We start from the raw sequence: 122569 nt of genomic DNA, 5'->3' as shown, positions 1-122569 counted from the left end.
ATAGTTAAAAGCTGTGCACTGAAAGTCCACTAGGTAAAACCTGCGAGAAATAACTGGAGGCGTCACCAAGATGGCAGCCTGCATGGGAAAACTTGTGTCTAGATGAACTTTGGGTCCAAAAGTTAAATCTATTTTAAGCCCCACCACCACCACCACACACACCTCCTCCCGATAGTACTCGTTTTTTACTTCAGAAAAGATATTTGGGGTCATAACACTGTAATTTGTACGCCGTGCCATTTTATTATTTTGCAGATTTTATCATATGCTATGTTGTGTTATTAGATACAGATATAAAAATACAAAAAGTTAAGGTGCAGCAACATTACAGCGATACACAATGAGTCAGTGTGATTCAGTAGTATTTAAAACCTTTATAATGATACGTGGGAATATACATTTTGCTTAAGTAAACGCTCAGAATACTTGTTTCTCCACTTTTTATCTACAGTTTATACTTCTGGTTATACATGTTAAAAGCTGACATGCACCCATTGTGGGCCCGGTAACTTTTAATGTAGTTACTTTTAGTAGTTTCTCCTTAAAAAGGAGGATTTCTTTGACAGGATACTGACCAACACTCAGAGCAATGGGAAAGCAATAACTCAGTGAAGATTTAAGAAGGAGAATTGTAAATTTATAGGATTTGGGAAGCTCTCTTGGATTACAAGATCATCAGTTCAAACTGCTGTACGTGTGTATAAGTTATTTGGATGCATTGTCACACTGCCAAGGTCTGGAAGAAGACCCAAACTGTCCCCCTCAGATGAGAGGAAATTGGTTAGGATGTTGAGCAACAACCTGTAGCCACCATGGCTCAAGCCTGCCATGAAGTCAAAACTCCTGGGACCCCAGCTTCACAGACAGAGAGTGTTGACCTAGAAAGAAGCCCCTGCTCCAAATTCAACAACGTGAAGCTTGACTTTAATTTACAGCTGCCCACATAGAAAAGCAAATGCCCTGTGGGGAAAAGTTTTGCATACATGCAAGAGGGGTATATGATGTAGCATTTCTTTATTAAAGATCTAACAATAACTGGGAATTAAAGTAAGTGGAAAATATTTCAGTCTTGAAGATTTTTGCTCGATGTGCGCTAGCAATGGCCTGGTGTAATTACTTTAATTAAATGTACTGCATATGCTCTCTGAGCCCGTCCCCACGGCTATGCTAACCATTTACATTTTCTGTGGGGGGGTTTTAATGACAAAGACAATCAGGAGGAAAACCTGCTGAATTTTACAAGAAAGGATAGAGGGGGCTGTATCTGCTATAAGGACTAAGATCTTTTGGAGTTCAGATGGAGCTCCTGAAAACCTCTTCTGGTGGCAATCCGCCATCTTTTAAGTTGCGGTCTGCTGGGGCACCAGCATCTCTGAGGACAGAAGCAGGCCGATTCAGATGTCCAGCTCCGTTCTGGGACGACCTCTCGACCCAGTGGAGGTGGTGAGTGACAGGATAATGGCAGCTAAACTGTCAGTCCTGTTGAAGAACACCTCCCACCCCGTGCAGCACACTCTGACAGCACTAATCATCAGCCCTTCAGTGACAGGCCACTGCATCCTTGAAGATGAGACAGAGCCCTTTCCTTTAAGCTGCTGTCAGACTCTACAAACAGGAGACCACATGCACACGCTGGGGACTGAAATCAAAGTGCAACACTGCTGCTATGCATCTAAAGATGGGAAAATATATCATATATACATAAATTTAAATTACATTTCTTCTACCGTATATAGAATTTTTTTTTCTGTTGCTGTAAAACATTAGTTATAAGTTTTATCCGTTTATTCTGAATTGTCTACCTTCCTGCTGTAATAATTAGATTTTCATCATCAATGGGACAAAGGCACTCTATGAGATGTGACATTTTCATTGCCCACTAAATAAAAATAAATAAATACTGCAACAGTCTACAAATATAGCCATTTTATTAATGACTTGGAAAAAAGCTTAACAACACAAGGGATACATGCATGCAGGGAAGTTATTATCCTATTATCCTCCTTTTTCCACAACACACATTTCTTACAGTTTGGTACTGAATACAGATGTGAAGCGATAAAATCAATTTGTGTATATGCTTGTTTACACCCACACTCACACCCACACACACCTCAAAAAGACATTTTCCCCTCAGTGTGACTTGAATACTAACAGTATTTTATCCTCAACTTGGCACCTGCAGGTTTAATCTTTTTTTTTTTTCCCAGGGGGGCTATATCTGTTTAAATAACCAAATATAAATTATAGTTAATAATAATAATAATAATAATTAAGAAGGAAACTACATAAATGAGGAACACAGATTACAGTTCAGATTTGTATGCATTAGTTGCATGACTACATTTTGATTCAATCCCGGGACAAAACACAGAAATTTCAAATTTCTGTCTTTTATAAAGTACTAACAACATTAGTAACTCTTTTGAACTTTTAAACCCACTTTTCAACATAAAACTGACGCCGTTTTCACCCTTCTAGAACACTGATCTTTGATTTGAGATTAGGAATGTGTGCTGCCAGCAACTACAGAGTACACGAGGAACATGTGTAAACAAAAACAAACCAAAAAACAAAAATCGAAAAAGAAAAACATAACAAAACCGAAGTCGCTACGTGGCTCTAGTTTTAAAGTATGCTTGATGTTCCTACAGTCTCCCAAGACGGCAGCCTCGCCGATAACACTAACGGAGCTTTCCTACACACTGTGATTAAAAAATAAAATTCAGAAACTCTCAAAGTTCAATTAACTGGTAGGATAAGGTTCTTATTCTACAATCGAAATAAAAAAACAAAACCCTACTGCCCCATAAAGAGGGAGAAAACAATGATATAAAGAGAGAGAAAGCACTGAAACTAAAGCGGCAGACTGCTGGATATTCAGACCAGTTTGTAGAAGACGCTCCTGGGTTCAGTATTTCCCTCTCTTAGACTTGCGAGCAGACTGCTTGCTGCTCTTGGCCCCCTTTTTCACTGCGGGCTCTGCAGGGGACGACTCTGCGGGTCGTTTGGATCCACTCTTGGCTGCCTGCTTTTTAGCTGCAGGCGCCTCAGGAGGCGACTCTTCGGCCTTGGAGCGCTTGGACCCGCTCCTTGTCGTCTCCTTTGTGGCTGTAGGCTCCTTGGGGGGCGACTCCTTGGACACAGGTCGCTTGGCCCCCCTTTTGTTTAGCTTTTTAACAGCTGGTGTCTTGGGCTTTTTTGCAGGGGCGCCTCTCTTGACAGGTGTGGCTTTAGATGGCGATTCGGATTCCTTCTTAGGAGCTGGTTGTTTTTTTCCCGAGCTCTTGGCCGAAGATGCTGCTTTCTTGGCTGGAGACTTCTTTGCGAGCGAACGTCCTCTGCCTTTAGCTTTTGACTGACTAGCGCTCGAAGATTTCTTGGTTGGAGGAGGACGACGAGCCTTTGGTGGAGGCCTCTTCGGAGGTTTCCTAAGAGTCGTTTTAACAAAAAGCAGTTGTTAAAAATAAATAAATAAAAACAATTCTCCACTTGAATTGTTAATCATCGTGGGATGGATGGCTGTCATTACAAAAGACTGGACTGATATATGGAGTAGGACCCATCTTTAAACGTTTAACTACAAGCATGTAATTAGGAGTCGAGCTGCAACAGGTATATGCACCTCTTACGGGCCGGGGCTTCATCCTCAGACTCTTCCTCTTCTTCTGATTCTTCCTCGTCTTCGTCTGAAGATTCAACTGTTCGCCTTCGCTTGGTCGGAGGTGCAGCATCTTTCTTTGGAATTTCTTTGAACTTGTCTGGGTACAGGATGGTGGGACTAAGGAGGGGACAAGAAAAAAGGATCAGACATCAAGAAAAGAAAGAACAAAGAATTCCAGAAGCTGCACAGACAAAGCTCCTTTATCAGACAGAAAGAAAAATAAATTAAGTATTAAAGGGTCGGGGATTTCCAGATGCAAGTGAAATACCTCGGGTAGAAAGGGAACGACAGCTGGTAGGTCCCGTTGAAGCCGTGACCAGTAATCTGCTCCATCCATCCGAGTACTTTACACTTTGTCAGGGTCCTCCGAAGATTGGCCACTAAAAAGAAGAGAGAAAAAAAAAAGTTCTGCTGGTGACGCCATTGTTGATGCAAAAAAAGTTTTAACTGAAACTTGTGCTATGTGTGTTTGAGCTGCTGGCTAATTTTTTAATAAAGAAAAAAGAAAGAAAGAAAGAAAGAAATTATAGTCCTAATCAGCTGCAGATATCAGATAGTCGTGCAGATCCTCCATCATCCTGAACAGCAGCTGGTGACGGTAGTCCTTGATATGCTGTGCAGATGGTGATGAACTCAGCTCAGTTCTCCACCGCCTGCAGGTTCTGAATGGGTCTCAGATAATATGGAAGAACTACCGTCTGCAGCTGCAGTTCACGGTGAAAGAGTTTAAGTCCACAAAACAGAGAGGCCGCAGAATGACACTGAGAACCTCAACAACAGCGACCCGTCAGTCTGCTGTTAATGAAACATGGCTAGCAGCAAATTAACTTTCAAAATAAGAGTGAGGGGATAGTTTACTAGCAAAACACCAAAATCATTGCAGAAGGCTGAAGGGCTCAGTCATAAGAACCAGGTTTAAAGGGTTCACCTGCTGCATTTCTTGTGATTTGTTTAAAGAGAAAGCGAGTGTTGTGTCTAGTTGTAGTTTCAGATGGTGCAGCGTGTGTAGATAAGGCACCCTTACTATGTCCATGTAGTGCAATCGGTCTCAGGAATCCTGTTGAGCCACGTAGGATTACCTAACTTACCTAACTGGTACTCCTTTCTGTCCTTGTTGGCGTCTAAAAGGTATCGCCGTAGAGTTGTGGTGCTGCAGGTTTTCGGTTCATTCATGGCTGTGATAGCAGCTGTGATGGCGTCCTCCAAAGTGCCACCCTTGAGCAGGACCTTGTTGCCGGTACGCTTCAGCTGGTGGGTAGAAGCACTTTAGGAAACAAAGTCTGCAGCTCTCTCACGTACAAAGAAACAACCTGTCGTTTACCTCTATGCAACAGTATAAAAGAACAATGAAGCCCGAGCTGGCACACTGACTGGCTCTGTGGTCCTGTCTGTGACGTGGAAACAAAGCGGGTCCTGAAATGTTTAGGTGTTAGTAACTGGTGGCAACTGCTACATGACTATCTCAGATAGGTCCGACTTTAAAAAAAAAAAAAAGACATTATCTAGAACTGCTCTGCTATTTCATTTTCTGTTAACAGAAGACATTTTTTTTGTCCAAGGAGGCCTTTTCTTAACCAAAAATTAAATGTTTGTTGCCCATTAAAAACAAACAAACAAATGCATTCCTCTTTTTTGAGCAAAACAAAGTGTTAAGGAGGAGACTTACCTGGAAAGTCCCCCTCGCTCCTTTCCCAGTTATTTGCTCCAGTTGCCCTTTCTCAACAGCCCTCACCAGGGCGGACTTCAAGACTTCTGGCCTGAGGAGTAAATCATCTTCAGCTTACAGCTTTTAAACACAATACAGTTAAAGCAGTACCGGTATGTCAGTACACGTGCTGTACAATCATTCCACCCTGGAAAAACAGTTTAAATATTTAAAAGCCCAAAATTACCATGACATTCCTGCCCATGATGAGTGTGTGGCAACTTCTGACCACAATGGCACAACCATCTTTTATATACAAATTAAACGAGTCAATGATAAAGAGCACCTTGCATCTTGAAACAACATTAGACAGAGAAGAGGTGATACGCTGCACCTGTTTTCGATGTTAAAGCTGGGAAAGTGCTGCTCCAGGTACTTCTTGATCAGGTTGTAGGAGGCCTCTTTGGGCTCACAGAGCCGAGTGATGATGAGAGGAAGAGCGTCTCCCAGAGACTCCTGCTTCTGAGCAGCTTTCTAAAACAACATCCATTTACAGACATGACAATTAAAACCAAACATATCCCAGTCTCGGGGAAAAATGGGGAAAAGGAAAATGCTGACACTACACGTTAGGCCCATATCAAACACTACCTTAATTAAAAAAAAAAAAAAAGTTTAAATCTCCTGCAAGTGCGTCTCCTTGGGGACATCTAGACCACTTCCTTTGCAGTCACCAATTTCAAAATTGTACCCTGGAAGTCTCTGATGATTTGTATGTGCAAAATGACAATTTTCACTCTGCATTTCAGCAGAAGACCTTCTCCACATCTCAAGGTGACAAATCAGCTAACGCTCACACTTCATAGCCATCCAGTCGCAAGTTACAGACCAAGAATTTGTCCTTCTCAGAGTGTCAATCTGCTCTGGCTTTGTTCGGAGAATCCCTTCAACATTAATTGTGGCATATACAAGTGTGCTGATGATTAGAAACACTGGATCCCCCCCCTCATTCTCTTACAGAGAGAATGAGAAAAATATGCATCAAAAATGAGGAAGTTGTCAGATCAGGGCTTCTAACAAGCATTTGTGATGCAGAAGAGTACCAGGAGATGATCGTTGAGGTGTAGTCACCTTTGTTTTACCTACCAGCTGTAGTGCACATGAACTGGGCTTAGAGCAAATCTCACAACTGAAATGATTTATAGCATTCATATACATGCTACATCCAGATGCTTGGCTCGACTTTAGGACTTCAAACACGGGGAAACTGCTAACACTCAACCCTGAGAAATTCCCAACACCTATAAAGTATTAAGACTGAGCATCTTGCAAGTTGTTGTGACGTACCTTAGACAGGGGAGTCTGCTTCCCAATGGCGAAGGTCCCTGAAAGACCTTTCCCCTTCAACTACGTGAGAGAGACAGTTAAAGCACAAGCAAGTAGACTTAAAACCACAAATCCTTGAGAAAAACAGAGCACTTCTGACAGTTTCTTGGCTCCTTCACCTGCTTGATGGTTCCCTTCTCCAAATGTTTCTTCATGGACTTCTTGATGAGGAACTTCTTCCTGTCAAGCTCCATCCCTGGGTATTTTTTCACGATATATTTCATGACAGATTGGTATGAAACTCCAGACCTGTCATTGCAAGACTACAAAGGAAACGGACAACGAATAAATAAATAATCGAGAGAGCGGCTGTGTGCCGAGAGATTCATTTTACAGTGTTTGCACACACCGTGATGGCTTCAATGAGGATGTTATCCACTTTGTTCTGAGTGCCAGCAAAGTTGGTAACAGGGACCTTTTTGCTCGCAGTGACGCTAGCCCACGCCGGAATCGTCCGTTTCACCTTCTTGACTTTAGACTTCTCGTACTTGTAGCCATCCTTCAACCTGTTGCCAGAAGCAGCAAGACACAATTTCAGTCATGACGGTTGATTCTTTAAAAGCGATATTTCACTGTGATCGTTACCACCCTTATCTTTATCACATCCTCACCTTAGTAGGAGAACATAGCAGTGTGTTGCGCACTGTCCAGCCGCGCAGTCCTTGCATTTGTCACTTTGTCCGTTTGTCACCGACGGGAAAGACAAAATGAAATTTGAGAACATCTGTCTTAATGACCACCATGGTAATTTGACCCTCACTGAATTGCAGTGCTAATGATCAATGTGCAAAAAAAAAAAGAAAAAAGGTGAAGGTCTGTTTTGGCAAGGTCTGGGAGAAGAAGAGGAGGAGGCCAAAATTCTATGTTACAAAAGCTAAAGTTTATAGGGGGAGAAAAACAAAAACAAAGGAGTCCGTAAAGGCTTGCGACCAGCCCAAAAACCGTGATCATCAGAGCTAAACTAAAGTGCTAGATTTTATTAGAAATGTGAGTATATATCACTGATCACTTGGACTGGGGCGTTAGAAAATCCTCACACTGTTACGATGCCACTGTCCTCTCCTCCTGGACTCCTCCAAGACTGCGCACATCTGTCTGATGGCTATGATGCAGGGAATGAATGTGGATGTGACAACTCACATCTTTTAGAAATGCAACACTGCACGAGAGGAGCAGTCTGCAGTTATCCAGCAGAGGTAAGGATAATATAAACAGATAAAAGTGCTATCAAAGTGAAATATCGCACTGTTCACGCTTGCAGACTATCTTATGGTGAAACTCACTCTTTCTTCTCTTTCCCTTCTCCTTCCTTTTCCGCTGCAGCACCGTCGGCCTTTTCCCCGTTCTCTGCGGGCGCCGTCTTGCCCGCAGCGCTGCCCTCGTCGCCATCGGCTGCTGCGGCTGATGACGCGGCCTGCTCCTTTTCGGTAGCGGGCGACTCCTCCGAGGAGGCTTCAGGTTCTGAGAAAGCATTAAAAATAAAACCTTAAAAACACTATACCGCCTTTATTTTTCTTCATAGTGTAAAGCTGATATTATTAAACTTACATAAAAGTATGACTCGAGGTCTTTAAAGTTTTTAATGAAAAAATAAAACTGGAAGGGAAAATACTGCATTACATAAAATGCAACATTAGTGTATTTTTTTTAATTAAAAAAAATAAACAGGAACATAAAACAACATAAAAGCATAATGAGGCTTTAGTGCAAATGTGTGATAAATCTGCAGGATTATGAGTCAAGTGACACAATTAAGATGATATTTTGAATTACTTATGAGACAAAACTAATACTAAAACATTTTAAATAAAACACTAATCATTAAACAACCAAATCTATATGAAACTGTAACTATATAATATAAATGTGAATGTATAACTGCTATAAAGTATACAAGAAACCTAAATTACTCTATTTTCCTAATAAATACTGGAAAAAAGAACTGGAGATGAGTTTTGCTCGTTCTGTGTTGAGAGAATGAATGATTGGTTGAAGTTGAACACTGCGACAGATGCCGCTGATGGCTGGCAGGGGGCGGGGCCAGGGTTTGACAGGGTGCAGGTGGAGGACTACCTCACCCTTACCTTTCTCTGCTGCAGCGGAGGGGGTCTTCTCCTGGGTCGGAGTCGCTGCTGCTCGGCGAATCGGCATCACAGGAGATTTACCTGAAGAACCAGAAAAGATCATGAGCACAACCATTGTTTGGCTTTGTGAGTGAAATTTTTGATATGCAAAATTTAATCACTTCGCAAAAAAACCCCAACTACATAAACCGTACTGTACCTGTGGATCAATGAAGCTGATATTTACCTGACAAATAGCTGTTTTTGTTTTTTAAGTTCTTTGAAGTTCGCCTTTTATAAATTAGTGCATCCGTAGATTTTATTTATTTTACAAGTAAATTATTAGGATTCAAGATGTGTTATTAACGGTATGTTTGAGTAGTTATATCACCAATTTCAGGTAATTTCTTCATGTCCGTCAGGTAAACAAAACATGCTAAACTTAAATCTTCAGAATGAGTTCTGAGGAATAAAAGATACAATAAAGATTTATAAATTTCACACTGCACATGTACAATTATTACAGCTCATAAATATCTGTTAATACTAGTTAGAAATTGGATAGGACTGTTGGTTTAACTGGCTTCACTGGTTTGAGGCCCATTTTGTGTATGCACAGGGTTAAAACTGCCGCTGGTGCCAAACCCCCTTCATTCATTGAGGCCTTTTATCCCCCAACTGAAGAAAAGGTGCTGTTTGCTTTACGCAAAACGCTGAGCGCCTACAAAACGGCGCAAAGCTTGCCCCGCTGATGGGTCAGTCTCTGCCAACGGATTTCCATCACGTCCACGGGAGCCAGAGGACGAGGTGCCAGGATTTTTCAGCAGTTTTCGCCATTTTGTCCGTCGGTTTATACACACAATAATGGCGTCTCACAAGGCAGATGAAATTCATTCCAGCTGCACAAAGTGAAAACCCCCGGCTGCTTCCCGAACCGTATCCGTGCAACTGCATGTTTAGCAAACAATTTCTCAGCACGCGAGCCAAACTTACCTTTAACACGTCGGGGAAAACGGAAACACTTTGGGCTAAATTTCTGCACGATCCTTTATTTCGATTCCTCTGTTTACGAGCCCCGCCCCGTTAGGACTGCAACGTGCTGCGTCACGACGCACAGCGAAGGATTCCCACCGTCGAGGCTGACCCACCTCCACCTCTATCCCCCTTCTCCACCCACACAAAAAGCAAGAAGAAAAAAAAACCAAAACACCAAAACAAAAGGAAAAATCTCAAAAGAACAAGATGAAACTGCTTGATACAACCGTAGAAATAATAATAATAATAATAAATACAAAAAACCTAAAAAAAAAAAAAAACTATGATCAAAACCCCCAAAACGAAACAAAAATATCACGTTAAAAAGGCTTTGTAATAGATTTCTATCTAATCCCCTTAAAAGAAATAAACAACACAAAAACAGAAACTGTCTAAAACAAATACAAAAAATAAAAAATTTAACAAAAATAAGAAACAAAAAACAAACAATTATAATCATTATAGTTTGAAAAGACAAAAGGCATAACATCATTATGTCACTCTGGATTTGAGTTTTTATAATTTCTTAATTATTATTAAGTCAGAATGCTGTTTTTCCTGCTTTTTTGTGAAGATATCCTTGAATTCAAGAGCAGTTTTGGCCACACAGGTAAATCCTGAAAAGTGAAATCAGAGAAAGTGTTGCTCACATGTGTGACAGGATATGCCTGGATGGACAAAGCTATAATTTGTGGGATCTGTAGTTTTTGAAGGGAACAATGAAAATGGTTATCTTGATTAAAGCTCCGAGTTTACTCTCCATTAAAGTGGCAGACATCCAACTTTAATCAGAACAGTATTTAGATTTTGACGAGCCAGACAGATTAAAGAAACCCTTCAGGGGAAAGTGAACAGCTAAAAACAAACACGTTCTATTACAGCTAATGGTTTCATGATGCTGCATTACAATGTGCTGCTGCTGTAAAATCCGCAGATCGTTTTCTTAATTGCTTGTTTTCTCTATATCAGTCAGTTTTACAACGCCCTGGGGTTTCTTTAAATTGTTTTGTCAAATAAGCTGAACATTTTCTAATTTAAGCTGCACCATTTTGCAAGAAAAAAAAAAAAAGACAAACCTCAAGTGATAAACCATTCCCCAGAATAGCAGCCAATAAACTGTCATTGACGGATACAAAGAAAAATGGCTGTAATTCCTCCACAGTTAACGCAATACTTTTGTTAAACCCCTCACTTCAATCCTGTCTTAATTGTTTAAAATCCAGTACCGGTGCTCAAAAACCTATGAAACCTGTAACAGTGACAAGAGAATCGACCTCATCGGTGAACGTGTGTCAAAGTCATTCATGCTAGGAGTGTCGCCTGCTGCTGTAAATCTAACCCAAGCCCTAAAAGCACATGTGATGACGGGTGCGTGACGTAACAGACGTTAAATATGAACGTACGAATGTTTACATCGAATACGAGCATGAGAAGAAGCGCTGCAATGATTTCAACTTCCCGGTGGCTCCAGGGGATTCCAGCTGCTTCTTCCTGGATTTAAAACTGTTTTTCTTCAAACACTGGCTCAGTTTATTAGACATACACACACACATACACACACGCGTCAAAAAAATAATCTGGCAACCCACCTTTCCCCCCAAAAAGAAGAGACGAAAACACGAGAATAAGCACTTTTTTAAATACCTTTTTTTGTCTTTAATGTATTTACAAGCTTTAATCTGCTCTGTAGGTCTGAAGTGTTACAAGCATGTCATGTTCAGCGACTCTGGCCATTTGCTTTTTGAAGTTGCTCATTCCATCTGAATGAATCTGGTTTGTTCGTCTACGTTTGTGTGACAGTTCGGACTTGCATCGCTTCTTGAATGCATACCTCTACCTCTCATGAGGTGTATGTACATATCAATGCAGAGCAAGCCAAGGCTCAGGGAGACACTTCTTGGTTATTACAAGATAACCTTTGACCTTGGACAATGTTAATAGTTCCTGTGCATTCAACTCCTCTTTTTTTTTTAATCTTTGCTTCCCCTTCATCCCAAAATAATTTTGCTTTACTCTGTTTTAAACCAAACAGTGTGGAATCCGGGGAGGCTGTTTATTTCACAATTATTATTTTGTTATTATAATTAATTATATTGTTATTTCTGCCGTCTTGTTCTCATTGTGAGCATCTGCAAATGTTAAATAACTTTCATATTTGCAGTCCTTAAAAAAATAATAAATTAAAGAGTCCAGAACCTATGTATCTTTTAAGTCTCTTCTTAAAAAGTAACAAAAGAAAAGTAAGTTAAAATTTAAAAAAAAAAATATTTTCTATGTATAATACAGGTATTTAGTGCTTCCACCGTTGGGATCCAAACTCAAAATGGCGGCATGTTTCAGAACCGTACCGCAGAAAAAAATTCCAGCCGTAAACATGTCGTCCTGCCCACGCAGCCATTTTGAAAGTTTGTTCTGCTGCGAGGATACAGTTCTACTAAGTCGCGTCCCCGGGTGTCTCCCTCGTCAATTATCTTCAGACTCCTCCTCTGCCTCGCGCAGCCAGGTGAAGAAGGCCGTGACGGACTTCAGGGCCACGCCTTTGCCCTGCTCCTCGGCCGGGTCTTTGCTCGACTCCCACTTGTAGAAAGCGTCCTCCGAGATGACGTCCTCATCATACAGGCAGTCAAAGAACATCCTTAGGAGGTCTAGAAGACAGACAAATATTCAACTGTCACCTTGTTTGACAAGTTCTTTTCGAAATTAGCTTAAAGTTGAACCCTGTTCCTTTTCATTCTAAAGGAACTAGAAAATAAATTTAAAACCAGCCAGAAGAGAAACAAGACTGATTGAAAAGTTACATTAACACAGTGAAGCCTTCAGGCAGGCAACTTAAACTTAAAGATTAGGCGTATTTTGCTAAATTTAATTCGTTTTTTAGTCGTCAAGACTTGAAACCAGCAAATGAGCACAGAAATTAATCAGGAAACAGTTTACTGAGGTCACAAATACAGTCAGCTGAAGACCATTTCCCCCCCATACACATTCTATATAATCCTGCCTTTTTGCAGCTAGAGAAGATGCCCCCTGCTGGTCATTACAATGAATGCTTGTTAAGGCAATACCAACTTCACCACAGTTCCATTTTTCATGCTGTTTCAGACTTAATCAGAGTCTTATCTTCTGTCACTGCTCTGTTTAGGGTGTATGGAATGGTACAAGACAGGTAGGCTTGCAGTTAAAAATATAAAACAAGGTAGATGGAAATAATTTTTTTATGACCGTAGTAGAAAGCTACTGAAGTCTAGTGTTTTGTTCTTGGTCTTGTTTGGTTATCTGTGAGTGTTTGTGCACCTGTGCATGTAGTTTATGAATGCAGCTCTATATGCTTTATCTGACAAAGTGACACTCTAACCTCTTGTCTAAATACAGTCACTACTAGTTTTCGTAGAATCAACATAAGCAGTAAAGAAAATGTGACCATCTTTTATATACAGTCTATTGCAAACCCTACCTAACCCATGTTGACATAACTGCAAGATATATTTCCTTGAAACACATTATATTCTTATACCTTGAGAACTAAACTGCAGTGAAGTTCTCATCAAGTTTATTTATGCAAATCCTCCACAGAGAAACACTGAGACTTTTAGTTCAATCATTCTTTACCTTGGAAACAGCCACTAACTATTAAGAATTTACTTGTAAGAACTCTGTGGTGAGATCAAGTTCTTTAAATGAATAAAAAAAATGTCTTAATCATTACATGTACAGCCACTTGTAGCCAGTATTTGAGCTCTAATCAGCAATAACAAAAGAGAGGCGCTAGTAAGGAAAGCTAAGAGCAGCAGGTTTTACTAGTTTTATAAACTATGATGCAGAACTTACTTGGAGGCTGATCGAGGGCAACGATCAGCGCCTGAAGTGCATAAAGTGCTTGCAGCTGTCGCTCAGTGTCTGAGTTAAGGTACTTGAGTAATACAGGCAATCTCCTCTGGATCATGGCCGTGTCCACTCGACAATTGGTGTTATCATCTGTACAGCAAAGCAGGAGGCAGAGTGAGTGCATGCTGAGCCGGCCCGCTCGCAATTTGGCAGAGTGTAAATATTGCAATCAGCGGTGGGATTTAAGCAGAACAGAGAAGTGTCTTCTCCAGGTGGTGGAGTGGCTTACCTTTCACTGCTGCCTTACACACAGCTGTCATCAGAGCCCTCAGGAAGGGAGACGAGCTCATCTGTGTTTCATCTAGATTTGCCTGGGAAACGGAGCAGAACTAGCTGTCATTGTCACATGACTCCACTTAGCAGGTAAAAAATACACTGCAACCTCACATAACTTTGCAGCAGCACATGTTTTAACTATGTTTTCCCCTTCAAACCATGTTTGGATTGCGTCCTCTGCTCAAACACTCAACTTCAACCACACCAGGATTATATTATACTCTGTATCAACACGTCACTTAACACCTACTTGTCCGCGAATGATCTGATACTCTGTTCTACTGTTCACCATATTTGCACAGTGTTTGAGTTATTTTCTGACATTTTTAGTAGTGAGTGCAGCTGTACAATGGTAAGTGGCAAATGGGTTGCATTTATGTAGTGCTTTTATCCAGAGAGCTTTGTAATTTCATACACACTGTTTGCTCAAAGCCAGGAGGCATGCTGCTGGTCTGACCATCATGAGTAACTGGGGTCAAGGAATCGAAACACAAACTCTGGTATTGGTGGACTTCTGAGCCCCAGCTGTCCACTTCTGTAGAGTCAGGTACTATAAGAGCAGGCTACATTAAAACAGTTGGCATGGCTTCTGGTTCTATCGTCATTCGAGCTGGCTACCTCAAGCTTGGTCTCCTCAGACATCTTTAACACGTCGTCCTATTCATGTATTAACATAACAGGATAAAGATGAAAACAGGAAAAGTAAGAAAAAAAATACAACTGAACAACAATGATGAAGCACCACGAGGTGCAGCGCTCAACATAAGAGAACAGAACAGAAAGACAGTGGAAGGCAGAAAAGTCACAAAAACGTTCAGTCCTTATATTTATGTCTCTTTTTAATTGCACCAAAGGCTGTAAAAAGGCACATTTTCAGAATCCTATATCTAAAAAATTAAAGCGATGGAAGAATAAAAAATGCAAACACCACGTCTGTTCTCATTCCATACTTTTAATTTAAAAAAAAAAAAAAAAAAAAGCAACACAGCAAACGACGGCCTGCCGCTCCTCCCTGCTTTTAGCCACTCGGTCACACAGTTTGTGTGATGTTTGAGCTCCTGAGTAACGTCGCTTGTCATACCTCCACCCAGTCAAAAATCTGCTCATCACTGGCCATATCCTCCAGGAGGAGTCTCTCCAGATGCTGGCTCATCTCCTCAGGAGACAAGACCCTTTCGGGCAGAGCTGCCTCAGGATTGGAGCTGTCTGACTGAAGAAACTGGAGTTTCTGTTGATGTGAAAATGACAGGAGAGGACAAGAAATGAAAAGGTGATGAAAAGGGGGGAAAAAAAAGGTTTTCCTGTTGTCTGTTTACATAGTTTTCTATAGAATTCCTAGGTAACACCTGATGACATCATGCAGATCTCAAAAAACAGCAACACATGAGCGATGAGGAAGCAGTGTGTAATCACACAATGAAAAAAGCTAAATTTTTGGACCCTAATGTTAACTTCTATCTGACCTAGTGACCAATGAAAGAAATCAAAATGTTGTCAAGTCTGAGCCTGACACTAACCAACCTGTTGTAAGATGAAGGCCTGGACATCCTCTCCCTCTGGAAGAATGTCGGTCCAGTTGAGGCCAGATTCCCTCCATAAAGAACCTACAGTCCTATGGCTCTGTGGAAACACAACAAGACAAAAGTTAAACCTCTCCCCTCACACACATCTTCTTGCATTTTCAACATTTTGAAGGCGAGGATAAGGAGCATAGATACTTACACAGATATATTATTCATTAGTCCCTAATCTTCATTGATTAAATGTTACTGAGGTCATGAGAACAGATAAAAAACAAACAAACAAAAAAAGTAAAAATAATCATAAAAAACAACAATATAACATCTAAGCATTGCTTACCATGTGTTTGCATAGTAAGTGCAGTATTTCAGATATAAGGATCCCAGCTCTTCCCACAGGAAGCAAGGGTTTGCTTAATTCACTGCAAACAGAGACGAAAGAAATTGAAGTATACATGTTTTTCCCCCTGTCACACACAGCTTTGTTTACAGCAAATGTGTTTAAATAATTGGTCTGATTGCACATGTGCAGATGTAACCCTCATGTTTTTTTTTTTTATGTCTGATGGAAGGTAATCTGAGACTAAAGTGTAGATAAATTGGTGGCAGAGGTGAATTTATTTCTGAACAAATGTAGCAAATCTTTCATTTTCAGTTATTTGTACCTAAAGAGCTCTTTCATAGAGAAGCCCCCCTCCTTCAACACAGGGCTGAGCAGCTCAGCCAGGTACAGCCAGATGTGAGGAATGTCGATGGCCATGTCGTCCGCTTGCTCCAGCGTGTCTGCAAACCTGAGAAAACAAAGACAAAGAGAAGACCAAGCAGTGATTAGATGTGACAGTGCTTCAAACTTTATTTCCACTTTAATAAACAATGTTAAAAATACTGCAATGTGCTTTTTAAAGGATATACTTTCACTTTAATGTGTATTTCCATTGCAAGATTGGTCCAAAATTTCAGTGCCAAATAAATCAAATAATAAAAAATGGGTAAGAAGAAAGTAAATAGAAGAGTTCTAGTGATCGATTGAGTATTGGCCACTAAGCAAGTGAACTGACCCTTTGTAGAACTGGGCCTTGGGCACGGTTCCCTGCTGCACCAGCTGGAAGAAGAGCTGGCCCATGTGGTCCCGTGTGATCTGACTGCGCTCTAGGGTCGACTCCACCCCAACGCGCACAAAGATGTGAAGCTGGGAGCCCAAGTCAAGCTCGTCCACACACTGGATAGCCTCCTGCAGAAAATGAAGATATATTGTCAAAACTGATTCAGCTGGAAATTACTGAAAATTTTAAATACTGAAATTTTCCATTCTAGCAATTATAAATCATTAAAATATCAAACACGGTTCATTATCTTACCCTGCTGGTGGATTTAAACTCACACAAATCTTGGTTAAAGCTTACAACATATCTTAAAGGGGTATGAAAAATACAAAATGCATGCTTGCCTTAAAGAAAATAACTTATTTAATCATGAATGAATCTTCTGGAAAGATCACTGTTAATATTCATGTAAAGCAGAAGCTTGCTGATGCGTATTAGAAGTTGTGCACCGTAAACTTCACCTACTGCTCGTGAATGTCATACCTTGTAATCATTTATGTGTAGAAATTCGTCAATAATAGACTTGGACTTCCTCTCGATCCCCTCCTCAGACAGGGCTGGTCTGTCTGGGGTCTGGACCACTGGCTCAGGTTTCACTGTAAACATATAAACACAAGTCCCAACTTTGCCTTTTGGTGGAAAGAACCGATGGCTGCTCTAAAAAGTAAGTTCAACACACCCCACAAATCTTCTTCTTATCTGGATTGAGTTACATAAACACTGACAATCAGGATAAACAGTCACACGAAGGTGGTTGGCAAATAGACAATTATACTCAGGGATTTCTAAACCTAAGCACCATATAGCAGTATAGTGTTAAAAAGTGCAGAATGAATATCTGTGTGTGCTTATAGTGTTTGAAGTTTTCATTCGAATTGAAAAAGTGCTTTATAAATAAAATCTATTTAAAGCCAGGAAGGAAAGCTGGCTGTGCAAGTTAATAGACTCATTACTACTGACTGATCATTAAACCACAGGAAAATCTGACTACATTAGCCTACAACACCGTAAAGCACATCAAGAGGTGTTAGATGACCTTAGAAATATTGAAGTAAATAATTCAAACTGGTAAGTAGGTTTACTACTTTTATATAAAGTCAACAAGCAAGTATATGGTAATACAACCCTAAAAATGTAAACAGGTTTCTTTTAATACAAAACTACAAATTTTCTATAAAATGCACCAAATCAGGTGTTCCTGAGAATTTAAATTTCCTACCAATGCTCATTTAAAAAGACCTCAGACTCTCTCACTATCTGAGTATCAATGTCCAGGAATGATAGGTATTTGATTGATGGAGCTTTTGTACATGAAATGTACCCTGGTAAGAAGTGGGCTACCTTGTTAACACCAAAAACTCAGGGTTTCGCTTGTTTTCACCTGAAAACTGAATGAAATATGTAAACTGCAGAGGCTGAGCAGTGTTCTCACCAGGCTCCCTGACTCTACTGCGCTCCATCTCCGTTTTGTCCTCCGTGACACTCGGTCTCCGGGGCTCGGCTCCCTCTCGCTCACGGTCTCTTCGCGGCTCCTCTGGGTTCGGACTTTCCAGCAGCTCTTTAGAACTTCCTCCCCTGATGAACGGTCCGGGCCGTGCTGATGGCGCTGCAGAGATTAGTGGCTTGTCACTGCGCTCTCTGCCTGTACTGGCACGACTTTTTGTGAAGGGGGGAGGAAAAAAAAATCAAGTCAAACATGATGTTGCTCAATAAAAGGATATTCGAGAAATCAGCAGACAATCAGGAGGAACAAATAAGAGCTGGAGTTGTTTTTTACCTTCCTAGAGTTCTCCTGGAGTCATATTCTGGGTTCTGGGGAGGTGTAGTGGAGGGCTGAGGTGAGAGTGTCGGCTGCAGTGCAGAGTAACGGTTCAGGCCAGTTGTCCGTGACAGGTCTGTAACAGGAAGAAGAAAAATTCAATTCAATTCAATTTTATTTATATAGCGCCAAATCACAACATAAGTCGCCTCAAGGCGCTTCATAGATACAGAGAAAAAAACCCAACAATCATATGACCCCCTATGAGCAAGCACTTTGGCAACAGTGGGAAGGAAAAACTCCCTTTTAACAGGAAGAAACCTCCGGAGGAGTGATCACATTTGGTGTTATTAAATCTCAGTTCTATGTATTCCCTACAGCAAAGAAAGACACGGCTCAAAGTGGTCTAACTTACAAAATGATCTTTAATTTTACATATTCTGGAATATGGAGACCCGAACACACTAGCTCAGGTCTGAAGCACAAACAGGAAGCCTAGTTATTCATATAGACGTCACACAAACTTTAAGTTTCGATCAAACACTCTGCTTAGTTTCACTTTCTGCCTGCAGTTACCATGCTCTGCAAAAACATGCAGTTTCCTGTCAGCCTGCGACCTAGTCTCAAAGCTGGCCCTCTCTTATACATAATACAATATAGTCAACAAAATAAGCATTAAAATATATATTTAAATCCCAACAGTGTCAAATCAGCCAGAGTGCTGATTCGACTCAGTCACTATGCAGCATAATCTGTCCATAGCAGCTTTAAAAGTCCAGCCAACCCCCAAACGTATGGATGCCACAATCCACTTCGGCCCTGAAAAGCTTCTGTCACCCACCTATACTTATCATTTCATGGTTTTCATCTGCAGGTCCCACTCTTGTAAACTCCAGAGAGCCTGAGAATTACTGCTCCATTACTCAGCAACTAATGAGCAGACCATTAACTTTAACTACCCAACAACCAAAAGAAATAAAACAGCAGTGGATCAAAAGCTATTCAGATACATAAAGGATATGACAAAATGTAAAATCAAAGCTTTCTTTTATTAGCTTTGAATACTTTTGATTGCAAGTAATTCATAATAAAACATTTATGGTTTTTTTTTTGTGTCCCGTTTGGATCTTTAGCCATCAGAATTGTTGTCTTAAGGCCAAGAAAGATGCCAAGCGGATTTATTTTACCAAGTGGATCATCATGGCCTTGCCATATTGGTCCATTTGACTGACCTTTATTATAATTATGAATTTATTTTATTTTCAGTTGCTACAAACGGGACAGGACAGGGAGAAAGAATGAAAGAAAGAGAGGGAGAGAAAGAAAACCAAAGGGGAGAAGAGACGGTGAGAAGGGGGGGAAGAAAGAAAAAAAAAACAAAACAAAAAAAAAAAAACACCTGGGTCACCTGTATGGAGAAAAAAAACAGAAGAGAAAGCAAACAACAAAGAGCAACATAGTAAAAAAAACAAAACGGCACCATCACAATAAACTAGCTAGCAGTAGATATCAGTAGATACTAAATAATAAATGATATTGTGCAGCACGCAAGATAGACAGCGCACAATGTGCTTTGAGGCAGCAGCCAAGAAAGCTGTAGTCCGCGTCTGTGAATACCCGTGTGTACACCTGTGTGCATACCTGTGTGGATCAGCATGCTTGCATTCCAAAGGTTTCTCCATGTAACGATCTGCTAGGGAGTGTGGGGAGCCACAGCCCCGTCCTCCAGGGTATGAAGCAGGTATGGAGGAGATCAAAACTCCAGACATCCAGAGGCCCCCAGAACACAAGAGACCAAGGAAGACCAACAGAGGGGCAGCCGCGCCACTGTCCCAGTAAGAGCTGAGGAGAGTCCCAGATGAGGGCTCACTCAGCAGCCGCGGAGCAGAAGCCAGGGGGAGTTGCAGTGACGCGCCCGTGAGCTCCGCCGGCAGCCAGCTGTGCCTGAGTGACCGAGCCCCAGGCCGAGAGGCCGGGGGCACCCCACCTCCGAAGTGGCCCGAGCGAGCCCCAGGCTCCAGGCCCCGATAAGCCGCCGCCAAGGAGTGAGCCGGTGTGTACCTGGACGCCCATCCCCAGACACAAAGAACCACCAACGCACCGATGTCTGAGGGAGTCCGCCACTGGCAGGGGAAGTGGTGGTGGGTGGAGATAGGCCTCCAAACCTTGGAGGGCATAAGATGTCCCCAGAGAGGTGGCGTCTGACACCCAACCTGACATATAGACACAGACATACAGGCACACAGAGACACAAACATCCATTCCCTCATGCTCTCATATGCACTCACTCCACACTCAACCAACGTGGAGACAGACATAAAGAGACGCTGTACAACGATCACACTCCCCAAGCGTACTCTACGAACTGGGTCTAGGTACCCTTACCCCTGGAGGGGGGAACTGCACCCAGACCCAGGTGGTGTTACCCTTTTCCCTGCGGTGGGGAGAGGCAGACCGCCCCGACTCCGCAGCAGCAGGGAGGCCCCACACTCCAGACCGCAGTCGGACGGCCAACTCCTCCACCTAGCCCTCCCGCTCCAGCAGGCCGCAGAGAATGGGGGTGAGAGGAGACTCCAAACCTCCCTCCACCCGCTCATTGTAGTGTTGATGCATGTGTGTTCTAAGGTGCATTTAAAACCCAGGAGGGCATGGAGCTACCTGCCAGAGAGCAGCAGGTAAGCGCATAGTCCCTCCTGCTAGCCCTCAATGTCTACGTGTATTTAAAATTGAGAGGTGGGCAACGACGCCAGGGGTGAGGTGTACACCCTGATGGTAATTTGGACGTGTATCGTGCCCACCCCCAAGATCCTATATGTATGTGTAATGAGAGTGTGAGTAATGTGAATGTCTAAGTTGTGGGATAAAATTGAGGCAGAGGCAGCCAGAAGGGGACGGGGGGGGTAGCCTCCTCTGCACCCTGGTGACATACCCCTACTCCAAGGCCCTGCATGTGTGGGTGGTTGTGGTGGAGCGGGAGGGGGGAGGCAGCTGGAGATGGGGAGGGAAGGAAGGGAAGGGCAGGTGACCCCTCCCTGGGGCCTGCTCCCCCGCTGACCCCAGTAGGCACCCCCATACTCCGCGACCCGCCAGGGAAAGGGGGCCCAGGCCCATCCAGACCGGGGCCCAGTGCAGCAGCGCCTCCCGGCCCCAGTGCAGCAGCGCCTCCCGGCCCCACAGAGCTCGGGACAGTCCACCCAACCCCACCACAGAGAAAACTGCACCCACCCCACCATCCACTCTTCTTCCAGACTACATAAGACAATAGACGCCCAGGCTGAGATCTTCCTCCACCTCTCCTGTATCTCCCCCTCCTGCAGAGAGTTCCTGAGGAGAGGAAAGCTCCTGCAAGGTGTGACAATCTCCCCCACCAGTTGAAGAGCCCCCCAGGTGGCTCGACGCACCGGCGGCACCCTGCGCCAGGGATGGGCCCCCATGCACCCACCCGCCCACAACCCTGGCAACACACAAACCAGGACCCAAGGCCCCGAGGCCCGGCCAGGGCCCCAGCCCGGGCCCCAGCCCAGAGACGGCGCGCCCCCAGAACCTCACGCCCATCCCGGACCCACCCAGGGGCAGCCAGGCTACCAGGTCAGTAACCCACGTCCGTCAGCACAGACCCTCCCCTAGCCCCGCTGCACGCAGCCACGAGGAAAACAGTCACCCGAGAGCCAAAAGAGCCCCCAACCGGACATGACCGCTACCCCGGGTTGAGCCCCCCAAGGAAGATGCCTCCGGGGAACCTCCCGACGCCCTAAGCTTGTCCCTACCCCCACACCAATCACAACAGTGAAGGTGGGACCAAACTATGACCCCCCACTAGGTGATGGAGCTGATCAAAGGAGCCCAGAGCAATTGATCTGATGTGGTGGCAGAGGCTGTATCAAGACTAATGTAATCTAATAGATAATTTCTATATTGGTTAGAATTAAGATTATTTATATTTTTCCAGTTCATGAGGACTGTTTTCTTGGCTATGCATAGGGCAGTGAAAAACATATGGGCGATATTCTTTTCTGAAGTGACATTATCTAAGCTGCCCAACAAACACACTAAGGGGGAAGTTGGAATGTTACATTTCAGACACTTTGATAAGTCTTCACATATCTCGCGCCAAAACTTCTGAACTGGTGGACAGAACCAAAGAGCGTGAATGTAATTGTCTGGTGTATTGCCTTGACAGTGTGAGCAGTTGTTGGAAGATGTAAAGCCCATCTTGAACATCCGATGACCTGTATAGTGCACTCTATGTAGTATTTTGTATTGTATTAATTGCAGACTGGGATTTTTAATCAATTTAAAGGTTTTTAAGCAAATCTGAGACCAGAAGTTTTGGTCTAAGCTGACTGATAAATCTGCTTCCCACTTTGCAATAGGAAGGGATATTGATTCATCTAATTTAGAAAGTGTTCTGTATATTTTAGATAATAATTTGGGGGATTTAAGAGTAAGGAAATGTGCCGCACTTGGTGGTGTTTGTAATTCAACTTGACTGAGGTTAAATTTCTTTTTTACTATGGATTTAATTTGTTGATATTCTAAAAATCTTTTCTTGTTGATCCCATATTGTGCAACTAGTCTGTCAAATGGAATAAATTCTGTTCCCTCTAATATATGTTCTAAGTATTTAATTCCTTTACAACTCCATTCTGGGAAATTAATCATATTATTGTTTTGTAATATGTCAGGGTTATTCCAGATAGGTGTACGTTTGCATGGGATTAATGAAGACTCCGTTATTTTTAGAAACTCCCACCATGCTGTCAGAGAAAAGCTGATGTTGATACTTTTAAAGCATTCATGTCTTTTGATGTTTGAGCTAATAAATAGTAGGTCTGAAATCTCTAGATCCTTGCATAGTGCCTGTTCAACATCTAGCCAGGGCTCATCTAAGAAGGTATGTTTTGACCATTCTGAGATGAACTGAAGCCTGTTGGCTAAGAAGTATTGGTGAAAATTAGGCAGATCATTTATGGTTATTTGAAAGACCTTTCCAGGTCAAACAGCAACACCTTCCCAATTTACCAGGGGGGAAAAGCAACACATTGGGAATCACAGCTACACAGTTTTTCCTGCATACAGGAATGTTTGGCACTCCCCAAAGAGGTTTTATACAAAGAGGATAATACTGTCACTAAATCTAAACTAAACTAAAACTAGGCATTGCTACAGATGGTTACTGAGACATCTGTGTGAAAGTGAACCGATCATGCTGATGCACACTGTCACCCACCAAAGGCCTTGAACTCACAAGCTGAACTTTTTTTAAATATAAATCTCAATTTATGGAGAGAAGTGTTTATGCCTGCAAAGCAATGCTGCTCCTAAGGTTGAATTATTTTTGAACTAAAAGTGCTGCGAGTGCATTGCACTGGGGGAGTTTTTGCCCTGAGGACTTTGAGCGCTGTCAACGCCGAGCTTCACAGGATTTGTATAGAAAATTGATGCTTCCTGTGGAGACGGAGCCTAACAGCCACAGGTCAGAGCGTGGAGAGTGTGGAAGAAAGCAGTCTTTGTTTTCAAAAATTTCACACAGTACCTGCTCTTCATGCATCCTGATGCTTTTACTGTGACACATCTGAGCCAGCTGCAGCTACAATCTCACCATCAGACCTGATTTTCGACATTTTTGGGGGGCCAGTCACAAGGCACTGAAGATGTATTTCTTATCATTTCTAATGTTATTCCATCGAGTCTCACTGACAGCCATTTATTGTATTTGAAAGATGTTTGTAAATTGCCAAAACTGACTTAGTGTCAATAAATCAGCAGCTGAAAGCTGAGCGATGCTCCCAACTTTGCCATTTTGGTGTTTTAGTACAACTAATGAGCCTCTGAGACTCGAGATGAAAAGACTGTTATGACGACCACAGTTTGTACAGTGTGCTCGGTTCTGTTTTTCCAAGTTTTGCTAATGATGTTATAGCTTGTTGTGGCATCTTACCTGAGTCGCTGGCTTTGGCTCCTCCGCTGCTGCCCTTCACCCACGTGACTTGAGCCCGTGGGCCGAGCTGGATCTTCTCATCCATCTGAGGCTGCGGGAACACAATAATTCAGAAAAAAAGCTTCACAATCTCTGCCTTTAAGCTGGAGAGGAGCAGTATTTTAAAAGGACAAGGAAGACTGACAGGTATAAGGCCAAAGGAAAAATGTAACGTGAGTGTCAAGTGAGTATCCAGTTAAATGGGGCTGTAAATGACGATAGCACCTAAAATGCTGCCTCTATACCAGACAGCTTCTGGGATATTTGGTTCTCTCTTATAGACTAACAGTTAAAACTGCCAGAGTGCTTCCAGCAGAGGGCGCTCCAAAAATGAACTAACTTCTTTTACCCAGCAATAGTTATAGTTCCATCAGGATGTCAGTATATGCATAACTGAGCATGTAGAGTTATGTAGATGGGAACAGAGGACATTGATGTACTCGGCCCAGTTATGATTATCCTTAAGAGTCATCTTGAGTCTGCGTAAACAGTTATCTTCTGTGTGCAAAAAAAAAAAAACACCAGCCAGCTGAAAAGGGGCTTTAACATGAGATGAAAAAAACAAACACATGTTGAATGGAAAACAAACTTGTCACAACATGAAAACCATCCCACAATTTGTTTATATTACAATGCAGAATTGAGAAAGTTCAGCCAAGTCTGAGAATCTGAGAGAACAAAGCAGCCGCACATTACCCACACACCATCAGACCCAATACACAACATGCTGCAACAAAACACTGTCTGTGACAGGTTTCTAATTAGAGCTCATTTCTGATACTTCCATCATCACTGGTGCCTCCTGAATTGACGGATTCACTAACTCACGGGTTTTCAAACCTTTTCTAGCATGCCCTTTTTTTGAAGCCAAATTTTTTTAAACCCATACCCTGCAATTTTGTTTAAAAACTATTAACAAGAATCCAAATGTAATTTTAGTGAGAAACAAAAAGTCTGTACAACAATCTCGTCTATCCTGCCCTCCAAAATTACATTATTTTATCTTAGTTTTCCCACGGTGCTCCAAACTCCTCAGTCTGAGAACAAGTGATTTTGCTAACTGTGAGGAGAAGAACTAATCAACATAATGATGATTTTTCTTTAAAAAAAAAAAACCTGTTTAGACAGTCTGCTATTTTTAGATCTCACTCTGGAAGTTCTGACCACTTGTTCTGGGTGCTCAAACCTGTGCCGAGAGCAAACATCAATTCTGTTTCAAACTGACCCCAATTTCATGTGAGGGACAGTCATCACTGGTGCTGGCCGCTACACCTCCAGTTATGATTGAACAGTTTTCATTTGATGAGTTCAGGCCAAAGTCATGGTCTCAGGTGAGGAGTGAGACCTGGTGCATGTTCATTTTTAAGAAAAAAAAAAAAAGAAACATTCATCGTGTTGTTCACTTTGAATTTGTCCCTCGGGGTGAGACTGTCAGCCAGGAGTTCTAATGTAATGTCCTGAGTGATCTGAGGGGGAGTATTCACAGGAAACAATATGAACTCGATTGTCATTGTATTGGCTAAAAGTGCAAAGAAAACGGATGGATTTTCATGCCCACATCAACAAAATCTTTGCTCACCGGCCAGAGGTGCCTTCCTGCAACACTGCCCACATGCCGAATATGTAAATTCAGTTGAAAGATCATTGTTTTGACATCACAGAGTTTACTAGTCACATAGTGAATTTTGCTGTGTGGGGGGTAAAAAAAACAAACCCCACTATTTGTACGTAAAAACTCCAAGGACTCTATTTCAACGCCACTAGAAATACTTAAATAAATTAAAAATTAAAAAAAAAACCCCAGCAATGGCAGGATGTTGGTCAGGTGACAGACAGATTTTGGAGCATGTGGAAAACCAGGTGGATTGCTGGCTGTGCAGAGCAATAGCTGAACTGAACAGAGAGTCCAGAGTGCAGAGCACTAATCTGAGCAAATAAAAGGTGAAATTGAGAGCAGAGCAGCCAAATTGAATATGTTTCTGGTGTGAGAAATAGAAGAGCTTCAGACTGAGGCCGTGCAATGTGCACAGAGGAGGAGAAAAAGGAGAAAAAGGCTGATCTGTTCACTTGAGCAAAACTCATTTTAACTTTCCAATTAGTTTCTTCTTCTTCTACCATAATTAAATATACATATATATTTATGTTATTAGTTTTGTCATTGTACTTGTTAATAGAATAATAAAACATTTAAAAATCTTTTTGTGTCAGCAGAGAGTTTGGAATTTGAGTATCCTGACAATCCTACAGGTTGAGATGTATCATGATGTTGCAGGCAGTTTCTCTGTAGGAGTTTCTCTTCCAGTAGAAAAAGGGCACTTGCAGCATATTGAACATTTCTAAGATTTATTAAAGGTTTTTCTTGTCTTTCCAGCTGGTGGCGCTCTAACTAATGGCTGAAGCTCATCTCAGGCTACGACCAGCATGGGCAGCATGTCTCACCTTGGAGATCTTTGGGATCTTGTTGGGGTCGATGGTCCTGCTGTTCTTCGTCATAGGCACAGTGTTCCAGGTCTCTTCTCTCTGCCCACGCTGATCTCTTTGATCTCGTGGATCTAAGGGGCATAAAGCAGGAAAAATATAGTTCCGTGGGAATTCAGCGACAATTCTGAACATTTTTCATCATTTCAGACACGCATTAAACACATGACGAAATATTATAGGTCATCTGACAGATGGGAGGGGGTAGGGGGGCTTCCTTTCTGCTGCTGGGCACAATAGCATCTCTGCGGGCTATAGGAACAGGAAGTCTGCCTGTATACTTGCAGGCTTCCTGAGTCACTGTAGCTGTGCCGATATGACTCTAAGCCTTAAAGAGGATTTAGACTGCAGGCCTGACCTGACCGCCTCTTGCTGTCCTTGGAGAGCAGCTGCTGGTGCACTTTTCTCTGCTCTTCCTGCTCTTCAATCTTAGCCTCTTTGTGGATCTGCTCAATTGTTTTCGGGCCCTGGTCAGCTCTCCTGGAAACCCAGTTGTGCTGGAAAAGAGAGAAAAAAACCACCATATTCATAAAATACACCGAACAGTGTCAGTCAGATATAAACCAACTGAAACAACAACCAGAGCAAATTACCGTATTTCCCTTGTTTTATCATGATACACAGATCAGATCACATATGAGAAGCTGTCAGTCACAAAAGAAAATCACTAATAATTTAATGAGTGACCACACCTGACAGAAGATGTGTTAACAAGGTTTTCAACTTGCGACAGCCCATCATTTGTTATTAATATCTATGTGTGCGTCTATGACGCTGAGGATGAAGGTTTTTGTTTTTAAACAAAGTACCTTCTTGCTCATTTCAATTTCAAATTTGACAGGAACGTAGCACAGCAGGGATTTGAATTTTTCCTCCTTTTCGTATGAGATGCTGACGCTGATGCAAACAACTTGTGTCAGGCTAGAGTTAAGGAGCAATCTCAGCTTAATCAATGCAGATGCATCTACAGGAAAAACACAATATCAACCTTAACAGCGACACCACAGATGAGGTTTGATATATGTATGAAGCTGAACTGACAATTCTGTCTCATTTTCATTAGGCTTTTGAACTCAGGCTACAACAGCTAAACACAAACACAAAAACCCATAAAAGCACCCGTCACTGAGATGCTGGTTCGGTCCAGAGACAGCAGCAAATAACAAGGGGAAAAATAAACCGCATCCCCAAGCTTTACAGGTGGATTTATTACTTGTGAACCTCTTCTTATTTTTACTATGAAGATGTTTTCCAATCAACAACTTCCAATTTCTAAACTAGACATGTTTATAGGTTTTTGACGTCTATGTAATTAAACATCTCAATCTAATCAGTTTATAAAATAAATAAAGCAGTCGATGCACGCAGCTTCTGTACAAGTGTTAAGGATATGTTTTTTAAAAACTGTGTTGCACCTTGTTAGCAAGTCAGTATCACTGGGAATGGTTTATACCCCACTTCCTGTTAACTGATTTGGTAACTGACACTCACATCAGACATAAATTTCTTCAGAGGTTATTGCAAACAGTGATAAAATAATAACTGGGCATAGTGGCATAGTAAGTGGTGCTATATCTACAAAATTGAATGGAATATACACAGTAGTATTTATTGTAGCGTCTAATGTTTTTGTGCACTGCAGTGAATAAACATCAATGCTTATTTAGAAGACAACAAACACCAGCAGCTTTTTACTAAAGCTTCTCTTCTAGATTTCCCACAGCTTAAGACAACCTAGATTTAAGACTTATTACAACTTTTATTTTGCCATATTCAGAATTAAATTTAAAACAAACTTAATAACAAGACTGAAGGAAAAACAAAAGCACATCAACTCCTCAGGGTTAGAGATGAAACTTGTTAGCTTTTTCGATATATTTGAGGTATTTTGTTAAAGAATTTTGTAGTAAAATTTCCCCATCTTGATTTTGCTGTTAGCCAACAATACATTTATTCTGAGCTAACTGACCACTGTATTTTAAGACTGAGATTTTAAATTGAAATAATACTTTATCAAATGCAAATGCAGACAGAATGGACATTAGCTGGATTTGAATCTGACAGTTCCAAACTCTATATGATATTTGATTGTGCAAATGTGTGAATAGCTCGTGTAATCTGATGCATTTATTGCCACTGAACATGTGACATGTGCACTGCATCTTAGACTCTCTATCCAGACTGCTTGCACACCTGTAGTGGGAACATATTTGAAGCTGACTATTTTCCGCTGTGTGCAACATGTGAGTAAAATATCCTGACCGGATTTTTCTAAAGTTTTCATCAGTTCATTCGTAAAAACAGAAGTATACAGCTAAAACGTGATCAGCACATACAAGCTTAAACAAGGTCAGGTATTTAAATACTCCAGGTTCATGTTTGTTTGAGGTTTGTTACTGTTTACTGTGTATTTTACCAGAAGGTGTAAAGATTCAATGGTGGAGTAGATATCATTTGAGCAATACTAGATCAAAACACTGATATCCCGCATGTTTCAGAGAAACATGCAGGAAAAATCAATGAAATAAACCTCCGTGGGGGGAAATGCATTATTAGTTCATCTAAACATGGGCTGGGTTCTCCACTGAAAACAATTATCAGAAATGCACACACTCACCAATCTCAGGTCTATAACGTCCTGTAGCATGAACCGTATCCGAGATGAAGTCTTCCTCTCCTTGACGATTTTCTCCATCTGATTGAAATATTGATCCATCCGGGGCTGATGAAAGAGACAGACAAGGTTCATTTGAGATACGAAGGTTAAATTTTCAATTTCTTTAATGGACAGCAGGTCTGAGTGACTCACATTATTTCATTCTACTGACTGATTGTTCAGTTTATTACGTGGAGCGGGACCTGCCTGACCAACCAACATTAAATGGGAACATTTTGGGACGCAGCAGAACAAAAACTCTAATAACCCAAGATGAATGGACTCAATTCGACGTAATAGCTCGCCATTGAACAGAAATGTTCTGGAAATAATGAGATTAAACAAGATAAAACTCATCTAAAAAGGGAACAATGGCTGATTTATGATCAAATTCTTTAGGATTTTATGGCTCTCAACATATTCCAGAAGCAAACAAAGCAGATTTAAGTGGTTACGCTGAGTTCATAAGATTTTTGTAAGGGTGCAGTCTTTGTGCCAATTGGTTAGCTCTTTGGTAACTTTTTGGGGAATTTCTGCTTCTATCTACAGTAATAGCCCAGTAGTGCAGAGCTGATAGGAAAGAGGGGAGGAAGAGCGAAGGAGCAGCAAAGGGCGACAGGTTGGACTCAAACCCGGGCTGCTGCATTTAAGCTTTATGGCATATGCTCACTGCTCAACCAGTAGGCTGAAGTGGCACTGTGGGGCTGGTTATTGACAGCAGGAGGAAAACACTACATGTTAAAAAAAGACAAACAAAGACCCAAATATCACAACTGTGGCCTCTGTTGTCATCATTAGGTTTGTCTAACTAAGCCAATGTTCACATTTACTGAACTTTTGCTACAAATCAACTGAAACCATGTCAAATAAAACCAAGCAGCAACTTCTGGAGCTGAAACATGAAGCCAAGGCTAAAGTGCCAAAAACAAAAATTCCTCTGTGTTGTTCACTGCTGACAACCCATGTTAAAATACCCAACTTCATAGTACTAAAAACATGTTAACAACCTAGCATAAATTGGTTGAGGCCTCTATAAAGACTTTCCCCCCTATATAACAACTTTACAGATGTTGATGTTTTAAATTAGGGATGTTAAACTCGTTTTACATTGTGGGCCACATACAGCCCAGCTTGAGCTTATGTGTGCCAGACCAGTGAAACTCCCCTTTCTGTTAGTGTAAAGTTTAATTACACATTTAATCCTTGACATATCGCAACATAAGAAAAACAAGTGTGATTTTGACAGTACATCTCAGGTTTTCTTTGTGATAAAGAAATGCTGCTGCAGTAGTAAATGAAAGTCTTTATGCTTAAATATGGAAATATGGAAAATTAGAGAAAAACTTCCGGTAAGTCATTGCAGAGACTGTTCTGTAATTACAAAACAGGAACTTTTTGTTAATTCAAAGAAATGGACAAAATGGCAAAACCAAAAAATAATCATGCAATCATTCTATTTTGATGGAATCAGGCGGAAGTTTAAGACTCGTTGTTTGGGCTTCAGTTTTGTTGAGCAAAATCTTCTAATTTTAAAATCTTTCATTAAGCTGAAACACAAGCTGTCTGTGCTCGAATGTTCCACCAGCTTCCTTGATTACCTCTTCAGGCTTTGTGAACATATCAGAACAGGCATATTTCAAATACGCTTAACCTAATAATAGTTTTGCAATGGCACAGGCATCCAGCCACAGCTTCACCAGCTCCAGCATCTGTTGTTGTAATTTCAGTTTAACATAGCGAGGTTTAAATGATTTAATACACTGCAAACACCAGGTTTATTTGTCTATTTGTGACTCATAAAAACACACAACCCCCTCCCCTGCAGTGATCAATCTTTTTGGTTAAAGAGTAGGTATGATGTCAGTCTGTTGAGATTTTCCTTGGTTGACTACAGTCTAGATGTTTTCCCTGCTGGTCAGAGGACTTGTCTTTTGTAGGGTGACTGGTACATGACAAGGATCAAACCACACATCACAGTGCAGCAGAGAGCAGTATGGCCTTTAGGTCAGTTATGTCTCTCCAAGCATCTAAGGACTCTTTCTGTGACCAGCTGAGAGTCACTGATATCTACAGGAGAGCCAGTCAGACAGAACAAAGCAGAGCATCGACTGCAGAGACACTGTGGGGATATCCCCGTTTCCTCATAACCTATATAAAGAGCTTCTCTGTTGCCTCTGGAACTGAATGTAGCCAAACCGTTGAAGGATCAAATCCCAACAGAACTTATTTTTTCTTTTTTTGTGCTGCTGTAAACCAGAATCACCTCATCTCACCTCATCAGGTTCACTTAACTGCTGCACAGCCAACGCTTACCTTGGTGGATATTAGCACAGGCATAATGATGTCAAAGTGCCATGCCTGTGTCATAAATATAAATTGATTCACCTTTGACTCTATCCATCCAAATATTGTCTGAACTCGTTCACTTTCATTTCCGAGTCTGGCTTTAAGTTTTTAACACAGCCTCAGATAAAAGGTTTGTTCAAGGTCTCGCTGCAATGTCAAATCACCTCTGAATATGTAATGAATAACACTGTGCGTGTAGCACATTACACCAACAGCCTTCAGGTTTGTGCCAGTATGTACGAATCAGTGTAAATGTAACATTACTGTAAGTGTCAATCACATCTACCTTCACCGATTCTCTTTCTTGCCCTGACTCTGATACAACACGCAGCATAAATTCTGTACCAATTATCAGCAGAGGCTTATCTGATCTTGGCATAAATACTGGAAAACAGGAGACAGCTAACTGATTACGTCTATAAGTTAAATGTGCATACCAGCATCTCTAAGCTAACTATGAATAAACTTGTATAAGACCAAAATAAAATGCCTTGGGTTCAATGCTTGTCTCCAGGAACACCCCCCCCCCCCCCAAAAAAAAAAAAAAAACCCCAAACCAAAAACGGTCTAGTCCAGGGGTAGGGAGCTCCAGGCCTCGAGAGATGGTGTCCTGCAGGTTTTAGATGTGTCCTTGATCCAACACAACTGATTTAAATGGCTAAATTAGCTCCTCAACATGTCTTGACTAAAACCTGCAGGACACTGGCTCTCGAGGACTAACGTTCCCTACCCCTGGTGTAGTCTATATGACCATAAACCACATTTTTACACCTTGGATGTAAATTTCTCTGCAAAACTTACACAGACAAGGTCAGACATTGTCAATTTGCAGATTCTGAGGTGTTTTATGCTAATTGTTTATCAATATTTGAGTGCAGTTCCTCCTGTTTCAAGTCTTAGCTTTTCATTTGAAGTCTCAGCAGGTAACTAAATACTTCCCCAAACACTGAAGACACTTAAACTTCACTATTAAACATAATAGTTAAACTATTAACTAAAACTATATATTAACAACCTAATAAAAGAACCTTCTCCGCCAGCTCACCTTTGCCTTTTCAAAGTCAAGGTCCTTGCCAATGGTGGTGAGTAGCCTGCACAGGCACTCCAAGGACTCCTCATCGTGGTTCTTGAGCAGCTTGACCACACAGTCATGCATAATGGCCTCTGTCAACATCTTGAGCTTGAAAAGCTCGCCGATGAACTTGATGTTGCCGATTGAACGCCGCCGGGCCTTGTCCTTTGCTTCCTCAAGCTCCTCCTGAAGCCGCTCACGCTCAGTCACCTAAAGAAAACAAGGAAACATCAAAGTTTAAAAATCTTATCTTGCCAGGAATGGAATATAGTCCAAATAAAATCCAAAGTAATACTTCTGAAGTCACAGATGACATACCGATGCAGCAGAGTCCAGCTCTTTCTGTTTCCTCTCAAACACCACATCGTCCACCTTGTCTTTCTCAAACTCCTTCTGGCAGCGATTTAGCAGCAGCTTGCGAAAGTTCACTGTGGTGTTGGGTTTGTCTGTCATCTGCACTCTGAGCTGTACGCGAACAAAGTTTGTAGTAAAGAGAAATTAGAGAAAAGACAACATCCCTAAGAATCTTTTAAGACTCAAGTCAGACCAAAACAACTGAAGTAGTTTTCATGTTATACTAAAGAAAAAAAAATTATACAAAAGCACACCAAAGCACACCCTTTTAGATGTAAAAAGTCATTTTAAACCCATTTTTATTTATATGCAATATTTACAATACTAACAATATAATAGCATAGTATAATAGTAACTTAGAATGAATATACCTACGGTATAATTTAAAGCATAACACAACCACAGCTCTGCGTCTTAATCGAGACAGTGATTGGCTTACCGTGGCGAGGCAGCGGCACATGTTTCCATAAGCCACGGAGAAGCTGGGCTCATCGATGGCCTTCTCGAAGACCAGGTCGATGACGCCTTTGAGTCTCTCCTCTGTGTCGATGGTCAGGTCTGTTACCTGCTTCATCAACTGGTTGAACTTCTGAGGCGTCAGCTTGTTCAAGATGCTCCGTACTTTCCTGAAGAGCTCCTGTAGGGAAGCCATCACGCAATCATAAATAGAACTTAATAACTCAGCTTATCAATCAGACACTGTATATTGAGTGAGTTCATTTAGTGGTAGGTTTAATTATTTAGGCGGCTAATTTTTGCTGTATTCTTTTATGTTATTTTGTGTGTTTTGCTGTCTGTGTATGGTATATTTGGCCCTGCCTGTGTTTTCTGAATCTCTGGATCCTCTGCGAGGCCCTCTCTCTTCAGGCCAGGCTTCCAGGCATTCTCTGCTTTTTTTAGCTGAACATCATCATTCACCACCACGTTCATGATGATCTTCCTGGGTGGAGGCCGTCGTTGCCCAATGCTCATTATCTGTGAATATAATGAAAGAAATCAAGAGAGAGTTAACATTGCTAATGACATGACTTAATTACATAAAAAATAATAAAAATAATAGGAAATAGGAAAAACAATAGGACACAAACAACACGACTACCAGGAGGCACTCATTGAAGTATAAATTATTCCAGCTCTGTTTAAATAGACTGCAGTGTGTCAGTGGCTACAAACCACCCAAGTATTTTCCGTGACTCTCTTTTGCATTTTTTCATTCATTTGATTGTGATTGACTTGCCAGTGGAAGTTCCTCCCATTTGAAAGTTCAAATGCACCTGACCAGCTAGCCCTACCACTTCCTGAATCGTGTTTTCCGTGCTGGCTAGCTTCTTGGCCAGGTTGCTATTGTGGCGATCCTCAGCTGCTTTTCCAGAGAGGATCTTATCCTGCAATCGGATGGACTCAAACACAACTAGTGACAGTTAATAGAGGACCCACAGCAGGTGGAGAGCTGGTTCCTGCCAATTATATCTCAAGATAGTGAAGTTGGAATGTATCGAGGAATGGGAGACTCATGGGAGAGGCATCTGATTATAATGCATACTGCACTGAATCCCCACAGTAGCGGCTGAGGTTTTGTTTGCATATATACTTGTGCGTAGGCATGTTAAGCTTATATTCTGCCATTGTCATGTATTAACGTGCTAAATCAAATTACAGTCTATTACACTTCGTTTAAGAGATATTACCATTGTACTAATCAATAAATAGATATATCAATAAATCAATAAATAACACTGATTTAACACCGTACTATAATTACTAAATTTAATTACTATAATTTAAGAATTATTAATTTATCACAAAGTAATGGAGAAATAAAATATTTGCAACTAAGAAAATAAAAAACATTGTCAAATATATTATATAGATTCTAAAATATTGTATTCTTTTAACTTCTCAACATCCAGTTAACTGACAAACCACTCAGTTAGGTTACATTTTAGCCACATGCTCAACATCCATAGTTTACTTGAAGATGTTAACCTTTCTTATCGAGTCTCATATATTGATCTTGTAGCTATAGGGTTTCCGTTTTAAGATTTCCATTGTGAATACAAAACCCTGCCCTTAAGCAAATCTCTCATGGTGCAGTGAACGTTAACACAGAATGCAGACAAACGTGGGTGCAACCCAAACCTGTAAGAAACACTGTATTAACCCTATGGATTATTAATAGGGGCACACTTGATTAGCTTAATTCAGTCTTGACAAGTGTACAACTAACTGTGTTACACTGTACACTGGAGTAGAAGCAGTGTGAGTAAGATTTTATGAATGACTGTGGCAGCTTGTGCGAGTACATGTGTGACTCACCGCAGAGCTTCGTCCTCCAGACATCTGTCTCCCAAAATCTGCGAAAGCAGGTGTGAAATCGGGTCCTCTGGAAATCACCCTGGAATCCACCGCTCGAGACGGCAGCTTGTTTTGGTTCATCTGCATGAAACATAACATACACAAAGACATACATAAACACACAAGGTAACCCTAACAGCAGGGGGAGCAGTGATACCCTGGTAATCTGGTAATATTGGCAACAGGGCAAGATGAGCCTAATAAGCGTGTGTGAGTGTGTTTGTGTGTGTGGAAGGATGAATTTCTAACCCGGTAGTCACTTTTAAAGGTGGCCTCCAATAAATGACAGTCATACTACATTATCAGTCTATTGTTTATATGTTCTTCTAGCACCGGTAATAAATTATGCTCGGCTTGTTCTGCGGGCCGTACAGTAAGAAAAGTCAGAACCAGATGTGGAAGGGGAGGACAGAAGAAAGGAACGCAGGAGAGAGCGAGATAGTTGTGGGGGAGGAGAGAAGAACAAATCCAGCTCTTTGTCTTTCAGCTGTCCTTGACTTCCTCTTGACTCTTTTCCAGTGAGATTTCACTTTCTCCCACAGAGAAAATGAGACTTTGGGATTGTACCAATCAACTGTTCGCCGGCCTGGTTGTTCTTTTTTGAGAGATGGGGGAGGGGCATGTGCTCTTGACACTGCCAAGTGTGACATAATAGCAATGTGATTTTAATCAAAACAGCATTTCTGCAGGCCATATGCTCCACCCATACATATGTGTGGATCGGAGCAACAAACTAAAACAACGTCTATTGTCGCCTGTTGACATGTGGTTGAAAAAATCCTTTTCATCCATTTCACAAAAAAAGGTTGATTTGAAACTAATGCTACAATTAATGATTGTTTTCAGCACCATTATTTTTTAATCTTTTAAAAAAAATGGCATTATGAATAATGCCCAGAGCCTGCTGTGATTTCTGTGTTTTAAGTCTGTTCTTTTTTCCTCGACCAACAGTCTAAAACCCAAATGACAATAAATGCACAACGCTTTGAACTTCACGTTTGAGAAGCTGAAACCACAAGTATTTTTCAGATCAATGAGATAGAGTGGACTGTTTGGAATTAGTCTACATCATGGAGAACATTTGTTAATACCTTCAGATCAGGGGTCAGCAGCACACCTCTTCCAGCCCCTGCCGTGAGTGCAACTGTGCTTATTTTCAAATACATGCTGCTGGAGACCATCAAGACTCGTCATTCACTGGTGTAAGCTATTTAAACTCCAGTCTTTTGGATTTTTGCTGCAGTCCTTTGGTGACTTTGAAGGGAGCAGAACCACATCATATTGCATTTATTTCCTTCGTACGGTTTATGTGAGTTGCAGATCACCCGAAAGTCCATCGATAGCGAAAGGGACAGCTCTTGCTTCAAGCACTGCCAAAGCGAGAGCTAAATTTAATACACCTCAGGACCACCATGGGCCTCCAGCTACCACACTACAGCCTGCTTTAGGAGGAGAGAAGACCATCCACTCATTTTCTTAGCTCCTCATCCAAGCAGGGGGATATGACCTGGATAAGTTACCTGTCCATCACAGCGTTAACACAGACAACCACATGCTAACATACGCACTTAATGCGAGTTTAGAAACACCAATCGACCAAGTATATTTCTGGACTGTGTGGGAAGAAAAACCAACACAGGGACTTCATGCAGGCACAAATGCCACACAGCAATGCCCCAACCAACAAGGAGGGTCAAACCAAGAGCCTTCTTACTGTGAAGTGACAATACTAATAATTGCACCATCAAAGTCCTCCAACTAAAACGAGACAATGCTTTTGTTTTGTTTGCTTCTTACTGTTCTGAGGCCTGAAGACTCGCTGAGCACCTTTATAACGCACACATCAATATCCCCTCCTCAGACAAAGATGCCCAAAACCTACCATTTTTTGTCACTAAATGATTTAAGTGATAAGAGAGTGGTGATAGATATGGGATTTTAGCTAAATGTCAGCTGAAGTCTGGTAACAAGAAGTCTGGCTCTGGGAATAAATAACAATAATGGAAAAAATAAAGGAGGGGTTTAGCCCAAGATAACAGAGATGGGCCTGTCAAGGCCACATATCTGCAAAAATAAAAAATAAAAACCTGACAACATTTTCAGCAATCTATTTATCTACACAGATGTCAGGCTGTTTAAAGCTTTATGAATTCTGCAAGACTGCTGGGCTATCTGTAGCTTACCTTGTCCAGCACCACATCGCTGATCGGTGGGAGCCCTTCAGGCTTCTGTATGCAGGCAGGCATGAACTGGAAGCCCAACAGAAACTCTCTGTTATACTGACGTTTCCCACTGGGTTCAGTCAGGTCTGGACAGCCAAGCAGGATTGAAGAGGAAAGTAAAGGGGGAAAAAAAGGATAAACAGATATGAGAAACAGGCAGAAGTGCTGAGCTTTTCATTTAGAGGCAGCTCTAAATATAGAAATATAAAGACAAATATTTTTATTTGTAAATGCAGAACTCCATCCTTTGCTCCCTGGATTTCAGTTTTGCCTTGGGTCATTTGAAAACACTGTTCACACAGACTGAGGTCCTTCTCACCTTCCATGTCTGGAGGAGCTCCGGTGGAGTTCTCCTTGTCTCCAGGGGTGGCTCCGCTGTCGCTGCTCTCCGTCTCCGAGGTGTGGCCTGCTCCGTTCCTGATTGGCTCCAACTCTGCTTCACCATTTTCCTCTGGAGCAGTGGGCTTTCCATCAGCTTCTGGACTGCTACCAGAAGCAGGAGCAGGGGTAGAGGTGAAGGCTGATGGTAGGGGTGCTGGGCTGCTGCTCAGAGGAGCTGACTGCACAGCCTGGTCTCCAGCAGGCTGATCTACTGGCTTAGACTCATCCTATGAGGAGGCAAGATTCCATTAAGGTCCAAGCGTGTTCAAATTAGGGTTAGGGTTACATTTAAACATATATTTTTAAGGTGTAATTATAACGTACTTGCAGGGCACACTTGTACATGAAAGCTTAGCTTTGAAATGGGTATTCACTGATTAAATTAAGGTCTACTTGTTTATTTTCAGGATAGACCAGTATATTAAATCTGTTGAGAGAAGCCGCTGTTCTGCAGCTCTCTCAGAAATTATTTTACAGGTTTTAACTGCCCCCACCCCCCCCAAAAAATACATATTTACTGTAAAATAAACATCTGGAAGTCCCTTACATATTACACACTAAAATGATAGTTCATAAAAAAAGAAAATGTAAAAACTGAAGCACAACATGCTGCTTTTAACAGACTGAAACAAATGGTGACAGAGTTCAAAGACATCCTGCTGGTATCATTTATTTCCCTTTACTCTGTCCCCACAGTCATTTAACTAGAATTTGAATAGCCCAGTGCTTTTAGCAGTCCTCATCGTGGAGACTCAAACGCCATCTATGCACATAAACAGCACAACAGGAAACACCGAACTTCCTCTGAGTAATACAGCAGAACAATTAAAATACAAATACAGTCTACCATCAACTCAACTATAATACTTGTATTATAATATAAATTCCCATCGGTTATTATATAAGGATGTAACCTTTTTACTTTTGGCTGATGTATGGGAAAAGCTTGTTTAGTAAACAACCCGCTGTATTCTTCACCTTTCTTTTGGCTAGTTATGCAGTCTTAGGGAATAACAGCACATTTCACCCAGACAATATATCTCATTTCATTAGTGTGATTGCTGCATGCAGAACCCAAACAACATTAAGCGGTTCAGCTGAACTTGGCCAAGGTATGCATGCAGTGTGACTGCTATTCATGAGAATGGGACTCATATGCTTTAACAGCTACCTTCATCAAAGTTTACAAATCTAGAACAAGGTGTGTCACCAATTCTAAAAATTGCCTAAAATCAACCTCACCGTGCTCTTAAAAAACCTTGGCCATGAAAGAAAAGGAGCAAGGGTGCCAGACAAAAGTTTAGATGTAGAAACAAACTGAAGCGTACTCAGACAGCTTAGTGCAGTGTGAGCACAGCCCAGCAGGTGGCAGGGGAAGGGAAAACAACAATGCTAGGACATGGTACAAGACAGCTACACACAGGGTATAACCTTCATCAGAGACCTAAAAAAAATTCAAATCAAACAATGCCAAAGGTGTGGAGATATTTTCTGAAACACCACTTATACATGGCAGGGAAACACCACTCTGAAACACCACAAAATTTTTAGTCAGTGTAAAGGGTTTCCTCTTTTTTTCCCCCTCTTTTACTCTTTGTGTTTAAGATAAGATAAGATAATCTTTATTAGTCCCACATGTGGGAAATTTGTTTGTCTCCTAGTGTGCTTTGTGTATACGATACTAATGTATCTGTTACTAAACCTTCTATTTTTACATATAAACTTCTGGCTTCCAGCACTGAGATGAGCTGAGAACAGAAACACATAATGAACTTTTTTAGGCTTATTTATTATCTACACTCCTAAGGTTTTATGTTTAAAACCTCTCTGTGTGACTTTTTGTTTTTTTGCATATAACGGCTCAAAACCTGTTCAGCATAGACTAAAAATAAGCCATTTAAAGCCCTTTATTTGTTGGCCAGTATTTGGCGGTGTTAGAACTCCGCCACAGCAACAAGCCTGTGCAAAACCATAAAAGAAAGGAAACGAGAGTGGAACGGAGATGGTTTTACATGCAGTGGACTGGCTGAGCAGTGGAGATGATGGATAACTCCTTGCTGACGATAACAACACCCCCAAGTCATTTATGTCTGCTTCCCTAACCACACATGTGGAAACATTTTCCACTTGAACTTTTGCCCAAATTGTGCCTTTCCTCCTCTCTCCCTCTCACATTCCTGTAACACTTTGCAGGACTACTCCTAAATGAATTAAGACAAAATAAAAACTATTTCGGAGAAAAAAAAATATCACAGTATCTCAAAAAATTATCGATTGTTTATTCGTCCACAGACTATAAGCCACTTCTCTCCAGAGGCTAATAAAAAAGAATCTACAATTTGATGTCAAGCTCAATACCTAGGTTTTCTTTCCTCTCTTCATCCTGAATTATGAGTTAAGAGGCCAACTTCTTACCTCATCCACATTTTGAGGTGCATCTCCAGTAGAGGTCCCTTCATTTGGTTTTCTCCAGGTCTTTGGTATTGCAGAAGCAGTCTGATTAACTACAGGGAAACAGAAACGCAGGAACTTAAGATCACTTGCAGCCAGTCAGTAAACAAGCAAGTCATGAGGGATTTAAAAGGTAAATTTGATTTAGTAAGAATGATGGCAAGAAAAGCATCTTTTTACTCAAGTTACAAACCCATTATGTTTTATCAAACTATCAATCAATGCTCCATTTCAGACAGTTTTTACTACTGTCTCTATGATTTCAATGAGAGGAGTTGTCCTTAATATGGCTCTAACCTTCAGTTTGAATATTTTGACAACCAGAAGAAAACTGAGTTAAAGGGAGACGGGTTAAATTTGCTTATTTCAGCTAAAGGTCTGCATCCAGATCCAGTTAAAACAAACAAAATTCATAGAGAGAAATGAAAATAAAAAGTCGACATTCAGTGGGTGCAATGCCGAGACATGACCCTCAGTTTATTCAGCCACTCAAAATGAATGAAGATTTCATAAAAAGCCCGTGTTCGCTACCAAACAAGTAGAAACAAGAAAGTGTAAAAAATATTTCCTCTAATTTCCATGACTTGACTTCCTTTCCTTTTCCTGTGTTATGTTTTGTTTGATTGTGGACTACTGAGGATCAGCTATTTTAGCACAGTGTTTGAAAAGAGATCATCTGCAAAAACGTGCCTTATGGATGTGCCCAACAGGACCACTTAATTCAGCTATTTATGTATAACATCATAAAATAGTAATGGACTCATAAAACAGCCACTCATTGGCTTGTCACTGCCACTTAGTTTATAGCACGCTTTTAAAATGCCACATGCAATCAAGAACTTAAACGAACTCAGTACCCGTAATAGGACTCTTCCTGGTGAGTGCTTGTTGCTGGGACTCTGTTTTGCTGTCAGTAACACCAACGTGTGCCTCTGCCCCTCCTCTAGAGATGAGGTCTTTAGTGTCTAAGGACTTGCTCAGCTCATCAGCCTCCGCTGTGGCCTGCACTAGAGGCGGAAGGCCAGGAGGGAGCATAACTGGCAGAGTTGGGACGGGGCTTGAGGTCAGGGTGACTGGCACCACAGCCACAGGTGCCATAGGGGAGAGCGTAGCAGCAATGGGCACCTCTGGCCTCACATCAGAGGGCAACGTTTGAGAGGAGGAGAGCTCTCCGTAAGCAGGAGCAGATGCCTGGGGCTGGAGAGAAGGCTCATGAGCTTGAGTGTCCAGCTCAGTCCCAGAGTCTGCAAGGCCGTTCAAAGCCTTGGGAGCCAGCGATGGAGAGGCAGCTAAAGTTCGTGGGGCATCTAAAAGAGGCTTGTCTGTGTTGGGCATCTGAGGTGGTGCCGAAGAGGGCTTGCTCTCCCCAGCAGAGGAGGAGGCGCTGTGAGAAGATGCTGAAGTAGTGGACTCCCTGGCTGAGGGACGTTCACTAGTGTTGGCGACTGCAACTGGGAGAGTGACGGGGCGTGCCAGAGAAGCAGTGAAGGGAAGCTCGGGCTCGGGAGCAGGAGAGGGCTCAGATGCAGGAGTGTTGGCCTCCAGTCTCTCCAAGGGAGCGTCAGGCTGCACAAGCCCAGGTGAGGAAGACTTCTGGGCAACTGGCTCCAATTTTGGCAAGTCATCTAAGAGGAGGAAGGAAAATGATTTCAGAATGCAGTTAGCAAAGCTCAAGGTTTTTCCAATCAGAATCATGTATTAACACGCCTTTGTGTTAAAACATTACCAAATAAATAAATTAAAAAACAAACCAGAGCAACCAAAGTTCAACCATTTGCACAAGATATTGTTAACAGAGAAATTCCCGTGAAAGCTTGTCAAATCTTACAGGTATTTACAGGAAGAGCAGGAGGCACTGTTGATTCAATACTCATTTGAATGTGAAATGAAAGTGAAAGCACTCAATGTGCAATGTCAAAGTGATCTTTAAAATATCTGAAAATCACCAAAAGAAATACAGCTAGAGGGAAACACTGGTTGCTGTTATGGATGAAACAGTAAAATCATTGATTCATCAATTACATTACTTTAGTATTTTTTGAGCACCTAATGGCATGTTTTTACCATATGTACATACCTATAGTTACATATGCATGTATGTATTATGTAATGTAATAGGATTGGGCCCCTATGTGTTGGGGAGTTTTAGATGACATTTAAGGACAAAAGAAGCGTTCGGGGCAGACCTGGCCCTGGTTTGGTGTCTGAAGCCACAGCTGTCAACGGCTGCTGTGGCTGCTGGGGCTGTTGAGACTGTTGGGACTGTGGTGGTTGTGGTGACTCCAACGTGTAGCTTCCAGGATGGGTTTGCTGTTGCGGAGGAGGCTGAGGCTGCTGCTGCTGCTGCTCCGGAGTCTGGCTGCTGCTCGGCTGCTGCGATTTGAGGTAGAAAATGTGAGGATAATGAGGGTGCGGCCATAAAAACTAGCAACACAGAAAACCAGAAAGAGAGGCACAAAGATGCAGGCAAGCACGCATACAAACAAATAAACAAGCCCAAATGCAGAATTAAGCAAAAATAAGGAGTCCAACGAGGTAGAATAAGAGGAGAGATGAAAGACAAGACAGGAGAAACAGAAAGACGGAGAATGAGGGATGCGAGAGGAAGGGCAGGAGGAGAGGAGAAGATCAGGACGATGCGGAATTAAAGCACAGCGAAAAGGGGGTAGATGCATTAAAAATGAAATTGGGAGGGGGCACAAAAAGACAGAGAAAAAGAGGAAAGACACTGTTAACATCCACAGAAGGACACAGGGAGGAAGAAGTCCTAACATCCCTCTCAGAATTCAGAATCCAGGGAATCTGTCTCATTTGGGCTTTTCTTTTTACCATTTATTAAAATGTGTCAATAGAATTAGAACACTAACATATAAAACAAGGGCTACTTTTCATTTTTTATAAAGCAGCAGTATGAGTAGTCGGCGATGTAAAGATCAGGAATGAGTACCAACACATTTCCATATTTATCTAAGCACGATGCCAAACAAATTCAATTTTTTATTTTGTTTGTTTGTGCAAGAATAGATTGAACAGAGTTAGTAGAATCTGCAACCTGAGTGGATTCTGAGGAAGGAGTAGGAGTATAAAGAAATTACATATGCAATCTACTGTAAAAGGTAGTGAATGAACAGAAACAGTGAAAGGAAGAAAAGCAGGTGTAAGATTAACAAGAGCTGTTAAACAAGATTACAACAAACTTACTTATTGCTATGAGACTATCACATGCAGAGTGATATTTACAAGTTATGAACCACCTCCATATCTACACATACTGTATGTGGCATTTAATAATAATCTAACTTGGTTATTATCTTTATGTGAGCTTTTGAGCTTTTATGCTCCCAGAAACAGGCTAAGAAACCAAGGGAATGAACATAATGAATGTGCAAAGATTTACTTTTAAATATTGGCCCTGATTAAAATACAACAGGCATGTAACATTCTAGGCTGAAAGCCCTCATTAATTTCTTATGATAGGGCAAGATGGCTGAATAAACTGATCCTGTCTGACACACACAGTGGCAGAGAGGAGATTAGAGCAGAGAGCTCACACTGCAACCAAGGAATATGAAACCTTCCACCTCTCTAAATACTTCTACGTAACTACTGCAGGTGAGAGGTGAGTGAGGGTATTCCAGAGTAAGCCATACCTGTGGTGGGGTTGGTGTAGAGGAGGGGGGGCCGACAGGAGGCGTTGAATTCCTGCTCCCTGAACCCCCTGCCATGATCTCCTCTGTGATATCCTTGCCACCCTGATTGGGGTCACGGATACGGATCTGGGAGGACAATGGCACAAAAGAAGAAGAAAAAAAAAAAAAAAATCAGACCTTACTAAAGCGCTCAAGTCTTACAGCAATCCTGCATCAGCAGTAGATGATGTATTTTATCAGCTAAGAAAGGAAGGAATCAGACTTGGAGGGAATCTCACACTCAAATTGGCTGTAAATGATGATATAATGACCAGCTTTTAATTCAACAAATACACGTATGTTGTACACGCTAGAAAAATTGTTATATCGGTAATATCTGGTACTTTTCAACATAATTCTCGCTGGACAAGTCAACCATCAAAAGTTGGGTGAACTGAACTTCTACACAAACACACGAGAGACGAGGGAAACTAAGGCTACGTTCACACTGCAGGTCTTAATGCTCAATTCCAATTTTTTGATCAAATCCAATTTTTTGTCTGCTTGTTCACACTACGAATAAAATGTGACAGCAAACGCGCTCTAGTGTGAACCCTCAAAGCGGCCCGCATGCGCAAAAGAAGACGTCACACAAGGCGCTCTGTTTAGACCCAGACCAAACAGTATTGTTTGACTGATGGCCTTAATATAAAGACTTGTTTCGGACTTTACGTTTCCCAATTTGCTTTAAGTTATAAAGTTATTTTGTTATTTACATATGGCCTAATAATTATCCTTATTGCTGTTTTAGAGAGGAGCGGTGCTTCAAAGGATAGTTGCAGATTACTGTCAGAATCTGCAGATTATACAGTACAAATAAAATGGTCACGTTTCTCCAACGTTGTCTTCCCAACAGTTTCACTGACATCTACACGGGACGGCCAGGAAGCGCTTGCGATGTCTTATTGGGCGCTTCTCCAGCACTGATAATTGGCATCTGTCTTGTGTCAGTGACGTAAAAGACGGATTTAATGCGACTTGACCGTTCACACAGCAGTCGCTTTCTGAAACATCAGATGTGTATCCGATTCAGTACCGCATATGAAAGTGACCCAGATCGGATTTGAAAATATCGGATTTGTGCCGTTCACACTGTCGTACCATGATCAGATATGGGTCGCATAGGGTCAAAAAAGTCAGATTTGATGCGCTTTCGCCTGCAGTGTGAACATAGCCTAAGAAACAGTGAGGAGTTCCTTTCCAACTTTCCACCATGAAGAGAAAACACACCTTCTTTACATATAGGAATGAATGAATTACCTTAATTACCTTAAATTGAAACACAATTAAGTAGGAACAGTAGACCAAAAGGACACAACTACTTGCTTAGGGATAGAAGTGTTTCCTTAATAAAAAATAAAAAAAATACCCAGGCTTAGGACCAGTATGGAGTCAACCTGAAAATCCAAGTGATATGGTATTTACAGTGCCACGAGAAAGTATCCAGCCTCTTTCAGATTCCTTAATCTTTTGCAAATGATGATTTAATTGATTAAGAGGAAAAAAGGTATGCAAATCTACCATTAGTTTTTCATGTAGGGCTAGGTAGGTTTGGACAGTTTTTCCCCTTAATGAATGAAATTATCATTTAAAAACAGCAACTCTCCAGCATGAAAAGGCACAAATTAAAAAGTCCCTTTAATGTGTGACTTCTTTTGTGTGGCTTCCTCTTGTTTTGTGTATATTCCTCTTGTTTTTATTTGTTCCTGTTGTCTTACTATTTGTATTTCCTGCACAGTTTGTGTGAGTCCCCACAATTTCACTGTACATGTAAAATGACATTAAAAGGCTATTTGATTCTATTCTATGAAGAGGAAGTATTTAGTCTAGTTATCTTTGTCTAATATTAAAACTTGCTTGATGATCTGAAACCTTTAAGTGTGACATGTGCAAAAAACTAAGAAATCAGAAAGGGGGCATATACGATTTCACAGCACTCTATCCTCGGCGTGCCTCCCTTCCGCTACTTTACAGGATACAACGCGAGCTAATGTCATAGCTAGGGGCCAGCCAACGTCAACAAATGACCAGTTTCCAGCCCCAGAGACAAAAAATGAAGCATATCCAGCTGACAAAGAGACAAATAAATGCCACTGTAAGCATACCTAAAGGAAACAGTGTTTAGTCAAACTACAGCCTTGTCACCAGAGTGTTTTGGCCAACGCCCACCTATACAAAAGTGCGCAACAGGATGCTGATTCCAGTTTACTTAAAAGTTATAGGTGTCATTACTAACAAAGGTTTTGTAAAAGTTATACAAAATATCTTTAATATTTAAGTAAAGGATGCCCACTGAATTATGCCAGATTATTGAAGTAGTCTGTCATCTCTTTATTTGTGATAGACAATGTATCTTCTTCAAAGGCTTTGAACGAAAATCATGCAGGTGAATAAAAAAAAAGAAAAACAATTTCAGCCTTGGTTGGAATAATTTTCACTGTGAAATCGTTGAAATTCTTATTTTTATGTTGTGTGAACTGACTTAGAGGTGAAATTTGTCCCAAAAAAAAAGAAAAAGAAATAAGTATTGTGTCAACTTTTCCCTTTAAAAAAATTACAGAATTAATAGGATACTCACTGTTTTCTTCTCACGCTTGGTTGGTGGAGGTTGCTGTGGTGTAGGCACTATGATAGGGGGTGACGGGGGGTAAACAGACTGTCCTGGGAAGTAGGGTGGACCAGCTGTGGGAACGGGAGCAGGGACAGAGGGTGAGACAGGTGGGTGGTACCTGAGGGGATCTGAATGAATTTGCAAGAAAAGACAAACAAGAACAGAAGAAAGGACATCTTAGTTAAACCTTACAGTCACAGCACTGTAGGCACACAAGAGAGTTAGTGAGTGTTTGTGCTACTCTGTCATTAACTGAGATTTTATGGGTACAGGACTACCACTGCATGTGTATGTGTTGCATTAGTGACTCACGATATGGGGCTGGGTACTCCCCTGGACCTGGTCCAGGATAGAAGGTGCCAGACCCTGGGGGCTGTACAGAATACTGTTGAGGAGGTCCCACGTAGGGTGTACTGGGGCGGTACTGTATAGAGGACAAAAGAGAGAGACAACCAATGAAAACAAGACATGTACTGACCGGTTTAGTCTTTTATTTTTTGGGTCCTTTTTCGTTTTTATTTTTAGCATTTGTGGGAGTTTTTATGGGTTTTAATGGTCCTTTTGATGATCCTTTGAATAATCCACTGAATTCTGTCTAGACCAGTTTATTATGATCTTTTAGGGTTGTTCAGAGGACACGCAAAATATTTGTGCATAACACAAAAGGCAATGCTGCTGCTGGTGCGCAAACTTTATACATCTAATGTGGAGCTATGAGTATAGCTGATACTCTGCTAAAGACATAAAGACCTAGCATGTGGTTTTACTCTTAGATGCTAGTGGAATAATTCTGCATGAATTAAACTGCACAGTTCATAAATAATTCTCATTTATGTTACACTAGAGCGTGTAGTAATCCTCTTGTTCATTCTCTGTCTGAAATAAACTATTTTCCCTCCCTTTCAGATTACTTTTGGCCCACTTCTTTTCTCATTGGCTGCCATTTTCAAACAGAAGATTTCAACAGCAGGTGGGAGGGGCTTCTCTATTTTAAGCCAGAACTTTTTGGAACAGTTTGAAGCTTGGGCTTTTGGCTCTCATACCTGAAAATTTGCATTCACCGAACTTGTTATTTGAAACTTTGGGTACTTTTTATATAAGCACCCACTACTGTTATAGTATAACCATCCATTGAGTTTTACACTTCTGACTCTGTGTTATGGGGGTAGCAGTCTAACCAGAGATGCCTTCAGGTGGATACAAAGGCATTCCCAAACTAACTGACAAATACATCCTATCTCGTGTGCTCTCGGTCAGCTCAAAGATCTTCTCCCGCATGGATGTGCCAGAAAAACACCCTGAAAACAACTTCAGCAGCTGCTTTCAATGCAAAGGAGTAACTGCCCTACTCTGTGGAAGAGACCACATACACTTGAGAGGAGGTTACTTCTATTCGAGAGATCTCTTTCTTAACCACTACAGACTAGCACAGCTCAATTTCTTGGTACATGACAGTGTAAATATATATGACAGAAAATAACAAAAAGCACACTAGGGCCACTTAAAGCAATTGTTAATGTAATCAAAAACTTTAATCTTAAATATGACCATTCATTTTTATTGCTGGGTGCTGTCTAAAATGTTTTCCTGACACTTTAAGTTTGAATAATTAAATATACAGCCACCATAAAACTGGATGAGGTTGGCACAAAGAATGGAAACAGCAGACAAACAACTAGCCTAGCTGTTTCCAAACAAAACATTTTAACACCACCTCTGAAGTGCTCTAATTTACATATTATATATCATTTGAATTCTTATCGGAGTTTCAAATTAAAATAACACAGAAAAGTTGATTTTAATACTCTTGGTGGAAACTTTCCGATACATGTTTTTGCTGAAAAGTAAAAATAAATGTAAGGCCCAATCAGAGTTGAAGAATGGTATTGATAAATAGATAGAGCAACTATTTTAGTAGTCTTAATTGTACCTATAATAGTGACTTCTTTACCTGTGGGATGTAGTACTGTGCAGCCTGGGGGGAAGGGAAAGGCATGGGTGCCATGGTCATCATTATTGGTTGATTAGTGGGGTAGACGGCTGCCGTGGGAGCTTGTGAGCCAGGCCGTATCGAGGGCGTGTTCGTCGGGATGGTGGGCCTTGCAGGCTGCATTTGAGTCCTCTGAAAAAACTGAAGATAACAAGGCAGAAAAAATAGAGAGAGAAACAGCAGAAGACATTGAATACTACCCCAGATACAAAGTCTCATTTCAGCAGTCTGTCATGCTTTTTCTAAACTACAAGCAAGTAGACTTTTAGACCTTTACTCCAGATTTGGTTTTTATCAGCAGCTTAAAAAAGGCCAGTGACCACAACTTTCCCTGAAAGCAATGCTGCAGACAGTTCAGACTGTTTCATTAGACCCACTCTGAAAGTCAAAAACACTTTTATGTCACTTTTCCTCCAAAAATAACCAATAATCTCTTCCTTGAATTATTTACTAAACATCTCTCTGAAGTTTGGATTACATATTTTAGCTGGCAAGAAATGTGATGAATCAGATGAATATTTACATAGTGGCACCAGTCTGAATTTAGCTCACTTTACACACTCAAGTCCTTAATTTTTCATCCTGCCACAAACATCTAACCAGCAGCCTTAAAAGCACGATTAAGTCATTCAAACAGAGATGACATTTGAGTTAAAAAAAAAAATGCCCACAGCACAGAACTGCAATCATCCGACTCGGTCAAACCTCATGTGTACATTGCTGTCGTGATCCCGGGCAGCTTCACAATGTTTCTATTGTTAAAGTGTCCGACATGGTCACGATTGAGGTGGTGGATCATTTGGTTTAGGTCAGATCTCTTGACTCAGATCAAAATTGAGTCAAGAGACTGCTGTCATATCTTTCTCATTACAAAATTTTGTTCTAGCAATTCAGAGTGAAAAAACTAATCAAGGCACAAATGCATTAAAAGAAACAAAGATTGTTTTCTCTGTGCTTTATTTCAGTTCTGTTGTGTATGCTACTGTCTTTACACCACTTCCATTCATGAATGTAACACAATCAGGGTTAAAATATGATTTTATCACAATTCTGGTGATTTTCCTGTTTGGGAATGATGGAACCTCTTTAAATCCATCAAGCAGTCATGATGTTTCTCCTGTCAATAATATATCCTGTTGCCATTTGCTACCAAGATGAATGGGATAGATTAAACTATTTACTATAAACATTGGTGTGTTAATACATTGTTTTGAGTCAAACTTCCGGATATTTTATCCGTCCCTTGTTGCCTTTTTTAATCACAGTTTTATTTGGGATTTATACACAGATGGAGATTTTCTGTGGTATGAATATTAGTAAGATCACGGTATAGCTGGATAAGCAACCTGGAGGCGAGAGATAAAACTGTTCCTCTTTTGACTGCTCATATTACAGGTTTCCTCAGTATATCATCTGCCTCCATCCCACCCCAAACCTTGCATCCTCTTCTATCTCATCAACCCACTACATCCAAAAACCTCTGTGGACTTGGTGGCAGCGTCACCATCTCCAAACCATACATCATAGCAGGTCTCAATACTGTCGTGTAAAACTTCACTTTCACTCTTGCTGCAATCCTCCTGCCAGAAATCACAAGACCAGAGATAGACCTGGTTATGGTTTCCTGGAGAAGGCCCTAAAAACTTTAAGGGAAAGCAAAAGTTTCCAGTTTTTTTTACCTGGAATGTACAACTAGAAAAAAGTAAAAGCTCAGACTTTTAAGAGCCCTTAACTATGGTTTTTGTTTTGGCCAATCTCGCAGCTGTACAGAATGTGCGACACAGGCCACTGACCTGCTCGTCATGCAGAAATATGGTCTTTTCTGGTGTGTCAAAGAGAACAGAAAAACAAAACAAAAACATACAATACTCACAGTCACTCCAGCTACAGTGGCTTTTCAAATACATGTCACAATCACTTAAAAGTTAAACATCAGAGAGGGTCTGTATTTGATTAGCCCAATGAATTTAATATGCTGAAACTTTGTGTGCTGGGCCTGAAGAAAGACCACCACCAACAGCTGTGACCGACTTCCAAATAAGCGGGACTCAAGCTGGGAATACCCAACCACAGTCACAGAGTGCCTCAGTGAAGAACAGAATGGAGAGCAGAATAAACAATGCTGTAAAACAGTCTAAAAATATCCAGGAGGGAAATCACCTTTAACATAATAAATCAACTTCAATGGCTTTATTGTAAATAGCTCTGTGAAAATCTGGGAAATTACCGGAAAAGTCATTATCAGTCTCTGCTGGCAAAGCAAGAGAACGAGACAGAGACAAAAAAATTCAGAACATTATTAACACAAAGGAGCTTTGTCACTTAAAAACAGGCTTAAAACAATCACTAAAACAACTCCCCCAACAAGACTGTAACCATATATACATAAATTAGTCACCTATATAACATAAAACATATTTCCAAGGCAGCAAACACATTTCTTTTCACAAAGGACAAAAAATTATCTAAAAGAACAAATACTTGGGAGGGAATATACAGTTTCTCTCTAATTGTGCATGCTGTTCATTTAACTGTGCAAGGTGATAGAGGATGAGTAATGAATGGGGAGAAAACTAAAAAATTATAAACTGAAAATTCCACTAATGATCCTCCACGGGATAAAAGACAGGACATAGGGGAAAAAATGATGATGAAAGTCCACCGTACTAAGAGTACACTGCAGTGAAGATGAAGGGGTGTATAGGGTAAAAAGTCAGGAGGGATGGGATTATTTGAGCATGATCCTCGTCATGCCATGCAGGTCTGCAGAGACTTTAGACAAAGAGGTAAATTACCTGGATGGGCCTGAATCCTCCCTTGGGTATTGAAAGCAGGAAAAAAGAGAAAAGCCAATAGGAGACCATACTGGTGAGATTTAAGCGGCCACACACATCAACAGAAAGCTGTCCCATTACTTCTATCTAAATGACACAGTACCTGGTTCGGAATCGCTTTGGCAATATATATAACTAATATATATAAAATAATCTCAGAAAATGTGATGGGTAATAATTGGGCAGTAGAGCAGGAAAGACTCAAAAGTCACAGTCAAAATGTCAGATCGGTATTTCACTTGTTGCCATGTGGCACCCAATGTAACATGCACATAACTATTATTTAAACATGCATTTTTAGAAAGGGTTTCTTTGCCAATTGGGATGATTAAACCCTCGTGACAATGAAGTGGGACTTCTCTGCACCAGAGGGATCTCACTGTCACCTGAATCACTGGCTCAGCAAGAGGAGGGAGTGTTACGGGCTGCATGAACGATGAGTTTCAGACACATGTCTATATTATGGAGCAGATGGGCTTCATTTCAGTCCCCTGACCTTCATATGTTACTAGAATTGCCACCAGAGTTTAGGTGAAACCCAGGCAACAACCTCCTGGGATGAAATACGAAAACAAAGCAAAACTACCAAAAACAGCAGGCTTCACCTCAGCTAATTCAAATCACTAATCACATATGTACATGTTAAACAATGACAACGATAATTATAACAGTTCTGGTGTTAATTATAGATGCAAAACAACACGTTTCACAGTTAGAAAATGTACTCATCCTTGCAGATGATTTGCCTCGCAGTGGTTTGGTCCATTCCCTACCATTCCTTAATTCATTTAGTTTGCAAAGAAATAAACATAAAGCACATGATGTGTATGACAATGTTCTTTTCTTCTAGCCATTAATAATTTTTTTTTTTTTTGCATTTCATTAACTTCATGGTTTAATTTTTTTTGCTTCAATGCAGCTACCACATAGTTAAGTAGCAGCCACTCGAATTAGTCCCCTAATACATATTTTTGACCAGTTTGTTTGGCATTTTTTTCCAATATGGTTTGTATCAGTAATTGTGCTATTTAGCACTAATTAGCAGGTATCTGTGTCTGGAGAATGCAGTCGTACATTCAATAGATTCACCTTGCTAACAAAGTCCTTCTAATAATAGCGTTTCTCGCCACTGCTGTCCCTCTGGAGAATTCTCCCACAGACTTTACTTCAGGAGTACTGCGTCTCTCTCTTAACAGAACTACTTTACTGTGATACTTCTATTTTTAACATATTGCTAAAACCAACTCCTCAAACTCAAAAGAAAATGCTGAAAGTGAGTATCTTCATACCATTTAGGGTCACTGGGTTATTTAAACTTACCTAACTTTAGTTTTTAGTCTATGACAAAATATTTGAGTTAACTGAAAAAACTGAAACATTTTTTCAAACTTAGAAAACGAACTAAATTAAAAATATAGAGGAAATGTCCTTAATTTTCATCTTTTGGATTTGGTTTGGTCAAATTTATCAACACAACCAGCCTGAGGAGACTTTGGTGCATGTTTAATGAGATTTAAGATATCTGCATGACAGTGAGTCAACTGCCTTCAAAGTGCTGTCATTATGTCGTATTATCTTTTCTGATTTTCCTAAATCTTGTCCCTGAGAAAAAACCCTTGTATGATGATTTTAAAAAATATATAACTAAAACTAATGAATTTTAAACAAACTCATACTAAAAAAAACTAAACTGAAATGATCAAATTAAATCTGGAGTGTAAGAGAACCCACGCAGGCACAGGGAGAACATAAAAACTCAAAAGTCCACACAGAAAGCTCCCAGGAGCCAATGGATTTAAACCCAGGACCTTCTTGCTATGAGATCAACATGCTTGACAGCTCAAATCTAATAAATAAATAATACAAATAAAACCTTTGATTTTTGAAAATTCAGGTTTACAGAGTCATTTACAGTGAGAAACTCTCAAGCAAACAAATGTTTATTTTAGTGGTAACTAATCTCCAATAACTCTGCTCTTTTGGTTCTCACACATACAGACAGAAGATGTGCTGAAAATCATAACAGCAAGTAAAAATCGTGCTTATTTGTAGACAGACTTATCTTCTGACCAAATAAATGTTTGGATCTCTATGCTCACTTTACAGTGCATTGAGTGTGTTTCACTAAAACAATAGCCGTTTTCTCTGTTGGTATAAAAGGCCACTGTTTGTCTCCTCCTTCTTTCCGATTCCACTTCCGTGGTGGCACAAGAAATTTCAGCACCAATTTGTGACAGCCAGAGCGTGCACTTGTTTATGTGTGCGTGCGTCTGTGTTTGTGCCAGTAAACACGCCGGTTCCACTTTGATACCATCCTATTAATAGACTATATGAAATTTGTCTACACTGAAGCAACCAGAAGGTGAGGATGTTACACAGCAAGTGACAGGGGGCACATCTTGTGGACCAGTGGGTGTGAATAACACATCAACCTCATAAACGGGCAGCTGCATGAATCATAGTGGTGTGAATCAACAAACACAAAGATAACAGCAGGCCACATGGATTGAATGTCAGAACCCAGACATGTCTAAGACTCTTAGCATCCACAAGGTAATACACAAACACCATCATAAATCCCAAACTGCAAGACATGAACACATCAACATGCCTCCTATTGACTTTGGTTTACACAGTGTCTACAGTCTAACAGGATCCACAGTGTTATTTACACAGGTATCAGCTATCACCACAGGAAGATGGGGCCAATCCACACACAATTTTTCTAGGCTCTTTTCTTGACTGCAGCCTACCTGACCACTACCTTGTCTTAACACTGAAAAAGAAGTTTAAAAAGCAATATCTTGGTATTTATAGTGGGAACGAATTCCAAAAATATGACAGATTTAGCCACATGAGCATGTAATGTTCCCATTTCTGTTTTTAGGAAATATATTCTATCCAAGAGCTTAGGTGGAATATCATAATTGTCCTGTTTGCATTAACAAAACTGGAGAAATGCCTTAAAACTAAGGTAAAGATTATCACAACAATTCTCTACTATGAAATTAGTAATTTGGTGTCAGATTGATGTCTGCTCCAAAGAAGAGCAAGAATTGACATGCACCTCAGATTACCTGTTTGATTAACAAATTAATTTTAAAAAGTAGGCCCATTCAATTTCACTAATAACATAATAAAGTCGTACAACTGCTGTTTAAGGGCACTTGAGTGGAAGAGTGAATACTTTAAACATAATGTGTACTCAATCCAAACTATAAAAACTAAAAAAAATTGTCTCCCATTCAATTAGAAATAAAATAATGGATACTGAAAGTGTCAAATGAAATGATTCAAAAGAGACACTTGGCTTAGGCCGCAGTCACACGGGCCCACACCCAATCATCTGGCCACCACAGGTCACTATGGAAAAATGTATATTTCCTGACCAATTGCTGAATGGTTGCTGGTGAAACTGGTTACAAAGAGGTATACAGTGCTGTACTGAAACCCCCCTTGCGGATGCTTTGGTTGCTGGCAGACTGCTGCAGCTGAGCATGGTTTGCGTGGAAGACCCTGACTTGTCTGCAAAGACTCACCTACTACAGTAAAGCGTAAAACTGAGAACGTTTGCTTTCAAAGTCAAAGCTGAGCTCTCTGGAATGTTTTGACTCAGAACTTTTACCCTGAAGACCAACATTCTCCATTTCCAGTTTTACTACCACTTATTGTTGCTTGGTTATCTAAGGAGCTTGGAAAGAAAGCAACTAGACTTTGTTAAGTTTCTTGAAGACGTTTCACCTCTCATCCCAGAAGCTTCTTCAGTTCTAAAACCAAATGGTGGAGAGTCCCAGGTATTTAAACCCTAGTGGGAGTTGCCCCTTAAGAGGGTCATTGACCTAGTATTGATCATTACCAGCAGAGGTTTCAGGTGAAACCACTGTCAGACCTTGCCTCGCCCTGTCACGTAACATATTGTGATCACCTGATGCAAGACATGAGTGGGCGTTAAGGCAAAACTGCATTGTAGGTGGCAGACAGTTGGTGTGGTAAGCCACCTCCTCTGTTCAAGGATGGTTTTTCACAGTAGACTGCTTCTTTCACTCCTCTTTCAACCAATCAGCCTTCTCTGTCTCTATTCTATTCAGTTCTCTTCTAAAATTGCTGAGTCTTTTCCTATCGAGATGGCTCTTCCATGTTGTGCCATGGGTTTATAGAGTGGCTGTTTGGTTTCCCCAAGTAAGCCAAGAAGGATAACAGCAGCTCTATGGTAAAATTGTATGAACCAACAAAGCATCTCCATCTAAGTTATGAAAAGAGGAAAATGTAGAACTTATAAACCAAAGCTCGCCAACGTGGTTATATATGGCTGCTAACAGCGCTCTCACACTGGCATTTATTGATGATTTCACTGCTAATGGAAGCAACCAGATGAATGCAGAGGTATACAAAAGCAGTCTGTGTTCTCAGACACAAAGCGTCTGATGACGACTTTATGCCCGAGACTTCAAGCAGTCGTTGACTGAAAAGCATTTGCCGCAAACCGTTAAGTATGAGAATTTTGTCTGACTTGATGAGTTTCACTCTGACTACTTTTAAACACCTAAACTTTAATAACTGATTTAAAAGGTCATCATCTACCACACAGTCCTTTCTGTATTGATATCAACCTAAATTGTAAATTTGAATGCAGTGTCCAATATTTCTATTTTAAATTGAAGGTGCTAAAACAAAGTGGCTAAACACAATTCCTAATTTAAAGCATAAGGTAAAACAAAAATTAATATGCAGACAGAATCGCTTTCAAAACTGTCAGTATAATGAATAACAGTGGTTGGTCTGTACTCTGCTGTAGACTATGTGTGTTTGAGAAAATACAAAACTGAATAAACTAACCAAGTTATATAATTTAAAAAGCATTAAATGTCAAGGTTTCTTGCAAAATCTTGTGCAAAACATCCTACTTTTTCCACTTAGAACCCAAAGGAATCAATAAATTAAAAGCTGATAAAGGCCAAATAACAGTTACTGGAAGGAACTAATTTCACCCTCAACATAAAAATAAACATGAATAGTTCAAAAAAAGAATCAGGAAACAGCTCGGTGCACCTGACTGGATATCTTGATTAACTAGCAGCACGGAAACATCCCATGACAATTAAACCCTCTTTAACTGTTTCCAAGATTCTTGAAGGCTTTTAAATCTGAGACTATTTTTCTCCTAAGGAACAGCAGACGCCCCACAAACAGGCCATTGCCAACAGGGCCCAGCAAACTGCTTTGATGATGATGATGATGCAAGAGAGGGAGCAGGAGGGGCGTACAGCAGGGGTAAATTACCTGATGGTGGGTTGGTCGAGGGCCCGTAGCAAACTGGTGGGGGAGGGAGGAGAGGTCCAGCAAGGAGATTGAAGCAGTGATGGCAAAGCGGGGAGAAGAGAGAGCATAAGAGAGACACAGATACAGTATAAGATGAGCAATGGAAGCCGACGCTTGGAAGTACAACACAAAACCACAGAGCTACAAAGCTTTAGAGACACATGGCACATGATTCAACACTAGTTCTCAGTCACAGCATGCATTTGCAAATAATAGCTTGCAATTGTTACTTGTAACTACCACATTGAATATAACAGATTTTAAGGCCAGCGAAGACACTGTGAGTAAATGTCAAATGCAGAAAAAATACATTTGATTGTATAAGGCATACTGCAGTGAAATAAAATGGCTTAAGTGGCAGAATTTAAAACAAGGCTTACTGGACAGTGACTTATTTCCTGTTAGCTATGCTCTTCTGATACAGAAAGACTTACAAACAAAGTAAATGAGACAATATTATACTGAAATATTTTCTTCTAAGCTTTTTGTGGTAAGACTTTTTTTTTTTTAAAGATCATTCCCGCTTTAAAGGTTTTCTTTCAACTACACTGAACATTTCAGGCATATATATTTCAGTCAAAGAGAAGCAGAACCACCAGCAAAACCAAAAGACCTGCTTGGTAGTTAATATCAAGCTTAAAATGGACCTATGATGGTTTTCTGTTTTTTTTCCCCCCAATTCAAAAAAAGTTGGAATGATTTCTAAAATAAAAAGAAAAATTGCAGTTACTTGCAAATAGAGATTGCAATCTAGAAGTTCAGTTCCTTGGAATTGTTCATCTGCCTGCCTAACGATCCTGGTTATTTGTTCCACTGACGTCTGATGCATTTGCATTACGACGTCATGTAAACGCTCCATATTTTGGTTTGGAAAGTATCCAAGGTGGCATCAAGAGAAGCGCTCAAAAAAAAAAAAAAAAAGGACGTGAGGCTCACTTGCAACACAAGCAGAGCTTTGATCACAACAAAGGGGGGAAATACCTCCAACATGCTCAAACATTTGACCACAAAGCTAAATTCATATCATGTCCCATCCCGACTTGCAAACCACATAAACCTGTATTTTATTCACAATACAATACAGAAAACATATCAAATGATAAGGTGGGAAAATTTAACTTTTAACAAGCAAATTTTAGCTTATTTTGAATTTGATGGCAGCAACACGTCTCAAAAATGTTGGGATTTGTTTTTACAACCACCTGTAAACATCTGGAAACTGAGGACAGTAGTTGCTAGAGTTTTGACAGGACAATGTCACCCTACTCTACAGAGTCTAGCTGCTCAACAGTTCTGGGTCTTCTTTGTCTTATTTTTTCATTTCATGATGCTCTAAATGTTTTCAGTTATTTAAAGATCTAGACTGCATGGAGGGCAGTTCAGCAATCAGACTCTTCTACTACAAAGCCTTGAGCATTGTCTTGCTGAAAAATGCAAGGGCTTTGCTGAAAAGGACATCATCTAGATGACAGCAGATATTTCTCTGATGCTTTTCCAAATGTGCGAGCTTCAAATTCTATAGGCACTAATGCATTCCCAAATCATCTGAGATGTAGACTTTAAAACTGAGCACTCATAACAAGCCAGATGGTCCTTCTCTTTAATCTGATGGATGTAGCGTCAATGTTTTCCAAAAAAAGATTCAAATTTTGATTTCTGATTGCAAACAGTTTTCCGCTTTAGTTCTAGCGGTTTCTTTTATGTACCACTTGCTTTTTTAGCCAAGTTATTTGAAATGTGTTGCTGCTAAAATTTGTCATCAAACTCTTAAAATCTCAGTTTAAACATTTGATATGATTTCTATTTTCTTTTGTAAATCAAATATGGGTGTTGAGATTTGCAAATCATTGTGCTCTGTTTTAAATGTAAATAAATTCCAACTTTTTTAGAATTGGAGTTTGTGTATATATTCTTACAGTGTTGGATGTTCACATTAAACATGTCATAGTTGTTAATGAGGTAAGCATATCCATAAGTAATCCCTATGAGAGAAAAACAGAACCCATATGCTTTTTAAATCTTCTGTTTGTGAGAGGCAGCCAATCAGATGAAATTTAGCTTAAAAGGAGGTTGACCTTAAAGGGAAAGGAGGTGAAATCATTCATTTCAGTCAGAACTATGGGACCCAGTACAAGTCAAGTAATCGTTTTTATGCAAAGCCATTGTAGGAAAGTCAAAGAATAAAATAAACGGAACTAGAAATGAGCGCAACAGGTCCACTTTAAGCTTCCCTTAGAAAGTGAGTAAAGCTTAGATAAAGAATTGCCACTTTGATGTAATTTACATTCCTTTATTCTGCACAAGAATTGTATTGAAAAGCCTGAATTTAACATGATGACACACCTGACAACACCTGAACAGCTCTTACTTACTCTCACTAACTGCAACATCTGAATTCTGATTATTCAAAACATGATAAAAAATACTGATCCCAGGACTGATCTGAATTTTCTTTCCTGTAGCTAAAAGTTAATTTCCTACTATTTCTCACTGTCAGTAACTGTATAAAGTACTAAATGCAGATGAAAGGAGGAAAAAAAAATACACCAAAAGGGACTCATTTCCAATATGTTACCACCAACAACAAGCCCATAAATGAGGGAGACCTTATTAAATAAATATAGCCTGTATCGAGGTACCTCAGTGCCACAATCAAGCTAAGATCAATCATCAATTTACGTGGATTTTCTTCGTAAAGCTATAAAACAGAGTTCCACTAAAACACAAAACTGTTTGGGTTCTTGGAGGCAGGTGTGCTGTAAATCCAGCACCAGAGTGGCACTCACCGGGCGACTCTGTGGCTGTGCATTCATTGGCTGCGTCTGGGGAGAGTACACTAAAGGTGCGGAGCCAGCATTTTGCCCAGGGTTGTATGGAGACTGTAAAAAGAAGAAATAGAAACAGAAAAAAAGAAGGCTTAATGTATACTGAGCAAAAAATGTGCAGCAATCAGTCCCTAGTCATTTAAGAGAAAGTGCACTGCAAAGGACCTAAACTATAGACAACACACTAAAACACAGCACTAAATAATTGGGTGTAGCTGGGAGAAAGTGTTTTCAATCAGGGTTTATGTACTGTGCAAAAATAATTGGTACCCCCAAGGACTGCAAATCCTGTGTTCCTTTATTTTTCATCTAGTGTGCAGTGGAGCTAAGCAGAGGTGGGTTTAAGCAGATCTGCGTACTCTTCTTCATCGTGCTGCTGGTGTGATGGTGATAATTTAAGTTTGTGTTGGCTGACAAAACTATTTATAGAAAGGGTGGTGAGTGACTAGAGCTGCTTTAGGGTGAGGCAGTGGGCCATTAGTTTACCACGGTAAAAAGGAAGAACTGGATTCCTTGCAAGCATTGTCACATTCTTCCAGAGAAGCTCAGTCACAGAGTCAACATGCTTTAAAGTGAAAGCAGCAAGGCAGCAGCAGTGTCACTGATGTTGTTTATGTCTTTGTGATTAATAGACTGACCTTTCACAAAGTTACCTGTATACATCTAGGTGTTTTTCAAAATGAAAAGAGGAAGCACCTGGATGCAGTACCTAACTAAAAAGCGACAAGCGTGTGAATCTTCTCATAATGCTCAACTCTGATTTATTTCTGCTTTGCCCTTGTAAATTCTGTCATAGCCTCACCCAATCTCCATCAAACGGGTTAGGATTTTACTGTAGTTACAGACAGAGAGGAAAGCGTCCTTGCTGGATTTCTACCCAATATTTATCCCATGCCTAAATCTCAAATATAAAATCGGTCACAGTATGTCTACTGTGATCATGGCATATATGGATTCATACACACATGCATATCTCGATTTAAAGGGGATTTATTTGCTTTTTGTTTTCCTTCCTGTCATACAAATAGAGTACTGACCAAAGTGTCAAACGATGCGATCCACATAAGGCACAGGTGTCGAACTCCAAGCCTCGAGGGCCGATGTCCTGCAGGTTTTAGATGTGTCCTTGATCCAACACAGCTGATTTAAATCACTAAATTACCTCCTCAACATGTTTTGAAGTTCTGCAGAGGCCTGGTAATGAACTAATCATTTGTTTCAGGTGTGTTGACCCAGGGTGAGATCTAAAACCTGCAGGACACCGGCCCTCGAGGCCTGGAGTTTGACACCCCTGACATAAGGTATGCCCTTAATCTCGCCTCACCCACCAGCTTTTTAAACCTTTTGTTTGTGTTGGGCAGCCAATTAAAATACAGTTTGCTTAAAGGGGATGGAGCTAAAACTGCTTTCAAACAAAAGGTGAATTGAGGAGCTGAACTAAGGTTCGCCATAAGATAAATCCTGTCAAATAATGCATCTACTCTACAGATAGAGCTGGAAATTAGGACAATACATCCGCTTTAACAAGCCCCCAACACCAATCAAATATTTTATAGAACTGCTTTTTATACTGCTTACTTGACCAGTGGGACAAAATGTCAAATAACTAATATTTAAGCTTCTAAACATAATTATCAGTATAAAACTGTGAATTAATCCAACATAACTTAATAATACTCTCATAATAAGGTTGAGTTTGTGTTCTAATTCTCTCACAAAATCTTACAGGTCAAGTAAACATTCTTTCTAAGTACGCATAAGCCCTATAGGAGACTGGAAAAATCAACAGGCCGGACTGTTTATCTCCCTTTTGCCAGATCCATGCTGAGGTTGCTAACTTTGGAACCCTTGTCAAGATTAAGCAGGTACTGTGTGTAGAAAACAGTGGATGGATGTTTTCCTATAGGCAGCAGTGCGCAAGACCTGCTCTCTTAGATTTTGTGGCGGTGTTCATCATGTAATCATGTGAATTTCATTAAAAGAAGACACTCATGCACACATGACTTAGCGCTGCATTAGAAATGTTGTGAAATTAGAGAAGTGACAAACATGAAAATGAAGGCTGACGTAAGAAAGGAGAACAAAAGAACAAAGGGTAGTGTGTAGGCAACATGACCAAAACTAATACAGGGTGTCTACAGGTATAAAAAAATAAATAAATACAATTTAACACACATCAAATGTGGAAATATAGTTGTTCTATGTGGACACACTGAACCCGTTTCACAATAAACATGAAAATGCAGAGAGGATGACGGCGGTCACAGTGACAAACTCACCCCTCCGCCTGCCTCCCAGCCCTTAGGGTAGCGATATGGGGAAGCTGTGGGTACTGATACCTGAGAGAGCGCCGGGGAATGGGCATGACCAGGCGGGGTGCCCGGCAAATTAGTGTGTCCCTTTGTGATGTCGTGAGCAGGGTAAGAAGGACCATGCCTGGACACCTGTATGAAATGAAGCAGTAAAATTAAAGATTTAAACAAAATGATATATTATGCCAGGCTGGTGCAGAGGAGGAACAGCAGTGGCGGGGCTCCACAGGTCATTAGTCCTCCCTCCTGCTGAGGGATGTAAATTAAGCGCTCAAGCAGCAGGATTAGCCCCTGTATTTATGCAGAGGTGAAGACCTTCAAACATGCATGGCTGCTGAAGGCTGCTGCACTTTGCTAAAAACTCGACTGCGGCCTCTTCTGTAGCCTGCTGTGCAAGTATGTCTGGGCCTCATATGGCAAAACTGGGTCAAATAATCTGTGATAGATAGAGAATATTCTGTGCAACAGATAGAAGTGAGTCATGTCAAACAGGCTTGAGCCACAGGGAAGGGTTCAGGGTGGGTACCGGCAGTGAGCAGTATCAGACAAAGCTGAGATTTTTTATTCAGCTCTCTGTGGTGTGGCAGGATGGGCCTTGGCAGCTGTAGCTATGGGCTGGCCCCACTGCAGGTGCTGCTTGTTGCTGCAGCAGGCCTGAAAACACCAGGGAATGAGACAGGATACTGCAGGAAGAAATCAGTAAGCAGACAAGGAGGGGAAATGGAAAGCTAGGCAAGCCTCCCTCTTCTCTTTTTTTCTCCTCTAACAAGGGCTGCTTTTCTATGTTGAGAGATTTAAAAACTCTGCTACTAAAATTACAAACTCTCAACTTCAAATGTTTGTAACCTTTATAGCCAATACTCTGCACAGTCTCTATAGTATCTCTGCATCTCCACTGTGTGGCCCACTTCCCTCAGATGACCTGGGATAAAGCAACTAATCTAGCTGCTGTTACCAGGGGAGGAGCCTGCATTGCTTCAGGCAAGTGACTGACTCTGAGGACATACAGTGTGATGGGATGGGGGAGGGGAGGTAAGCAACTGTATGGGGGCTGTACATGAGGGGGAAGAGAAGAAAGAGCGGCTGAGTAAACCCCACTATCACCATACAGAGCAACAGCTTCATGCAACGAGTGCCGTTTATTTCCACCAGTGTCATCATTGTTGCAGTTTTAACCCCCCCAAAAACTTTCTTGAGAGCTTGAAAAATCTCATAAAGCCTCCAATGTTTTCAGTGTTGTCAGGTTGCAAAGAATAAACAAAGCTCACAGCTGAACAGCCCATCTCCAAGCACACAGCATTTCCTCGTCTAATGTGCAGCTGCTTACTGTACCTTCCACAATTCAGAAATGTTATCAGGGCAGGAAACATCTTCAGTGTGGTGTCAGAAAAAAAGGTCAATTCTAGCGTACTGTTAAATGCCAGACCCTGTAAAAATAGACACATTTTCCCCTAATAAATCAAAAGGTTAAAAAACAACAACCCTTTTTTGTTATTTACCCTGTTTATGTGCCCTCCTTTCATTAAATATCCGTTAACATCTATTTGAGGGTGCTGCGATTAATCAAATTTGATTTTCAGCGATCATTTCGGCTTTCAAAGTTTATGAAAACAAGATTGAGATGAAAGAATAATCGAGCCACATTTGTTTTTTACAGTGATTCTCTAATTGATGACACACTGTCTTGAGTTTTAAATTCAACGCATGTACCATTACACTTAGCTGCCCCACCCAAAAAATCCTAAATTCACTCCCTGCCCGGCTGTGCCAAAGTTTGGTTCAGATCACTTTTTATTGATCCATTTTCTGTTGAATTATATTTACAGTTCAAGAAAATCCAATGTTAAAAACTGCATGAGTGCATGATGTAAAAATCAATGATAAACTGAGTCTATGTGAGACATCAATATTTAGCTGAATTAATTACAGGGGGGGAAAAGCATCACGTTTTATAATGGCTACTATCTTTATATAAATTGTTAAATCAATATCAGGCTGATTAATTGGTTTTGACATAACAGTCATGTGACTAGATCATGCGACAACATAGAAAAACATTCAAAACCCTGCAGCCTGCAACAAGCGAACACTGCTGATTTTTATACATTAGTTCTTTGTCTATTTTCAGCCTAGCACTTGCTCCTGGATCTGCAGTATTTTTCAAGCATTTTCCAAAAAAAAGAAGAAAAAAAAGGAAAAAGAAAATTTTATTCTGTTTATTCACAAGGTGTTGCACAACAGGCACAGGTGGTTTGGTTTTGCCTTGAATAGTTCAGAAAGCGCTCAAACAAATCTAATCGCTGCTCGCCACATATTGATTATATTTCTAGTAGAATCGAGCAGGGCTAGCAAAAATGCTTTTTGCTGATATTTGTGGTCACGCTAATCTTCCTGGGTTTGCTCTGTTTCACTGAGTACGTGGGCGAGGGGGGCAAGAGGTGAGCGGACAGGTGAAAGTAAAATAAAATTGTACTGTAAGTACAATAAAGGTTGTTGACAGCAGGGCAGGTAGTCCTGGTCAGAGCACTGGCAACTCTGCTGCTCATAATGATATAATACACCTCCATCAAGTGCAAGAGGCCAAGTTTTGACCCAGTCCTCCATCTGGCTCAGCAAGAGCAATACTGGTAATGTTAAGCGCACAAGTGCACGCCATACAATCTTGTGGCATTCAGACTGTGATCATGTTCTTCTTTCATGTTTATAGAACAACCAAATTAAAAGAGAACTCAAAGAAAGAGCTTCAAAATCTGAAATCTGTGAAACAAATTATTATTTTCTTTTTCTGTGAAAGAACAGACAGATCAAATATCTTGATATGAATGAAAGTTAGATTCCTCCACATTCTCCAGTAATCTACCCACAGAAGTGACTTTTAAGAACTTTTTAATACACAATGCTAGATGCAAGATAATATGATATTTTTTTTAAATCTCAGATACCTAATGCATCAACTCTATCACTGATGTTGGTGTATTTTGGTGACTTGTGTTTCTGTTTAACATTTTACAAAAATTAAACTGAAAACAGAAACACAATGAAAAACAAAAAGGGAGACTTGGAAAATCATCATTCTTATCTAAGCTGAAAACCAAAAAAAACTATTCCTATTCTGTTCATTCACAAGGTGTGTCACAATAGGCACAGTTTCTGTTCTTTCTGCTAACTGCTCGCCTCATTAAGATTGCTACGCTGGGCTTATTTTGTCTTTAGAGAGGCACAGTAGGTGTGGCTGGTCACCGACTACCAGGCAATACGCAGCCTCTAAAGTTCAGGCAAATCTAATTGTCTACCAAATCCTCCTAACTCATATGTTTATGCTCCAGGCATGTGACAACAGAAACGCACTACAAATTATGTAAATATTATCATGACAAAGATATGATGAAGAAAATGTTAATTAATTCCTGAAGGAGTCAGTAAATGGCAGAGGTACCCTGAGGGAACCAATCTGCAGATCAGGCCTGCTGAGATCTGATCACAAAAGAATTTCCTTACACGTATGTGCTCTTTTAAATTACAAGCACACATGCATGTTTGCACAGTTTGTATTATTATTGCCCAGTTTCATACAATCCTAATGTCAAACACTGGACTGACAGCAAACAGGATCTCCACCATTATAGTCTTTGGCACTCTTAACATCGAAACGAGTAAAAAAGATTTCTGGTTAGAAAGTGTTTACAGTCACCATGCTGACGAAATTGCTGCTGCGTTTCAGCATAAAGCCTTCTCTTTGTTATTGCTACAAATAATGTTGTGCGATGTTGTAGCACCATCATTATAAAATGACAAACTGACAGGTAAATTAACCTACTGAACAGCTTTGGGTAACAACAAGCCAATCTACTCAATTTAACTTTAAATTGTTTACTGTGCCACATAAAGCTGGGAGATAAATAGTATGAGGATGCTAACAGCAAAAGGCAGCAGTGTGGAGGTTCTTCACGCCTGCAGCAGCAACAGATTTTCTTCATGTGTTTACAAAACTTTTCCACTTTTGTACTTAACTGCAAACTGAGGCCGTGTAAGTGGACATGACTGCAAAGCTCACACAACAAGGAGAGGAATGCTATCTCTGTCTGTCTTTCTGACTCTCATTCATGTTATGTCCATTTTGGAACGTTTTTAGTATGACATGTTCTTGTCAGTTCGACAGGAATTCAGCTCCATTCTGCACTCAAAGTGAAACAGAGTGACATCAGGAAGAGGAAAAACGAGTACAACTGTAAGACAGGAGTATGAAGCAGCCTACTGCTCTTACACCGAGCTGAAAAAACGCCAACTAGTACAAGTAACTTGAATAATGCGGTACTGGGCTGTGAATAACTCTGGTATTGAGCTGAGGCCATGATAACAACATTGTACAGCAACTGGAAAATTCTGGATCTGTCCATCCTTAATTTTAAGTATCTTTTTTCCCCCTTTTTTTGCTACCGCACATATTAAATACTTTCACTTTAATTTCACAGGCAAAGAGGAGTGCTGAGTCAGCAGGAAGTCTTTCTCTTCCTGTAATACATACCTGGAACATTTTACTAGTTTTCGGGGTTAACTGTAAAGCTTCAGATTTAAACTCCCAACAACCCATACCAATGTTGGTGTGTAAACCTAGGAAAACAGCATTTTGGTAAAAACACACAGAGGGGCCAGGAGGTCAGCCATCAGTTTGCTTCTTCTAGCTCACTGGTTAAAGGCACCAAATTTTGGCAATAAATACCAAATACAGAATATTCTGCTGATGTCATACTGACATCAGCAGAATGGAATGATTATTTTCTCTTATCAACTATGATACATAATGGTATTTTCAGCTGTTCCTTTATTTCCCCAAGCGGTCACAATAGCAGAGGCATCCACATGTTAATTTGACACAATCCTAGTAGTATAGCAGCTTGTGAGCTTTGAGGCCGGGTTTTGCGTCTCCTCCATGTGTTAACCACTACACCACAAAATTACAATGACATAATACATAACAAATAGAATGACATAATTCCATATTACAAAAAAATTATTATATGTTTTCAGGTTTTACCTTCATGAATGAATGGTTGTACACAACCGCATTAAATTCAGTAACCAAATTAAAATAAGCAATAATTTGTGTGACTTATGTGACCATAATAAAAGTGTGTGCAAAAGCATAAAGTCAGTACAACAAATCAGAGTCTTCAGTGTGTGTTTTTACTTAAAGTGTAACCTTCCTGCATATGCACTGCAGCATACAGTATATACAGGTGGATATGAATGTAACAGTGTCTGAAAAGAGGGGCTGCATGCAGTGACTCACGCTGTAGACTGCAGCGACTCCAGGCTGTGTAGGGAAGATTCGTTCGTCCAGTGATGGCTGAACCCGTGGGATTCTGGAAAGAGGATGTTAAGGGAAGTTCTTCAAGCAACAGGAGATAAAAACTGGCATCCTGCTAGGTCACAGACAAGTAAGATTCCTGTCATATTTTAGAAGATGTGTTGCTGAGTCTAAATATGGCTGATTAAAGCATGCAAAGAGAACTGATCTGTTATGTTTAAGAGTTAAAAAAACAACAAAAAAACCACAAATCCACTGAAAAATGTTCTGCAGTTTAATTTAATTAAATACATTCAGATCATCAGAGGGCTTCCCTCAGACCCCATGTCCTGTAGCTCAATTTCAAGGATCCCCCCCCCCTCCAACCATACAAACCCCGCCTAAAATGCCCCATCTCTGAGAGTACACTATGTACCTTCACCATTTTGCAAGAGTTAAAGGGAAAATCTGAAATGGATTTCTGTGCTACTTCAGGCTGGGGGGCAGCTGGAGCACAAGAGTGAGGACTGAAACAACTATTTGGCAGCACAGCGCAAAATACATTTAATATTAATTCCCTTCACCTTCAGCTGTGTGAAGAATAAGAGGTTAAACAAAAACTACAACATAGCACAAAAGAAAATCTATAACACTCGAGGGTTTAATAATTGTTTGCAGTGAAACCAGAGTATTTGATCACTTTCTTTAAAGCTTAAGAAAGATATAATAAATGAAGACATCACTGAGATGTTAGAAGAGATAAAAGGGGGAATGTGTAAAATCCATACAGAAAAGGGAAGGCCTGTGTTTAGTAACCTGCTCAGGCAGTTGTGTGCGACAGACAGGCTCACACACTGCTGATCACATGATTTAAGGGAAACCGAACGTCTGGCTTTCTTCCTTTCACCCAAATCACACCTCCCTTTGCCCTAAACTCCCTTCCTTAGTCCTGCTCTTGCCTGCAGGGCCCGTCATCTCTCTGGGACCCCTGCCAGCACTGCTACTCGTAACGAGATAAGACAGAGTGAAAAGAATTATTTAAAGAGAAGGCTGCGAATCAAAACACGGAAGCACAGCAGGAAGCATTATCAGTTTCATTACCGAGGAATTTGGAGAAGGAAGACAAAAAAAAAAAAAAGAAGAAAAAAAAAAAAAAATCCCACACCCACCCACACTACACACATACAAAGATGTTAGGAGTAATTAGAAGCTCAGTCCCATCACAATGATTTGACAGTCTATGTGAGGAAGAGTACAAAAACTACGTGGAAGATGGCATTTACAGTTTTCACCTTCTTTTTATTGGTGCTTTGAGAGCCAGACAGCAAACATTTCCCACATGACAGGTTTCTTCAATGATTTGCAGACTACACATGATAACTAGAAAAGCAACATCCAAGAAATGCAGCATTCGAAAGTAGGCGAAAAATACGAACTATACACAGAAAATGAAACAAAGTACTTTTAAGCAAATATGTCACGCTTCTCCCGTGAGCATCTCTTCGTTTTATACCACCATACTCAGAAACTGAATCTTTTGTCCTTACATTTTTAATGATATTACTCAGTGTTCTAGGAAATGTGACTAACATCAATATTTTCTAAGTTGCAATAGTAAAAAATTAGTTCAAAGTTACTCTTTTTTAACCTCCCTTTGTGTTGAGATTTTAAACTTAGAAGTGTCTTTACATCACACCCATACAGTTCATGAATATAGGCTGGTAACCAAGCTTCCTAGTGTTAACTACTCCAACAAACACTTTTTTTGTTGTTTTTTTGTTTCTAAATCTTCAATCAACTGCATCTAAAGGATGTCGCTATTACAGCCAGAAGGAAATTTGAAAACAGTGACGCCACATTTCTTACAACATTGTTTGCTTTCAGATTCAAGATTTCTGTCAGTGCAACTGTATGATTTTCCAAGTCTGACCACAATGTAGAAAAGATTATGTGTGACTCAGGTGTGCAAAGGTTTGACGTTATTAATTCATCTGCCAGTATTGCCATGCCAGCAGTGATAAAAGGAGTTGATGAGGTTGGAAACCATCAAGCCTGAGAGACAATTTGGAAGCAGCTTTTAATTCCAAACCCTTCTAAGGAGGGACAAAAAGACAACTGGGGAAGACGAGGCAGATACACCTGGTAAGAAAGAAAAAAAAAACTAACCAAAAACTGGCAGGTCTAAGCTTTCGACCACAGTCGCCAAATTCTAAGAATGAGTCACTATTTAAACGGCTCAAAGGCAGCACGCAGATTTCTGTTGTCTGAGAAGGAAATCACCTGCAGCCAAAAGTCAGTCCAAGATATACCTTTCTGTAACATGCTTTGTGCCACACAAGTTTTTATGAAATATATACTTTGGTCTTTTAATTCTGCTACTCTTAACCCTGTTACATGTTTGCTTCATAAAAAGTTTGAAGTAAGTTTTCCATGGTATATTTCATTCTGCTTTTATTTTATACATTTTCTTTTAAGATAATATGCAAATTAAAAACATTTAATTGCTTTCTGCAAAGCTCTTCTTTCTGTGAAAGGCAACACATAAATAAATGCTGTTTTCCTGCTGCTGGGAAAACATTAGTCATTTCTTAAGCTTGATCACTTTTTAATTGTTATGTTTTGAGTAAATTTGAGCGTTTGATTATTATACTCCATTACACTTATTTAATCAGAGAACTGGCCAAGTTTTTGGTTTTGCCAAATTCTATATCTGTAAATTGTAAATGGCCTGTATTTGTATAGCGCTTTACTTAGTCCCTATGGACTTTACACTACATTCAGTCATCCACCCATTCACACACATTCACACACTGGTGATGGCAAGCTACATTGTAGCCACAGCCGCCCTGGGGCGCACTGACAGAGGCGAGGCTGCCGGACACTGGCGCCACCGGGCCCTCTGACCACCACCAGTAGGCAACGGGTGAAGTGTCTTGCCCAAGGACACAATGACCGAGACTGTCAGAGCCGGGGCTCGACCCGGCAACCTTCCGATTACGAGACGAACTGCCAACTCTTGAGCTGCCCTCCAACTAGATCTGCAACTAGAAATGATGGTGGTTTCACACATTCTTAGTTTTCCTTCCATATTAAAAGTTCTTGCGGTTTATTTTAAGTTTATTGAGTCTGTAGAAGAAAATTAATACTGCAGTGGTATATCAAGGTGATCGTGCATCATTCATGTCAAGCTCTCCATGCGGGTGGTCGAGCAACCAGATGGATGCAGACACTTTGCAATCATGCTCTACTGTGTGCATCAGGCATAACCATATCAGTAGATGACTGCACTAATTAGACATTAGCCTTTTTTTTTAATCTCCATTAATTGTCTGCTTTGGGAAGGAGGCCAAGCACAATGTCAATCTAAAGGCTTACAGTTCAAAAATGAGAGTGCCAGTGCTGCTGAAATATAACCTATAACATCAAGCTGATCAGAAGGGGGGGGATTCACATTTGACCCATGGACAAATTCAAGAAATATTTGAGGATATATAATCACAAACCGATAACGAGATAGTAACATTTGCCGTAAAAGTTGCTCATTCTGAAAAAGGAAAAAAGAAAGTGTAGTTTCTTATATTGGGAGGTACATTTTTGGTCTAAAACAGACAGACACATCTTTCGTGTTGAGATCCCAAAGTAGCATCAAACACTACTCCCTGTCCTCGACCCCTCCAGTGACCTATAAGCTTCATTTAAGAAGGAAAAGCTGCAGCGGTCCCTGCTTCATCATTAGCTTACTGGAAAGCCACTTAAGTGCTGAATGTGCGAGAGGCAGAGAGGGGAAGACAGGAGGAGATACAGCTTTACACATAGTAAACGTCTGATCAGGAGGATGATATGGCTCAAAAAAACTAATCCTGAATAAATGAATGAATCAGAGCTATAAAGTTAACAACTTCAAGAAATTGTGACAAGTATCCAAAACAAAGAAGCAAGAGAGGGTCTAATGGAAATGAGAGTGGTGCAATGACTGATAAACATCATGGAAATTCTGCTGGGCAAAAATGTTAAATTACATGATAGTCCTACAGGCTCGTCTGAATGACGTAGACTACCTGCAAATTTCAGAGTACTTCCTGTACCTTCTCAAAGTGGACATACAGGAAGCAAGTGGAGACGACCCAGATGGTGCAGATACAAACCCTCCTCCCTGCTGGCACACTGGCCCCACACACACACACACACACACACACACACACACACAGTTGGATAAAAGCGAAGCTCACAAAGCTCTCACTGCTGTTGCTGAGACTGCTCTTTCACTACAGTATGAACAATAGGTGGTAGGTTTTTGGATTCAACTGTAACAAACCATATCTTAAGCAGCTATGGTTGTGGATCTCTAAAACACAAATTGTATTTCTTTATAAAGATACAAATTTTAAATTAACGGGCAGGAAAGTTCCCACTTCTAGCCACAAACTGTGAGAAAAACAAAACAGACGGACAAAGCATAACGTGCCTGGAAAAAAGTGAAGCCAATGCAGATCTACCATTAAAACATGCATTCTTTTCCAATGGCCAGAAGCTCATCTAGTTTAAAAATAAAGTAAATAAGTCTATGAGAAAATGGCAGTTGGTTGCCTTTATTTGTGACCTCAATAAAATTTTAATTTTACCTTTGTTCTTGTCAGCTAGTTTCAAGTTTTATTCAGCAAAACATCACATTTATGTGGTAGCAGGTAGCAAGCGAGGGAGGTAATGGGCATAAAGAGAAGGTGACTGACATTCAGTAACATGCATCAGCAACTACCAAATGCACATAAGGCAAAACTTTCTTTAACTTTAAAGAGACAACTAATTGGAGGTACTGATACCACTCACTGAACCATGAGTGAATGGTATATACAATAAAGGGCGATGCTTCTTACCAAGCTTAAAATGACCACTGGTGACCAACCACCAAATGAAAAGATGTCAAATCCAAATCCAGTTTATTTATATAGCACGTTTAAAAACAAAAGGTTTGCCCAAAGTGCTGTACAGTAACACAGGGTAAAACACAAGATACAACCACTAACACTCACATAAAACATAATAAAACCCATAAAAACCATATCAACTCAAGCCAGTCTGAACGCTATCCAAAAAAGGTGTGTTTTCGAAAGCATTTTAAAAACAGGAAACGAAGATGCCCGTCTAATATTTAAAGGCAGCGTATTCCAAAGTTTTGGGGCCATAACTGAAAAGGCTCGTTCTCCTCTACGTTTAAGCCTTGATTTTGGGACAACCAACAGCAGCTGGTCAGCTGATCTGAGGGTCCGTGAAGGAATATAAGGCTGAAGTAACTTGGAAAGGTATGGGGGAGCAAGACCATTAAGGCATTTATAAACCAGTGTTAGGACTTTGAAATTAATTCTGTGATGAACAGGAAGCCAATGAAGAGAAGACAGGATAGGTGTTACATGTTCATAGCTGTGGGTACCAGTTAAGAGGCGGGCAGCAGCATTTTGAATGAGCTGAAGACGAGCAAGAGATCGTTGGCTGACTCCAAAAAACAGTGCATTACAGTAGTCAAGAAAATTACTCTGTGATTGGGCTTTTAGGTGGGACTGCCATTGACAAATGGCTATCATGAGTGTGTAGCATCTCTCAGTAGCTCTAACCATCATTTATATAAAAGCTAGGTTTCTAACAGAGTGCCTATATGAGAAATAATGCCTTTCAAAGACTTACATTAGGTAAGTTACAACCAACTATGAATTTGACCAACTAAAAGCACTTAGTTCTCATGACACTTTCTGAGGACTGACGTAATGCTGGTGGAGAAAGAGTTATTTATATTTACTGACGAGTCAGTCATTACACAATGTACCTTAAAAAATGCAGTTCCTTGAATGGCCAGTTGGGGCAAAAATAAGCATGTTTACAACCTGGTATAAAAAATGGTTTTGGTCTCAAGGGTGAATTTTCATTAACTTGCTCTTAAAATTAAAGCTTTACATTATTCATTATTGGGGCTAGTGAACTCAAGGGTGAACTGCAAATATATAACAAATAATATGGCCCAAGAAATGTGTTCTCCAATTTGGGTGAGTGCCTAATTAAAATTAAAATAGCAGGTATCTATACAATACACCCACAAAATCTGTGGATTCACTTTACAAACCAAGCTCCCTAATTTTAGCTGACAACTTAGCACTACATGATAGACTGAGAATAAAAGACAGATGTGGTTTTCTTGGCATGGCATTGGTTTATGCAGTCAGCATTTTAGTGTTTAAAACTGAATGTGAACACTGAGTGATGAGACAAAGCACACTAATATGATAACAACTTGTCAATGACATAAGCAGGAGGCCTGCCTCAGCTTTAATTACTTTTTAAAACTTTTGGAGGACAACAATTGACCCCAAGAAATATATTATTTTGTATTCAATGAGCCTTACAAGCTGCAACTGAGTACATACACTTATCAGTAAAGTCTGAGGCCATCAGATCAATTGAAGCAAAGGGCAGTTTTCCCATAGGCTTCCAAAAAGGTGCTTCTTTTTGAAACCACAATAGTCACTTCCTGCTAGCCAATGAAAAAAAAAAATACACTTCAGTTTGGCACTGGCTTCACTTTTGAGACATGGAAACTACATCCACCTTTTATATAGGTAATATGATCCTAACATAAAATCTGCAAAGGTCAAGGCTGTCATTCAAACTTTAAATAATAATTTTAAAGCTTAAGACAAGGCTGTGTTTTAAGAGGAATTTTCAACAGTACGTCTACACTGTATATAAGCGGAAAGGCAGCTCTCTAAAATGCTGCCAAGGTAAAAACTACAGCCCTTACTTACTGTTACCAAGTAACCATTTATTTGCAGCAACACTTATTTTCTGTGAAAATTGAGGAAATGCGAATTTGTTTGATGTGATGTATTTTAATTAATTTTATTGTCAGTAATGAATTTTCATAAGAATCAATGTGCAAGAAACATAGAGAAGTAACCCATAAAAACTGGATGATTTGGGCTCTCAAAACAAAAAGTGCTACCAAATAGTCCTCAAATACTCAATCTGCTTAGCAAACAACAATTTCCCAGATCTTACACGCTGAAAAAACCCTTCTCAACTTCACACAAATTAAGCAATTATTTAGCTGTAGTGCACTGAATTTGTACAATTGTAGGGCAAAGTCTAAATTATTGCACCTACACAAAAATCTAAGTTTTAATGGAAAAAGTAATAGCACTACCTGCTGACAGGAGTACATAAACAACTTCATCACTGACCTTAGAGCATCATCATGTGGGTGAGATGGCTCTCCAAGCACAGTATTATAAGAACAGCTGAAAGCAGTGTGTCCATGATAAGAAAATATCAGTTTTCCACTAATTCCAGGATGTGTCTGAAATGCTCTAGCAGAAGTAAATACAGAAACAATATACACAATGATGTGGAAATGTCACTTCAGATTGTAATGCCGGGAGAGAACTGACAGGACGTCTTCTACAACAGGCCACGCCCTCTTTGGAAAGAACGGCCCTCAATGCTGGCTCATAACAACTCAGCAGTTTATTTATAACATCCCACAGTGAGTGAGCTTATGAGAATATCTTCACATGCAGGCTGCACACACCTGTCCTGAAATACAGGACTCCTGTTCTGTGAGAACCACCAGCTGGGTACATACATTACATAGGTGCATAGCATTGAGTGTGACTGCATGCCTGGCCACATTAAAGGAGAGAGACATGCCACTCAAAGAATCCTTGGAAATTTATGGGAGGATTATGCAACAGCAAAGATGGTGACAGACATACAAATCCCAGGGGGGAAAAACCTTGTTGGGGCAAAGTCTGCAAACCCTTTCAGCAGGTTTTTATCAAATTATACTACTGATTCTCTATATAAAGAGTGGGTCACTGAAATAATCACCCTCTGCACCACTTACTGCAATAGTTGATGCAAGTCCAAGTGTGCCTTAGAATTTTACATCAACCAAACACTATTACTGCAACTGCCTAAAAACTGGTTATTGAGACATTGGTACACGTCAAAGGATCTGATCTAATACAGAGGATGTAAGCAGATCGCTTCCCAGCGCAGAACAAATCGCAGATAGCTAAACTGTAGGTACCATGTTAGGTCGATATGCTGCAAAGGTGTTATGAAAAGACAACATATAACAAAAAAAAAGCTAACAACACTCTAGCATATAGGCTATTTTCTGCAATTATTGACCGATGTGCACCAGGAACTTTTGCCATAAAATCTTTCAACACCACTGAGTTACTGGGCACAGAAGCACCCTCTATTTCAGCTACACTACAGGACTACCTTACACCACATACCAGTATATATTTGTTTTGACTTCTTTGAGTTGAGTTGTATTGTATTATTTTTACCTTTTTAAATGACCTCCTATAATTCTTTTTTTTTTTATTTACCCTGTGCTTCTTTCTTTTGTGTATTTATGAGCTTTGTAAATGTCATATTCCACTGTTCAGACTGCTGTAACATGTATTTCACATCTTTGGGATAAACAAAGTAAATCTTGTATGCAGCCTTGACGCACGCTCAATCATCTTCATGTTCAGTGTTCATCTCCTGCTGACCACTGAAATAACAGCTGATTTTAGATCCTGCTTCAAAATAACTAAGTAAATAAGTTCCCAGAGGCATATAAAGATAGCAGTCAAGTGGCTTCTACAGGAATTTTCAAGACACTTCTTTTTTTAATATTAAGGGCACAACCACTAATGATTATTTTAAAAACTATTAAAATTCTAAAGACAAAAAGGAGCAAGTCTAGAAATTGTGGAGTTAGATAGGGGAACCAACAAAAAAGATCAGGGGGCAAAAAAATAAGGAGAAACCCTCAGTTTTCTCAGCTGGCTCAGCAGTGGGGTGAGGTGAGCTGAGGGGGGATGGAAGGAAATGAGGGGGGGCTGAGGCAGGCTGGGTGACCTGGCCCTTTGTTGGCAGATGGTGGGAAGCGCCACCTTGGCCTCTCTCTCTCTGAATGCTAAGCAGCAGTGCCATTGTCTGGCAAGTGTAGCAGCAGACGCATGCGCTTGGCGTCTCTCTGGCAACCAGGAACAGACAAACTGCCCCCCCCCCTCCCCTCCATCACACACATGTTCCCCCACAGGAACCACAATGACACACACCAACTTTGCCAAAGAAGAAATTCCCACACACAAGGCCAGACAGAGAGTAATATGATCCCACTCTCCTGACCTTAGAGGTCACAACAGAGTGAGAGGTCAGCCTAGTGGCAACACTCAGACGGTCTGTTTACATACAGACATAAAACTCAAACGCTGTACAGTCTAGTGTATTCACAGGAATCTGTGAAGTAACAGGGAAGGCCCAGAAGAAATTGGCTTGGTTTATTTTACTGTTAACTTCACTAATTTGATGCAGATACAGTTTAATTTAGACTGCTATTTCCTCCTGATAAAATTTAATACAAAACCACTGCAGAATGCAGACTCCAAGATAACTACCGAGGTGATCACCTCTTGAACCTACACCATCAACAAATACACACCCACATTCATCGGTCAAACATCGGAACCAACATTTACTCATCTCCTTGAGTTTGTTTATCCTGCTGAATGACATCAACCAGCATGACTTTGACACTTATATATTTCAAAAGAAATTGTATTTCCTGTCTGCAGCATATATGTAGGAAAACAACAAGAAAACAGGGCTTTGAAGTGGCAACAGGTGTAAAATCTTTTTCTGAATATACCCAAGTTGTTTTTAGAGCCCAACACTAAACTAAGTGGTTACAATAACAATAATAATAATGATAACATGTATAAAATACTACAAAAGAGTAATAAAAATCTGTACCATGTGGGACCTTCCTGCTGTGTATGATGTATTTAAAAATAGTCCATTGTCAAAGTGAATTGACAATTGCATTTCTGCTCTCTGGATAGACTAAAGTGTATTTTATGCTTCACTAAATTAAATCAAAAATAATTGAAAATATTTGTTTATCATTGGTCTGATTATTTCTCTTTTGAAGAGAGCCCACAGCGTCTTTTTTATTGCTTAAGAGCTGAAAAGTTGTTAACGTGCCACACCAGGCATTTTTTTTAATCAATCAATAACAAAAGAACAAGGAATGATCAGAATTTCAGTGAAAGTAATACTCATTGTGAACCCTATCCATTTTCTGACACTGATCTGGGTTATAGGGTCACAGTATAGTAGTGTCCTTATCAGTCACCTCTGCCAGTTCTTCCTAGGAAGACACCAAGGTAATCTCTCAAGAGTGTCCTGAGGTTGGCTCTGGGTCTCCTCCTAATATGGACAAACCCAAAACACCAAGATGCCAAGGACAGCCTCCTTGTCAGGTGCCTGAACCATCTCATTTGCCGCTCATCTATGTGAAGGGCTCTACTCTACCTTACCATGGTGCTGGGTCACGGGATATGTAGGGGAGTGCGGGTGGGGTCTCCATGCCCAAGTGGTCCCAGAAGCTTTGTTGTCATGAGTTATTTGCCCCTAGTAGGACCTCCCTAGACAAACTTATCCTAGGTGAGGGACCAGATTAAGTGTGATTCAGAAAACCCCACTAAAGAAAAGGAATTCAGTGAAGCCATTTGCCCTGCCCAGGATTCCGGGGCCCCACGCAGGAATCAGGCCTATAAGAGGACCTTTGGTGGGCCCAGCCCGAAAGAGCCACATGAACCCACCCTTCTATGAGCCTTCCATCCAGAGGAGCCACTGGGGTTCAGTGCAAAGTGGACGCCACTCAGGGAGAGGTCCTGGCAGTTTAATCTTGTTGCCATAACTAGCTACAGGGACATTATAAAATCTTTTCCCTCTAAAAATCACATTAATTCAAGTCAGTTTTACCACAAGTTTAATCTCAAATAATCTCATAAAGTAACCAGCAATAGCACATCATACCAAATAAGGCAGCATGGTTAAGCTAATTTTTAATAACCATAACTTACAATTACATGCAAAAAGTGGATTCCTGTTATCTGTCTTTCTTAAACAATGTTTAAAATGGATAAGTGGAGGTGGTGTATTTTTGTACTCAGTCAGTAGGCCCTCACTATCATGCACCTGAAAGTAGGTTAAGCAAATGTAGCACCAATTACAAAGAGCTTGAGAGTCAAAAGAGGCCATGCAACAGCAGATAAAGAGAATGTTAATCTTTTCTGTTGTGTTTGGTTTACTGACAGACAAATCAAAAAAATCACAACATGCAACAAATCAAGAGGGACCTTTATACTACCACCTGCTACAACCAGCAACCTGGTGCCCCTTACAGATGTCATAAACACAGGGCGGCTCTGACTGTGGGAGGCAGGAAATCAGGTTGAGCCATCACACCCCAAAGCCACAGCAGAAGCTGTCAGATCACAAAACAGATACATCTCTCTGCCACCGGCAGCCAGGAGACATCAACTTAATCCTCTCTCACACACACTACTGACACCATGCTGTAAATAAAACACAAGCTGACATAACCACTATGACTTCACCAAATTGAGGGTAGAGATTAAAACTGGGCCATCCCCTAGTACACCCAAAGGAGAGTAAGAGCACAAGGCCGTAATAATTATTATTATAAACTTTTTATATATAATTACACAGTGCCTGCTAAATATTTGGAGACAGATTCTCAGGAGAACAAACAGAAATGGTTGTGAAGGAATTTTAAAGAGATTTCTCAGCTGACTGTAATCATACCAAACCAGACTTCATTATAAGAGTCAAGACGGTCATTAAAACAAGCGAGCATCTTTCTGACGGCTGTCACCATCACAGCTCAGCTCTGGCACTGACAGGCCTCTCCGGATGAACAAATAAACAAAACGTTAATGTAAAACTGGAAGCTGTGTCCATTTCCCACAAGCCGGGCCTAAATCTTAGGCAAGTACCATTAGCTCCGTTACATATAATAAAGCCACAGGAAGCTGCACTGCTTTGCGACGCTGCATTGACGGACTTGGGCACTTGCTAGCATTAACTAGCTGGCACCGTGCAATAACTGCACCTTGCTAGTCAACAACCAAAGCTGAACAAAGCCGGTAACCGGTGTTGAGATACGGTGATAAAGCTTTACTGTACCTAATAGTACCTCTTTATTTAACATTATCATGTACCACCACTTTTACTGGAACATGCCAGTTATATCTGATAATCAGTGGTGTGGCGTCAACTCCCCCCGTTAGCTTTGACAACCGGCTTCGGGAGCTAACGTTAGCACAGTTAGCTAGGTAATTGTCCCCTCCCCTCCCAGCTCCCTCCAAACGAAACCATCATCCCCACGTCCAACCTCTGCTATTAATCACTAATTAAACATCAGTATGTGCTACAGTCACAGGGGAAAATTATGCATGAAAACACAAGTAATTTCTGCGTTACCCACGTCAAAGGATACTGGGGTGGCTGAACAGCGCCGGGCTGAGGAGCAGTTGGGGCTCCCGGCGGCAGAGACACGGAGGTCAGGGTAGCCCGCAGTTGGCTCGACGGAGAGGGGCCACTTCCAGGTCCGCTAACTGCGACAGCGGCGGGTTTGGGGACCACTTTCGGTGGCAAACTCATCGCAAAAAAATCAATAACAAATAAAAACAATATCTTAATAAATACTGATGCAAACAGCGCCTAGCCTGCATACATAGAGCAAGCGTTGCGGATTCTTGAAGCAGGCCCCAAAATCCCTTTAACGAATTGGGATAACGAAGCTCGAATAGCAACACAAACGTCTTTTTTCATGGAAAGTCGCTGTTAGGATCAGCGGTGCTATTCATGGGGACGGTGGGAGGTTTAGCCTCCCTCACCCGTCCGGAACCTCTGCGGATCCGGCTCGGTTCGTTTCTGTTTAAAAAAAAAAAACAATCGCCGCGATCTTCAACCTCCCTCGGCGATCTACCTTTTCTTCTCGGCAAGTGTGTTTTCTATCATTTTTTTCGCACATAGATGAGAGACTTCGCCAACATGGCGTTGCGGCCGCTTCCAGCAGTCCGGGCAGGACAGATGATTCGGCAATCCTCGGCCAGTTACGGAATCGCTCGGGTAATCAACTAACCTTCAACCAAAACACGAAAACGGCGTGGCTGACGCTCCCCAAATGTGTTCCAAATCAGTTTTTCACTATTTTAAAATCCAGTTTGAAATTAGAATTAATAACGGTCGCATCACGACTGTAACTGCTAACTGTAACAAACCCGGCTCCTTTTATTACTACTAAAATAAATTAATGAGATTGCACAGGTGTTTATAGTAAATTAGGTTTCTGTATGGACAAAAATAATCATCTTACGTATTCGGCTATTGAAGTACCAGCGCTGTGCGTTAACAATTGTGTGTTATCACTGCCATCTACCGTTCTCGCGTTTGAGTCGCAAGGCATTTCCCTTAGATCAAGGATGCCCAACTAATTTACTTCATAAGTCACATCCCAATGTGATCTCAAGTAGGCAAGACCAGTGAAATTAATCATGAATTAAAAGATCCCAATTCATTGTTCCTAATTCACCCCTTTTAAGTGCACGAATATCAAACAAATCTGGGACTAAATGCAACCCAAATCGACCAAACTTGTGCATTATGACCTGGGAATACCAGCATTACAACACAGCACTGATTTTTTTCTTCTTTTATTAAAAGTGAGCCAGTGAAAGACCCTTTACCCCCACTTAAAAATCTGAGACATAAGGAAAACAATTTGAGATTATTGCCTTCCCTATTCAATGTATTCATTTACAAAACAGATGCCCAAGATCTTTTAAGATAGTCCAAGGAGGAATCTACATTTTGCATCACCTTAAAAGGAATAGCAGTACATTTTATTGAAAAATTTCAGTAGTTAATGACTTGAGTGCAGTACCTTAAGTTGGGAGGTGGTGAAAACAATAAAATTAGAGGACTTAAGAAAAATTGATATATGCAGCAGCTGTACATCCATTCATCCTCTAGTACCCTGCACGCATAGGCAGGGTAATAACCATGAAGGAGCCAGAACATTTAGAAAAAACAAAAACCTCAAGCTGTGAGCCAATTTCCACCCTCATACTGTTGCTAGTTTGTCTAATCATATTTTGTACTTCTGACAAATCAAAACCGGTCTACATGAAATGTTCTGAATGCACAAAGGTTTTGAACATGTCTGAGCCATTTAAAAATCTGATTTATGATCAGGCAACATATTCATTTACACCTATAACCTACTACTGTAAAAGACAAAGTAACCCAATATCAGAAATTCAGATTACACCTGAATCAAGGCAAACTGAAGATAACAGAAAGCCAGATCATCAAGTTTAGTCAAGAGGGATAATGAACAACAACTTGAGGATTGTATTGCTAAAGAAAAAACAAAACACCCACCAAAGTGGAAGAACCTTACAGCATTAACTTCTAGTCTATGAATTTGGCAGGTGTCACCTGTGCCCAACTCTTTTCATAGATATTTCAATGAAACTGATGCAGAAAACATTTTGCAAAAAGTCAAATGACACCCAAAATTAGCCCAGGGAAGACCACTGGACCCAAACAAAACGTATGCAGAATCTGAGCCTCTGGTCACCGTGTGTCAGGTCAGAATCTTGCCTGTGAATTAAAGTGATGCATGAATCAAATAAACTGAACAAGGGAAATGTTTCTAGTTTGGTTTTAATGTACAAAATTTGTGACAAAATGTATAAATGGGTATGGCACATTGTGGCTCTGCTTACTCAAGTTCTGAATGACACTGACCAAACTGTACACATTTTTGGAATATTAAGTGTTAAAAGGCAAACACTTGCATCATTAAAACAGTATTTTTTTTACCCCTTAACGGCTTTAAAAAAAAAAACAAAACAGTGTTAACTGCACTTTCCTCAGGTTAAAAAAAAAAAAAAAAAAAAAAAAAATATTTAAATTCCTGGTTCACTTGTATAAAAGAACAAAAACTTTAAATATAACATTCAATAAAAGCAGCAGATAAAAGCTCAGTGGAAAGTAACAAAAAGTCCCATTAATCTGCTCATTTGAAAATATGAAGCCAGAAGAGTGGTTCCTCCATCGTAACTATCAGGTGGTTTTTCAAAGCGTTCAAACAAACCAAAAACAAAATAAAGCGACATTAAATCTCAATTTCGGGGAATGCAGTTTGCTAAAACAGTCTTTGCATAGAAGTAGTGAAGATTGCAATCCTTCCAACACAGCAGCCACATTTTGTCCCGATAAACAGCCTGATAAGCACTAAGTAGCAAAAGGGGACTTTCAGTGATACCTGCATCCCAGTCTCATGAGGCTTTGTTGGCATCTTAAACAACCCCCACCCCCAGTGTCAGTTTCACTCCTGTTAAACTCCGTGATCAACGAGGCATCACCAAAGCTCACACTTGTGATTTGGGTTCATGGGAGTATCTGCTTTGCATCCAAAGTGCTTAGAGAATTCACGTGAATTTGACACTGTGCCGATGACCCTGAATCTCGGAGGACTGTGAGGATCTGTCATAACGCCCTCATGCGAGCTCTCAGGTGTCTTGACAGAGCACCATACCTGTGAGAGGAACAGAGATGAGACAAGGATGAGTTATTTGTCTACCTAATCCTTCAGAGTTACTCAAAAAGCTGTTGAGAATAATTTGCTTTGGTGCAAATTACCATGACAACAGGTACATTTGAGAGGCAACAACAAGACAAGCCCAAAAAGTTTGATTTGTCTCCCACTTTGATTTTTGGAGTGATTTTCAGTTCCACAGACTAGTATGTACTTTCCAACTTTCATATTTTATTCATCAAGATCCAGTGTGTGATTTAAGTGTTCCTTTAATTTTTGAGCAGCATATCTTGAGAGACTTTAAGATCAAAATCTCTCTATTCAAACCTGTCCCCTCCACCACCCATCTTATAGCAGTGTTTTAGCATTGGTGTTTATTACAGAGTTTTACACTACAAAGCTTATAATAGGTCTTGTTGTCTTCCTACAGCCATGGTTTTGCATACAAGCATACAATCGAGATCTGTGACATACCAGCTTTCTTAGAGCCTGTCAGAAACAAACAGGAACAAGTGTGGCAAACTTGTGTATCCTTTGAGTGTGGTAAATGCAACGCTGAGAACCAAGCCAAGATGGTAACCACAAATTGTTATTCTGAACAGTTTACAGCTCAAAGCACACCCCCAGATGTGTATTAAGGCTTTAAAGCAGAAGCAGTGTTGGTTGGTACAAACCTGGGCAAACCCCACAAAAAACAGCTGATGGTTCGTCATTCCCAGCGCTGGCAGCGTGGCCTCCTCACCGTTCTTTTTAATCCAGTTTAAATAAGCCTTCAAAACAAAAAGAAGCACCTCAATTTACTTCTAGGGCATCACTTTTGCTTCTATAGCATTTGGTCATCTGCCTCACAGCTTATGACCTTTCATTACATGGAAAGAATGTGTGCATGTGAAGTAGTAACTAGAGGCTGACAAGGCCACTCATAGCCACCTGTTGCATTTCCAGGCTTCACTGTAAACTAGACAACCTTTTTCCAATACAGATTAATGATATGACCCACAGCAGGCCTGAGAGATAAACTGCTACAGGGGCTTAATGGCAAATCTGTGCACTGCTCGTCTGACCTTGTAAGCATGCAATGTGTCAAAACTTGGTTATAACCCAAATACAGTCTTATACCAGCATTGCTCACAGAAAGCCCCTTTCTGCACATTTAAATATTTCATGAGGTTTCAAGGTGAGCCGTGCTTCTTATCTGACAGACGTTGTAAGCAGCCTTGAGTCCACCGTTGTCAGCGATGTTTTCTCCCAGCGTTTGTCTTCCATTCAGAGACTCTTGGTTGATGCTGTAATTGCCATACTGCTCCACCATGCACTGGGTCTGCGTCTTGAAAGCTTCAACAGAAGAGTTCTTCCACCAAGGGCGTAGGTTTCCATCTTTATCATACTCCCTGCCTTTGAATACAAATATTATTAGTTTTGGTCAAGTTTAAGTCACTCTGAAAATACAAATTAAGATTTTTTTACCTTGGTCATCAAATGCGTGAGTCAGCTCATGGCCCATGACAACTCCAATTCCACCAAAATTGAGAGCTCTACACAATAAAGAAAATTTAGAGGGTTGTTAAACAGATTTGCTGAGTTTTAAGTCAGACAATGATTTAAAGCCAAAACTGACATCTTTTGATCGCCTATGATATCATCACCCATGATGACTCAGACCTCAGAGGCTTAAATAGTGTAGGTGCTGGTCTCAAGTGTGAGAAAGTCATTTGTATTTCACGTTAATCTAAGTGGCTACTGGCTTCAAGTGAACACAAAGACTAAGAAGGTGGAAAATTGTGTTTGGGTGGAACAGCTGTTAGCACTGTTGCCTCAAAGCAGCAGCTCTGGATTTGAATCTCAGTAGTATATGAATGTGAGTAAATGTGACGGTCAGTTTGTCAGCCAAATATAAATGCCTTTCACAGCAGAATAAAGAGTGTTAATTACTTTATTTAGCAAACTCCAACAACACATGGAGGACATACTTAGGCCAAGAGCGACTGTAGAATGGAACTTGCAGGATTCCTGCAGGCAGAACCATCTCATTTTTTGTTGGGTTGTAATAGGCATTTACTGTTGGAGGGGTCATGCTCCACCTGCAAAACAAGGTACAAGAATGCACCTCATGAGATCAACATCAAGTTCCTGTTCCTACACAGACTTCAGATCAGTTTGAAACTAATGGGAACCTTTATCTAACCCCTCCTCCATAGCTCAATTAGAGACAAAGTTTGGTTCTGCTACGTCAGTATAATGCACACACGCCAATAGAAATTCACTCCCATAACAGTGTGCTACCTCCCCTGTGAGAAGGATGGTGGGAAAGAGGGTTAAAACTGAGGAACTCACTGGTTTCGGTTGGGAGGTTTCCTCAGCTGGTCTGCAGTCACTCTGCCTGAGAAGTTGTAGTACTGCATAACATTCTGGAAGTAAAGGCCTGACACCACAGCAAACTGAAAGAGGAATCAAAGTAACAGAAAATAAAATTCAGCATTTTAATCAGGCAAAAGAGACCATGACAAACAAAAGTGAGAAGTTAGGCCCTGTAATCCACTTTTGCATTTACCTACATCATTGAACACTTTATCCAGTTTCGTGCCATTCATGATGAATTCAGGATACCCGACCATGTTGTATATTGCATCTGCCTGTGAAAGACGACAATTTGTAAGAGACATATTTTCACAGCAGATGGCAGTGCTGCATTTCTCTGCCACTTCTACACAGAAAACAGTTCATGCACAGATGTCACCATAAAGCACCAGGGGGATGCTTTATACCCACTTTTTCTTTTGCTGCCTTTTTTGTTTCTGTGTCCATCCAGCTCACATACTTCAATCCATCCTCAAATGCCTGCTTAATTTCTGTAACCATTTTCTCAGCCTGAAGCACAGGAAGACAAAGAGACGTCAATCGATCTCTCGCAGATGCTATTTTGAAGGAAGAACCTTGAAACACTTACAATGGCTTTGCTGTCCTCAGCAAAGGTGGCTTTGACAAACATCGCGCCAAGAGCAAAGCCCAAGGCACTGTCTGTGTCGCTGACGCACAGCTTCCAGCGTGGAGTGCAGCTCTGCAAAAAACCCAAGACGCGTTAAAGAAAACGATGCACCCTTCACTGGTTGTTAGGTGTCATTTGCCTTGTGCAGTGTTTTTTTAGGCTGCCATATTTTTCTTGCTTCAGATTAGTTACCACCTCCTAGATTTCCCAGATTACACATGACTAATCCTCATAAGTTTTAACTTGCTGCATTTAAATTGCCTAGAACCCCGACTATGATAAACAGATCTACATGGCTAGAAATAAATTCACCAATTTTGAAGTGGAGGTCTGCATCCTGCTTATTGCATTCCTGCTGTTAGAATATATAATTAAGGTGTAACACTACTATTTTTTTGAACAATTTTATGAAGGATGCCAAGACCTCTGATAGAAAGTGAACCATATACTTGATAAATTGCTTTGTCTATGACCTTCGAGCTGTTATTTTAAGCAAATTTTAAATGCCATCTCTCTAGGCTCAGCGATTGTATATAGCTCACAGCACTCTACATGCCACACCCAATTTTTGATGCTGCCCTGAGTCACAACACACTGATACCAGAAACTCTTTCATTTGTTAAGTAGTTACATTTGTCATTTTCCCCTAAATCTAAAATGCACTTTAAAACAAACCTCAGTTATTCAAATTAAATTTTGCAATTACAAAATTAATTTCTCATAACTGTTTTTAAAGGTTTTCCTTGTATTTGCAAAGTCTAATTTTGCTACCTCTAGATTAACATAAGTTTATCTTCAGGTGAAAATGACAGAGCTGTAGGCAAAAAAAAAAAAAAAAAAAAAAAAAAAAAGACGCAAGCGTTCAGAGCAAGAAAACGTTAGAATCCGCTCGGCATACAGATGGAAAATGAGATGTGGAACAGAAACAAAGACGCACGCAGAGTATTGGTTTGTTATTTCAGCTTGACCCCAGTGGGTAACGAGACAGGGAACAGATCTTCCTCCAATAAGGGATGAAGTCACTGGAGTATTCACAGTCAAACAGGAAGCACAACTTTAGAGATTGAGCTGACCTTCCATAAAGTTTTATTTGTTTGAAAAATAAAAAAATAAAATCTGTAGCATCATTGTGTTTCGTAGAGCAAATCATTTGGGTTTTATTTACTGTAAAAATAACTCCATATTAACCTTTGCTCTCTAGAAAGTTGAAACTGCTCTTTGTATGTCAGCCATTTTTTCCTCTATTATAGGAAAGTAGTGTGAATACTTTGCATTCACAAGACTGCAGATTATCTGTACTCTTTCTGGGGAGGTGTGACGTCATTTACTGCCACTGTATTTATGTAGCAGCCAACTCAAGACCTGGACAGTTTAACTCCGCTCTCTACAAAGTTCAACATAATGAGTCAGGTGAGCAAACTTGCTGTCATTTTTGTGAATGCACCCTTTGATCTGAATTTAAATGTCACAAGACTGTATGCTTACATTATGTCACTGAGCAAACTCTTAAAGCAGGAATTACTCAACAAGCTGTCATTTCTGAATCAACCCAGAAACTTTCAAATGCAAGTAAAAACAAAGAAGGATGCAGTTTGGAGTTGGAGTGTTTTCAGAGCAGGAAACTGCAGATTCCCGTTACTGTGTCTGCATTTTATGAAGTGAACACTTTACATATTCATTTTATTCTTACTTCTGCCCCTAGCTGTTACTGCCACTCGTTTCTAAGAAGGTACATATTTAAGCCATCTATAATGCAAGTTTGAGCCTTCTGCTATTAGACACCTCTCCAGCTTTGATTCTGAAGACAGACACCCTCTCTACTTTAAGATTAGATGCAAGGCTGTTTGATAAAGCTTACAGTTAGGGCTGGATCAGGTGACCTCAAACCATCTCCTAGTTATGCTGCTATAGGCTCACCACTGAGACACTTCCCCTTATGCACTAAAGAGACCCCCCCATGCCTTTAACGTTTGTCTTCCTCTCCTGTAGTCTGGTGGCTGTTTAAGTTCTTCCTCCCCACTGCTGCCAAATAGTTTCACATATAAGGGCAGTCTAATTGCTAGAATTTGTAGAGTCTTTACAATATAAACTGCCTTCTGATTACTGATGTGAACTTAATTTACTTAGGATCACAAAAGGATAGAACCCATCCCTACAGAAGCAGTATTATAGAAATAAATACAAATTGATCTGGCAAAGATTTAACATTAACACCAGTTAAAGCTGGTTTGACATGTTTTTATATCCAATTTAACTGCCAGTGCCCAGATGCATTCCAATATGCCCATCGAGTGTTGAGATAACCAGGAAGACATTGATTATAGTGACAAGGCCTAAGGCTTCATCCCTTACCTTCTTGGTTCCATACATGACCTCAAGGAAACGCTGCTCTGCATCCTGGAACTTTTGGTCCAAAATTGAGGCCATCTTTCTCACTACTTTCATCATCATGTAGTTGTTGAGAAGGCTTACAAAAGATAAAAATATCTGTTAATTGAAGAAGGGGCAATTCACAATAAATCCAAGCAGTTGGTCTTATCATGTAAATGTACAAGAGTTATTGTAGACTGTTGATCTCCTCTGCTCCATTTTATTTATTTGACTGCATAATAAATCTAGGGGAACAGATATTTACATAGCTGTGTTCACAACGTTATGCAACCTGTCTTTGACACGTTAAAGAAAAAAATGATTAAGAGTTTCTTTGCACCTCACCTTTTATTTGTTTTAGTTATGAGGTCAGACACTTTCTGGAGGTATTCTTTGGCATAAACCACCACTGGCTCTGATCCATTAAGTGACACAGAAGCAAACATTTCTCTGAGGTATGGCATCCAGTCCACTGCTGGAGCTAGAGTCTGCAACACACAAAACAAGCAACTGAGGAATGATGAGAAGAGTCTGGGCTTCTTTACAGTGATCTTAACGTACATTCATGGTCATTCACAGTGCAGCTGACATTTGAAGAAAGTTTAAATACTGCAAACATTTGTTCTTCCCTTTGCCGATACCATCAAAACTGAGGCCTACACTGGAAGTTCAGCATACTTTGCCTATCTGACTTCACTCACCCCAAAATCTTTAAATGGCAGTCACACAAAGGCTCTCAGTAAACCACAGCATTTCCTGATCTAGCTACAAGGTATCACATGCAAACATACAGTGTGCAGCATAAAGCCAGCCACAAACAAAACAAAGACATAACTTAGACATAAGAAACCTATAATATTAGGAAAAACATGAAATGCTTACTCCAAGCTCGAAGCAACAGAATCGCTCTTACTAACCAGTACTGTTGTTACACAAGAGTGCTTGTAGCAATCCACATCTTATGATACGCAACTGGGAAAGACTTTACACAATTGCTAAGACATACTCCAGGGCCTGTTAAGTCTGCAGTAGGAACTGAGACAGCTTTGGAACCCCAGAAACATGCGGTTAAACCTGAAGTTAGAAGAAGAGATCTCTGGAGACACTCACTGTCAGGTCCTTTGCCTCCATCTTATTGTAAATGAGCTCCTCATCTCTTCTCTCCTCCTGAGGGACTGTGATGTTGGCCAGGGTGGTTTCAAAATCTAAAACTTCCTCCATCATGGCCCGAGAACTTTCCTTTGTGCCACCCAGAAGAACTCCCAACTCCACTAGAAAGTTGAGGTATGCTGTCAGATACTATAAAGAAAGGCAGCACATTGAGACAGGGTTGTATGGAGAAAATGTTTGAATGCATTATAAACTTAAATTAGGAAAGAATTCAAACTATGGAACCACATGCTACTATGCAGAGTTTATCCCCCGAGGCCAAAATAGGAATATTATTAAATATTTGACTTCCTTTTGTAACAAGGCAACGAGGCTCAGGGTGTGTTTAAATTACTGTGCACCCTTGCATGCAAACTGTCATAACTAAAACCAGTCTAACACTGTAGACAATACCTTTTCATTTGCAGTTTTGTTGAGGTAGTAATCACGTGAAGGTAGTCCCAGGCTGGTCTGATCCACCTAGTGTTAAGAGAAACAGCCTATGACTCGGTTCGGCCTCTGTATAAGCTCAAAATCAGCCCTTTTGTTTTCATTTGGCAAGTTTCTGCATTAGCCTGGCAACTCCAGCATGTAGGCTAATGCAGAAACTTGCCAGAGATCCCACTTTTTCCTTTTTGTCATAGTCTTGTGACACCCTACAAAAGGAATGAATTCATTTGAAAGCAGATAGACCAATACTGTAGCAATAACAAAGGAATCGGTCCAAGAATAATAGATAAAACCTGTCCTCGAGGAAGCTGTTAAACCTTTAACTTCTGTTCTTCTCACCTGGATGATGTTAGTACTGGAGTTTTTGGAGTCTGTGCTGACAAACACAGTGAAGAAAGGAAAAGTACGCAAGTTGACAGACACGGTTCGCAGAACTTTTTGGAAGTTGTCCTTGTCCCAAGGTTCAGTAAGACCCCATCCTCCGATCTGGAACAGACAGGAATTAAGCACACTTTCAGAAACTAATGGAGCCAAGAAAATCAATTTTATTAAAATCAATAAAAATGATTTCTTTTAAAGTTGAATAACCATACCTGGTCAATTAGTTGTTGGAGTGGCTTAGCTCCCAGTTCCTCAATCTTGGTCTCATTCATGCAGGCCTCATAATATCGCTGGGCCTTTTCTTCAGCATCACTTAAACCTTTCATTGTTGTGTTTTCTGCCCAAATACAATGAAATCACACCAGTGGAAAAAACAAGCTAAAAATATGGGGGTAAAAAAAAAACTAAAAACACTGAACTGCATTCAAATAAAGGATCTTTACCTAATAACTGCTTCATTACAAGCATGTTGTGTTCCCACAGGTTGCTGAAAGAACCCCAGCGGGACTTGCCCTCATATAGTGGGTTGTTTTTTATCCAGCCCCCACAAGCAAAGTTATAGAAGTCCTGGCAGGGATCTACGGATCGGTCCATTGCTCCCAGAACCGCACTGGCCACAGTAATGCATGGCTCTGTTAGGCACAAGCCTGGGTGTGCTGTTGCACAAAAAAAGCAAAAAACTGTTTTAAAGCATATTAAATTCATGGATAATTCACTTTCAGCATTATCAGCTAGTGGGAAACAACCAAAATGGATAATCTGAAAATAATTCATTGTGGGATCAGAAAACCAGGGTTTTCTGACCATCTGGAATCCATCATCTTAGAAGAACAAATATACAACCTGAAGGGACTGCGTATTGCAATATTCTTTAGAAATAGTAGTGATACGTGGCAGGTCTTTGAGGAAGTGGCATGTTCCACTAATAAATAATTATTAATCAAAGTGTCTGATTAATAGATGAATATATTAAACAGAAAAGGGCAGAAGACTGAGGATTACTTCAGCAATCATTTCATTATTTCAGGAGTCAAGTACAGTTTTTATACAAACACCACAAACATGTCTTTTGAGCTGTTTTAACATCCAAATCTAAGATGACACTTTCCCATACAGTATATATGTGTTAGTTCTCTAGAACAATAAAGAGGAACCAAGCAGAGCACTGAGGCTTATAGATTCTCTGTTCTAAACATTAAAGCTGTTGAACAGAAACCTTTTAACATTTACAGAAGTGTAAGCAGTGAATACCTCTACTACAAAACTTCCTGTAAGACCTTCAGCTTGTCCATATAAGGTATGAGACAGAGACTGAGACATATGTGCTGTGATGATGTTAGTACCCTTAGGAGGTTTCATCCTTGTTCCTTTTGTTATTTCAAAGTGTGATCTGACTTGTGGTGCTGAATTGGAGGAAGTGGCATTACGTTTCCCATGGTAAATTTAAGGAAGCTACCATTGATGAGACGCCACCAGGATGTCAATACAATTCCATAAACTCCTTTTTCCATAATGAACAAGGTCAAGAGAGAGAGCTAGGGTTGTTTTTAAGCATCTAACAATCACATTTCTACTTCAGACTTTTCTTCCTCATCTCTCACATACAAGAAACTAATCCCCACTAGCCAAAAATAATAAAATGAATAATTCGACAACACTGTGCAAGACTTTTCTCTTTCACTAGCTATATTAGCACTTTTGTGAAGGAATATTAGGACCACAATAATATACATTTAGGATTTTTGTAAAAATTTAGCATGGGATTCTACCTCAGTTGGCAATTTTACTTTATTACAAAACAAATTATAATTATATTTATTTATTTATTTTTAAAAACTCATTGAATTGCATTATTGAAAATTCTCCTATAAACCATCTTTCATTATAGCAAAGTTGATTTCCACTCTTGAGGTAAGATATCAGTACTGCCCATGTCTGGAGCTGGAACTACACTGAACAAAAATCTAAATGCAACATTTGTCTTTGCTCCCATTTTTTATTGAGCTGAACTCAAACATCTGTGTATGTAGAAACATTTTCAGCAGACCCATGATTCTCAAATATTGTTCTCAAATCTTTATAAATCTGTGTTACCAAGATAATCCATCCCAGGTGTGGCATATCAAGGGACTGATTAGACAGCATGAATAATGTACAGGTGTACCTTAGACTGCCCACAATAAAAGGCCACTCTGAAATGTGCAGTTTTGCTTTATGGGGGGGCAGAAAACCAGTCAGTATCTGGTGTGGCCACCATGTGCCTCACGCAGGGCAACACATCTGTTGCATTGAGTTGATCAGGTTGTTGATCGTGGCCTGTGGAATGTTGGTCCACTTCTCTTCAATAGCTGTGCAAAGTTGCTGAATATTGGGAGGAACTGGAACACTGTCGTATACGCCGATCCAGAGCATCCCAAACATGCTCAATGGGTGACATGTCTGGTGAATATGCTGGCCATGCAAGAACTGGGATGTTTTCAGCTTCCAGGAACTGTGTACGGATCCTTGCAATATGGGGCCGTGCATTATCATGCTGCAACATGAGGCGATAGTCGTGGACGAATGGCACAACAATGGGCCTAGGGATCTCGTCACGGTACCTCTGTGCATTCAAAATGCCAGCAATAAAATGCACCTGTGTTTGTTGTCCATAACATACGCCTGCCCATACCAGAACCCCACCGCCACCATGGGCCACAACGTTGACATCAGCAAACTGCTCACCCAGACGACGCCACACACGCTGTCTGCCATCTGCCCTAAACAGTGAAAACCAGGACTCATCTGTGACCAGAACGCCTTTCCAACGTGCCAAACGCCATCGAATGTGAGTGTTTGCATACTCTAGTTGGTGACAACGAACTGCAGTCAGGTCCAGACCCCGATGAGGATGACGAGCATGCAGATGAGCTTCCCTGAGACAGTTTGTGCAGAAATTCTTTGGTTATGCAAACCAATTGTTGCTGCAGCTGTCTGGGTAGCTGGTCTCAGACGATCCTCTAGGTCAGCGGTTCCCAAATATTTTTGTTCAGTGTATTTAGTTAACTTTGCTATACCAAAGTCTTTCCAGAAACAAATTTCACCACTTGGCTTTTGCTCTGGGCTTGGGAAATACCCCCAAGCAAACACTTAGGGCTTTATTTGAAGTGTTATTAACATTAAAAAAAAAAAAAAGTTTATGTTAATAACACTTCAAATAAAACCCTAAGTGTTTGCTTGAAGCTTAAAGTTTACAGACTTAGTTTTAATATAATTTCAAGTTTACTTGCCCACTCTTCATTTGGACCATTATAGAATTCTGTCATATTTACTTTTTTACAACATTGAGTGCCATGCCTCTCTCTTCTATAAGGTCTCTGGCTTAGACTTGAAGAAACTTAATCCAGACATTCTAGTAAGAATCTAATAAGTCTAGTAAGAACAAACTTTGCACAACTCCCTATTTAATAACCCCTCGCAAATTGTAGTCTTACAGTCTTTCCTTGTGCAGAACAATGAAAAAAGTGCAGTAAGTAAGCTTTTTGCTATAGTTTCACATTTAGAAGTACAAATATAACCTTTAAACCCTGGAGGCAGGGAAATTCAAAACAAAGCCTGGTGCCTTTTTTTTTTTTTTTTTTTTTTTTTTTTTTTTTTAAAAAGAGTCATGTCTCTTTGATTAAGCAATGAGGCCAACTGGTACTACTGTAATTAAAATGGGTGTAGCATTCTTGTGCCTTTTCCATTTCATGTTTTGCAGAGGTGACTTTTCAAAACACTTAGGACAGCAGTGGTCAGCATTGTCACTTTAAAGCAAGAATATTCTGGGTTTGGGCCTTCTCTATGGAGTTTGCATGTCTTCCCAGTGTCTGTTTTTTGGCAGACACTCCAGCTTCTTCCCACAATTCAGAGGGTTAGGTGATTTTACAGTAAACTGGCTGAAGATGTAAATGTGAGCATGAACAATTGTCCATATGTTAACCCTGTAATAGCCCAAGACCTGTCCAGGGGGATCTCCCAATCCCACTCACAACCCTGAATTGGATAAAGGGAAGAAAAATGCATGAATGGGGTAGCGCTTTTATGTTTTGCTAGATTTTCTTGAGTCTTGCTCTGGGTTTGTGGACACAAGGTCACCCTTTGCATTTCTACATTGCAAAAGAGTGTCTAATACATCAAGCACAAATTTGTTGATTGACCTCAACTTTCAAGGGATCAAGCAGGGTCACCTTTGAACCATCTATATTTGTAAGTGTAGCTGTGACCGTTCTAAAAATTCTCCAATAATAATGTGTCTTCTTCACCTGTAGCTTTCACAAGACGTGTGATGTGGCGAGGAGAACGTAAAGTTGTGTGGGGTCATTTATGACATTTGTAAATACAGGCACTGGGCTCCTTTCAATTTAATTTTTTATTTATTTTATTTTTTAGAATTAAACCTATTTTGAAAATCCAAATATTTTTGATTGTTTCTGCATCATTTTCTTAGTTACTGGAAGCAGCTGATTTTAAAACTTAAGTGTATAAGTTAATTACAGGCTAGGATTCTTTCATTCTTTTGTGGAGTTCAGAAAAAATAAATAAGATTAGAAATATAAAATCACTGAAAGATCAAAATAGTAATATTGAGGTGTCAATAAAACTTTGGACTCACTCTGTTTGTAGAAAATCCCAGTTGTGATGAGAGTTACGAACAGGCCCACTGACAGAATGCACACCAAGCACATTAGCCTCCTCTCCATCCGTGTCCTGCTCGGCCAACACGAGGAACGGCCGTGCAGAAGACTCACCTACACACATACACAAATCTTTTAGATGGCTTTTTAAAATTCAAAGCCACAGACACTACTGCATGAATGACACACAATGAGTATTTACTTGTGAACAAAAACTGGAAAATATTGTGTCTAGATAAAGTTTCTCAGGGATTTGATGACAGGTATGGTTTCACAGCACAATGGCTTCTCCATTAGTCTCCTCAGCCCTCATACACTGAAAGAGGTCAAGCATTCTTTCATTGTTTCCTCACTAATAAAAGCACAGTTTACTTTTGGCCTAATATAAGACAAGACAACGCTGAACTTTATCTGCTGCTTTTGGTGTTCACCCTTTAAATGATGAGTTTACTGATAACGATCTGTTGAAAAGTGGCTCAAAGACTTTGACTCCAAGAGTCACTCGTATCCTTCAATGGACACATTACAAACTCTGGTCAGTCTGAACGAGACTCCTATAAATAAATGGTGACTTTTGTTCATTCCACACACTACACCATGTTGAAGCCAGGTATGCCAAATCTATAAATATAGGGATCAGATTTGCTGCTATTAGTAGACATTTTCACAAGGTTAAAGATATTTAACCAGCTTAAAAAAAAAAAAAAAAAAAAACACTACAGGCAGATGTTGTTTTATTACAAGAAACTCACAGACCTGTCACAGGTTTAAACGAACTTAAAACACCTGAGTTTCCTAACGTGTTTGCAGCCTGTTATAATTCTAGACAACGGGGAGTAGCAATTTTAATACATAAAAAAGTTAATTTTACAGTACTCGATACAGTTATAGATCCAGAGGGTAGATTTCTAATTATTAAACTATCAATATTGAACAAAAAACTATGTATTGCAAGTATATACGGTCCAAATGTTGATGAACCCTCATTCTTCCACGGATTTTTTAGTGCACTCTCTGAACACCTTGATTGCACACTCATTCTTGGCGGTGACCTCAACCTTGGACTAAATGAAGACATTGATAGGCTCAACACAACAGGAACTCAGCGCAATTGGCAGTCCACAAATATAATCAAACAGTATATGAGCGACTTTGGTCTTTGCGATGCATGGCGCTCTCTTCACCCCACCAGTAAGGAATATACTTTTTTCTCGCATGTTCATCACTCTTACTCTCGTCTGGATTATTTTTTGGTCAGCAGCTCACTGCTGTGTGACATTTCAGACACTGAGATTCATCCTATAGCTGTCAGCGATCATGCTCCTGTATCTTTAACACTAATGCACAAGAATAACACTACGCCAAGAAAAAACTGGAGATTTAATATATCACTACTTAAAGATGAAGACTTTATTAAATATTTTAAAAAGGAATGGACTTCATATTTAGACTTTAATGACACTCCCGGAATATCTGCTTCTGTTCTATGGGAAGCAGGGAAAGCTGTGATGAGAGGTAAAATAATTTCTTTCTCATCACACAAAAAGAAAGAAGAAAACAAAAATATTCAGGAATTAGAAAAAAAAAAAAAAAAAAAAAAAACATCAAATCACTAGAAGCAGCCTACGCGTGCGACCAAGATCAGGAAACATTGAACAAAATATGCAAAACAAAACTAGAATTAAATGAAATTATTAATTAAAAAAAAAAAAAAAAAAAAAAAAAAAAACACAATTCCTTATACAAAGACTTCGCTTGCAGAATTTTGAACACAGTAACAAATCAGGTCGATTTCTAGCTAACCAGCTAAAAATAAATAAAGAAAAACACAACTATATGTGCTGCTAAAGATTTATCGGGGAACATAATATATGATCCTGGAAGAATAAACAACATTTTTAGGGATTTCTATGAAACTTTATACTCACCACAAATAAACCCATCTAAAAATGAAATTGATCTGTTTCTTGACAACGTAACTCTTCCAAAATTACTAGATAGTCAAGCAATGGAACTGGATTCGCCACTGACGCCAAGTGAACTCCAGGAAGCCCTGATAAGTATGCCCAATAATAAGGCTCCAGGTCCAGACGGCTTCCCTGCAGAATTCTACAAAGAATTCTGGATAATTTTGGCACCAGTATTCCACGGCATGTTGCAGGAAATCGAGGAAAATGGCAGACTACCACCAAATATGAATTCTGCCAACATTAGTCTCCTGCTAAAACCAGGCAAAGACCCTTTATTTCCCTCAAGCTATCGTCCAATTTCTCTTTTAAATGTAGACCTTAAAATAATCTGCAAAGCTCTCTCAAAGAGATTAGAGAAAATGACCCCCCTCTTAATTCATCCTGACCAAACTGGTTTCATAAAAGGTCGGCACTCCTCAACAAACACTCGTAGATTACTTAATTTAATAGACTACTCATACGATAAAAACATCGAAACCATAATATTATCTCTAGATGCAGAAAAAGCATTTGACAGTTAACTGGAAATTTTTATTCGCAACTTTACACAAATTTGGTTTTGGAAACTCTTTCATAAACTGGATAAGAATATTATACAATTCCCCAACAGCTCGTATCAGAACAAATGACCAGACATCCTCCAGCTTCTATCTCCTGAGGGGCACCAGACAGGGATGCCCACTCTCCCCTTCACTTTTTGCAATTTTTATCGAACCTCTAGCAGCAGCATTTAGACAGGCTACAACAATTAAGGGCATAAAATGTAAGAACATAGAACATAAAATCAGTCTCTATGCGGATGATGTGTTGCTTTTTCTGCAAAACACACAAACCAACCTCTCTGAGGTAATTACTTTAATAAACTGGTTTTCAAGAGTTTCAGATTATTCAATTAACTGGCCAAAATCTACAGTTCTCCCCATTAACTGCTCCTTCCATAATTCTTCCTCTGCCCCACTGCAATCCGGAAATATTAAATATTTAGGTATTAATGTCTCTCCTAAGCTTTCAGACTTAACTAAACTAAACCACATCCCACTTCTAAAGAAAGTAGAAGGCGATCTGACTAGATGGAAATCTTTACCCATATCACTCATGGGAAGGGTCGCCACTATAAAAATGATGATCTTGCCAAAAATAAATTACTTATTTTCGATGATCCCTAACAAACCATCACAAGATTGGTTCAGATCTCTGGATTCATATATTTCCAAATTCCTTTGGAAAGATAAACCCCCGCGTATCAGCTTAAAAACACTACAAAGAACCAAGGATAGAGGAGGATTAGATCTGCCTAATTTTCACCAATACTTCTTAGCCAACAGGCTTCAGTTCATCTCAGAATGGTTAAAACATACCCTCTTAGTTGAGCCCTGGCTAGATGTTGAACAGGCACTATGCAAGGATCTAGAGATTTCAGACCTACCATTTATTAGCTCAAACATCAAAAGACATGAATGCTTTAAAAGTATCAACATCAGCTTTTCTCTGACAGCATGGTGGGAGTTTCTAAAAATAACGGAGTCTTCATTAATCCCATGCAAACGTACACCTATCTGGAATAACCCTGACATATTACAAAACAATAATATGATTAATTTCCCAGAATGGAGTTGTAAAGGAATTAAATACTTAGAACATATATTAGAGGGAACAGAATTTATTCCATTTGACAGACTAGTTGCACAATATGGGATCAACAAGACAAGATTTTTAGAATATCAACAAATTAAATCCATAGTAAAAAAGAAATTTAACCTCAGTCAAGTTGAATTACAAACACCACTAAGTGCGGCACATTTTCTTACTCTTAAATCCCCCAAATTATTATCTAAAATATACAGAACTCTTTCTAAATTAGATGAATCAATATCCCTTCCTATTGCAAAGTGGGAAGCAGATTTATCAGTCAGCTTAGACCAAAACTTCTGGTCTCAGATTTGCTTAAAAACCTTTAAATTAATTAAAAATCCCAGTCTGCAATTAATACAATACAAAATACTACATAGAGTGCACTATACAGGTCATTGGATGTTCAAGATGGGCTTTACATCTTCCAACAACTGCTCACACTGTCAAGGCAATACACCAGACAATTACATCCACGCTCTTTGGTTCTGTCCACCAGTGCAAAAGTTTTGGCGCGAGATATGTGAAGACTTATCAAAGTGTCTGAAATGTAACATTCCAACCTCCCCCTTAGTGTGTTTACTGGGCAGCTTAGATAATGTCACTTCAGAAAAGAATATAGCCCATATGATTTTCACTGCCCTATGCATAGCCAAGAAAACAGTCCTCATGAACTGGAAAAATAAAAATAATCTTAATTCTAACCAATATAGAAATTATCCATTAGATTACATTAGTCTTGATACAGCCTCTGCCACCACATCAGATCAATTGCTCTGGACTCCTTTTATCAGCTCCATCACCTAGTGGGGGTGGGGGGGTCATAGTTTGGTCCCGCCTTCACTGTTGTGATTGGTGTGGGGGTAGGGACAGGCTTAGGGCGTCGGGGGGTTCCCCGGAGGCATCTTCCTTGGGGGGCTCAACCCGGGGTAGCGGTCATGTCCGGTTGGGGGCTCTGTTGGCTCTCAGGTGACTGTTTCCTCGCGGCTGCGTGCAGCGGGGCTAGGGGAGGGTCTGTGCTGACGGACGTGGGTTACTGACCTGGTAGCCTGGCTGCCCCTGGGTGGGTCCGGGATGGGCGTGAGGTTCTGGGGGCGCTCCGTCTCTGGGCTGGGGCGGGTGGGTGCATGGGGGCCCGGCCCTGGAGCAGGGTGCCGCCGGTGCGTCGAACCGCCTGGGGGGCTCTTCAACTGGTGGGGGAGATGGTCACATCTTGCAGGAGCTTTCCTCTCTTCAGGAACTCTCTCTGCAGGAGGGGGAGATACAGGAGAGGTGGAGGAAGATCTCAGCCTGGGCGTTTACCGTCTTATGTAGTCTGGAAGATGAGTGGATGGTGGGGTGGGTGCAGTTTTCTCTGTGGTGGGGTTGGGTGGACTGTCCCGGGCTCTGTGGGGCTGGGAGGCGCTGCTGCACTGGGCCCCGGTCTGGATGGGCCTGGGCCCCCTTTCCCTGGCGGGTCGCGGAGTGTGGGAGTGCCTACTGGGGTCAGCGGGGGAGCTGGCCCCAGGGAGGGGTTACCTGCCCCTCCCTTCCTTCCCCCCCCATCTCCAGCTGCCTCTCTCTTCCCGCTCCACCACAACCACCCACACATGCAGGGCCTTGGAGTAGGGGTATGTCACCAGGGTGCAGAGGAGGCTACCCCCCCGTCCCCTTCTGGCTGCCTCTGCCTCAATTTTATCCCACAACTTAGACATTCACATTACTCACACTCTCATTACACATACATATAGGATCTTGGGGGTGGGCACGATACACGGAGTCCAAATTACCATCAGGGTGTACACCTCACCCCTGGCGTCGTTGCCCACCTCTCAATTTTAAATACACTTAGACATTGAGGGCTAGCAGGAGGGACCATGCGCTTACCTGCTGCTCCTTGGCAGGTAGCTCCATGCCCTCCTGGGTTTTAATTGCACCTTAGAACACACATGCATCAACACTACAATGAGCGGGTGGAGGGAGGTTTGGAGTCTTCTCCCACCCCCATTCTCTGCGGCCTGCTGGAGCGGGAGGGCTAGGTGGAGTTGGCCGTCCGACTGCGGTCTGGAGTGTGGGGCCTCCCTGCTGCTACGGAGTCGGGGTGGTCTGCCTCTCCCCACCGCAGGGAAAAGGGTAACACCACCTGGGTCTGGGTGCAGTTCCCCCCTCCAGGGGCAAGGGTACCTAGACCCGGTTTGTAGAGTACGCTTGGGGAGTGTGATCGTGTGTACAGCGTCTCTTTATGTCTGTCTCCACGTTGGTTGAGTGTGGAGTGAGTGCATATGAGAGCATGAGGGGGGGGAATGGATGTTTGTGTCTGTGTGTGCCTGTATGTCTGTGTCTATATGTCAGGTTGGGTATCAGACGCCACCTCTCTGGGGACACCTCAGGCCCTCCAAGGTTTGGAGGCCTATCTCCACCTACCACCACTTCCCCTGCCGGTGGCGGACTCCCTCAGGTGTCGGTGCGTTGGTGGTTCTTTGTGTGTGGGGATGGGCGTCCGGGTACACACCGGCTCACTCCTTGACGGCCGCTTATCGGGGCCTGGAGCCTGGGGCTCGCTCGGGCCCCTTCGGGGGTGGGGTGCCCCTGGCCTCTCGGCCTGGGGGTCGGTCACTCAGGCACAGCTGGCGGCCGGCGGAGCTCACGGGCGCGTCACTGCAACTCCCCCTGGCTTCTGCTCCGCGGCTGCTGAGTGAACCCTCATCTGGGACTCTCCTCAGCTCTTACTGGAACAGTGGCGCGGCTGCCCCTCTGTTGGTCTTCCATGGTTTCTTGTGTTCTGGGGGCCTCTGGATGTCTGGAGTTTTGATCTCCTCCATACCTGCTTCACACCCTGGAGGACGGGGCTGTGGCCCCCCCACACTCCCTAGCAGATCGTTACATGGAGAAACCTTTGGAATACAAGCGCGCTGATCCACACAGGTATGCACACGGGTGTTCACTGCTCGTAGACCCAAATTACACCTTTCTTGGCTGCTACTTCGAAGCACATCTGTCCTGCGTGCTGCACAACAACATTGAATATTTAGTATTTACTGCTGTTTACACTTAGCTAGATTAATGTGATGGTGTTGTGTTTAGTATGTTGCTTTGTTTTTTTTTTGTCTTTTTTTGCTTGTTTTCTATTCTTCTCTCAACAGGTGATCCAGGAGATTTTTATTTTTTTTCTCCCCCCCTTTCTCACTGTCCCTCTCCCCTTCTGTTTTTCCTTTCCTTCCTCTTTCTTTCTCCCTTTCCTATCTCTCACTCATGTCTGTCCCGTCTGTAACATCTGAAAATAAAATATAATAAATAATAAAAACAAAGATCGACCAAATGGACCAATACGGCAATGCCACGATGATCCATTTGGCAAAGTAAATCCATTGGGTATCCTTGTTGGTCTTCAGACAACAATTCTGATGGCTAAAGAACCAAATGGGACAGGCGGAAAAAAAAAAACAAAAAAAAAAAAAAAAACACATTTTCACAAGTCAAATTAAAGTGTGATCGAAGCAAAGGCGGCTTCTTAATCCCAGAGCCTTAGTGAATTAAGCAGGTTTGGTGCAGAGCTGCATTTCTGAGCACAATTGGGATAATCACTGCCAAGTCTTTCTCACCTGTAGTTTGCCACAGTCTTAGGAAGCTACATTTCATTTCACAAAAATAAAAACCCCACACGTTATACTTGAATCTAGGCACAGTTTGAACACAGTTTCAATCCTGGTTAAATAAAGCACCTAAAGAATGAACGAACTGCACAAAGCAGTGTCTGTCTGCACTGTATGGACATGAACAGTACACTGTTTAACTTAAGGAATGAGGCCAAATGCTCTATCTGCAGTCTCAGTGAAATCCTTTATACATGTTGTGTTCTTTCATAAAGCAGAAAAAATACAAAGGATTTCACACTTAAATGCTTCAGTGTCTGTGCGCAAAAACTTCCTTGTGTGAAAACCATAAAAAAAATAAAGACAACTTCATCTCAATGGGGAGAAAAAAAGCAACCAATTTCATTCTGTTTGAAAACTAAAGTCAATTTGTGGAATATTCTTGCGTTGTGGTCTTCTCTCTAAGACACAGGAGACAAATCATTTTTAAATTTTACAAGTAACAATTAAGACATTTGTCCAAACATTAATATTTGCCAAATTGCTGAAATGTTGTAAAATGATCTCAAAATGCTGTCAACCAAATACATGAGTAGAAGGGCAGTAGCAACAGCATACTCTTAGTGTTTTGATTATGGCTTTTTGCATTGTTTTTACTACAGAGAATAACATTTCCAGGATGTTTCTGCAAGGCTCCTGTAAAATACAAATACATGATGTTGGGAATTCTTTAATTTAGCTAGCTTTATCATTTTTACTGTTGACATGGTTAATTTGTGCTTGATGCCACACTGAAAGCCAAGCAGAACAGTGGAGGCAAAGTTCAGATTTCAGTATTGCTTGAACTATAGACCGTTTTCAGTTATAGCACTGATAATTTTATTTTACAGGAGTTTTATTTTGTCCCCACCATGAATAAAATAAATAAATAATAAGATGCAGCAATCTGCACCCAACATGTATGAAAATGATAAAAATGACAGCTATGCAGTTATCCATCAATTCATGCCTTTTCTTAACTGCTTATCCAACCAGTTTCAGTGGACTGATACCAGCTGATGCTGGGTGAGAGTTGGATGCACCCCGTCCATCACTGAGCAAAAACAAAATGCCGTCTCTGGACAGAACTGGATGAAACCCACACAAGTGATGTGACCACAGTTTTTTTTTCTGGTGACTTTTTCTGGAAGAGTTTAAAGCCTTTTTATTTTTAACTTATTCATTAACAGTATTCCAGGGGATCCAAATTTAGTTTGAGAACTACAGACACTGGGGAGGATATGTCCCAGCTCACTAGCGGTTAGGCCATCTTTCGTTCAACTGTCATGCAAATATACTCACTAATCTTATAATCTTCTATTTCATACACATGCTCAGTTCAGAATGAGGCCTCTATTTAGATGTTTTGGCCAATGCAACATTACATGAAGACTTCAAATTCCTTCATAAATCAGAATAGGAATACATTTCTAAGTACTAGATATCTTAAAGTTCCGGATAGACAAGTTAAACTAATACTACGGCTAGAGTGGCGGCTTTTATTGAACCACTAAATGAGGACAGCTTGCTTAAAAAGAAAAAACTAATCATAAGCATAAGCATAAGCCGCTGTTGGTTCATCTGTAATTAAAAATTTAGAAAATGTGTTGTCTTATACCAGGTGCAAAACCTCAACAATTACACACTTACCCACATGTTCTATAATAATCCAGTACCAGCACCAACCTGTTTCTTAGGTTTAGCCCAAGGTATTTGCATTCTTACCTGCATGGGAGCTGATGGGTAGATATCGTCACTGGTGGAGTCCACCACGTCCTCCTCGTCCAGAGTGGCTCGCCTGTATGCGGACATCTGAAAAGTCAAATTAAGAAAAGACTCTCTCAGAGCTTCCATGTTGCTTCAAGCATCTAATAACATCCCACTAACGTGTGTGAGAGTTTTTGCGTGCGGTGTCTGTTCTTCAGGAATTTAAGGCAGAGTAGGGTTTCCCTCTAAAATCCATCAGGAGAAAACAAAATTATCCGGTTTACTTCTTTCACTCACACAGCAAAACTGCTTGGGGGAAAAACAAATGGAACATAAAAAAAACAACAGCCTTTCAAAGCACTTTTCTGCTCCCTCCAGTTCTCTCAACACCTCCAAACACCCCCATGGCTTCAGGCAGAGAGACCCTGCAGCAAACTTCACAACAGTAGGAAAACCTCCTCCTCCTGAAAGTACGATCTCCTTGTGCTTCTCCTCTCCCTCTCTTCCTGAGCAAAGTTTCTGTAGACTTCCTTTTCAGCACGGTCTGTGCAAACACGGCAACAGAGAAGCCGGAACTACTGAAAAACGGGAAGTAGCTCTGACTTTTACATGACTGAGACTGAGTGTATGGTACAGATTGTGTGAGCGTGCGCGTCTATGTGAGTGTGTGTGAAAGCACATACTCAAATGTGGTTTCACTTAGATTTGTGGAGGCAAGCGCGCAGTTGTAGTTCACGCCCTTTGTCTTTTCTATAGGACACAATGGACTGGGAGGAGGAGCACAGAAAAAAAACAACAACAATCTTTTACATACATGCTCAGTTTCTTTTGCAATTGTTACCTGAAAGTCATAACAGCCACTTCTTCTCATGTTTAATCCCTCACCCAAAAAGGGGCACAAACATGAAAAAGCTGTTTTAAAAAAAGAAGCCAACCGGAAGGGAAGCTGTGAGTATATATGCTGGGGAGAGTGATTATCTGATTGGGGACAGGTGTGGTGGAAAATTGGAGGGAAACGTAAGAAGGACCAGAAGCAAAGCTAACAGGAATGAACATGGTCCAAGGATTACAAAATAAATCAGGAAGTGACAGAACAGAAATCCTGCACCATGACGTGTAAGTGGAACCTGTCATCGGTATAACCTAAACACATAAGACAAAGAATATCTACAGCTGACCATAATAATGGATTGGATTTATATAGCACTTTTCAAGGCACCCAAAGCACTTTACAATACCACTATTCATTCACTCTCATACACTGGTGGAGGCAAGCTACAGTTGTAGCCACAGCTGCCCTGGGGCAGACTGACAGAAGCGAGGCTGCCATATCGCGCCATCGGCCCCTCTGGCCAACACCAGTAGGCAAGTAGGGTAAAGTGTCTTGCCCAAGGACACAACGACCAGGCAGGCATTCCTTCTTTGGGAAGTATATGTAAAAAATAAAAGAAAATGTATCATGGCTCTATTTATTAAAGCATAATGTCTGGCTGATTTAAGTGGGTAAGCGACACAAACACCAATAATGCACAACCACACTAACTTTCCATTATAAAAAGAAAAATAACTTGAAAGGTAAGGTAATACTAAGAATATTTCATAATAATGTATAGAAATAGCACTTCAAAGTTTCCTTTATGAGCTGGAGTGGGAAGCTGGTCACCAAATAACAAAGAAGTTTAACCCTAGCTGAGGCTTGCACATGGATCCATTTATTAGACAACACATCATATTGCAAATCATTTTAATCTGCTGAAGAAGCTATAAAGATTTTATAAAGCAGCTGCTTTATTTTTGACCTGTGATGATGGGAGGGAGAGCAATAAGGTTCTCATAGCATTGTGTCTAGCACTGTAGCCTATTTTTGAATCTGCCGCCCAGCTGGAACACATGTTCTTCCTGTGGGTACTCTGGCCCCCTACATGAGTCCAAATACATACATGCTAGCTTAACTGTTGATTTTAAGTTGGCCGTGGTTGTGAATGGCAGCGCGCATGATTGTCTGTCTCTCTAAATGACTGGCGACTAGCTAAGACCCTGAACTGAATAAGAAAAATTGGATGAATGGTGATGCTTTTATGACCAAAAGAATATGAGCAGGAATGTGAGCAGGGGAAATTAGCTTTCTCTGAAGGGTGTCTCGGCTAAACCTCAGCATGATTTAGTACTGTGCTAACTATATAACTGTAAGCAAGAGACAGTTACAACTTTTATTACACAGAGGTATCCTCCCTGTGTTACTCAATATACTGAGGTTATACCATATAATGCTACCAAACAGCCCTATCACAGCTGTTGTGGTCTGTATGGCAGAAACATGTAGTTATATTACTGTGAAGGTGCACGTCATTCTGTGGTGCAGGGTACAGATTTAAACCATAGCTGTCTATCCTTTCATTTTTCAGTGCTTATCTAGGTTGGGGTCACAGGGGTAGCAATTTAAGCAGAGATGGCCAGAACACCCTCTCCCCAGCCACCTCCTCTTCCAGGGGGACACCAATCAAGCCTGGTGGGTAGGGGTGGGACGGCTCCTCCAGGTAGAACATGGACAAATGGGGACATGGAATATCAGTTAAATCCTACAGTGTCAACGAAACTGGATACACGATGGATGGACATAAAGAAACTTTCATGAATGACTTATATAGTGTTTACGTTTTTATTTAGTTTTTAAGATTTATCTCGTTTATTTTCTTAAAAAGCACTACTTTCTCATGTCTCCTGTATTTCCTTTTTCTTCACTCTGTGTCACTACCACTCACTTCCTCTTTTTCAGTGTCATATGTGTCTTTGTGTGTTACTTTGCCACTTTTGTGATTCCCCTGCCCCACCCTCATTAGGTTCACCTGTCTTCATTTATTTTCCTGTCTCGCCCCGTGTCACTGGTTAGGCTGTCTGCTGTTCCACCTGGTGTCCCTCCTTGTGGTCTCGTGGATTACTGTGGTGTTTGCACAAGCCTTTTGGACTTTGTTTGACTTGTAATTCTTTTTTGGGTGTCAATGTTGCAGCTAAACCTGCCTCTTGGGTTCTACATTTTTGACCTTTAATCACATTTAAAAAACTAACACACAAAAAAAATGTTAGTGGTGGTGTTTAAATTAAGCAAAATTTAAAACCCATCTGAGTTTATGAATGTATTCATAGCAGCCTGTTTCATAATAAATCTCAAATATTTGAATAATTGGACATCATTTTTGGGGAATATTAAACTACACACCACAGTATAGTTTCTTGCTTGCAATTCAAAGAGTCAATTTCCAAATGTTCCGATTATTCTCAAAGGAAATGTGCAATCTCCAAATGTTGACGTTACGCTACGTGGAAGCGTATCTGTGACCGGAAGGTCGCCGGTTCGATCCCTGGGCTCTCTGTCCTGGTCGTTGTGTCCTTGGGCAAGACACTTTACCCTACTTGCCTACTGGTGCTGGCCAGAGGGGCCGATGGCGCGAAATGGCAGCCTCGCTTCTGTCAGTCTGCCCCAGGGCAGCTGTGGCTACAACCGTAGCTTGCCTCCACCAGTGTATGAATGCGAGAGTGAATGAATAGTGGCATTGTAAAGCGCTTTGGGTGCCTTGAAAAGCGCTATATAAATCCAATCCATTATTATCATTATTATTACGTCCAGATGAACAGAATCAACTTGTGGAGAGTTACTTTCCTGGATGGTTGATTGCAATGCGCAATCCATTTTTAAGAGCTACTTTGAAACTTCCAAACCTAAGGAGCTACTTCCTATCACTTACAATTCATAAACAGATCTTTTAGTACAGCGACTGACATTACACAACTTTGTTTTCTAATACTCCCCATAGCCTGTTGCCTCAGAATTACTGGCTCCTATTGATACAGCTTTTCAGGCGTTTCTGGTAACAGGAAAAGATCAGAGTGGCAAGGAAAGCGTTGACTGGATTGCTGCTTTTATTAACAAACTGCGCCACCCAGGTCACTTTCAGCAGCTCTGACATTGAACTGCTAGCTGTGAGGTTACACACACATTACATGCTCTGGAAGTTTTTAAATGCCATCTTGGTTGTTGTTTACATCCTGCCTCTGCCAACCAGGCAACCACGTGTAAAGTCATCTACTCTGTTGCAGCAAGACTCCAGACTATGCATCACAAAAAGTTGTCTTGCTTGTCTTACACAAGTAAGACTGTAGACTTTTGGGTAGTAAATATACATATCTGCAGTTCACTAGTAAACACCTGAAGCACAAGAGGCCAGAGATATAGATCGTTCTTATACTACAATTTCAACACTGTTAACAGGACAATGATTAACTTCAGCTGCCTGTAAATGTGTCACCACAATGCAAAACGCCACAGGGGGATATATTAAAAACATTTTTGCCTGGAGTATTTTGATCATCAAGCATATAATCAGACTCTAAAATAGCACTTTTGTCCAATCTTAGTTTTTCCCCTTGTGGGCACAGTTCACATGTTAGCCTTTTGACCAAAAACCAAACCCGCGACTGAAATAAATGTTTACTTGATTAAGACTTTATTAGATTGTCTCATAAGCACAGCCAGAAGGTCAGATCCTTTCTTTTAGTTCCCACTCGTCTCTCATAAACAAAAATTGATGTTCCTACCACAAAAATCCTCGAGAATTCCATGCAAACCAGGAGCACAAATTCCTGTGATTCCTACTAAATCTTGGTTTCTATTAGATGAGATTTATGAAATGAACCCCAATGGGAGGAGGGGAACAGTTGAAGTTAAACTGAAAATTTGTTGAGAAAGAGTGTTGGATTTGTTGGTACTGCTGTTCTTGGTCGGCTGCTTGCTGCTTAAATAGTTGTACATAAATAAGCCAACTTAAAAAAAGAAATAGTTACTGAAGCAGAAGGAAACTGAAAAAAAAAATTAAATTAAAAGGCTTTCATTCTGATCAGTAGTATAAAACTTACTAGGGAAGACACTGATACCAGCCAATAACTGTTTGGGGACTTTTATTCTGAAATAAAACTACTGCTTGTTGTTGTCCTCATAACTTCCTAGATCTAACTAGGGGCTTTATTATAAAAAAAACATATCAGGCTTACATTAAGAAGGAAAGTGCTTTCTTTAAAAAAAAACAAAAAACAATAACTCAGCGTTTTTATTTTGGAAACTGGATATATTTTAAAGCACATTGAGCTTACATTAAGAAACCGGTGGCTTTTATTTTGAAAATCTGACACCAAGACCCACGCTGTAGCAGTCGTCATTGTGTTTCTGCGACAAACACTGCAGGATTAGTTGCATGCCAAAAAACAAACAAGCAAAAAGGATGATTCTACATACTTTGCAAAAACCATCACTGTGCTGGTGTGTTTATGAACTCCAATAAAGGGCTGGCAGCTGGCCTGCTGGGTCATACAATCAGCTTATGAAAAAATGGAAGGACTAAAATGATGAGGGGAAAGAGGTAGGGCAGAATATGAGGGCATAGATACACTTTCAATTATATAAATGGTTTCGAATGGCCTATAGCTCAAAGCAAAAGGTCTAATGGGGACATTGACGTTTGACTTTCTCGTTTGACACACATACGTTTTGCTCCATCAATATTTGACCTATAACTCATTAAAGGATTACAGCTGTTCCATTTAACAAAAAAAGCGCCTCATGAATTAAACAAAGTGAGTGTAACTCAACAAAATTATATGCAAAAAAGAAAAACACCCCGGTTTAATCATGTAGTCTGCTTTGGATCACAGTGCAGGATAACAAAATGCAGTATTTATTGGCACTGTCCACGTTGTTGCTGCACAGGCATTCCTGTGCACATTCACTGTTTCTGAACACTTTCCTGGCAGCTAGAGTCTGTGCAGATGTGTACGCACAGATTGCCACACAGATTGAGTTGAATCACTACGTAGTCACAATACCACTTCCCCTTTCCTGTTAATATTTTGTGACCAATAAAGGCCTCTTTAATTTTCAAGAAATGTGAATTGTAATACTTGATGCAATACTAATATACACTCATCCACACAGACCTGAAAGAAAGAGTTATAAATTATAAATATGAACCTTAGGTCTCTCCTGCTCACAAGTTCCTGTTGATGCCCTTTCTTAAAGGAAGTCACGCTAAGTGACAAGTGGGAGGCATATGAAAACATAAAATGATGCAAATCTTACACTAACAGTCTGTGGTCAAGGTCAGTTGTGGACACTTTGTAGGAAATCCCTAATGGTGTCCCACAGGGCCCAAAGATGTCTTCCCAAAGTAAAGCCGACAGTATGCGAGGTAAGTATCCTCCAATTCTTGGAAATGACGGGAGACTGTGGCCTTTGAGGGAGAATGTAAACCCAACCATGCGTCAGTAATTCGTCACTGATCCTGCAAACCAGACGATTATTTGTAGCACTCGGGCATTCTTCCAATAATAACTTCAGTGTGTTTGTGTTTAGAATTGGGTGCTGCATGCGCTGTGGCGTGCAGAGTTTGACAGTTTATTAGCAAAGAAACAAATGCGAGTAGGACGAGAGGAAAAAGAAAATGTGTAAAAAATGTCGGCGGAAGGAGGGAGATGATTTAAAGTTTGTCTGACATGAGCTGGCAGTGCACCCATTCGGCACGGGAAGAAGTGTGCCCTGGTCAACCACTGTGGTAAGCCAGCGAGACGCTAGGTCTGGATGCAGCTGCAGACCACATAAGATCAGTAATTAATGACTACATGCTAGAAACAAGTTACAATATAAGCCTAGTATCCTGCGCAAGAGACACGTGTCTGTTGACTTCTGTTTATCAGATCTGAATCATGCTGTGCTGTCATGCAGAGATGAATCTCAGAAGACTTTCAGCAAGAAGCAGAGAAAAAAACAGGCTTCTTTCCAAGCCTAAAGCTCTTTGTTAACCCATTGGTGTGAATCCAAAGTTCAGGAAAAACATTCCAGGAATACCACCCTGTCGAACATAAACATGACTAAACATCCTACTATAACAAGTACAAACTTTTTGATCCAGTCCAACATATTACCTGATGAGAAACTGGCTGAACACACTGCAGCTGCCTCTGGCTGTGTTTACTGGAATACTGCAATTCAGTGCTCGCGGCTTCAACTTGTCAGCTGAGTTTTCAACCTGTGCCTAATGTTCGCATGTTTACGTAGCAAATGAAGCAAAGAAATTAAACTAGGAATAATGCCTGGTGCAGTTATTCCTAAAAGGAGCCACCAACCACTTAATCTTTTGTGTCCAGGCTCCCGTTTCTGCCTGAAGGCCGCTGATAAGACAAAGTCATCTCAGGCTGCAGCTCTTGATCCCTGATGTCAAAACAGCAGTGGAAATTTATTTTTTGTCACAGTGCAGAGACAATGTTTCCTTTGGGGAAAACACCCTGATAATGACCCCCCCCCCCCCCCCCCCCCCACACACACACACACACACACACACAAAAGACATAAAGCTACTTTCCCAGGCTTTCCCAGCTCTGATTGTTAAACTAAGCTGAAGAGCTTTATGAGAATCATAACACTTCAGGCCTATTTTTAGTGTTCTGTGTATGCCTCCTTTGACAAAATAAAGAGCTTGCATTTTCTCTCACATGGTTTTTAATATGCAGGTTTCAGCTCTGAAATTCTTCAGATTCCTGGTTAGTGTACGACTCCAACTCATTATTCTGTGTACTTTTCAGGTACTCTGACGTATGTACGGTGATCAAATATCAATGAGCCAGGTCTTGTTTCGCCATCATGCTGTGTGTCTGCTGCAAGTAACCAAAGTATTAAGTTCAGTCATCCTGACCCTGCATGCACACAAGTTAAACGTGGTAGAATAATATTTGCCCTGATACATATAATATGGCATATTGCTATATTTCAATATAGTTCTCATATATGATTAAAGCGCTCCAAGCAGGACCTTTTTAGCATAAGGCCAGGATTAAAAGGAGTGGCACACGGAATCTTGCACCAGCACAAACAGATAACAGCAGATTACCTGTTCCTGCTGTTGTTATGGCATCCTGCAGCACACTCCTGATCACACCTAGGTAATGAATAACTGGGTGAACCAAGCTCCCCAAGTGCAACACCTCCAGAGCCTTGTAAACATCTTTAAAGCAATCAATCACCCAGGCATGAAACTGTACAAATAGTTGCCTTCTGTGCCAGCAATCAACAGAGCAGTATTTCAAACAACCTAGATATTGATTTTAACTTGAGTTTGGACTGGTTAATTGCTACATAAATTAAAAAGAAAAAGCAGTGAAAAGCAGAAGTAGCTCTCAACAGAGAGGAAAAGGAAGTGGCAAAAGGACATGAAAATCAGGAAATCCAATTCCTCCTAAAGCTGAGGTTAAGGTGAAGCAATCTATTTTAGGAAGAATTTGCTTTAAATTTGATGTAATAACTTGAAACTTTTATTATGGTTGCGTTGGTCCCTAAACACAAGCAGAAAACATTCTGGATAGTCTTTTAAAGAAAGTTTTCACTATTTAGTTCTTCACAGTACACAAAGAGGGGGGCAGAGGCACAAAACAATCAATTTTTTGCCTCTGTATATATAATAAATTCTTACAAATGTAATCTCAAATACGCTGGTTGTAGAAGTTGTGGTGACTAAAATGTCACATATGCACAGGTCAGTGCAGACGGTTGAGCATGTTAAATGGTACATGGAACGATAGGATGTTGAGGTTGACTCACTAAACGCACCCCTGGGTATTTATGAACACAACTTTGCTGACTCAAACGTGATGTGTGTCAAAGTTAGTAGTGAAAACCTGAGAGGCTGCAAACAAGACTATTAATGCAACATATTTGAATATGGCAGCAAAGCCCCAAATCTCTATTGGATAGTTACTGTCAAATTAAAACCCACAGCATGAAGCTAACCTAGAATAAGGCCACTAAACTCCATGCAAGGCTCTGTATGCAGCCTGCTCTTTAGTTATATAGGAAGCACAGCCACACATTTGCATTAACATTTCCTTTAAAAACAGGGTTTCTTCCTTTAATGACCACAACCTCGCAGTAGTTTGTAATAATTAGTCTCTCTTAATGCGTTACTGCGCACAGTCCAGTTGTGTAATTACACTTTTAATCAGTATCGCGTGTAGCCAGAGGACGTCTTACCGTGCTCTCTGTTGATCTGCCGCCACCGCCGTGACTCTGGTGCGCTTTCTGACCGTGGGACAGTGAGCGATCTTCAGCTAAAACAGCCAAAGAGCCTGCGCTTCATTGTCAAGATAGTTCACGTCCCTCTGAAACTTTCCTCCACTACGCCTCTACCCCGGAAATCAGCACATTCACGCCTAGAGGTTTCAAATAGAAGCACTCAAACTGAAATGAGAGGCGTCGGCAAGAAGCTGCTCTCTCAGCATAAAAACATCAAATTGGTTTTTAATGGTAAGGTTTAATAGTGACCTCTCTCTTTTCCCCCGTATCTGAGTTGTCACAGTAGCCTACATAGGTTAGTAAAAGATAAACACTAAAGAGTATTAGCCTGCATTACTAAGTTAACCCAACATTAACTAAGCATTTTGGTTATGCTGAACTTGCCAGAGCAATGATATCAATATAACTGCTGATGAATTAACTAAGCTCGTGTAACAATGTATCAAAAGTTCAAACAACCACCAAAATGTATGCTTGTTCTTCTAACGTCATTAACTTTAAAATCCCAATTCAAAAGTTTGAATTTTTAAAATGTAATTATTATTATTATTATTATTATTATTATTATTATTATTATTATTATTATTATTATTGTTATTATTATTATTATTATTATTATTATTATTATTAATAATAATAATAATAATAATAATAATAATAAGTACTCTTTATATCAGCTTTACTCACCTTGAAACACTTTGGTGTAACAGCTAGAACAGTTCCAGCATTTTTTTCCTCCCAGTAGTCCTCATATTGTATTTTACTTCAGTGATACATGTACATCATGTTGTATCAATTGTTAACATGCAGAGTTAAAATTTTACACATTCGCACAACATTGAACTTCTGAATATATGACCTTTGACTGTTAACCGATATCTCTGTTCATTTTGAAGCCTTGACAAACTGAAAAAATACTCTAAAAATACACCAAGCACCCCCAAAACAAATGCTATTTAAGATAGGAAAGGGTATGAACTACATTAGGCTCTATGGATTTTTATCTTTTGTTTTATTTTATTTATTTTTTTAGCCTGACAGACCAGATACAAACCACAAATTTGTATAAAGAATGTAACTGCATATGATGATTGAGAAAGCAGGTCTAACAGCGACACCCAAAGGAGGTCGCAGTAAATAGCAAGAAGCATACATCCAAAATAAAACCACACAAGCTGAAACTGCAGTACTCCTTACCAACGACTTTAAACAGCAAAAGAAAGTTTCTGAGTTAGACATCATCTGTGTGGAGTTTCCATATTCTCTCTGTGTGGGCTCTCTTCAGGTACTTTGGCTTCCTCCCACAGTCCAAAGACAGGCAGTTAGTGGGGTTAGGTTAATTTGTGACTCTAAATTGAATGGTTGTCTATTTGTTGTTTGTTTGTTTTTAAGCTTTGTGGCATTCATGTCATAAATGATAAGTGTGAGTGATACTCCCTGAGCAGGTATTCCACTTTATGTGGGTCTCCACAGCATTTGCACCTCATCACTCGTCCCTATGTTCAACAGAGAAAGTCTCCATGAAGTCTCACATATGGAGAGTTCTTTGGAATATAATTAAACAAAAGGAAGTGCATATACAATATAATAAAAATAATTATGTGCCTTTATTATGATGATATTGCTATAATACCTCAATTTTTAAGAATAATAATTACATGAATTGGCGGGTGAAGTGGCACACACAAGAGCCCAAAAAAGAAACAAGACTCAAAAAGAAATGTGCTCATATACAGATGCGTAACTGCTTAAACCAAAATATTACCAAACAGAAAAGCAGCCAAAATAACAGAGTTTATAAGAGCTGTCATACTTGTACACAGTTTGTACATGTTTCTTAAAAAATTAAGACCACATCTCAGCATATGTAACCCACAGTGTCCCACACAAACACACTCTTTGTCCCACATGTACTTCTTTAGGGATGTGGTCACTCTAGACTTAAAATAATTGCCCAGAACCGCTGGATGAGTGTATGGCTCAGTGATGAAATCTGTACTTTACTAAAATCCCTTTTTACAGTTTTTTCTGATTGCTTAAGCACATTTTTTGTAACCATTGGCTAATTTTGCAAAACTCTTCACACAAATAAGAAAACCTGTCACCCAATCATCAAAACATTGTAGTTCTCTTGCAAAAGCAAACACAGCTTCACACCTTCGTAAAAATGGTGTTTCCGTATCAAACAGTACACACAAGCCATCATCTCCTAAGCACACAATGCGCCAACTGCACACTGATGGTATGAATACAAAACACATCTGGCTTTTGCTTTCTCTGTGCACAAGGTAGGCTATGTCAGTTTGAGCTCATACTTCTGTCATAGATCCATAAGCATAGAGGGATCCAAACTTCAAGTACTGGTGTTTATTCAAACACATCAAAACAAACACAAGTGTTTATTTCCAAGTATAGGATTATTTGCAATCGCCATAATGACTATATGGGTTACTTGGTCTGCAGTGAACATGCTTCTTCTGTTCCAGCATCTGGTCATCTAGCAATTCTGTAAAGTAACAATTTCAGTATTTTTACATCAGTGGTATTGGTGTGTTTCTCATTGGCATATGCCAGTGCTACAAATCTTTGTGCGAAGTGACTGTACTAACCGATTCTCATTTCAAGATGTCCTTATGGTGCTTGCTACAGTGTAGCGGCTCGAGTTAGGCTGGACCCGTTGGCCAGCTACCCTCAGGGTCATTCCACGGTTGATTACATGGTCCACTATTGTAGCTCTGATGTCATCAGCAATTCTATTTCTTACTCTTCCTACCCTTCCTCTCCCCCCTCCTCATCTTCCTCTCCCCCCTCCTCGTCTTCCTCTTGCTCCTCCTTGTCCTTGTCGTCCTCTTCATCCTACTTCTTCACCTCCACGTCCTCTTCCTCGGCCTCCTCTACTTCTCACTCTTTCTGCTCCCTCCATTGTACTCCGCACACAGAGCTTACCTGTATTATAGTGCTTAGGCTGATTGCAAAGTGAACTAATTATCTAAGAAAGTTTTGACATGTGAAAGTGTGCCAGACAGTTGGCAAATTAGTGTTAATGATAGCCATACATGTGTATACTTTTGCTAGGAGTGTGTTGGAAATTTGGTAATTGAGTGTTGTGCAGTGAATTGTGCCTACAGTTTTGCAAAGTGTGTGTTACAAAATTGCAAACTGAGTGCAAAGCAGTTTTTGTGCTTTTAGTTTTGCAAACTCAGTGAGTGGTTTTGCTATAAGTCTGAATAGTTTTAGAGATTGTGCTACAGGAATCACAGTTAGGGTTTAAGCATTCAGAAAAAACTGTAATATTTAAATACACATATATTTTGGTATCGAGTGTTGTAATTTAAACTCCATACCATGTATTATTTAGCAAGTTTCAAAATAAATATAAATATGTAATATAAGATTAACAGCATGCAACACTAAAGTGATAAACACAGGAGTGAATCAGTAATTCTGACAAAGGCTGTTCTCAAGAGTACTTGAGATTACATTTAAACATATTATGATATGTATTAACACATCATATAGATGTATCTGTATTAGGAAAGCCATGGGCTCTTTTTCAGTACCACTTTTCACATGATGGAACTGTATTAGTACTGCACACAGCCTGAAAATTGTGCCCATTGTCCTTTTTTTACGAAAGTTATCGATATTCAATTTATTTATGATTAAATTTTCAGATTTCCTGTGGACTGCTTTGTTGTTGGTCTCCCTGGAAACGCCCCTGATTGCTGCAGAAGTATGAATATTGAACACTGTAATGGTGCCACTGTGCTCTGTTCTCGAAGAAGCAACTCCAGGGTTGCCCGGCAGGCGGAGCTCTCGGTCCATTTACTCCCATGGCAGCAGCAGGGCATCGTTATTTCTAAGGGTTTTTTTTTCTCCCCCCTTCGTGGGATACAGACCGCTATTCTCAGATCCTGGAGCCTCAATCGAACAAGTGTGGCCCTCAGATAAGCACCGTGGAAGCAGCGACCAGGACACGCGCTTCAAGAGGGAGGACTGAGTGGACTGCAAGAACATTTTGATGTCATTTTTGCCCACGGAATCCAACTGCAGTAAGTAAAACTGCAATGAACTTTTTGGGGGTTTTTTGGTCGTGTTTTCTACACATAACAGGTTGCTTTCGGAGAAACCACGTTGTCGGAGTACAAGCAGCGATGTGGGTGTTCTGCTCGTTTCCCCCTCCTTTATTTAATCGTGTTTTCCCTCTCTCCATCTGCTGTGGCATTGCTGCCAGTTAATGCTTGCTGTAAAGCCGTGTAAAATGATTTGCGCTGGATTATAAAAAATGTTTTTGGTCATCTGTTGCAGAGACACTGGCTCCGTATTCTATCATTTTCACTGAGATTAGGTACTTCATTTATGAATAAAGGATTTGATGTAGCAAAATCCTTAAAGCCCCGAAAGTTACATATTGTAAAAGTTCATGTTGTGGATGTCTGAGTATTTCAAGTATAGAGATTGCAATCAAATGCTTTCCACCACATTTGTGTGTAGTGTAGCGGAAGTGTTAGTTATTCTGTGTGCATAGAAGAGGTTGCATGAGGCAGCTTGGTGTCAGACGCAAAACAAGTTGGATTTTAAAATTGACAGAAACAGAGAAGGCAGCACAATCTCTGCTGTCTGAAAACCTGCCACCACATCGATCCCCTTATTTTGATGTAATATTTTGAAGGTAATAGCTTCTATCTGTCAGCCGTTCCACTCTGAGCAGAATTAAAAACCTAATCCATGCTTTGGTGCTGCTGCCTGCTGGAATTACACATTTAAGTGCCCCCGTGACCTGCCTCAAGCTTCAATAGGAGCTTGGGAAGGCTGAGAGGAGCGAAGCTGTTTGGTGCTGGGACACCTCGCTCTAGCTGACACCGGTCCGGACACACTGGAGCATCTGAATGTCTGGTGACACCATGACTGAAACGGAAGCCAATGCGATACTGACCACTGCGCTGACAGGAATCCTGCTGGTGGCAGTTATGGCACTGCTCTGCTACTTTACCTGCAGACTGGCTGGTTCAGTGCCACTGGGTGGACCTGGCAGATTTTGAGGCTGTTAATGACCACTGACCTGCAGCATCTGGGAAATGCTACATTATTATATCCATGACTTCTTGCCCGGTTGGTGTTGACATTTCTTTTTAGTTAACCTGGTATGTTCAGACTTACTTCTTATTCGGAGCCTGGGACAGATTCAATTTTAAGCTTGTTTTTGGAGGTGATGAAATAATTGTAACTGAAGTAATTAGCCTCAGGTAAAGATTTTTCTGTCAAGAAATATTAATGTTGTGCAGTCAATCATTTGGTGTTAATCGGCTTTGTCATGGCTCTTAAACCTCTCAGTGCCATTGAGTGCAATCCCATTAAAATGACCTTGACTATAAGCGCAGAGAAGAAAGAAGAGGGTGTGTATAATTATAGTTGAAAGCCTGACTGGCCAGGACCCATAAGGGCCCCTGTTGTGACTACTTACATTCACAGCGAGGCCTGAAGCTTAACTTCTCCAAGCTCTTCTTTTGTTTTGCCTACAAAGTGTTCAGCGACTGAAAGCTCCACTTTTGAGCAAGTCATATCAATAATGCAAAGACATATCATTTAAGTGGCTTAGATGAAATGAACACAGATGGTTGTATTCCTCTTGTGTCACCCCCACCCCCTCGCAGCCTCCTTTTTGCCTGTTTCTTTATTTGGGGAAACTTCTGTGACAGAAAGGACTTTTATCTCAACACTTTCTTGCTATAGAAGGGTGACCAAATGTTGAAAAGACTTGGCTTCATATCAGCTTGTCTTTATTGTAAAGATCAAGTAAAATAAGCAAATTCTGAGGTTCGGTTGAAGACTTAAAATGAGATTTTTTTCTCTTGCTTAATGTCTGTATTCATTGCCTATAACTCCAGTCTCCACATAACACTGAAGAAAGACAAGTGTAGCTTGCAATTAACAACTGCACTTGGTCACATTATCATGGAGTAAATAAATATTAAACCAGTATGTCAGAGTCAGTGTATGATGAAATGACGCATGCAAAATTACTAGTTTGTGCCCTTGTTCTCTTGTAGCTGTGAGACGACTGCGGCCAGGCCTCTCCAGCTTCTCAAAGTGGCATGTGGTGACTGTCTAGAGTAACGTGTCACCCGCACACACTCGACAACAGGAAGATGACAGCCCTGCTAATCATTTGCTTTTGTCTGATTTTGGGGAGCTTGGGGAACCCACAATTCCCGGGTAAGTCACTGTGTTTGTAGTCAGCTGCTAAAAAAACCCAACAAATAGAACAACAGAAACAGTCTAATGGTTTATAGTTTGACAGTAGGTGTCCAACACACACTAGGAAGGTTGAAAATCCTAAAAAGAAGCTTTTATATCAAGCTGTGTTTGGTTTAGCGTTGCCACAAAAAACAAGTAATTTTCTGGCTTTAATATTGCTTGAAAGTGTTTTCATCTTAAATCCGATGATTATTGTTTTAAATAATGGATTGATAAGTAGATAAAGATATTTGGTTGACTACCTTGAAAGAATAAAGAAATCTCCAAATATTTAAGCTGGAGAAGCTGGAACCAATGCACCTTTGGCATTTTGTACAGTGTCAATGCAAAATCTCAGCAGACCTGCATCTGGTGATTCCTAGGACTATCCAAATATAACCTGATTTGTTTATTGCAATACACAGAGCAAGAGAAAGATCCCAAGTTTTGGAACGCATGGGCTCAGCGAACTTTGAAGAATGCTTTGACGCTGCAAGAGCTCAATAAAAACAAAGCAAAGAATCTCATCCTCTTCCTTGGAGATGGTAAGCGACACGTCATTACAGATTTGTGGCAAGATGTTAATAAAGTTACATCAGTGCCTGCAGATGAAAGGTGAAATGCAACTGCGGCTACCAAAGCATTAGCTCTTCAATAGGCTCATCACCAAAGACTTGTGGTCAGCGCAGAGCCTTGACACTTTGATAGGGTAAAAGTAATTCCATGTTGTAATTAGACTTGAACGATATTACAGAGGATTCAGTTGATCAGTAGAAGATGACTGAGATTTTTAAAATTTTTTCCAATGAGTGAGGTGAATGAATGGGAGCAAACAAAGCAAGCGTGCTGCCACTGGATCACTGGGGTTCTGTTTGTGCTGGATTCCTCGCTGGTTGAACAAAAACCTTTATCCTCCATGGGGGCATCTGCTTTCAGCCTCTCTGTTTGCTCTATGCGCACACCATGACATTCTTGCATGCAGCTGCATTCACAGTTATGTTTGCCGTTTTATAGAATAACAGAAAAATTAATAAAATGAAAAAAAAAGTGTGTGCAATTGTTTAACTATTTAATGTTTCCCAAGAATTGAGATTAATGATTACTCTTTACCAGGAATATTACAGGATTCTGTTAAGTAACAACACTCAGCACCAAAGTCAGCTGTTTCCTCTGTGGACCTCTAAGCTAAGCTACATGCAGGGCAACCTTTGACATGAATCTGACTAATAGAACCAGACCTAAGGCTAAAGCATAATAATTAGTTTTGCTCTCTATGTACAAAACTATAAATGTGAGTTTTATGACAATGGTCTCATATGTTGGAGTGTTTGAAATGATCAATTAAGTGTTTTGAGTTCAGTTTTCTAACTGAAAATGTAAAAGATTCATCAAAATGCATTAGGAGTTATTCATGGAATTCAACACTGGCATGCTATTTAGTATGTGAAACAGCATAAGAAACTTGTTAATGTGTTAAAACTTAGTATGCACCCAACAGCTTGCTTTGTGCTTACTATTCCCAAGGGAATATTAAGACTTGCATGTACTGGACTGTGCTGAAATTAGTGTCTCAAAAGGCACTGCAGTGCTGAGCATGTTTAAGTACATGGTGCCACTGCGCAACTCTCTCGATTTGATGTGAATGCATAAAGAAATGTGTCTGGAAAGGTGTTTAATGTCTATTTGCACAAAGCTACGCTGGACCATATACTGAGTATGTAGGGCACATTATTATTTCTCTCTATTGTAACTACAAAAGACTCCTTCATCTCTGTGACCTAAAAAGTATCTGCTGCAAGTGTAGTTGTTTTCTTTTCCCTTCTTTTTCTTTTGGTATCTGCTTTTGAAGTAATATGAATCCAGAAGAAATGTTTTGCCTATCAGCAGTCATTTTGTTCTAGAATGTCAACTTCAACAAAAAAATGTCCATGTGCAGCAAATGAAGTACAATGAACTCTTTAATCTTTGATTTTCACAGGGTTTTCCTTTCTGTCCCTGCTGTGTCAAAATCTGTCATAAAACTCAGTGCTTTTTGCGGTTTAGGGATGGGTATTCCCACGGTGACAGCTGCTCGCATACTGAAGGGTCAGCTGAATGGACAGAGCGGAGAAGAGACGCAGTTGGAAATGGACAAGTTCCCTTTTGTATCTTTATCCAAGGTCTGACTAAAGTGCACTATGACACAATGTATTGATCGTGCTTTGGCTATTAATGGCTTCCAGAAAAGGCCTGTGACCGGAAACAAGGCTGTTTAGTGTTTATCATACTGGATGTGTGTAAGTTATAGATAAAAATAAAAAAAAATACAAAAATAGGTTGATTATTTATATCTCATTGACTCATCAACAACAATTCACTAAACTATTCATTTTAGATTCTAGAAAATGTAAAAGGATGTATTTCTTTTAGTATTCAATTCAAAAATACCTTTATTATGCTAACATGATAAAAGTTGCTCTTCTAGTGCTCTGTGTTTGTGAAATGCATGCTTGAAAAAAATCAGATAAGAACGAAATGGCAATGACTGCAATGATTCTTAAAAAAATATTTTTCTTACAGTAACATTCTCTAAACTTCAAGTGTCCATGAAGGGTCATTTATGACCCTGAATAACATTTAATGAGCCGTTATGATCATTTTAATTACCAAGTTATTTCCTACTTTATATTTTACATAATGTTTTGACAATATTGTCTTTGATATTTTTCATTTTCCAGCTCTAAGCATTACATTGGAAACCATAATTATTTATCTTATAACATTTTAGAATCTTTTTCACAGATAAAGAAAGAGTATTGATGTGATGAATGTGATGAATATAATGAGAAGCCTTCAAAATTACATTAAAATATAACCAATAGAATCATTTGTCACCCCAATAAAGTAGCTAAAATAGTTTGGTTGCTTGAGGGTTAAAAGTGTAAAAGTCTTGAGAACCACACCACAATTACTATATGTTTTCTTTCCTGTGAGCCAAGATTTCTTGTCATTTTTAAAGTGGTCATTAGAGATCTTTCTCCTGGCTTTCTCAAGAAAGATGTTTTTCCTTTGGCTACTTTTCCTTTTTTTTTTTTTTTTTCTTCCTAAATGACATCAGAAACAGCAGTATGCGACATTACGTGATGGCAGAGCTTCAGTTCATCCTTTGTCATTTTTTTTTTTTTTTTTTTTTTTTTTTTTTTTTAAATAAATAGGACAGGGGGAATGAATGAGAGAGAGAGGGGGAGAGAAAGAAAGAAAACCAAAGGGGAGAAGAGACGGTGAGAAGGGGGGGGAAGAGAGAGAAAAAAAAAAACAAACTCCTGGGTCACCTGTATGGAGAAAAAAACAAACAAACAAACAAACAAAAACAAA

At 40.4% G+C, this 122569-nt stretch overlaps 4 protein-coding genes across 29 annotated transcripts in view; 1 reads left to right on the top strand and 3 right to left on the bottom strand.

The window, feature by feature from the left end:
• Positions 1 to 1911: 1911 nt before the first annotated feature.
• hp1bp3 (heterochromatin protein 1, binding protein 3) lies at positions 1912 to 9884 on the bottom strand. Of its 2 annotated transcripts, XM_086293249.1 has the most exons (13): positions 9752 to 9884; positions 8780 to 8860; positions 7979 to 8156; positions 7307 to 7369; positions 7045 to 7201; positions 6815 to 6958; positions 6657 to 6716; positions 5704 to 5843; positions 5331 to 5421; positions 4753 to 4912; positions 3933 to 4044; positions 3626 to 3781; positions 1912 to 3431 (listed from the first exon to the last, which is right to left on the bottom strand). In XM_086293249.1, the coding sequence occupies exons 2-13, from the start codon at positions 8844 to 8846 to the stop codon at positions 2912 to 2914; spliced, it is 1848 nt and encodes a 615-aa protein (XP_086149375.1). In that variant the 5' UTR covers positions 8847 to 8860; positions 9752 to 9884; the 3' UTR covers positions 1912 to 2911. The 2 variants fall into 2 exon arrangements, with proteins under 2 accessions (XP_086149375.1, XP_086149376.1); XM_086293250.1 differs by lacking the exon at positions 7307 to 7369.
• Positions 9885 to 11418: 1534 nt separating this feature from the next.
• On the bottom strand, positions 11419 to 80557 carry eif4g3a (eukaryotic translation initiation factor 4 gamma, 3a). 20 transcript variants are annotated; one of them, XM_086293235.1, is made up of 35 exons: positions 79839 to 80557; positions 67499 to 67571; positions 62176 to 62340; positions 59858 to 59950; positions 57033 to 57065; positions 51714 to 51734; positions 48880 to 49059; positions 47241 to 47352; positions 46896 to 46999; positions 44279 to 44404; positions 42815 to 43052; positions 41486 to 42253; positions 40593 to 40681; positions 38116 to 38404; positions 37758 to 37882; positions 35536 to 35655; positions 34039 to 34194; positions 33659 to 33856; positions 33184 to 33330; positions 32839 to 33075; positions 29409 to 29513; positions 27150 to 27288; positions 26753 to 26865; positions 24275 to 24365; positions 18352 to 18469; positions 18007 to 18230; positions 17058 to 17170; positions 16530 to 16702; positions 16137 to 16262; positions 15812 to 15893; positions 15473 to 15571; positions 15033 to 15179; positions 13905 to 13986; positions 13619 to 13765; positions 11419 to 12438 (listed from the first exon to the last, which is right to left on the bottom strand). In XM_086293235.1, exons 1-35 carry the CDS (start codon positions 80012 to 80014, stop codon positions 12257 to 12259), a joined length of 5391 nt encoding a protein of 1796 aa, XP_086149361.1. In that variant the 5' UTR covers positions 80015 to 80557; the 3' UTR covers positions 11419 to 12256. The 20 variants fall into 20 exon arrangements, with proteins under 20 accessions (XP_086149361.1, XP_086149366.1, XP_086149353.1 ...); XM_086293227.1 differs by having other exon boundaries at positions 11420 to 12438; positions 46896 to 47056; positions 79839 to 80556; XM_086293231.1 differs by having other exon boundaries at positions 11420 to 12438; positions 42815 to 43001; positions 46896 to 47056; positions 79839 to 80556.
• A 551-nt stretch (positions 80558 to 81108) lies between these two features.
• ece1 (endothelin converting enzyme 1) lies at positions 81109 to 113088 on the bottom strand. 4 transcript variants are annotated; one of them, XM_086293222.1, is made up of 19 exons: positions 112937 to 113088; positions 103888 to 103974; positions 94931 to 95066; positions 90741 to 90953; positions 90510 to 90634; positions 90256 to 90402; positions 89881 to 89946; positions 89428 to 89616; positions 88663 to 88805; positions 88300 to 88414; positions 85909 to 86019; positions 85731 to 85829; positions 85517 to 85594; positions 85296 to 85399; positions 84932 to 85042; positions 84429 to 84496; positions 84166 to 84356; positions 83636 to 83731; positions 81109 to 82961 (listed from the first exon to the last, which is right to left on the bottom strand). In XM_086293222.1, the coding sequence occupies exons 2-19, from the start codon at positions 103972 to 103974 to the stop codon at positions 82785 to 82787; spliced, it is 2256 nt and encodes a 751-aa protein (XP_086149348.1). In that variant the 5' UTR covers positions 112937 to 113088; the 3' UTR covers positions 81109 to 82784. The 4 variants fall into 4 exon arrangements, with proteins under 4 accessions (XP_086149348.1, XP_086149347.1, XP_086149349.1 ...); XM_086293221.1 differs by lacking the exon at positions 112937 to 113088 and adding an exon at positions 104711 to 104788; XM_086293223.1 differs by lacking the exon at positions 112937 to 113088 and adding an exon at positions 104167 to 104504.
• Positions 113089 to 116869: 3781 nt separating this feature from the next.
• The window catches only part of alpl (alkaline phosphatase, biomineralization associated), a 13765-nt gene continuing 8065 nt past the window's right edge, over positions 116870 to 122569 (top strand). Inside the window, exons 1-4 of one of the 3 annotated variants that reach the window (XM_086293224.1) lie at positions 116871 to 117030; positions 119029 to 119194; positions 119641 to 119760; positions 121259 to 121374. In XM_086293224.1, coding sequence (XP_086149350.1) covers positions 119128 to 119194; positions 119641 to 119760; positions 121259 to 121374 — 303 coding nt within the window. In that variant the 5' untranslated portion in view covers positions 116871 to 117030; positions 119029 to 119127. Of the gene's footprint in view, positions 117031 to 117773; positions 118091 to 119028; positions 119195 to 119640; positions 119761 to 121258; positions 121375 to 122569 lie in introns of those variants that run through there. The other 2 variants (XM_086293225.1, XM_086293226.1) reach the window with 2 other exon arrangements.

This window comes from Aulonocara sp. 'chitande type north' Nkhata Bay, linkage group LG5 (genome assembly GCF_057382095.1).
Source record: "Aulonocara sp. 'chitande type north' Nkhata Bay isolate Kocher_YH1m ecotype deep benthic linkage group LG5, A_spYH_male_GT1.1, whole genome shotgun sequence".
In the NCBI taxonomy this organism is placed as follows: Eukaryota; Metazoa; Chordata; class Actinopteri; order Cichliformes; family Cichlidae; genus Aulonocara; species Aulonocara sp. 'chitande type north' Nkhata Bay.
This window is presented reverse-complemented; position numbering and strand designations above follow the sequence as displayed.

Coding starts and splice junctions, on each gene's coding strand:
- hp1bp3 (XM_086293249.1), bottom strand. CDS start 8,846: ATGCCGATTCGCCGAGCAGCAGCGACTCCGACCCAGGAGAAGACCCCC. Junction 4,045..4,752: donor CAGAAAGGAGTACCAGTTAG/GTAAGTTAGGTA, acceptor TCTTCTTTTTAG/TGGCCAATCTTCGGAGGACC. Junction 3,432..3,625: donor GAAGCCCCGGCCCGTAAGAG/GTGCATATACCT, acceptor AACGACTCTTAG/GAAACCTCCGAAGAGGCCTC.
- eif4g3a (XM_086293227.1), bottom strand. CDS start 80,014: ATGAGTTTGCCACCGAAAGTGGTCCCCAAACCCGCCGCTGTCGCAGTT. Junction 49,060..51,713: donor GAGGATTCAGGCCCATCCAG/GTAATTTACCTC, acceptor TGTTATCTTCAG/TTTTTTCAGAGGACTCAAAT. Junction 47,057..47,240: donor GGAGTACCCAGCCCCATATC/GTGAGTCACTAA, acceptor AAATTCATTCAG/ATCCCCTCAGGTACCACCCA.
- ece1 (XM_086293220.1), bottom strand. CDS start 104,016: ATGGAAGCTCTGAGAGAGTCTTTTCTTAATTTGACTTTTCAGATGTCC. Junction 95,067..103,887: donor ACCCATCAGCTCCCATGCAG/GTAAGAATGCAA, acceptor GTATGTGTGTAG/GTGAGTCTTCTGCACGGCCG. Junction 90,635..90,740: donor TGTAATGAAGCAGTTATTAG/GTAAAGATCCTT, acceptor GTATTTGGGCAG/AAAACACAACAATGAAAGGT.